Source organism: Carya illinoinensis, chromosome 10 (assembly GCF_018687715.1).
Source record: "Carya illinoinensis cultivar Pawnee chromosome 10, C.illinoinensisPawnee_v1, whole genome shotgun sequence".
In the NCBI taxonomy this organism is placed as follows: domain Eukaryota; kingdom Viridiplantae; phylum Streptophyta; class Magnoliopsida; order Fagales; family Juglandaceae; genus Carya; species Carya illinoinensis.
In genome coordinates, this window is record NC_056761.1 from 32,630,630 (window position 1) to 32,774,808 (window position 144,179).

General features: G+C 36.8%; 4 protein-coding genes and 1 long non-coding RNA gene across 9 annotated transcripts; 4 read left to right on the forward strand and 1 right to left on the reverse strand.

Annotated features, from left to right (window-relative positions):
- The first annotated feature begins 837 nt into the window (after window positions 1-837).
- On the forward strand, window positions 838-12,512 carry LOC122279087 (dirigent protein 17-like). 4 transcript variants are annotated; one of them, XM_043089421.1, is made up of 3 exons: window positions 838-1,057; window positions 10,399-10,613; window positions 11,601-12,512. In XM_043089421.1, exon 3 carries the CDS (start codon window positions 11,681-11,683, stop codon window positions 12,221-12,223), a length of 543 nt encoding a protein of 180 aa, XP_042945355.1. In that variant the 5' UTR covers window positions 838-1,057; window positions 10,399-10,613; window positions 11,601-11,680; the 3' UTR covers window positions 12,224-12,512. The 4 variants fall into 4 exon arrangements, with proteins under 4 accessions (XP_042945355.1, XP_042945354.1, XP_042945353.1 ...); XM_043089420.1 differs by having other exon boundaries at window positions 839-1,057; window positions 11,606-12,512; XM_043089419.1 differs by having other exon boundaries at window positions 839-1,057; window positions 11,625-12,512.
- Window positions 12,513-15,879: 3,367 nt separating this feature from the next.
- On the reverse strand, window positions 15,880-37,226 carry LOC122279172. 2 transcript variants are annotated; one of them, XM_043089566.1, is made up of 6 exons: window positions 36,864-37,216; window positions 36,442-36,577; window positions 24,374-24,458; window positions 24,227-24,274; window positions 16,279-16,379; window positions 15,880-16,177 (listed from the first exon to the last, which is right to left on the reverse strand). In XM_043089566.1, the coding sequence occupies exons 1-6, from the start codon at window positions 37,039-37,041 to the stop codon at window positions 16,045-16,047; spliced, it is 681 nt and encodes a 226-aa protein (XP_042945500.1). In that variant the 5' UTR covers window positions 37,042-37,216; the 3' UTR covers window positions 15,880-16,044. The 2 variants fall into 2 exon arrangements, with proteins under 2 accessions (XP_042945500.1, XP_042945502.1); XM_043089568.1 differs by lacking the exons at window positions 15,880-16,177; window positions 16,279-16,379 and adding an exon at window positions 17,101-17,394 and having other exon boundaries at window positions 36,864-37,226.
- A 5,356-nt stretch (window positions 37,227-42,582) lies between these two features.
- Window positions 42,583-43,442, forward strand: LOC122280040. The gene is made up of 2 exons (XR_006229712.1): window positions 42,583-42,823; window positions 43,252-43,442. It is a non-coding gene; the product is annotated as an uncharacterized LOC122280040 (long non-coding RNA).
- A 54,157-nt stretch (window positions 43,443-97,599) lies between these two features.
- Window positions 97,600-99,348, forward strand: LOC122280082 (spermidine hydroxycinnamoyl transferase-like). The gene has a single exon (XM_043091039.1). The coding sequence runs from the start codon at window positions 97,735-97,737 to the stop codon at window positions 99,109-99,111; it is 1,377 nt and encodes a 458-aa protein (XP_042946973.1). The 5' UTR covers window positions 97,600-97,734; the 3' UTR covers window positions 99,112-99,348.
- Window positions 99,349-104,741: 5,393 nt separating this feature from the next.
- On the forward strand, window positions 104,742-105,131 carry LOC122278654. Its single transcript, XM_043088838.1, has one exon. It carries the CDS (start codon window positions 104,742-104,744, stop codon window positions 105,129-105,131), a length of 390 nt encoding a protein of 129 aa, XP_042944772.1.
- Window positions 105,132-144,179: the final 39,048 nt, after the last annotated feature.

Here is a 144,179-nt window from a genome sequence, read left to right on the forward strand (position 1 = left end):
GTAAAACTGGAGTACCGGTTTAGGAGAATAATCGGTGTGTGATCAGTTTTAGAAAATATAAAACTAATACATACTAATTTGATTCTAAATTTTATCCAATATCGTACGAGATCAATTACACTCCTAAGATTCTCCATAGGTAAAAAATAGAAAAAACGAAAAAGAAAGATTGTTTGTTTGGTTGGGAAGATTGTGAAGTCCTAATCATTTATCATTTCAGCCCCTCTCCCCCTTTTAACAAGCTCGAAGTACCCCGCAGCCTAGTACAGACGTGTCCCTCTCCTTTGTTTGGTGCCATCTTCTTCCTCAAGGGTAAAATTGTTGGAAAATTCTTTTTATCATCTTCACAGTTCATACACTATATTTATTTTAATTTTTTTTTTTTATAATAAATATATAGTGTGTGGATGATAAATAAAATAATTCAATTAGTTTAATAAGAATAAAATGAAATAAAAAATAAAAAAAATAAAAAATAATATTTTAATATATAAAATGTATAATGTAAAATGATGTGTAACATTCCTTAAAATTGTTGATCATCGATTCCATAATCGAAAGTAAGCATTATTGTGGTTCAAGCTCCTCTCTCTCCAGACGTTCAAACATACCTGTTACACTTCAGTACAAAAGCCAGCCCAATTTACAAAGACAATAGGGCCCATGGGCCACTTCATAGCTTATTTCATGAATTTAGTTTTTTAGCTGTTGTTTACTAATTGTAGCCGGTATTGGGTTTGAGCCATTTTGGAATACTTTTGCTTTCATTGCTGTTTTGCATTGAGCTAGTCAGGGCCCATGTAAAGGTCCTCATATTTAAGTAACGAGCAGAGGCTCTCTTTTATCTTTTATGGAGAAAGTAATAGAAACTTTTTTCTGATACCATCATCTTCTTCCTCCTACTCAATTTCTGGGAGGTTTTCTCACCCTCGAAGTGAAATATTTCATTCTATTCATTATCTACCTAGTGGGCGTGTTACAATTCCTTTGTCCCTACGGCTGATGTAAAGATTCTGAAGATTTTTCCTTCATTGCTGCGGTTCCGAGTAGAACTATGGTATTTATGCAATCTTCTCTCTCAATCTCTCTATTCTCCGAGTCTATTCTATCTTCTCTCTCAAATCTGAGATTCTTGAACGTCTTGGTATGTTGGATTGTACTGTATAGTGTATAACCGAGCTATCACTAATTTCCTGAGGATTGCTTACTCAAAAACTAACTGGGTGGCTTCTGCGTATGAGTATAGACTAAATCAAAGCAGAAGAATCTATTAAAAAAAATTCTTGGATGCTCTACTGTTGAAAGATATGCGACAGTTTGTCAGCCGTTGACTTATAAGCTGCAAAGCACATTCACATTGAGAGAGAAGTAAAAGAAGTGGAGGAGAGTAGTCGGAAAACCCTAAAATACTAGAAATGATTCGTCTCTCAAGACCAGTAAGGTTATGTGTTTTCTTCTTTTTCTTGATGGGGAGATTGACGAAGAATATTCCATCTATTGATAGAGGATCAAGCTGTAGAACTTGGTTTGGTCTCACATGTAGTTGGATCTCTGTCTTAGACTCTAGGAGCTGAAAATCAGGAGTTTATTTCGGGTTCATTGACGTGGGATTTGCTAGAAAAATGAGCTTTTTTCTAGGTGTTGTCGTCTTTATTAGGTATATGTAGTTTATCGATTTCTTTTACAAAATTTTTAGGTGCAGTTACTTTTATGTATTTCTAACGCACTCTACCAATGTGATTGACTGTGTCATTTTTTTAATATAAAATAATTGTTTTGATCAATCACATCAGTGGAATACGCAAGGAGTACACAAAAGTGACTATATGTAGCAAAACTCGTCTTAGTGTAAATTGGGACTTTGAGCTAGTTATATCTAGAAAATATTTCTTCTTCAACTTTCTAGCGAAGAAATTGTTTTTGGGTATTTTCCTTTTCATCAAATTATTGACCTTTAACGATTGAAAGAGGATTTTGAGACAACCTGTATTGATCGCTGTGAATATAGACACTTTGGTTTGATATTTGATCTTTGTGCTGGAGTGTTTAGGATTACTGGGCACTATGTCTTCCTTAAGTTGGGAGTTGGTGTTTTTGATTTTGCAGTTCTTGGGATGAGGAGAAATTCAAGGAAACATTTTATAAGTAGGTCCCATATTCATTATGTAAATGTAGTCATAGTCTACATCATCTAGTTGGTTACCATGACAACTTCGGAAAATTAAAGAATACAAAACTTTCAAGCATAGTTTAATAACAAGCCTATGTTTATCCTTAGACAAAATAGAAAAGAAAAATAAGCCTAATGTCTACTCAAATAAGCTGAATTTATGTAATATGTATTGTAAAAGGGGCTTATTTGGCTAATAAATTTTTATGTTGTGTATAGGACATAATTATATGATATTGTATATGGAGAGATATTGCAAATATCAAAAGATATGAGGATATTGTAAATTCATTGACAGTTAGAGGAAATATTTAAAATGCATAAAAAATATTAAAATAAGATTTTTTTTTTTTTTTTATAAGTAAAAATTTTATTCATCAAATGCAATAGGCGAAACCCATGTACACAAGTTGTATGCAAAAGAAACACCTAAATACATTCTTATACTAGAAAAATGAGGACAGAAACTTTTGAACATCCCCTCCATTAAGAACAATAGCTGAAAACCAACTAAACAAGGAACCCATAAAAATTTCCAGAGTTCTTCTACATGTCATTCCCTATTATTAAAACACCTCGCATTCCTTTTCAACCATATACACCACATAATGCATAAATGGATCATCTTCCACGCCGCTGCCACTTGAAAGCAAGTATGAAGTCTAGTCCAACATGTGAGTAAATCTACCACTGATTTTGGCATAACCCAGGTCAGTCCGGATCTTCTAAACACACATCCCATAACACTTTAACCAAATCACAATGTAGAAATAAATGATTCACTGCTTCCGCTACTTTCTTGCCCATGAAGCACCACTCCATAACAATCATTCCTTTCTCAGATTGTCAATAGTCTGAATATTCCCAATAGCTGCTGTCCATACAAAAAAGCAACCTTTGATTGAACATGAGCCTTCCAAATACTCTTCCAAGGAAAAGAAATGTAATGCTGATCAGACAACATCTTATAATATGATCTAACAGAAAACTTTTTAGATGCTGTATGTCCCCAGAATATTTGATCCCTGTCATGTCTTCTAAAATCCACTGAATACACCAATCTAAAAAAGTCAGTAACCTCCTCAATTTCCCAATCCTGGACAGGTCTGAAAAATCTAACATCCCAATGAACCTCTCCATTAGAGTAACTCATCAACTCTGAAATTGATGTCTGTTGATTAACAGCCAATCTGAAAACAACAGGAAAAGCTCTAAACAGTGCATTCTCACTACACCAAACATCAAACCAGAATTGAACTCTTGAACCATCATCTACCACAAATTTGACTTGTTTCACAAAATAATCTCATCCTTTCCTTTCCATAAGCTCACACCATAAGGCCCTCTACTCTCCTTAGCACACCATACCCCACAATCACTCTCATACTTCCAATCGATCACGCGTCTTCCCCCCCCCCCCCCCCCCCCCCCCCCCCCCCCCAAAAAAAAAAAAACAACAACAACAAACAACGCTTCCTCTTCCCTATAATATCTCCACAACCACTTCCCCAACAATGCCTTATTAAAACTACACAATTGTGCTTATTATAAAAACTTTTATTCTCTTCAATAGTTTTGTGTGGGAGAAAGACAAATTATCTGGTGAAAACTTTTTTCTCTCCGTACACTCCCTTCGTGCCTGCATGCATGCACCTTACTCTCACTCCGGCGCCTCTCGCCGGAGCTGATTTCTCTCTTCCATCTCTATAATCCTCCTCCCTTCCTCACCTTTTCCCTTATCTTTTTTCTCTCACCCTCTCTCTTTCTCCCCTGTTTTTTCTGCAATGGAGAACATTAGACATTTTTCTGTGGAGTCCAAAACTTTTGTTTTCTCGAAGGTGGGAGCAAATTGTTTTCGTATTCTAGAGAAAAGCAGATGCATGGCTCTTTTTTTGCTTATCAATGGGGCGGCGGCTTCATGGGTGGTGAAAATGGTGGTGGAAGCTGCCGAGACCAGGTGGCGTGAGAATTTCTTTAAAAAAATGAGGATCGGCAATGGGTTTCTCACCCTTCATCTACTCAGAAATGCTAGGGGCTGCTATCTCCACCTGGAGGAATTCGTCAATGGCAGAAGAAGAGGCTCCCTAATCATCCCTGAAGGCACCAAGAGTTGTGGATGGGAGGGGTTTGCCTACAACCTCAAAAAGGTGGCTGAACATGAGGCTCTAAGTCGGGTTGGGGAGTTTGCATTCAGGCCATTGGCCATGCCGGCTTCTTATGCCGCGGCTTTATTCGGTGCAATAGGAGAGTGCAGCGCTGTACAGGAGTTGCAGGAAGATAAATCTGGTTGTTGCCTAGTGGTAGTGGAGGGGATCTCTGACAGTGGTACAACATTAGGTGAAATAGAAGGAGTATTTTGGGATGTTAAATCCAAACTTTCGGGTGTACTCCAAGAGATTGCAACTCTGGTGAATAAAGTAGACATGGGACTCGGCATGGTGATGGGACGGAGTAAGGTGCGCACGTCTGTCTCGCTCCAGCCAATCTCAGAAGGTTGTTTTCCCATTATGGGAGGGAAAGCCTCTGCATGTGCAGAGATAACTGAAGGTTGTGGGGCTTTGGTAAGCACACGGCCTCTCGGGCCTTTGTTTGCCTCTGGGCCGAACGGGCCTCAAAGCCCACAGAGGGCAAAATATGTTTTAAACCCCCACCAGGCCGGTTCCCCCATTCGGGCTTCAAGGCCAGTTCACCCACCCGGTTCCCAGCAGGCCCCTTCTACACGGGCCTTGACCCCACTCACTCGGGCTTTAAGCCCAAGCCCTCGGCCCGCTCCCCAGACGGGTTCCCCCTCTCGGGTCTAGCCCGTGACCCGGAAGGACCCTTCAACACACGGATCTCGGTCCCGTGACCCGCTTTCAGGCTCCCTCAACCAAACCCCGCCGGCAATCACGCCGGCCACCCCGTCAGCATCGCAGAAAGTGCCGACTAGCTCTGGCGACCCTACCGGCGTAGTCAAAGCATCGCCTAAACCCACTAAGGTGGCAAGTACGCCTCCAACAGAGTTGCCCACGGAGGAAAACGACGTCACCGTCGATCCTCTCGCCTCCGTGGGCCCGAATCCGGCACAGAAGCTTCCGATCTGTCCTTTGGAAGCTACTGGGTTCACTTCCGAGGGCCATTTCTCCTCCGGGAATGAAGATCACTCCTCACCAGCAGTTCGGTTTGCTCCTTCCTTGATGGATTCCTCTGAGTTTACCTCCAGGGTACTTTGTACGCTTGAGGAAGAGGTTGAACTTGGTTTTGAAGTGGGAGAAGAAGGGGAGGCAGATTTAGGGTCAAGCCTTTTGGTACCTTTCACTGATATGGGGATTGAAGGGGATGTTGTGGGGAATGAAGGGGATGATCCCAGCCCACTTTGCTCGTTGCCCCCAGCATTGCCGTGGTCTGACCCACAAACAGATTGGGTGCTGAAGAAGGTAGAGGACATTCAGCATTGCGCAGGGATTTCTTGCGTCGGCTTCGAGGACCAGTTGACAGCATTGTTCACAGCCATTGCAGCAGAGCAGTCTCACCACCTCCAATCCGCCAGTAAAAGGGAAAGGGAATTACAGAGACTTTCATGTTCTGTAAATTATGATTGAGAAGGTAGCGCTAGCCGGGAAAGAATTACTGATAGGGTGACCTTAGGTGATCCATGAAGCCCAAAATCCTCTTATGGAATGTTCGGGATTTAAACAACCCGAACAAACGCCTTAGGGTGAAGAACCTAATCCGGGATTGGAAGGTGGACATCATTTGTTTACAGGAGACCAAATTGAAGTACGTAGACAGGAATATTGTTAGAAGTTTATGGAATTGCGCTTATGCGGGATGGACTAGCTTGCCTTCCAAGGGCGCTTCAGGGGGCATTATTGTGATGTGGGATAAGAGAGTTGTTGATTTGGTGGAAGAATCCATTGGGGAATTTTTGGTTGCATGTTTCTTTAAATCTTTGGAGGATGGGTTCGCGTGGGGCTTTGCAGGTGTTTATGGCCCGAATAATGATAATAGCAGGAAGCTTCTTTGGGACGAGATCGCTGGCTTGTGTAGTTGGTGGGAGGGTCCTTGGTGCATTGGAGGCGATTTCAACATCACTCGGTTCTCGAGTGAAAGGTCGGGGGACTCTAACTCGGGATCAGCCATGGCTGATTTCTCAGCTTTAATCTTCGATCTGGACTTGCTTGATCTACCCCTAGGGGGGGTGACTATACTTGGTCAAATGGGAGGGCATGGTCTCGCCTGGACAGATTTATGGTCTCTCCGTCTTGGGAGACACATTTCCCCACCCTTTGTCAGAAGCGCCTTCCCAGGCTTTGCTCAGATCACTTTCCACTCATGTTGGATTGTGGAGGTATTCACGAGGGGCGGAGATACTTCAAATTTGAGAATATGTGGCTGAAGGTGGAGGGATTTATGGACAAAATCAGATCTTGGTGGTCCTCTTATCAGATTTCGGGCACCCCCAGTTTTGTTTTAGCCGGAAAACTTAAATTCTTGAAAAATGACCTAAGAACATGGAATTTGGAAACCTTCGGGAATCTAAATAACCAAAGACACACTCTTTTTCAGGAACTGCAGCTCTTGGAGGACAAAGAAGCATCTGTGGCCCTCACGGCTGAGGAGAAGGAAAGGAAAACGGTGGTGATAGCCGAACTGGAAAAAATCACGCTCTTGGAGGAGATATCCTGGAGACAAAAATCACGAGCCCTTTGGTTGAAAGAAGGGGACAAGTGCACTAAATTCTTCCATAGTGTCGCCAATTCCCATAGACGAACCAACGCCATTGAGGTTTTACATTCCGACGGGAGGATTATCTCCAACAGGGCAACCATCAAGGAGCACATCGTGCACTTTTACGACCAGTTGCTTAAAGAGCAACATTCCTGGCGGCCTAAGGTAGATGGGTTAACTTTTGACTCTATTGATGCATCAAGTGCAGCGTGGTTAGAAAGGCAGTTTGAGGAAGAGGAAGTGCTTAAAGTTTTAAAAGGGATGGAAAAAGACAAGGCCCCAGGCCCCGACGGTTTCACTATGGCTTTCTTTCAAGCTAGCTGGGACATCGTCAAAGAGGACATTATGAAGGTTTTTTTCGAATTTCACTCTTTCCTGAAATTTGAGAAAAGTCTCAATGCCTCCTTTATCGCCCTTATTCCAAAAAAGGCAAGCTCGGTAGAGGTGCAGGATTTTCGCCCCATTAGCTTGGTGAGTGGGGTTTACAAAATTATTTCCAAAGTGCTAGCCCAGCGGATGAGCACTGTTATGGGAAAGATCATATCAAAGTCTCAAAATGCCTTTGTGAAAGGGAGGCAAATTCTCGACTCCGTTCTAATTGCCAACGAATGCTTAGAAAGTCGGGTCAAATCTGGTATTCCGGGTATCCTGTGCAAGCTGGATATGGAGAAAGCTTTTGATCATGTAAACTGGGAGTTGTTGATACACATACTTGGCAGGTACGGTTATGGGGAAAGGTGGTGTCAATGGATGAAACATTGTATCTCAACTGTCAGATTCTCCGTTTTGATGAACGGCACTCCCGAAGGCTTCTTCAATAGCTCCCGGGGCCTACGGCAAGGAGACCCTTTATCACCTCTCATTTTCATCTTAGTAATGGATGTTTTAAGCAAAATGTTACATAGAATGGTGGAGGGTGGTCACATCTCGGGTTTCTCAGTGGGCGGCTCCACCCATGGTAATCTCTCTATTTCTCATCTTCTCTTTGCCGACGACACACTGATCTTTTGCGAGCCAGACCCTGATCAGATCCGCTCTCTTAGGGCTCTATTGCTCTGTTTCGAAGCCGTCTCTGGACTCAAGGTCAACCTTGCAAAATCTGAAATGGTTCAAGTCGGTGAGGTCGACAATCTAAGTGAGTTGGCTGTTTTTCTGGGCTGCAAGGTTTCATCCTTGCCTATGAAATATCTAGGTCTCCCTTTGGGGGCCTCCCACAAATCCAAGTCAATGTGGGATGGGGTGGTCGAGAAAATTGAACGTAAACTTGCGGGATGGAAACGACTTTATCTATCCAAAGGTGGTAGAGTCACTCTTATTAAGAGCACTCTATCTAATCTTCCCACTTATTTCCTCTCTCTTTTCCCCTTGCTTGCAGGTGTGGCACATAGATTGGAGAAGACCTTCCGCGATTTCCTATGGGGTAGTTTGGAAGATGTGAAAAAATTCCACTTGATTAAATGGGAAAAAGTATGCACACCCATGGAAAATGGTGGATTGGGGCTCCGAAACTTGAGAATTCTCAACAGGGCACTACTTGGTAAATGGCTATGGAGATACCATAGGGAACGAGACGCCCTTTGGAGAGAAATTATCGACAGCAAATATGGGAGCTTGAGAGGTGGTTGGTGTTCCAATGCAGTAAGAGGGGCTTATGGCGTAGGTGTGTGGAAATTCATACGCAATGGCTGGGAAGCTTTTTTTGCTAATTGCAGATTGGTGGTGGGAAGGGGCAATCAAGTTAGTTTTTGGCATGACACTTGGTGTGGCGAGTTTGCTTTGAAGATCACTTTTCCTTCCCTGTACAGGATTGCGTCTGATAAGGAGGCCACAGTTGCTGATAACTCCGACAGCTCTTCTACCTTCATGCATTGGTCAGTAAGATTCACCCGAGCGGCACAAGATTGGGAATTGGGAGACATAGCTGATTTCTACAGCGCGTTACAAGCATTGAAGTTGCATGCTGATAGAGAAGATCACCTCCTTTGGTCGCCCACGGGAAATGCACGTTTCTCAGTACGTTCCTTTTACAAGGTACTCTTGGCACACCCCTCCACTGCATTCCCTTGGAAGAGCATTTGGAGGACTAAGGCACCTTTAAAAGTGGCCTTCTTCGTATGGCTAGCATCTCACGGGAGTATACTGACTATCGATAAACTGAGAAGACGTGGCCTCTACCTAATGGATTGGTGCTTTATGTGCAAACACAACAGCGAGAGAGCGGACCATTTACTTCTTCATTGTGAAGCTGTCACGGCATTATGGGATGACATCTTTACAAGACTAGGCTTGGCATGGGTAATGCCTAGAAAGGTGGTTGATCTTTTGGCTTGTTGGAGAGGAATCCGGGGCAAGGGGCAGATCGCAGACATTTGGAAAATGGTGCCACTTTGCCTAATGTGGTGCACATGGACCGAGAGGAATAGTCGCTGTTTCGAGGATAAGGAGCGATCTCCGGAAGGCTTTAGGGCTTTCTTTTACCACACTTTAGTTTTATGGGCATCCTCTATTGTACTGAATGACACTTCTTTTTCTGAACTTTACGCTGCTCTTTGCACCTCTTAGCCTGTAGCAAGGCTCTTTGTATACCCCCTGTGTACTTGGGCCTTGCCCTTTTCATTTCTAATATATTTCTTCTTACTTATCAAAAAAAAAAATTGTGCTTATTATATCTTGTTCACAGTATGATATGAAGAGATCATTCGATGTCATATAATGCAACAATTGAGAAATACACATAAAATGGTGAAGCTTGAAAACTTTGGATTTATTTAATTAATCACTCTGTTTATTTGAGACCATAGAATCCTAAAGTTGGTTAGTTATACTTCAAATTTCTTTCAAAATAACAAGGGATCCTTAAAATTTATTTTTAGTACTTGATAAAAGACTGTAAAAAAATACATGACAGTACAAAAATTTATATGAACTGTACCATTTTTGCTAGTGTTGTCTTAAATATATCATTTAGAAAAATTCTAAACATAAGCACACAGCCCACACACCACACACCACATTTTTTTTATTTTTTTCTTTTACCAAATGTTTGATATATGGATAATGAGTAGAAGAATTCAATTAGTTTAAGAAGAATAAACTCAAAAAAAATTTTAAAGAAAATTTTAAAAAATAAAAAAATATGTGGTGTGTGGTGTGTGGGCTTATGTGTAGTAAAACTCTTATCATTTAATATGAAAAGTTTTATTGTAGACGAATAATGTGATGTATTTGTAACACATTTATCATTAAAAAAAATGTATTTACAGAACATGTTATTTATCATAAAAAAAGTAAAATAATATTATTTTTTCAGCTCCATCTATTTGTATGTGTATTATAAAATCATAATTTTTTTTTTAAACTTTAAGAAAATGATAAATTTATTATTTTTTATAACTATTTTACAACTTAAAATTAAATTTATTATTGATGAAATGATAGATTTTCTCAGTTGTATCAAATGTATGATAGGTTATTAAGCGGCGGAGATAGTTGCAGGTTATTAAACTTTTTATTTTCAGTATTTATCAACAGCTTTACTGCATTCTTGAGTGAAGAGGTCCATTTCCAGCGACCGTTGGGTCGCCCTAAAGGTGAAGGATAAGAGGAGGACCTCTAGGGTTTCGAAGTTGCCTGAGCTGCAATGCACTTGTGGAACACTCTAATTGACGAACATTTCTGGGAATCGGAAAGCGGCAGTGTTGTTATCTTCTACCTATGCTTTCAATTTTGATAGGTATTTCATATTCTGGAAGAAAAGGCAATCCTTTGTTCTTAAGAAATTTGATGCTATTATTATCTGAAAGTATGAAAAACTAGTCTTTGTTCTGTTTATTCATTTGGTATGTAGAATGCATATTCTTGTTATGATGTGAAGTTAGGTCTAGGAATGGAAAATATTCTATATCATGATTCTCTCAATTTGACATAAAAGAATAGTTGAGAACGCTTGTATATTCACACCTTTCTGATGAGTATGATTCCATCAATATTATTATGCTAAAAGATTCAGTTACGTCTTTGAATTATAGTATTGTCCCCAGGAATTCAGGATGTGAAGTGGCTACATTTTCGTTTTGAGAGAATTAAAACACATTAGTAATCCATTTTTATCAACATATATGGTAGCAATTTAAACGTTGGTATCTTATGCTTATCACTGCCGTTTTCATCCTCTCTCTCAATTTGGCTGGATTTTTTGTTCCAGTTTGATAAAATGTTGACCTGATTTCTTATGTTTGTGATTCTGCTATTGCTTGAAGTGAATGAAATTTCAGATTGTATTTGTTCTGGTGCAAAATGACAAAAGAAATTGATTCTCTTACTTTCTACTTCTATGCCATTGCATTTGAACTGTAATGCATGCTTAGTCTCTTGAGATTATGTTTGTGCCTTCTGCTTTTCATATGTAGTTCCACTTCACATGCTTGCCAATTTGTCATTGCTTGGTTCAATTCTATAAGTATGAAATTTTATTGTTATTATTGCTTGAGTTCCAAACTTTTCTTTTCTAGGTGATGATGACAACTCTTTTACAACTCATTTTACAATCAACCAATGTAATAGTGTCACTTCATTAAAAATAATTGTGATATTACATACTTACCCTCTATTCGAAATAGAGTTATAAAATAGTTGTAAATAAAGTGCATGTTTTGTCATTTTTCTATCTTTTTTGACAAGTTTCCAAAGTTTCAAACTGATCTACCATGCTTATCAAAAGACCAGATTTGGGCTTTCTTTCCAGCATGCTTACAGATTTGGACTCTCGTTTAATCAGCTTTTTGAGAAGGTGTGCTGGAAATGGAAAACACAGACACAGAGCAGGAAACAGAGTCTTCATCGAGAGGGGTTTTCAAGTTACTTGGAGAACCTGCGATAGTTATTAATGGGGTGCCCCACATGCCCCCAAATAACAGCACTCCTGTTCTCTCTAACACAGTAAATAATGCAGAATTGAATGGGAATACAGTTTTCGGTGACTGGTTGGAAGGGCGGACTGTTCAAAAGTTGTTCGGGGAGCAATATTATTCTGGTATGGTTACTGAGTTTGACAAAGAGTCAGGGTGGTACAGAGTGGTATATGAAGATGGTGACTTTGAAGATCTTGACTGGAATGAGTTGGAAGAGGTGCTTCTGCCCTTGGACATAACAGTTCCACTGAGATCGTTAGCACTGAAGACTATCAGGAGAAGCAAGAAAGTTGTCAACAAATCCGGGAAAGGTGTTGGTCATTCTCGAATCAGTAAAGCCAAAAATGTTGCGAGTAAGGGAAAGAAAATTTCAGAGCATGAAGAGGCAAAGGTTGACAAACCTCAATTGTTCGTAGAGGGTAAGCAGGAATAGGTTGCACCATTTTAATAAAATGATAATTGGAAGATTGGCGTTGTAAGATGGACAGAACAAAATTATGTGACTCAGGAGAAGCAGCCTAAATGTGAATAGCTGTTGTTACATGGTAAACTTGGGACTGAGAATCCGATGATTTTAGTCCGAATGTTTGCTGTGTTTGTAGTTTGTGAATTTCGGTGCAAATGTAGTGGAATCGGCAAAACTGACTGTACTTGTATCGAACCTTTTTCAAATGTTCAGCAATGAATAAGAAATAACAACTTCCATGCGATGTTCTCCTTAATTCGCATTGTGGCATTAGGTATTTTTATTTCCACATCACTCAAAACAGAAAAGAGGAAATGAAAGAGAAGAAAATCAACACTCCTAGGAGACTGTAGGGGTGGCAATTCGTGTTTGCTGGTCATGTTTATGTTATGTCAAGTTATTAGTATTAGTCTTGTTTGGATGTTAAGAATGTTAAGATGAGACTGAGATGAAAAATCTGTGAATAGTAATGAAATGGTTCGTGAATAATAGTGAAATGGTTTGAGTTAAAGATGTTTTATAGAGTTTTAGAAAATGAGAGAAAAAGTTAAATAAAAATATTATAAAGTTAAAATATTGTTATAATATAATTTTAAATATAATTTTTATTTTGGGATTTTAGAAAGTTTAATTATTTTTTGTGTTTTGTTTGAAAGTTTAGAAAAGTTATAATTATTATGTAATGATTAAATGAAAAAGTTGAATATTTGAAATTGAAAAATGTTTGTATTTGAGTAATATTTAAATATTGCAATGAGAGATTCATCTCATCTCTACATCCAAAAGAACTCTTAACTATATGGATCAACTCGAACATAACTCATTTAATTTAAGGGGTGGATCTTAAAATCCTAATATAACCTATATAAATAATGTATGACACAACATGACCCGCTTAACCTATTTAATAATAAGATTTTCTTGGATTAACTTGGATCCGATTTATTTAATTTATTTCAACTCATTTCATATAAATGGATTGAGATAACCAATATATTTATTTTTTAAAATCTTAATTAATATAATTTTATATATAATATAAGGTTAACTATATAAATCATTCACACTTACAACTGGATGCATAATAAAATATTTTATTATCAATATCGAAATTAATAATATATAATAAAATTACATATTAACAAAAATACATATGATAGCTTGAAATATTATATTGTTAAATACTTATATTAATATTATATCCCAACAACAAAAGAAGGCATATAAAACTAAAAATTTATCAAATTTGAAAATAGAACTTATTCGAATTATACGGGTTGATTTTTAGTTTCGTGAGTTGACCTGTTTATTAATCATATCTTATCAAATTAATTTGTTTTGATCCAAAGATAATGTCATATATTGACACCCTAATGAGAGTGGGTTGGAAGGGTTACGAGGGAGGTCTCTCGTTGGCCACACTTGTGGGTTGACATATGGAGTAGCTTCAACACAAATTCACAATGCTTTGTAAAAGCTAATTCAAGAAGAAACTATTTTTATTGATTGGAATAACCTAAACCCTACAGTTTTTTTGAAAAATGGAAAAACCATAAGAATAAAGAGTTATTAGATAATCTCATAATATGGACACGTGTTGCTTCTATCCCACCATATTAGTAAATGGAAAAATCTAAATACAACTATTCACTAATATGTACATTAATATAATATGATTGGTTAAAAAGTAGATTTTATTGAAAACAATACTAATTTAAATTTTGAATATGAACGAATCGGTATTTATACGCAGATGAGTATGTAACTTTACTTGTACGTAACAAAACTCTTAATAAATTTAATTACATGATCTTTTGTCATTTATACTCTAGAATATTTAATAACATTTTTCAAAGCAGTAGGTTAGACGAAGCATTGAGAACTCTCGACTTACCGTACTGGAAACTAGTGTCACCCATGCCCAAAGCCATTTAATTTTCATGTCACTCGAAACATTTATTTCATGAAGAGGTTGGAAGAACATTATTTCATCTCATCTCATTATCATAATTTTTTCATATTCTCATATAAAATAATATAAAGAATTCAACTTTTTCAAATCTAAAAATAATATTATTAAAAAAATATATTCTAACAATATTTTATTTTATTTTTAATTTTCATCTCAACTAATCTCATTTCATCTGTAAAAACAAACGAGGTATTTGAATTGCATTTCTCGAGATAGGAATAACATGTGTTTGATGGAATGCTTGAATCATCTCCTTGGTCTAATGTACGTTGGTATTTAGTACCATTACTTGGCAATAAGAAATGGGTTTGTTGAAAATGTTTTGTCGGCAGCTCAGGGTCTGAAAGTGTTAGTACCATCCTTTTTGCCATCATCTTTCCATCATCTTCTAATGTGACTTAAGTGATTGAGAAATTATTTATCAATCATTACCTATCGTCCAATCATTAGATGCCACATAAGGGAATGATTAAAATATGATGGATAATAGTTTTTCGATTACTTAGTGCCATATTTGAAGACAGCGTGAGGATGATAACAAATAAGAAAAGGATAAATACCACTTGTCTAGTTAAATATGTAGTCTTTTAGAAGATATGCTTGTGTTTTGAGTAACTATTATAGTCGAGCTGAGCCCAATGAATTTAGGTTCATGAGCCTTTCACGGGAAGTGGAGCCCTTGGGCATTGGAGAACTGCTCACTGCCAAACAATTCAATTGAATTTCATGGAACTACAAGTCACACTACGAAAGTAAAGCACCTACTCAACTTCAATATTTCCCTTTAATTGAGTTTCAACTTCCGAAAGTGGGAGAGCAAGTAGGAAGAATGAACAACTTCACTTTTCTGCTGGTTTGTGCCGAAGGATACAAGAAAAGTAAGAACTTAAGAGAGCATCCATATTATATGCTAAGCAACATACGCTACAATTTCATTTGGACACTCATGACTGAATCAAACCATGTTTTTTATAAGAAAAAAATGGTTGCCTATGGGGCAAAGTCTGGTTTATAAGAAAAAAATGGTTGCCTATGGGGCAAAGTCTCCCCTGCAGAACCTATAGACGAGCACGCAGGCACAAAGAATTTCTCAACCAACAGAATGAAATCAAACAAAGATACATGGAAAGTCAACGAAGTCAAAACGAACTAAACAGAGCTAGAAAACAGCAAAAATCAACCAAAGAGACTGAGAACCCCAAACATAGTCACACGGCAAGGGAGCGATATGGTCGAATAGACTTCGAATTACAATGCCAGCAAGTTGAACGGACATGAAGAGTTGAATTGGCACCACTGCACTAAAGGCAAGTTTTCTAGAGTAATCCACGATCGGAACTACCAAGTACCAAGGCTCTGGTAATGGCAGCAACAGCATGACATGACAAGGCTAGCACACTCAAAGGCTAGTGTGGGAGGGAGAAAGGAGGAGAGAAAGATAAAACCCAAAATGAAACCCTAAGATGAATCCCATCTTTTAATATATATATATATATATATATATAAAGGACCCGCCCATCCGCCTGGGGCCTTTCCCTTTCACTAAGTTAAATAAATATCCTTGCTATGTGAATCAGTACGGGAGGCTGGATTCACCGAGCAACCCACATTACAAGGGCGCCGAAGCCTATCTTCAAGGTCAACACAAACATTAGTCCTTCACATGTTCTAATTATTGAAACATTAATAAGAGATAATATGCTTCTCCAAAACATGAAAACTGAATTCCAAGATGCCCTAGAAAAATTTTCTTATAAAAGAGAATTTCCCAAAATGCCACCAGATATGTGGATGACAAGGGAGGGACCCAAAACAATTACTGGAGAACCCGCAGCAAGATTTGATTATTGAGACAGAAGCTCCTGTTCTTCTTGATAAATGCATTCATTGCTTCAGTCTGTGAAGGAAACTTTACTGTTGCCATTCTAATGGGATCCCGGAATCCAGCTCTGCAAAGGTATAACCAAGGATTCACCACACCATATAACTCTTACCATTATTTAAGGAACAAACACCAGTTTATCTCGTTTTGAAAGTACTAGGCATAAACCTTAGGAATATGTCAATTGAGGATGCATCATATTCACAACCGGTCAGGAAACGCTCCACATCTTCTGGAAGGGCATTTCGGGGGATTCCTTGTAGTAAAACCTGATGGAAAATGTAAGTCCAAGTTATATCATTAGATGTGTTGTAGTAAAATAATATATATATATATATATATATATAGAGAGAGAGAGAGAGAGAGAGAGACGTGCTCACGCACGCGCGCGCGCACACACACACAAGAACAACTGCTTTACCCAGAAGTCTTCAAATGCAGAAAGAATATTTTTATGATAAGTCAAGTCCAGAAAGAATGATATGAAATGCAGATAACATAAAAATTCTAACAGGTTTTAGAATTCCAAGTTCCCTATTTTTATGGCATACTTTTAAGGTAGAGAAATAGAAGCTCAATGCCTAAGTTGAAACATCTTTGCAGAGCCGGCCTCAGGTTTCTGACAGAAGGCAATCAGTACCAAATGACAACATCTTTTTTTTGATAGGTTCCAAATGACAACATCTACAAGCAGCAGAGATAAACTAAATAAATAGATCAGAGCAGAAGAATCTTCAGAATAAATAAATATGGCTGATGTTTGAACTATTTAACCAAATATTATTTTGAAGAGTTTTATCGTAAGTAATTATTTTCAAGAGTTAGGAAGCGAAATCCTTAAAACTGCAATAATTCTTCAAGATAGTTGGCACGTACTACATTTGTAATGGGCCCTTCCAATGACTGAATTCGAGACATTCAATCTCCAAGAATCAAGAATTAGAGAGAGAAGAGAAGAGAAGAGAAGAGAGAAAGTAGAGAGAGAAGAAATCAAATGCAACTTCTAAGAGATACTTTCCCTCTCTTTTTCCTTACATTTATAACAAATCTGTGTCTTTGCCATACGACACCATTTCACAATTTACAGACATCCCATACCAAAACAACGTCACACTACTTATTACAAAGATCAACATATGTAAAACGACACCATTCCTATTAATGAAAAACAACACCGTATGCTACAAAACTTAACGAATTAACTGCCACTTCTTCCTTTTTTGCACCTTCCAGCTGCTGTTTCCCTTTCTTCCAATTCCATTCCCGACCAATGCACCATTGAAGCTGAAGGGAAACTCATTGATACTTGAAATACTTAGAATTTAGTAAAACTCCTCAATTAGACAATCAAGGTAATGACCCGGCCCGATAATTTTAAGGTCGGAATATGGATGATTTTTATTAGGCTTAAATTATATTTAATGGGCCATATTGGATAAGCTGACAATCTATAAATTATTGAGGTTGATTAGGAGTTTTAATTAGGCTCATTAAATAGGTTAAATCCCATTGAATATTTATTGAACGAGTTAGACTCCTTTTATAATTTAAAGATCGACCATTAAAAATTTATTTCAATTTAAAATCATCACTGATTGAAGTTCCCTACACAATCTCAGTATCTCCCAATCCTACATTAAATGAACCACTAGAGTATGTTTTTAATTCCAAACACACTAGGATTACAATTCTAGAATCCTCTTCACCCTAAAATTCCTAAACCCAACCCATACCATCCTATAAATAGTCTCTCATGCACTGTACGTGCACCTACCTCTTCAAGCTTAGGCTTTTTGTTTCTAGCTCTCATTTTACATTCAGCATGTAGTAGCCTCATCTACCCCACCATGAAACACGGCAAAGCCACCGTCGTCTCTTCCTCCCTCCTAATTATAACCACCATCATCCTTCCATCGCACCATGATTGATTTTGTGTCAAAACTTTTAGGAAGCAACACTACAAGGTAAGTAGTTTGATCATAAATTAGGATTAGCATATATTAGATAGTTATATATATTATTATCAAAGCCAGTTCTTTGGAAGCGAGTGTTTATGTACCACGCTGATATTTTTAAGCACACCATTCATGTTTCATTCCATATATTATAGTTATGTATGTATTATGCATCTCATATTTCATAAGACACGTAAACTTTCATTAGATCAAGTGTAAGATAAGCTCAAAACAGTTAATCAGATAGTCATTCAAATGCCTAGTACTAATTCAGTTTTAGGGTGGATGTGCCAACCACGGACTCAAGCGTGGTCCACCATAGTATGTCAAAATACCATCAGCAGCTCCACTTGCGGCCGCGAGATGTTGGGCAGATGCACAACCTCACACACAGGGTTAAGGAGCCATTTAGATAGTGAGTTGAGATGAGATGAGTTGAGAAGAAAGTTGAAAATTGAATAAAATATTGTTAAAATATTATTTTTTAACATTATTGTTGTTTTGAGATTTAAAAAAGTCGAATTGTTTCTTATTTTGTGTGGGAATTTGGAAAAGTAGTAATGATGAGATAAGATGAAACACTTTCACTATCCAAGCGGGGCCCAAGTGTGATGACCAGTTAGATAAATTAGATCAGCCAGTTAATTCAATTAATTAGTCATGCATAGCATAAGCATCAGTATGATCAATCATGATTTTAAGCTATCAAAATATGAAAAAAAATATTTTACAAAAACCTTATGTCAAGTATGTTTACGTTATGATGGGGTTCTTATTGAGTCATCAACCCATTTTTGTTTATTTTTATGTTTTTAAACCACTCCAGGTCAAGATATTTATGAAGGTAGAGTTACAGGACAAGACTTAGTCCAGGGAGGCCTGACAGTGACCTAGATCATGTACAGAGATTTTAAGTTATGATTTTATGGCACAGATTTTAAGAAATTTAAAAAAAATACTTTTGCGCACTCATTTATGATTTCAGTATTTTAATAAAAGAAGACTATTTATTATAAGAAATCTTTGTACCCAGTGCTTCCTTTAGAATAAAAGAAAATATTTTAAATCAAGTTCGGTAGTAGCACTTCGGCTTTCACGAGAATTTCTAAAAGTGATTTTATTCTTAAACTTGGGGAGTGGGGTGTTACATACAAAGAATCGTATTTGCTAACTGTAGGGTTTTCTCATTCCTTTGATCTTGGGAGAGTCCTATGAATTATACAACCCATTATGATTCCTCATAAGCTATAGGGAGTGGGTGTGTGTGAGTTCATCACATAACCTAGTCAAACTACTCATCTAGAACATAACTCAGTATCAAAATGTAACATACGGGTCCAAAATTAGGGTTTAGAATTATTATTATTATTATTATTATTGAAGTAACTATTTTAACAGATCGGTTTTAAAATAGTGATTTTATTTGATTGGGTTTCTTCCACTATCAACACCCCATGTATTCCTCTTTTGGTTTCCTTGTTTGAATAAATTTCCTAATCGATAACCAACACTCACCTCAAAACCCTCCCATAAAATCCTCTCTTTTCTACTTCATCAAACCCACAATATTCCTCCATCAACCAGCAGCATCTTTGCGGCCAGAAACCTTCCCCACCTAAATTCTAACTTTCTTCCACACAACAGAGCCCCGTAGCCTTCCTCTTAGCAAACTGAGCTCCTCTCCTCACCGAAAACTACCACAAAACATGCCGACGGTAAGCCATCCTTCCTCCATTGCAGGTGTCAATCTCTAAACACCTCTCCATCGCTCTCTCTCCACTGTCAGTAACCAAACAGCCTGTGTGCTTTTGCTCAGTCCTCCGTCGACCACTACAAAAGTCAAGACACCTCTCAGGCAACTCAGAAACTGCCAGTCGGTCGCTACCTGTTGAACTCACACCTTCCTAGTAAGCCCATGCCAGAATCTTCCTCCTCTTTCTCCTTTACGTTGTGGTTCTCGGTAGACCACAAAACTTATTTTTCCACTCTCAGCAACTTGTGCCACCAGTCACTTCCAGCCACCCAGACCCACGTTGCAGTTGGTTCTTCTTCTCTTGATGAGTCCCCTGTTATCGCACGATTTCCTAGTCTCTCCATTGTTATGTAAATACAAGCAGACTTCTTTTCTTGTTTTTGGTCTTCCCATAATATACCCATAAGTTTATAGCATTACAAAAAATACCCTTCTAACCATGCATGTGGCAACCCACTTTTAAATATTTAATTTTGAGTCTGTCATACCCACCTTTTATTTTTCAGATTCTTTTGATTTCCATATTGTTCTTCTTTAAATTAGAGATGGACCGTTGGGCCCTTACCCTTTGGGGCCAAATGAGCAGACCATCACCTTGATGCCCTTTAATGTTTAAGTGGCTGATTTTCTTGCGGGATTTAACTTTTTATTGGGCTGATCTCTTGCTGGGTGATTTTTTATGTTAAGTTAGGCTTAGTTTTTAAATTAAATAAAGATATTAGCCCAGAAACTCTATTTTTACAGAATATATGTTATTAAGTATTAAATTAAGATTTGATTATAGTAATGGCCTACAAGAATTTTAATATTAAGCATTATGAAGTCTATTTTATGAATTAAACATTTCTACCATTATTTTATAGAATACATAAAATATATCCCATACTTTTTTTTTTTTTTTTGAAAGAGACTTCAATTCAATTCATGAATGAAGGAAGTTACAGCTGTGACCAGTAAGTTCGGGTATAAACCTTGATTACAAGTCAACTACTCATCGGTGATACGCTCCCCCGCACACAACTTTCATCGTGTCGGACATTGTCTAAAAACTTCAAAAGGACTCTCTAATGACACAGCCATTCTGAGATGCGAGACTCTGTAAAAACAGAGATGTCCATCTCGACTTGTCTAGGAGAAAACACAACCACCCCACCCTCCAAAAGAGGAGGGGGATTTTTCACCCTCATCCTCCAAAAAGGATAGGGACTAAACTACCCTTATCCTCCAAGAGGAAAGGGAATGCCTATTTCAAATTTTTATTTAAACCCTAAAAGACAAAACAAAAAGTAAAAACAACTTAATACACCCTAATAGGAAAACCATGCCATCCACGCCGATTGCCCACGCCGAAAGCCCATCTATTGTCTGCCCCACTTTGTCCCCTACCATCCTGCTAACCGTAACTGCCTCCAGCCTGCGTCCTGCCACATTCTGCAACCTGCAGGTAACCAACAAACAGCTCCAAATTGCAACCGACGAGCCATCCTCAATGCACAACCGGACAAACACACAGGCAGCAGAAAAACCTTCACCGTAAGCCTTATTACAGACTAAAAAGCACCAGGAACCAAACAGACTATAACAAAAGATTACAAACCGAACCAGAGAACCCGACTAAAATAGGCTAAACAACTAAGCAGACTAAAAGACTAAACAGACTAAAAAACCGACTGTATAAACAGACTATAACCCGACTGTAACCACCGTCGCCGATCCCCTCCTTCGACCACCATCCATGAAGAAACCTCCATAAGCTACGGTTAGGCTCCACCCCAAAAAAAGCACCTTATCCCCCCATGCATGTTGGCATGCAACCGAAACCTCCTCTGTTTTCCATGGCTGAAACAGAGTCCTTAATCCTCGTCGGAATGCATCCCAAAACTTCGCACGCCAACCATCGCCTCCGAGAGCAAGCTGCACTAACCCCGCTTCCGTCGTAGGTCCTCCAAAACCATACCCTCAGCAGACCAACCTTTCGGCAACTAACCCCAAACCATCCTCAACCCCACATGCACCTCTTAAGCATGCATGTCTTCATTTTATAAGTCTGGAAGCTAGTGCCTCCCCGTCGTATAAACTGCCCAAAAACAGCCGGTCAGGGACACTGGATTGGGTCATGGGTCCTAAAACCAACCATTGCCATACGCACCCGATATCCTTCACCTTCGTCGTATAAGCTTCTCTCCGCCCAACTGCGTGATTTGTAGCGGTTAAGGACACGGGAACCAAGCCTGGTAATGGCCATTCGTCCCACAGATTCACGGCCACAGCTTTATTAGCAGACTGAAAACACAAAAAAACCTGGAAAAATATATCCCATACTAAATTATATTTGAAGGACTAGATAAGACATTATTATTTTACTAATCATATGATATTAGTAATTATTGAATTCAGTATATAGCTGAAGATCTTATTAGATTAAAGTTCATGATATGTGTTCAATGGGGTAGAATGCTACGACACGTTTTCTAGAAGTCTAGTAATGTCTAGTACCTCATATAGGTCACGAGCTACGAAGTGAGATCGTGGAAGCAATGCTAAGAGATAAGTAGCATGATCATAATAATATGCGTGCTGTAATTATTTTGATTGTGCATGAAAAATGTGATGTTTACCTACGCTACACCACGAGCCAATTCAAGGTTAGCCCCTTTCATGAACATTGATGAATTATGATGATATGCTTGCGAATAAGACTGCATACTTTGCTGATATGGATTGTTGTTAGATGATGGAAATCACATGTATGCCATGTAATATTCATGTAATGTTTAGATCATGTTATGCCATGCCTATGCTATGCAATGTTGTGTAGTACTCATGCTAATATGTCATGTTTAATGTTATGCCATGCACAAGAGCATGTCATGCCATGTAATTTCATAAGTCAAACATGTTCACGTGCACTGTGAAAATTAATAAGAAAACACATGAATGGCAAGTGACCTTAAATTATGGGTGGATGTGCAAGTCACGAACTCAAGTGTGGCCCATCATATGTAAGCTATTATGTTTTGAGGTGATACAGACCCAAGCGTGTTTCACCTAAGGTTATGATATATGGTGGCATGGACTCGAGCGTTGTTTACCATATGCTACGTGATAACACGGACCCAGGTGTGTTTCACTACATGTGATGATACGTTAGACCTTGTCACGAACTCAAGCGTGGTTTTTCCCATATGCTATGTGATAACACGGACTCAAACGTGTTTCACTACATGATATGATATGTTAGACGGTGCCACGAACTCAAGCATGGTTTACCATATACCATGTGATAACACGGACCCAAGCATGTTTCACTACATGTAATGATATGTTAGACGGTGCCACAGATCCAAGCGTGGTTCATCCTATGCTATGATACGTTATGTACGGTCAACGACAATTAGATCAATGCACACATGTTATGATGGCTACTATGTAAGTGAAATAGAAGATGAATAAGTTATGTAAGAATGATAAGAAATGCATAGAGTCAGTCATTCATGCATCCATGTTACATGTATTGCCATGATTATGTTTTGATTCCGCTTATGTTACGTATGAATGATCTATATGTTATGTGTATGTGTGACGATGTATGTAAGTTCTCAAAATTAAGCCTAATGTTTAACTAAGTTACATTTACAGTATGATGTGCGATTACCGAGTTTTGACTCATTTGTTTGTTTATTTGTTTTTATGTTTTAATATCACAGATGATGACTTAGTGGATACAGAGCAGGAGTGCTAGGAGTAGAATAAATTTCCAGAGACTTTGTGTATGATTTAGACATTGAAGCAGTGTTGGTATCACATAGAACTACCTTATGTCATTTCTTTATTTTTCAGCTGTTATGTTATGAAAGATTGTCATGCTAGACAAGTTTTATGATCCAATAGATAAGGTATTTTATGAGATTGAACCTCTTTACTGGCCATTATGTTATGAATGTACGCCATTTCAGACTTACAGGAAGGGGTGTTATGTAAACGCCTCAATGGAAGGCTCAAACCACATAACATATATTCCAAAATAACTAGTCAATTATACAATTGGAGCCTCATTGAAACCTTATAAAGAGTAAGAACTTCTCATTCCCAAGCAATGTGAGATCTCATTCACCACCTACCTTTATCCTTATCATATGGGGTATCACACATTGTAAGAAGATTCATCTCTTTATATTACTTCTCAAAATCAGAGAACAAAAACAAAATGAAGATTTACCCCCTATATGAAGGAAGATGCACACCTTGGTCCTAAAACCTGAATCGAAATAATCTGGAACTCTATTTAGGACAAGCGAATCTGTTGCGAGACTAATTGCTGGGACTTCAGCACAATTGGTAGGTCTAAATGTTAGAGTTCAAAAGTTAACTCAAGATGAGAAAAATATGATTGAGAACTTTAACTTACGGCTTTTCCATTAAATGGTATAAGAAGATCCCATTGCGAACGATCAGCCTGATATCCAATAAACATACGCCATCAGTCTAAGACATACTTGAGTAATAACACAACCAGATCAATCATATCTTAGAGCATGTGTTTATAAGGTAATACCCTCTCCAATTTGTACAATCTACCCTTCTTTCCAATCACCCTAATAGCTTGGTCAAAGGCATTACGCGAAGGAAATTGCACCATCCTGATCATAAAAACAAATAAATACCAAGAGATGAAAAAAATAATAATTTACACATTTAACAATACCTATTTCTTTATCAGTAACTTTTCCACACATTTAACAATACTATGGCAAGGACACTTTGTAAACAATAATAGACAACTAACAGAAGCAACAAACACGATAAATATGTGAGATATTGCAAACAGCGAGCATAAAAACCAATAATTCCTTTAAAGTCAACTGCAAGCTTTAGCAAAAAATATAGGTAGTACCCCAAATATATACCAAATGCTGCTATGGAACCCCCAATGCAAAAATCCTACAGAAAAAAGATGACGTGTCACGGGTGCTTGGGGGCAGGCTCTTGAAGAAGAGAAGGGTGGTTAGATTGTGTGCAGATTGTTAGCAGAAGAAGAGGATAGCAGGAAGGGTGGAGCTGCTGTAATGGTTTTAACTATCTGAATAGGCTATATGACTTGTAGTTCCTTAAGTAATACATTGCGTTTTAGTGTAAGAGATGTGGGGGTCGTTTAGTTTCTTTTGAGTTGCGTTTTAGCTTTAATGAAACGGTGCGTTTCATCTGTTGGATAGTGAAATGTGCATTTAACGTTTGTAGTCTTGCGTTTTGGACTTGTTCCATGTTCTGCGTGTATATAAGCAGTGCATGGCCTGTGTAAGTTTCTGTCTTGAATCATTTGAGTTTCAATAAGAGTTTGGGAGTTTGGGAATTCCTTGAAAATTCCTTGTAAAGGGAATCTTGCATTCAAGCCTCACAAAGGGAATCTTGCATTCAAGCCATTCTTGATCTCGTGTAGTCTGTGTTTGTTCTGGGTTCTTGCTTATTCAAGAATTGTAGTAGTGTTCTTGGTTGTAGTAGCATCAAGAACGTTATAAGTGGTATCAGTAGTAGTCGGTCCTTGCAACAAGAGTCAATGGCAGAAGGCACGCGTGCAGCATTGAAAGTTCAACAAGAAGGGTCTCAACAACAGCAAGAAGTGGTCCAGAAACAGTTGGATCAACATCATCAAGCAATCTCTGGCATAACTGAAAGGTTAGATCATCTATCGAATATGTTGGAGTTTTTTAGTTGAATCTGTCAACGTTAAATTCTTTTAGAGAAAGAGAGGTGTCTAGTGAACCAAGAAATAATGGAGAGAGGGCTGTTTTTCAGAGAAGTGTTAGGCTTGAATTTCCACATTTTAGTGGAAATGAACCTGCTGGTTGCATCTTTAAGGCCAACTAGTACTTTGATTGCTTCCAAATTCCCTTCCATCAAAAGTTGATGGTGGCGTCACACCACATGGAAGGAAGGCATTGGTGTGGTATCAAAATGCCTTGGATTCAGGCCTGTTTAATTCATGGTAATCCTTAGTGGTGGCTTTACAAGCAAGATTTGGGCCATCAGCTTTTGATGATCCAATGGAAGCTTTAACAAGATTGAAACAAACTACTTTTGTCAGTTTGTATACAGCACAATTTGAGACATTGTCAAATAGGTTGAAAGATTTATCCGAGAGGCACAAGATGAGTTGTTTCATTAGTGGATTGAGAGATGAAATCAGAATTCCTGTTAAAATGTTCAATCCCTTGAATCTTGGGGCTACTTTTGGCTTAGCAAAATTGTAGGAAGAGTATGTTTTGTCTACAAGGAAGCCTTGGAGGCAAAATAGCTACTATGCTGATAAATGGCCAGTTAATAGTGAAAGGCCTGTTGATGTTGTTAATAAAGATCAAAAGAGTTGGTTTCCTTTAAAGAAGGTTTAACTCTGCTCACATAGATGAAAAAAGAAAGAAAGGGTTGTGTTTCCATTGTGAGGAAAAATCGAATCCCAATCATGTTTGTAAAAAACCTAAAGTGTAGTTTCTACATGGATAAACTAGTGAGGATCAAGAAATGATTGATAGTGTGGATGACACTGAGGGACAGTTGCTTCCAAAATCGAGGGAATTGTTGAATAAAGGTTCTGAGGAATTTGAGGTGTCTATTTATGCAATTTTTGGTTGTATGAACAATAATGCCATGAAGCTATTGGGCAAGATTTGATCATATTCTTGTGAAATCTTGGTAGACTCAGAAAGTATTCACAACTTCATGGATCCATTAGTAGTACAAGCTGCCAATTTAAAAGTCATTGAGGATGGGAGTCTTCAGGTGAAGGTAGCAAATGGCACTAAAATAATAAGCCATGGGAGATGTGAAGAAATAATCAGTGTGCAAGGGACTAAGTTTAGGGTTCCTTTCCATGTATTGACCTTAGGGGGTTGTGACATTGTATTAGGTGTTCAATGGCTCAGAACTTTGGGTCCTATTATTTTCTCTCTCTTGTTTTTCTCTCTGTACATGAGCAAAAAAATTTTTGGTTTTCCTGTTGTCGAGGATGGAAGTTAGTTAGGGCTGTGTTCTTGACGTTGATTTTACAATGGTTTATGCTCGGGAACTTGTGATTGAAAACAAAATATTTTCGGTTGTGAGAGAAGGTGGTTTGATACGTATAACTGAGAGAGAGAAGAGGATTCAACAAGAGCTTCTATTGGGACTGTACACTGCGCAATGGTTGGGGAGAGCCTTGGAGGATTGCGGGAGGGGTGATAGTTATTCGTCCAAGAGGGAAGGCTCTCGGAGCTTCGTAGTGCAGAGAGGCTCGAATAGTAGAGGTAGATTTTTGGAGGTGTCTGTCTACGGTGAAGGGGGTCGTAGGAGTTTCCTCATTATTCCAGAGGAAGAGGGAGGCAAGGGTTGGAGAAGATTGTCTGAGGTGTTGAAGGTTGGTACGTAGGTGGATAGAAGTAAGATGGAACCCCCAAATGGTGCAATGAGAATACTGAGGAGGGAAGAGCCGTACGTGAGGTCATACAAGGAGGTGGTAGCGGCGGCAAGGGCGCAAGGTGAGAAGAGTAAGGTGGCTAGTAGGGGAAGCCTAGATGCAGGCGAGTCACATCGAGCCCCTCGTGATCAGTCGTGGGAGAGAGATGATGGCAGAGACGTGAGAGAGGTGCTCTACATGGTACAAGAATTGCAGGTTCAAATGGAGAAGTTGCAGGGGGAGGTAGCCAAAATTGTAAAGGGTGTTGGGGCTATTAGTGGTGGGGTCGAAATGGGGAGTTTTAGGGGAGGGAGATCGCAGAAGAGGGTTGTAGGTCATGATGGGCCGTGGGCCAAGGCCCAGGATACCTTTATGGGAAGGATGATCGCATAAGAGGGGCACAGGGGTACGGGATGCGAACTAAGGTATGGAATGGATATGGGCCTCAGCCCATGAGGCAGACACAGGCCCGTAAGGAGTGGCGGGCTCGGGCAGAAACATCTGAGAAGACTCTGGGTTCGGGTTTCGGTGTGGGGAGGGGTTCTCCTCCTCCGGAATCCTCCTCGCGAGGCCACCGTAGGGAGACGGATGTCCTCTCCATTAAACAGAGAGCACCGGCGAAGCAAACGGAGGGGGAACTTTCACCCCATTCGCCGGTGAAGCAAAATACGATACTCAGAGCTCTCGGTGGAATTCCCTTCACCCCTGAGTGAGTCTTTTCCTTCGAGGAGTGCACAAAACGAGCCGATAGGGAGGGGAGAAGGCCCTGATGGTCCGGCGAGCTTCCCTGAGCTGCACAATGAGGTCGCTTTGGTGGGGGAATGGGGGAAAGGGGGCCCAAAAGACTTGGTCAGTGAGGACCAATTTTTATATGTCTTGGCAAGTGAAGAACAGAGTCTCAGCGACCCTGGAGGGTCTGTAGGGTTTGTGATTGGGGAAGAACACGATGACTTGGTGGAACAAAGGGAGTGTAGAGTGCAGAATCCCATCCCCTTGAATTGTTTGTATCCAGATCCAGCTTTTGTTTCAGATTGGGTGTTGCAGACAGTAAGTGACATTAAGGACATGATAGGACTGAAGTGTGAAGGGTACGAGGAGCAATTCATGGCGTTATTCACGGCCATTGAAGCTGGTCATCAACAACAAAGGAAAACTAACTCCAAGAAACAGCGCGAACTCAAGAGACTAACTTGGTCTATGAATTCCAAAGGTAGCTCTAGCCGGGACAGGGCAAAAGGGAAGGGGCTGGCCTTTCCCAATAAATGAAACCAAAAATCCTTTCGTGGAACGTCCGTGGTCTTAATGTGGCTAGTAAGCGTCTTCAAATAAGAAACTTATCGCGGGAGTGGAAGACGGACATCGTTTGTTTATAGGAGACAAATCTGAAAGTTATTACCACAAAAATAATACGAAGTTTATGGAGCTGTATACATGTAGATTGGGTGTATTTGGCAGCTAATGGGGCTTCAAGAGGAGTATTGGTAATGTGGGACCAAAGGGTGGTGGAAAAAAGGAAGGAGTTCATAGGCCTTTCTTGGTAGCATATTCCTTTAGGAATGTGCTAGACAACTATTTGTGGGCTTTTGCAGGTGTCTACGGCCCTAACTCAGACATCGACCGAAGATTACTGTGGGATGAATTAACCAGGGTACACAGCTGGTGGGACCTCCCTTGGTGCATTGGTGGTGATTTTGATGTCAAAAGATTTCCAAGCGAGTGTTTTGGAAACAGAAGAATGAGGTCCGCAATGTCTGAATTCTCGGAATGCATTTTCGAGCTAAACCTAGTAGACTTACCGTTAGCGGGTGGTAGTTGTACGTGGGCTAACAATCGGACATGGTCTCGACTTGATAGATTCTTAATTTCCCCGAAGTGGGAAATTCACTATCCGGAGGTATGGCAAAAAAGATTGCCACATTTATGCTCAGACCATTGGCCTAAAATGTTGGATAGCGGGGGGATTCGAAGAAGGCATCAATACTTTAAGTTCGAAAACATGTGGTTGAAATCAGAAGGTTTTGCGGATAGGATCAGACGTTGGTGGTCTTCTTATCAGATACAAGGTACTCCTAGCTTTATTTTTGCTGGAAAACTGAAGGCCCTGAAGCAAGACTTAAAACTGTGGAATATAAAATCCTTTGGTAACATCGGGGAACTCAAGAAAACCAAGCAAACAGAGATTCATGAGCTAGAAATGGTACAAGAATCTAGGCCTTTGAATTAGGAGGAAGTGGCTCAAAAGTTAGTTTTGGTTTCAGATCTAGAAAGGATCATCCTTATGGAGGAGATCTCATGGAAATAGAAGTCAAGAGTGTTATGGTTGAAAGAAGGTGACCATAGCACTAAGTTTTATCATAGGGTTGCCAATTCTCACAGGAGATTTAATAATATTGAGATGCTAAAGATTGACAGGGCAGAATGCAAGGATAAGCAGGTGATTAACAATCACGTGGTTGGTTTTTTTGAACAGCTTCTTTTCAAGCAGGAGGACTGGAGGCCCAAGTTAGAGGGGCTAAATTTTGACACCATTGGGTTATTGGCTGCAAACCGTTTGGAGAGGCCGTTCGATGAGGGGGAGGTGCTAGAAGTGGTTAGGAAAATGGCTACAGACAAGGCACCAGGCCCTGATGGGTTCTCTATGGGGTTCTTCCAAACATACTGGGAGGTGTTCAAGGAGGATCTAATAAAGGTGTTCCAGGAGTTCTATTCGTTTGAAAAGTTTGAGAAATGCATAAACGCCACTTTTATCGCTTACTAAAAAGGGTGGGAGCAAAGGAGATTAAGGATTTCCGACCCATTAGCCTAGTTAATGGGATTTACAAGGTTCTATCCAAGGTACTTGCGAATCACCTTAGCGAGGCAGTGGGAAAGATAATCTCAAAGCCTCAAAATGCCTTTGTGAAAGACTGACAGATTTTAGATGCAGTACTCATTGCGAACGAATGTCTGGATAGTAGACTGAAAGCGGGCTTCTCTAGGGATTATTTACAAGTTAGACATGAAAAAAGCGTATGACTATGTAAATTGGGACTTTCTCATAGATATTCTGGGAAAGTGTGGTTTTGGAGAGAGATAGCGCACCTGGATCCGTTGGTATATATCTACGGTGAAATTTTCAGTTCTAAGAGCATTGGCAATGGGTTATTTATCTTCATCTTCATCTTTGAATTTGAAGAATATGTCCTTAAAATGGTCTGCATTGGTTTATTCATATGTATAATTATAAATAACTATGTACAATTCTTATTTAAAGATGAAGACCTCATTTTCCTTCTTCAAACTATATTTTTATTGTTTTCTCTCTCCTCCCATCTCTCTCTTCTCTCTTTTTTTTTTTCTCTTCTCTCTCTTTGTTGATGGGGTTTTTTGTACACATTTCCGAGACTCCAACTTTAAGAAAACCTCAAGTAGTAATTGAATTCCTTTCCGGCACAGACTTCAGAAGGTAGGTGGGACATCAATGGAATTTCGGAATAGAGTTGATTTAGGAAAAAAAATAATAATAATATTTTATTATTATTTGATCAAAAAATGCATAATCCAATGTAGAAATTTTTCTTCATATTCAAAAATCAATTTTCAAAAGATGTAATTTTGCATATGAAGATAAAGAATTCATTGTCAATGCTCTAATAAATGGAAGCCCAACGGGCTTCTTCAATAGCACAAGAGGCTTGAGACAAGGAGACTCGTTGTCCCCATTACTCTTTGTCATTGTGATGGAGGCCTTGGGTAGAATGATCTCAGTTCTAGCTGCAAATGGGAGAATGACTGGATACTCAATTGGTCCATCAGGAGAGGGTAATATTAACATTTCTCATTTATTGTTTGAAGATGACACTCTTATTTTCTGTGAGGCGGACCAAAGCCAGGTTCGAGTTTTGAAGGTACTATTACTCTGCTTTGATGTGGTCTCAGGGTTGAAAGTGAACCTGAACAAATTAGAGATGGTGTCTATCGGAGGCGTTCTGCAGTTAAGACACTTGGCCAATACTCTGGGATGCAAGATTGTCTCACTCCTTATGAATTATCTGGGCCTTCCATTAGGGGCTCCTTCAAGAGCGGTTGCTCTTTGGGACACAGTGATTGAGAGAATAGAGCGTCAATTGGCAGGGTAGAAGCGAATGTATTTATCTAAAGGGGAAACAACTACACTAATCAAGAGTACTTTATCTAATCTTCCGACATACTTCTTGTCCTTATTTCCTATTCCAGCAGGGGTGGCACTTCGTATTGAGAAGCTTCAAAGGGATTTTTTGTGGGGAGGAATGGGCAAGGAGTTCAAGTTTCATCTTGTTAGGTGGGAACAAGTATGTAGGCCTCTAGCGAATGGTGGACTGGGCATTAGAAACTTGAGAGCTTTCAATCGAGCATTACTTGGAAAGTGGCTATGGCGTTACCATAGAGAACCAAAAGCTTTTTGAAAGTTGGTGATTGAGAGTAAGTACGGTGGTTTATGGGGTGGATGGTGTACTAAGGGAGTCAGAGGGGCATATGGTGTGGGGTTGTGAAAACATATCAAGCAAGGTTGGGTGGTTTTCTCTCGGCACACCAGGATCCGCTTAGGAGAGGGGAACAAAATTAAGTTTTGGCACGACACATGGTGCGATAATTGTGCGCTTAAGGAACTCTTCCCAACATTGTTCAGGGTTGCAAGTGCCAAAGAGGCCTCAGTGGCAGAGGTCATGGTGGTAGTAGGGGATCAAATCCAATGAAACATCAATTTTAGTAGGGCGGCACAAGATTGGGAATTGGACAGTTTTGAAGCCTTCCTAAGTTTGTTGTACTCAATCAGACCAAGCAACTAGCCCTTAGACTTATTGTGGTGGAAATCATCAGGCAAAGGTTTGTTTACGGTACGAGCGTTCTTCAAGTCCCTAACACAAACACATCATACTCAGTTTCCATGGAAAAGACTAGAAACACAAGGTGCCCCTTAAAGCTGCCTTCTTTGTGTGGTTAGCTGCCCTAGGAAAGATTCTCACAACGGACAACCTGAGAAAATGAATGGTGATCATTGTAGATTGGTGTTGTATGTGCAGAAACGGGGGAGAATCTGTGGATCATCTTCTACTACACTGCGAAGTAGCTAGAGGGTTGTGGAACGAGATTTTTAGCAGACTAGACTTGGGATGGGTTATGCCGGAGACCGTAGTAGCAACACTAGCTAGCTGGACTGACCTAAGGGGTAACAACTAGATTAAGGCTTTATGGAAGATGGTTCCGATTTGCATCCTATGGTGCGTATGGCAGGAGTGCAACGCACAGACGTTCGAGGACAAAAAGAGATCGATGGAGGAGCTGAAAGCATTCTTTTTTAGAACTCTTTGTACTTGGGCCATCGCCGTTAATTTTAATGGCCAGGATTTTCATGATTTCCTTATTTCCTTCGTTCCTACATAGCTAGGACATTCTTTGTACTGAACGTGGCTTTTGCCTATTCTTTTATTAATATACTTCTTACTTTTCTCAAAACAAAACTTTGGGTCCTATTCAATGGGATTTTTCAAATATGTCAATGTAGTTTAAAGTGGGTGATAAGAAGTTGTTGCAAGGATTGCTAATTGAGAAGGTGCAAGTAGAGGCTGGGGTGAACATGATGAAATCATCTTTCATTGGATAGTAAGGTTGGTTATTGCAACTTGTTGTTCAAGAGAATATAGAGAAGCAGCAACTCTTACCAGAAGTTGAAGAAGTTTTACAACAGTATAAGCCTGTTTTTGAGGAACCAGTTGGGTTGCCTCCACCTAGACAATTTGATCACCAAATTGTTTTAAAAGATGGCACTACTCCAATTTCTGTGAGACCTTATAGGTACCCTGACTACCAAAAAATAGAAATTGAAAAAATTGTGCAAGATTTGTTGATTAATGGGGTGATTAAGCCAAATCAAAGTCCATTTTCCTCACCTGTCCTCCTTGTGAAGAAAGCTGATAGCACATGGAGGATGTGCATGGACTACTGAGCCCTCAATAAGGAAATTGTTAAGGACAAATTTCTAATTCCTATGATTGATGAGCTCTTGATGAGTCATATGGAGCAAAGTATTTCTCTAAACTTGATTTAAGATCAAGTTATCATCAAATCAGAGTGAGAGAAAAAGACATTCCTAAGACAGCTTTTAGAATTCATGAAGGTCAGTATGAGTTCTTAATAATGCCCTTTGGACTTACTAATGCACCTAATACCTTTCAAGGACTATTGAGTCATATATTCAAGCCTTTACTTTGAAAATTTATCTTGGTATTTTTCAATGATATCTTGGTTTACAGCCAAGATTTAACTCAACACCTAGAGCATTTGAAAACAGTTCTATCTGTTTTACAACAACATACATTGTTTGCTAAGAGGTCTAAATGTAGATTGGAGTTATGGAGGTTGACTATTTAGGCCATATTATATCTAGTGAGGGTGTTAATGCAGATTGTACCAAGATTTCAGCCATGTTAGAGTGGCCTCTTCCTAAAACAGTTAAGGCTTTGAGAGGGCTTTAGGCCTAACTGGTTATTATAGGATGTTCATAAAGAATTATGGTTCAATAGCTGCCCCATTGACCATGTTGTTGAAAAAGAACTCTTTTACTTGGACTGAAGAAGCTGAAAGAGCTTTTGTCCACCTCAAGAATGCTGTAGCTCACCCCCCAGTTTTGAAACTGCTAGATTTTTCTCAAGAGTTCTCCATCGAGTGTGATGCATCAAGGGTTGTTTTGGAGGCTGTGTTGATGCAAAACAGTCAACCTATAGCTTATTTTAGTAAGGCACTTAATGGCAATGCCTTACTCTTGTCCACATATGAGAAAAATTTTTTAGCATTTGTCAGTGCAATTGGCAAGTGGAGACCATATTTACTTGGTCAGCCATTCAAGATCAAGACTGACCAGCAAGCTTTAAAGCACCTGTTGGAGCAAAAAGTAGCTACAAAAGCACAACATAAGTGGATCTCAAAGCTTATGGGATATGATTTTAAGGTTGAGTACAAAAGAGATAGGGATAACAAAGTGGTTGATGCATTTTCAAGGAAGATGGGGGATGATTCTGCTACCTTGGCACTAATCTATTTTCCAACATCTGTGTGCAGATTTGAAGCAAAGTTATTTAGAGTCATCTCATATTACTCAATTGATGAAAGCATTACAGAAAGGAGTGTAGGTCCCTGGAGGATTTTCTATGCAACGAGGCCTTCTTCTAAAAAAATGCAAGATTGTGATTGTTCCTGGTTCCTCATTTCAGAAGAGAGTGTTGCAGCATATACACTACAGCCTAGAGGCTGGACATGTTGGTTATCATAAGACTCTAAAAAGGGCTAAGTTTGATGTTTTTGGGCCTAGAATGAGAAAGGATATAAGAAGATTGGTGAAGGAATGTCAAGTCCATCAAGTCAATAAGTCTGAAAATGTTCTGCCTGTAGGGTTGCTCCAGCCCTTACCTATTCCTTAGAATCCTTGGCTTAACATTGCTATGAATTTTATTGACGGCCTTCCTTCTTCTAATGGCATGACAATTATCTTTACTGTGGTGGATTGATTGACCAAGTTTGGCCATTTCTTTCCTTTGTCTCAACCATATATAGCATCTAAAGTGGTAGAAGTTTTCTTTTCTGGGGTTTTCAAGCTGCATGGTCTACCTAGGACCATTGTATCAGATCGTGATGTTGTTTTCACAAGTTCATTTTGGCATGAGCCTTTTAAGATGCAGGGTACTCTCTTGACTATGATTTCAGCTTACCATCCTCAATCTGATGGTCAAGCTGAGTCTTTAAATAAGGCTGTTGAAGCCTACATTGAGAGCATACAATGGCTCTACACCGAAGAATTGGAGTACTTGGCTTCCCTTGGCTGAATGAAATTACAATACAACTGTGCATGCTTCCACATGCATGTCTCCATTTCAGGCTTTATATGGAATGCCACATCCAAGGTTGTTGTCTTATGTAGTAGGTACTACTGCAAATGCTGTTGTTGATCAGCACTTAAAGACTAGAGAACAAATGTTGTTATTGTTAAAGGAAAACTTGAGTAAAGCTCAAAATCGAATGAAAGTATATGCTAACAAGAAATGATCAGAGAGAAGCTTTGAAGTTGGGGATTGGGTGTTTCTGAAACTTCAACCTTACAGACAAAAATCAGTCGCTATGAGGCATAACATGAAAATAGCCCCTCAATTCTATGGGCCCTTTCAAGTGCTTCAAAGGATTGGTTCGGTTGCTTATAAATTGCAATTACCATCCACATAAAAAATTCACCTAGTCTTCCATGTATCTTGCCTAAAGAAAAAAGTAGGAGAGCAAATTGTTCCTTTGCCTACATTTCCTCCTGTCAATCATGAAGGGGCTATTCAACCTGAACCTAAGAAGATTATTAAGAAAAGAATGAAGAAAATAGGTAACCATGCTGCCACTAAAGTATTGGTTAAGTGGGTAGGTGCTAATATGGAGGATAGTTCTTGGGAATTGTTGTACAACTTGAGATCTTTATACCCTCATTTGGTGGGTACGGTTTTGTGAGTGTCACGGGTGCCGTGGGGGCAAGGCTCTTGAAGAGGAGGAGATTGTCACAGGTGCTTGGGGGTAGGCTCTTGAAGAGGAGAAGGGCAGTTAGATTGTGTGCAGATTGTTGGAAGAAGAAGAAGAGGATAGCAGGAAGGGTGGAGCCGCTGTAACAATTTTAACTGTCTGAATAGGCTATATGACTTGTAGTAGTTCCTTAAGTAATACGTTGTGTTTTAGTGTAAGAGATGTGGGGGTCATTTAGTTTATTTTGAGTTGTGTTTTAGCTTTAATGAAACGGTACGTTTCGTCTGTTAGATAGTGTAACGTGCATTTAACGTTTGTAGTCTTGTGTTTTGGACTTCTTCCATGTTCTACATGTATATAAGCAGTGCATGGCCTATGTAAGTTTCTGTCATGGATCATTTGAGTTTCAATAAGAGTTTGGGAGTTTGGGAATTTCTTGAAAATTCCATGTCAAGATTCACGAAGGGAATCTTGCATTCAAGCCATTCTTGGTCTCGTGTAGTCTGTGTTTGTTCTTTGTTCTTCTGGGTTCTTGCTTATTCAAGAATTGTACTAATGTTCTTGGTTACAGTGGCATCAAGAACGTTACAACATGCAGCACAGTAAAGAGGATTCTTTTCACTATTGAATGCCGAAGAACACATATAAACATCTGTAAAAGCCGAGCTAAGTATGTGGAGCATTACATTCCAACTGGCGAAAAGCTCCGGTTGTAGTCGACCTTCACATCGTCCAGAGTCAATTTGCACCCTTCAAGCAAGTTGACAATGTCGGTCTTCAGCGTATGCCTTGTAACTCCAATCAACCTCCCGTAAACCAAACCTGAATTCATTGGGAGACAGAGAGTGTCAAAAAATATGTGCCCATTTCAGAGAAATACTTCATACATTGATCATTTTCGTCTTTTACGCCCATTCTCTTCATTTTCTCAGCAACCCAACAGAGACAAAAAGATTTAAAATTTAATCCTATCTCCTAACCTTACGTTGAGAATATAAGCACGCCCGTATAAACCCAGACTCAAAACTCAAAAACCCCAGGAGTACGATCAATAACACAGCCACGCGATTCCCAAATCAAAGCTCAAAAGACAAGAAATATCCCGTACCTGTGCCTGGGGTTTGAAGAAATGGATCAACCGCCGAGTCCTGCGGCGGCTGCTCAGCTTCGGTCGAGAACCATCTCGGAAATTCGCGAAGAAGTAATGGGATGCCATGATTTTCCCTAACCGTTCGAACGGTTAATCTTGATCCAAGTGCGGTTGCAAAAAGCCTGAGCTTTGACATTTTCTCGGGAAAGGTTTTGGGAAATGAACGAGTACAGGCTCGCGACTGGGCAGCGCTGCGGCAATCAAACGAGCAATTGAATGCAGAATGCTAGGGGAAGCTGCTGCTGTTCGTTTTGTAATGTGGGAATTAGAGTAGCTTCCCCAAGTCTTCTCAAAATAGTTGTAAGCTCCCACCAGCTTTTCCAATTGTAGAATACTCCTTCCTTTCAAAAAAACATAAAAAAATCTGTTAGGGTTTTAGTTCGTTTATAAATCACTCGCTTAGATTTAGGGTCTATTTGGTGATACAGCTGTTATTAGATATGTTTATATTACTTTATTACTATTTATTATTATTTACAAACTATTTATTATTATTTTATTACTATTTATAAATTATTTGAGATAGTCTTTAGTACTAGACAGAGACTTAAATTTTTATAATTCACTCCTTAAGTATGTAAGGGTTGGTTTGGTTATATAGACAAAACTATTCCATCTCATCTTATCTCATATAATTATTATAAATTTTTTAAAATTTTACACAAAATATAATAAATAATTTAATTTTTTAAATCCCAAAATAACAATAAATTTAAAAACTATATTGTAATAATATTTTATTCAACTTTTAACTTTTTATCTAATACCATATTATCTATGTAATCAAACGAGACCTAAGCTTTTACCACATGACAATCAATCAGAATGCGACACGTGGTTAGGGGGTGAAAGTTTAAACTGAAAAATTGGAGAATTGGCCTGAACCAAATTCATTGGCTTCGTTTTGAATCGATCTGGTCCGAAATTGGTTCATACATTTTATAAACCAATTAAATTAGGTCTACAATCGGTTTTTGGATTTTTACCATTAGATCAGACCGATTTATAAAATATATATAAAAAAATTAATTTTTAATATTATACAAAATATTTTATATATGTATATATAATTTTTATAGATATTATATATAATTACATTAACACTTGATTAAAACCAAGAAAATGGACTGGAACCGATAAAATCGTAAGTACTGATTTAGAAAGGTAATCGGTCCGGAATTGATTCTTGAAAATGCAAAACTAGTGTATACTAATTCGGTGTCAAAATTTGTACGAAACAGGAACAAACCGAACCGGTGGTCCGATTACACCCCTACACGTGGTATTCAAATACCACATCAATAGTCTTTACAAGATATGATAGGTGCAAAACTGCAAGTATACAGTATCGTAATTTTATAGTAAAGTGATTAGATGAGTATTGTCCTCAATGATTAATAACTTACTTTTGACAAATATCGAAATTATACTAATCTCAATTTTATTTAGAGTCACTAAAATTGTTTGTAAATGTAATTTGAAATAAAATCAATTCAAAAAAAATATTTAAAGGAAAAGAAAAATGTTATTCGAAAATTAAATTAATGAGAAAGAAAACTTCTAAGAAATTGATATTACCTAATCCCTCACTATACATTACTGATCTAATTAATTACATTTAATTTTCTATGTTTGTTAGCAAATCTCCAACTCATCCAAAAACCTCTTCCGATAGTCAATTATAAATATTCTTATTCATAATTTTATACAAGAGTATGAAAATTAATAAAGAAAGAAAGCATTAAGACCAATGATTTTAATACTATATAGGTTTATACAAGTCTTTCGATCTCAATACTTACCTATGCCGAAATATCCAAAATCTATCCTATAATTCTTTTTTTCGATAGCAAATTACAAGAACATAATCATTTAATTAACATTTAGTCAATTAGAAGTAGTAAGATCAGAATAAATCAGATAAATATGAAAGAGAATTATTTCAATTTAATATAAAAAAAATATAGTTTGGAACTAAATTATATCGTTTTTCGAGAATAAAAAAATTTAGTTTATGCTAAAAATTAAATTTAATATAAATAAATTCACTATAATTTTTTTTGAGAGAAATAGAAAAATATAAATACTGAAAAAAAAATATTCCTCACAGGCCGGAATCTCGTCCTCCTAGTCGTAGCGTCCTTCTTCCGAAAAAAAATCAAAAAATCAAAATCTGAATGTGCCGTTCCGTTTGTTCGTGCAAGAGCCAAAAACATCAAATTAAAACTGCCTTGCGTCTCAACTTGAAATGATAAACTGCTACTTATTTTATGCCTTTATACCAAGTCAAATCATGAAAGGGCCCTGTCACTTCCTCCATCAATAAAAATAATGGCCCGTATTACATGCCAAGTCAAAAAGTAAAGCTACTCACCTCTTTTGCGTACCAAATCCTTTCGGCCTAGTCAAATCCAGCTTACGTCCAAGAGCTAAACATAAAACTAAAACTGCCTTCTTTTTCTTCCCTCCCCCCCCCCCCCCCCCCCCTCTCCCTTTTTTTAAGCCCAAAGGCCAAGCCGAAAACAAACTTTCTCCTCATTACATGATAAAATCCATTGTGCGTCTCGCTCGTTGCTTCCAACATGTAATTTTAAAGTTTGTCATTTGACTAGTTCTAATTTTTTCTGCTATTTAAAAATTTAACTTGATGTTTATCCCTTAAATAATATTGGTGAAATTTAGATCTTCATTTTCTTCAAATCTGAAATAAAATTTAATAATACCAATGAAGTCATAAATCGACAAAAATAAATAAAATTATACTAAAATTTAAAGTTAAGAAATGGTAAGACATGTTAAATTATACAAGTCATCACGGTAAAAACCGATAGTGCCATATATTGCCGTCTTTTCTTCAATAACCTAAAATCTTATTCAATTGTATTTCTTTCATAACAATGTCAAAGATGAGATAAATCTTTTGTCTTCAAGAGGATGAAACTCTTGGTGGTGTCCTTCAGCAGAAGATGCTTGGTTACTTGGATCTAGGGCTTTTCAGAAAGCCCCTATTATTGCCACTATTTTTTGTACCATTTTTACTCAGATGATCGATCACCACAAGAACTGGTACTATTTACTGTAATTGCTAGATCCATCTTGTTTAGAAGAAATGCATTGATTTATGAAGGAGCTTTCTTACATCTTGCTACTCTCTATAGCAATGCTCTCCAAGAATGTGATGTGTATAGAGCTGCTATGAAGTATCTACAGTTGTCAACCTATCCCACACAGCCTCAAGCTCTTCATTGGGATGCTCCTCCAGCAAATTGGGATGTAGCCATCAATAGTGAAAATAGAAAAACTAGTATTAGTGTTGTTATTAAGGATGGTGATGGTCATGTTCTTGCAAGTTTCATGAAATCTCTACCATTTTGTTTAGAACCATCTATAGTTGAGGCATAGGGTCTACAAGCAACAACTTATTTTTGCAAGGATTTTGGTCTGCAAAATGTTTTCTTTGAAGGAGACACATACCAAATTGTTGATGCTATTTTAGCTAAAGATGATCCTATTGGTTGGTTTAGAACATCCTCATTGACTTGACCAAAGTTCAAGGATGGCTAAAATTTGGTTAATATATGCCAAAATAACTCCAAATTGGATTGGACATTGCTAAAAGAGTTTGGATGTTAGCTACAATCATTCACCAAATATGGAAAACTATAATAACTTCAGCAAACATTAAAATAATAATTTTTTATTCCAAGCAAACACGAAGGAACCAAACCCCAGTTTCTTCTCTCCATTGTCCCCTTCATCCCGTAGCTCTCTCTCTCTCTCTCTCTCTCTCTCTCTCTCTCTCTCTCTCTCTCTCTCTCCCAATTCGTGAAACTGAGTCCCTCCACTTCCACGGCTGAGCCCCTTCACTCTGGCCAAGCCGATCACTCCCAGCAAGGTTTTTTTGGGCCGTGACTTTTGGATTTCACACTTTATATAGTAAGCCTTAAGCACCCATGATGCTTTACCCAATAGTTGTTTGTTCAGCTCCCAACAAGTCCTGGCAATGGCAATGGGTGTGTTTGACGTGCCATTGCTCCGCCCCCTGTAATTCCTACTTATCTTTGTCTTGGCCTTTATCTCCAGGTTGGAATCCCCAATTAGGTATGATGTTGGCTACCCCATGCACTTCCACTAGCGGCCTCCCACTTCACCCTCCCCACATTTGGTCAAATTTTTGCAAACTTTTGAAGTCGATGGTGCTTGGGATTTATTTTCCTTCTGTTTTCATTTGTTTGGTTGTTGAGAAAACGAAGGAGGTGTGAAGGAAATGTTTTGAAGCTTTAAGTATGATTAGTTCTCATCTTGAGAAAATTTTGTGATGGAGGCTTAGAAATTCTTATTTTATTTTTCTTATGTAGGTATTGGAAGTGCAGACATGGCAATTTCTTGTAGGTGCAAATTTCTTATTAACATGAACATGAGTATGTTGTTAGATATTTAGTTAGTAATTAAGAAATTTATATAGAATTTTAGATGAGTATAATCAAATATTGTTTTGTTATTAGCATTAAATGACCTTTGAAAATATGATTTTTTTTAATATAATTAGAATATAATTATTATTAACGTTTATTGGTAGAACTACAAAATGTGATAAAAATAAAGTAAATAAAAAGTTATTAAATTAATAATATTTTATTATTATATAGAGAGTAAATTGATAATCCAATGTGGAGATTGAATTTAAATAGAATAGACAAATGCAAATTCATGTGATATTAGCTAAAATTTGAAGATGGATTTGGCCAATTCAATGAAAATGCTCTAAAATTGTCTTACTTCATAAATAAGTTCTTTATTTATTGAATTTGGTTGGAGAATAAGACAGTTAAGAGAGTTGCAAATGGAGTAACTCATCGACTTGCTAAGGAGGTTGTATCTCTCACATCATTGCTTGTTGTGTTTCTACTCTTGTACTTAGGACTGTTCATCCGGGTTTCGGACCGGGAATCCGGGTATACCCGGCCCGGAACCCGGGTTCCAAATCCGGTCCGGATTAGTGCGGATTATGACCCGGGCCGAAACCCGGATTCATCCGGGTTTTTACAACCCGGAATCCGGGTTCCGGACTATACCCGGGTCTCTCTTTTTTTTTTTTTTTTAATAACAAAATCTTACTCGTTAATTTTTTTTTTCAAGAAAATGATAGTGTTGAAAAGCATAATTTTTTTTTTAATCTAAAAGCCTATATTCTATACAACTTTTTCAAGAAAAAATGTTGAAAAGCATCCTTTTTTATATATAAAACAAAAAATATTTCTGGTTAATGATATATGAAGTGTTTCCTTTCAAAAATAAAATAAAATAAAACTAATTACCTTTTTAACTAATTAGATTATTTGATATTTATATATTACATTACAAAACACAACTACAATATATGAAAATTACATATCTATGAATAACAAGGCATTCTTTGCCTTCATCCATTCATAGAGATCTGCTGGTGTAATTACCCCTGCATCCAAAAGGTCCTTGCCCCTCATTTCACAATATCTATTGGCAGAGATGTTTGTTGGAAGACCATTTATGCCTGGGAGAACAGAGGTAGAACCGCCTTTAATAATACAAATCCAGAAGAAAAATTGGATAGATTCTGTTCCATGCATGCATTGCATAATTACTACTTTTATTTAAGGATATGCGTGCATTGATTCTACACTGGCTGTTTTTAAGTTCTACCTCTGTTGTACACAGGTTGAGCAGCTTCAAAGGATCTTCAAACTTTGTGGTTCACCCTCAGAGGATTACTGGAACAAAATGAAGCTACCAGCAAGCTTCCATCCACCGCGGCATTATAGGCCTAGTTTTGAAGAAGCCTTCAGCCCCTTACCTACCTCTTCATTTGGCCTTTTGACTACACTTCTTGCTCTAGACCAACCTCTCGTGGCAGTGCTGCTTCTGCTCTCCATAGTGAAGTGAGTATAAACATAATAGATGGCAAGCTCTTTCTCTGTACTCATTGCTAGTGGTATAACGACATTTCAGCACTTTTCTTTGGTATAACCAAAACTTTGTACTACGAGTTTAAAATTGAAAGGTTCTAGTGCTGGACTTACTAGTATTAGGGAAGATTTTGGGATATGAAGGGTACTTTGCTCCATGTAATTGATTAAAGTTTAATAGAAGCACAAGGGAGAAATAATGGAAGGCCATCTTAAACTTGAAGCATATGCTGTTTAGGCTTATTCCAGAAGCAAAATAAACAAAGAAATAGCTAAAGAGGAATACAAGTGTTCCTAATGACTACTTTCTATTATCTTCCTCCTGCTTTTATAAAATTACATCATAAAAGAAAATTTATGCTTTATTCTGAGTATTTTTTTTTTTTTTTTTCTGCTTTCAGTTCTTTACTTCAAGCCCATTGGCCTGCAATCTTCCAGCTCTACCAATTCCCAGGAAAAAGAAGAATCAATCTAAAACCCGTGATCAGATGTATGATTTTAGTTTATAATGTGAAATTATTTTCCTCAATGATGTGATGAATAACTCTATGTAACGATCATGATGTCTCCTACCAAAACCTTTAGCAGCTTAGTATGTTCTGTGGGCTGTAACTCCATGAATTTACTTAGTTGTGATTTTCCATCTTACAGGCGCAGGACTTCTAAAACAAAACAATCAACTCGAACAAAAGATGATGGTCATCAGGGAAAAAAACCCACTCGAACAAAAGTTCAATGCATCTAGCTACTTTGAACTAAAACAAAGATTCTTACATTCAAACATTCACATCAAAATAGACCCAAATCAACAAAGTAATAAAAGAGCCCTCAAAGATCTAAAGAAGGATGCAACAGATCAAGCCGTAACAGAGAACCAAAACTAAACAGACCCAAATCGGAATAACGCGCTATACGCTTTATTTCAATTTACTGAGTACCTTCAACCCAACAATAAAGAACCATAACTAAAAAGATGCACGAATAATATAAGAAAAAAAAATTAGTGAAGATTTTCAAGAAAAAGTTAGAGGAAGGTAAAATACTCACCTCATGGTGGCTGAGTGGCAGTTTCCTCGACTATAGCAAAGGGATCGAGAGCTGAGAGAGAGAGAGAGAGAGAGAGAGAGAGAGAGAGAGAGAGAGAGAGAGAGAGAGAGAGAGAGAGAGAGAGAGAGAGAGAGAGATCTGAATTCGGGGGGGGTGGCGCTAAGCAGAACAGAAGTAGGGTTTTCAGTTTTGCATCTTTAGTTTATATCACCCGGGTACCGGGTTTTAAACCCGGATCCGGAATTAAAATCCGGTACCCGGACCGGTTTAAACCGGTTTTTCGAATCCGGATGCCGGCCTGGATTTGACCCGGGCCGAAAACCGGAACCGGAATCCGGTATAACCGGATTCCGGGCCGGGCCGGATAAAATCCGGCCCGGTTGAACAACCCTACTTGTACTAGTTGAATGTCAACATTTGTGATTAATCATATGTTTGTTATTCTGGTTAAAAAAAAAAAAATGATATTGAGTTCCTTTATACGGAGTTAAAATCATAAATCACTTGTATATCTAATATCCACAATATGATACATACCGATTAACACAATCTAATATGATAACAAAATAAATATTTTAGGCATAAAGAGATTAAACAAAAGTAATTCCACAACCTGACGTAATTTCATGTGGTTCATCAAATTATAAAGTTATTTTTATTATAAAGTAGATTTAATTAATTACATAAAACTACATCAGTTTGTGAGATTATTTTTGTATAATTCCTTTATGATTGTAATAGTTCTCTTACAACAATATACAAAGAACAGTGAAGTATAATATCAAACCTACTTGATGGAACTTTTACACCATTGTGCAACTCAAAGCATCCTGCAAAACTTGAGAATCTGATGCAGATCCATCTCAACAATGTAGCACGAATGAATTTTAGATTAGTATCACAAACTCCAAAACTTACAGAATAAATTCTAAATGCAAAGCAAAACAAATTGAAAGGTCCACAACAACACAAATTCGGTTGAAAAAATTGGAAAATACCCCACTACAATTGAAATTGAAAACTAATATTTGAATGCTATAGGCCGAAACAAAACCCTTAAGTAGACAAATTAATTTACTTTTTCTTTTTCTTTTAGAGAAAAGGATGGTACCTCAATCAATTTGCTTTCTCATCCATCAAATGCATAAAAAATTTGTTGACTTCTTAATCCAAACCCACAACAAGGAAGCATGCTAATTAGCTAGATTGAATAGTGATCAAGGAAATCGAACAAAACAGTGCATAAATGGAATTAATGAAACCTGAAAGGAAAAACAAAATGACGAAAGAAATTACATGAAGACATGATCAAAGATTTGTGAATAAAAAACGATGAAAATATCTTCAAGAGTTGTCAATCTATGCATTTTGTGGGGAAATGAAATGGGAGAAGGATCAAATTGGTTTGGGGAGGGGTGAAGATGAATGGGGAAGGGGTTTTCAAAAATTCGAACCTCAGATTTGTGCATTGTCAAGCCGTGAGTTTTGAGGAACGAAATGATCTACTTTAGAGATAGAATATATTTGAAGATTGAATATGAATTGATACTTTATAGGCATGCATAAAACACTATTGAATTATAGAAAATCCCTTTTGGAAGAGAATGACGTGCCAAAAATATAAAATACAACACACTAGACTTGTTGGTTTACGAATCCCATTGCTTATACCTTGACACGTTTGGCATTGAATTTTGATGGATTTTTTATCTTAAAAAGGAAGTTAATAGCTAGCTTTTACACTAGTAGACCATTTATGTGATTATGTGTGCATTTGGTGGCTTTTAAGTCATCCTTAGCTTTAATTTCTACCCATTACTACCTATGAGGGGGGTTATCCCTGAGGCTGGGCCGAGCTATTTGGGCTCGACCCATGGAGCCTAGGAAGACCTAGGCTCGAGAGCAAGGACAGACCTGACCAAGCTAGCCTAGGAAGCCCATCAATAGAGGCAGCTGGACAACACGTGCTGATCGAGAGTTGCCTGACACCCCTACTGGCCAATAGGTCTCTACAAGCAAAGACAAGAGCAGTCCCTACCCTAGAGCCTTGTCGGCTGAGCATGTCCAAGAGTGGGTGGGCCTGACTGAGGACAAGCTGCATTAAATGGGACACGAAGACGAGCATGCCACAGTAAAAGAACCACGCCACATTCAATGCTCCTCGGAGGTAAGCATGCCACTACATGCAACTCGTCGATGAGAGTATTACAAGTTTTTAGTGCAGTGGAAAAATCTTCCAAATTTGGAATCAATTTGGTTGCAAGCATCAGAAGTCTAGCATTTACATCCACATCTATTTGCTGCTTACACTTGTCAAAACTTGCCAGAGTCAAGTTTTTTAGGAGAGCTAGCAATTGATGCAAATTAGGAGGATGTTCCATAATTAGTGGAGCTATTTTTTATTGTTATCTTTTCCTAATTTATTGCTTTCCTAGTTAGATTAGTATTTCCTAGTTTTATTCTATCTACAATTGTTATTTCCTTAGCATTATTCATACCCAAATACCAACCAAACTTATTGGCCAATATTTTGAGACAATCTCGATGATAAAAATGTAGTGGCAAACCTGGGAGCAAAATCCATTGCACCGCCCTTGAAGGTTCAACATTCAGATCAAAATCTTTAATCCATCGAAAAATGCAAAAAACTATAACCATCAATGATAATGCCAACCCTAGCCCAACCATGAACAAAATTCCCCTCACTAGCCATCTGTACCAAGACATGGTAATCATCCATGAAACTTACATAGCAATCTCAAGAAGACCCCACGTTGTCACAATTGACAACCACATAGAATCAATAGAAGGCCTGGTTCGAATAAATTTCAAAACCAGAGCAAACTTGAACTTCTTTGCAACCTTCACCATTTCAGCCGCTGAAAACACAAAACCCAACTCTCCATCCACATCCACTAGATTTCGGATGACTAGTTTGAAACCAAAAGAATTGGAAGACCTCACCAAATCATGGGCATAAGACTTATGCCCCCTCTACAAAGAGAAACGCCAAGATCACCATCCAAAACAATCCCTGCCGACATCAACGTCACCACGGAGACCAAGGAAGCTGCCATGGGCTTGGCCTTATTCAACATGAAAAATCGCTCAGAACTACCTCTCCGCAAATCTCATACATCATCACCTCTATTCACTTAGTGCTAATTTCTTTTTCTTTTTCTTCAAGATCATGAATTTGATCATCGCCAACAATATTGACCCTCAATAGCACAAGATAAGGCTGTACAAGAAGCTATAAAACCGACTCGGACCAACTTACACCGACTGCTGGAGAATGGAACCAGCGTAGAGCTGGTCGACCGGCAGTAGAATTAATTCAAAATCGGCATTTGCCAGTTTGCTCCAGATTTGAGGCTGGATTGGACCGCTGAACAGACCAAATATATATCTTATATTTTTTTTATATATGTTTTATATAAAATGACGCTATTTCATTGTTTTAAATGTATTGAATAGAAAAAAATTAAGAATGAAACGACGCCATTTGGTTTAATGCACCAAACAACGTCGTTTCAATTTTGGTTTAATACCCCCTTTTGTTCTTCTTCCTCTCAATTCTCTCTCTCGCCCCCCCCTCTCTCACATGTTCGCACTTCACAACACCGTAGCTCTCTCTCTCTCTCTCCTCTCTCACTCAGCGACATATCTCTCTCTGTCTCTCCATCGTATGAAGTGCATCGTTCTCTTTCTCTCATCGCATAGTTGCAATTCACATGGGGAACCATCTCTCATCATGATAATAATCACTGATTCTCCATTGGGACACCGAAGACTGACTAGTATCATGCTGAAATTGACATCACCGGTTTTCTCCCCCTTACTAGAAAGTTCTGTCCTTGTTTATTGAATCTCGGTTGGGCTTCGAATTTTCCCAAAAACTGAACCAAATGAATCGGTTTTCACACCTAGCACAAGACAGAGATTGGCATGGATCGAGCGAAATTTATGATATGCACACTCGTGGCATTACTATCGACCTAGTGAGATATATATTCGATAGGACTTGATCAGAGGCCGGTACATTATCATGGATATACTGCCATTCAGGATCCCGATCACCTGATTTCTGCTATATGTCGAGGTCGTGTCAAGCATAAACAAGAACCGATAGGACTGATCAACAGCACCACCCTGTTATAAAGCACGGGACACTCGAGACTTCATCTTCGTGGACTTGTTCCAGATCTGGTTGATACTCAAAGAGATGCACAACTAGGAGATCATGGAGTATTGGCTGGTGAGACATCCACACAAGCCAAGGCATCATGCACAGCTACTTGTCAGGAGATCGTCAATATAGTGTGTGTAGAGATCAGCAGACAGACATTAGCGGTGCTTATGGAGGTCCGTACTACCATGTCAGAGTTACGTATAGAGATTAGTGCTAGCATCTCTGAGTTACCGACCTCGATTGATGCCATATCTGCAACTCAGGTCACGATCAGTACTCTACTGACACAGATAAAGACTTAGCTGCTGTCGAGGATGTGTGCAGAGAGTTGGGATCTTAGTAGTTTCTATCTTTTATTTACATTTTTTTTTTTGGTATGGACGATATTTTGTCTTTTGTAAATTTGATTAATTTATGAATTAAATCTTTTTTGTCTTTTCTAAATTAATGATTGATTTATATTATTCCTATTATTTAATTGATAACTTTTACATAAATTATTAGTTAATATAAAAATAATTCTACTTATCATCCTCAATACACATCACACACTTCACCTATTTTATTTTTTCATTTTTCCTATAATAAGTATGTGTTGTATGGATGATAACTAGAACACTCAATTAGTTTAACAAGAATAAAATAAAACTAAAATTAAACAAATAAAAAATAATTTTAAAATATGTGAAGTAGCATTCCTCTAATCACCGTTTGAACACTTTATTTTACATTTGAACATTGATTAACGTACTATTCGAATGGTACAGTAATATGGTTGAACAGTAAGTCAATGTCCCACCCAGATTTATTGACTTAACCTGCAATTTTCCGTTTGATCATAAATAATATATGTTTAAACATTTTTGTATGAAAGTTAAGTCAATGTCCCACTAAAGTTTTTCACTGAACGTGCCAAATTGTCGTTCGACCATATATAATTTATGTTCAAATGTTTATTTTATTTTGTTTGAATATTTTTTATGGATGTTCAAACGATTATCTTATTAGGGACAAAACTTTTTGTTCCCAAATATACCATTCGAATGGTAAACACCTTCCATCGTTTTTTGGAATGATTTTCATTTCGTTCCAAACAAAAATCATCCCAATAGCTCTTTTTTGTTGTAGTGAGTAGTTCAGATCTTCAAGCCATAAAACACATAACTGTGGGATTTTTATGTTTACTAAAAATTGGCCAGTTTCAAAAAACTCACCATCACAACAATTGACAAACACATATTTGCCAACACAGATTCACCAACAAAGATTCACCAATACATCATTACTAACACAAATTAATCATCAATAGAACATTTTTACAACCAATTAAAAAATCTCACTTTGATTTCATTGGAGTTGACTCAATTGAGAGAGGGACAGAGAGAGGGGACAAAGACAAAATCAAGGTACTAATGAGACCCTTGCAAATTTAACCTACATATATTCTTGAAACCCTATAAAAGTTTTAGAGAAAATAAAAATCGAACCATCAAAAGGAGAGAGAGAGAGAGAGAGAGAGAGAGAGAGAGAGAGAGAGAGAGAGAGAGAGAGAGAGAGAGAGAGAGAGAGAGAGAGAGAGAGAGAGAGAGAGAGAGATGATGGGAAAAGAGATCGGAGGCTAGGTGAACGTCGACTATGGGATGGGGTTGGGTTGCAGCTAGGGTTCGTGAAGCTTCGACTACACTGAAGATTGAAGAAACTAGTGAGGAATCCCACCCACCAGGGGGCAGGGGGGAGGGGAGTAAGCTTGGCCAAAAATTAAATGATGCCATAAACTACATTTTTTAAGACTGGAGACGTAAAACGGTGCAATTTTAACCTCTAAAAATGGTGTCATTTTAAGTCTTTTTTTTTTTTTTTATGGAAATATGCTTCAAGCATTCATTCATAAACGAAGTTACAACTGCAACTTATCAGTTCAAGAGAACCAGACTATAAATCAACTAATGCAAATGCTCAGGTGCTTCCCCGCACACAAAGTGACAGACATTGTCTAAACTTCTAAACCTCTCATTCGAGAGAAAGCACTCTGTAAAAAACAGAATGACCAGCCCCTCCAACCACCTAAGGAGGTGGAGAAGGCATAATCCTTTTGGATAGAGTCCAAAAGACAAAAACTAAAACAACACAACTAAAACGACAAAAACGGCACACCACCCCAGGCGTCGGCATCAGGAGCCCAAGAAACAGCACGAGCACCCAGCTCGTGTACGGACCACAAAACCTCCACCAGAGGTCGGCCGTACGTCCGCTAGCCGTAGCATCGTCCGCCATACTCCATACGCACTAGCCACAGGTTGTGTCCAACCAAAAAACTCAACACTCCACTTAGTATTAAGCAAGGAAACCAGAGACAACCAAAAACCAAAAACAGAAGAAAAAAATAGAAAGCAGAAAATAGACAGAAAAAGACGGACAAAAAACACAAAGCAGTGGTGCGTCGGAGCAAACCACTCTTAGAGGAGATCCGATGGTCGGTCGAAGGACACCCGGAGTCTTGGGACCCAGAAAAGCCAGGTTTTAAGTCGGCAGGAGGCTCCATGGTGGCACGTGACAGCCACGCGGGTTACGCACCCCTCCGTTTGGCTCTGCATTCAGAGGTCTTGAAGATCGGCGGCTGGCCAACATCATGGTGGGGCGCTTGTTGGCGAACGACGGCTGGAAGCAACCCCGTCGAAAAAACTCCCCTTTATTTACCTGAAAAACACAAAAATAAAACGAAAGCGCAAAACGGAAAACTAGACAAAAGAAGGAGAAGGAGGGGAAGGGAAGAGGGAGGGGGGGGGGGGGAGGGGAGAGAGCCGAAGCTCCCACCCCCGTCGAATGCTTAGAAAAGGGAAGTTAGGGTTTGGCTTTTCGTTCAGAGATTTTTCGCTCTCGGGGACGTGTGGGAAGCAAAGCAAATGTCCCCCCGGTGTCGTTTTACGTTGAGTGTGGCATTTTGCAATTTTGTTAAATGTCATAGTTAACTTATATAGTTATATAGTTAGTTAAATAGTAATTGATTATTAAAAATTACTATTTAACTAATGTCTAATTGCATGTTAACTAACTATATAACTATATAAGTTAACTAACTAACTAATGTCTAAGTGTATTATTTTAGGTACATTTGTTCATACTAGTGTTTAACCACTATATAAGTTATAGTTATATAAAATATATTTAATTCATATAATATATATATTTGTATAAAAATATGTAAAATATCATAGTTGGAGTTAAGAGACGGTACACCACCACCTCCGACTTTGACTTTTTGTGGAAAAAAGAAAATCCGACTTCGACTTTGGCTTATTGGAGTTGGATTTTTTAATTTTTGTTCAGCCCTAAACACAACGACAAATCTAGGTGGGGGCCACCAAATAACCCCAAAACAATTCAAAAAACAAATTTATGGGAGCATAAAGAAGTTAAAATTTCAATGTTGGCCCTCCAAATTCTGATTGTTAGTTGCCTTGTCCCAAACTCGATAAAGCAACATCATGATGATGTGGGTTCATAATTTTGAATTGTGGCATTGTGGGTATTTTAAGGCTATATTTAGGAATATACGAATTTCAATATTTTAAAATTAATTCACTATTATTTATAAATGATTTATTATTTTTTTAACTATTCAAAAACTATTAGCTACTATTTTATTATTAGTCACAAATCATTTAGTGTATTCTTAATATCCAAACAAAACCTAAACTAGTAGTCTTTACTACATTACTCATATATGGCCCCCAACTTATCTACATTTTGTCAACACCCACAGGTAAGACTGTTCATCTGGGCTGATTTTTTTTAACCTGATTCGAAAACTGGATAATTGGGTTCCGGTTACTGTTTTGGACCAGGTCAAACCCGGGCCAGAAACTGCATTGTAAAAACCCGGGTACCAGGTTTGTATATAAAAAGAAAATTGTCAAATTCCTCAGCTAGACTCCCCCCACCCACAATCTCTCACTCTCTCTCAAGCGAAACCTAGCCGTATTGTCTCTATATTTATCCTAGATGTATTTTCTAAGACTCTCTTGGGTCGTGTCTCTCTATTTCTTTAGACTTTATTTCTCTAAATTCCCTCACGAGTTAGAGGCTGAGTTTCATCCAGAGAAGCATGAGTAGCCACTCACTCCAAAAGAATGGGTTTCGGCGACTTGTTACTCTAACCTTTGAGTTCTTGGACTCCGACGAGAGTCCTATCCAAAGGGCATTCAACACTGGAGATTTGCAAGTGAGTTTCTGTATACTAAATCACTAAAATGCCCACTTTCTCACTATTGGCCATTTAGTAAGTCTCTCAATCTCCCTCTCCTGATCCATGAAGGATATTGAATGATAAACATGGTGATCTGTGAGCATGTAGAAAAGGAATATATGCAGTTCTTTTGCTCGATCTTATGTGGATATAAATATATGCAATTCTTTTGCTCACGGATTTGTAATCGGGCTAATCCAGGCTGGAACTTGGCCTGGTTTTGAAATCCAAGTTTCGGTCCGGGTATACCCAAATACCTGGGTCGGAACCCAAATGAATAGTCTTGTAATAACCCGCTCCTTCTTTCTTCTACAATTATAAGCCTCGTTTTACGTGCTGAGTCTCGATGACGTGTTTTAAAAAATACCAAGCGGATTTTAAAGCAAGTTCAATATTTTAAAGCTTATGAATATTTTAAATATTTTGAAAATATTTATATGTGATATTTTCAGTGTTATTGGATTAAGCTTGTTTTTAAAAAACACAATTATAATTTTTGATGAGCTCCAAAAATATTATAATTGTGAAAAATTATTTAATTTAAAACATTTTAGTCATTGAAAAATATTATAAGATTTAAATTTATGTTGAAAACTCTAAATTAATTTAAATGGTTTTATTCTCTTCAAGTGATTAATAAGACTTCATCATTTTAATTAATGATGAAGGAATATTATTTTATGAACTTTAGTTTATAAAATAATATTCTATCTTAATTCCTCTCAATGTTTTAATTTAAATAAAATGCTTACGCATTTTTAAATCCTTATTTAAACTCACCGTTGGATCTTTTTTGAAGATCCCGAAATAAAGGGCTTGGATTAAATACCCAAGCTCCTCTCTTTTTCCCTCACCTTTTCATTTCATCTCTCTCTCTCTCTCTCTCTCTCTCTCTCTCTCTCTCTCTCTCTCTCTCTCTCTCTCTCTCTCTCTCTCTCTCTCTCTCTCCCAGCCTGATGTGCCCTTTCTCCCTTCTCTTCTCACTATGGCCTTCTTTCCTCTAGCCTAGCCACCGCTGGCCACCCTTGGCCTCACTGCCGATCACCAGTTGCTCCTCTTCCTCCGGCCAACACCTCCTCCCACTAGCAAACCCCCATGTGCTCTCTCTCTCTCTCTCTCTCTCTCTCTCTCTCTCTCTCTCCTCCCACGGCAACTTCAACTTCAAGCCCATTTCTCACCGTAGCGCCTCCGTGCGTGGCCAGCTAGGCCACTGAGCTCCTTCATCGGCTTCCCCACTCCATGGGCTTTTAATGTCCATGGTCTTCTTTCCCCCTACCTCCCTCTCTCTCCATTGGGCCTCTACACACACACTCATGGCTTCTCCACCGTCCACCACCATGCACGACTACCCACACCACTTACCACCACCAATATGATCCCATGACCACCATGACCTCTCCTAGCCAATTTCATGCCCAACCGAAGTCTCCACATCTCTCACTCTCCCCCACTCTCCCATGCACAGGTTGCACTATCCATGGCTAGATCCGCCACCGTGACCACCATTCGGCCACCACTTGCCACCAAGCACTACTACCATCCTCCCTCTTCCTCCCCCTAGTCTGTAGTCTGAGGTGATGGGTGTTACCTTGAAGTTGACTTATAGCTAAGAGTAGGTGTGAAGTGACAAAAAAGTATCAGAGTAGTGTAGCAGAAGCATGACGAGCGACATGACATAATTCAGGATTAGTCTCAATCTACGTGAAGTGATAGAGGTGCATTTGTGGATGTAGTCCTATCTTGTTAAGTGTTGGGATGAACTTGTATAGGGCCAGGAAGTAGGAAGAGTCCTACCGAACTGGTCTGAGCAAGTTGGTATTAGAGTATGGAGCTTATTTATACAAGCGAGCGTTCATTAGATTATAAGTTGATCTTAGGTGAAAAAGGGTAAGGTACATGCGTATCTGGTGAGACACGTGTATCAGACGGATTTACCATATATAATGGGTAATTTGTCTTTAGTATAGTTACACGGTGTTTTAGCCACAAAGTTGGCTTAAAGTCGTGCAGCATGTAAGAACGGGAATGAGGATTGAGTATGGGCTAAGATACATGAAGGTAGTAAGGGGTAAGTTGTCTAGGATTGGGATGCATGACTTAGTCAGTATGAGTCATGTGTCGACATGTGGTTGATAGAAGAATAAGACGAAGGTCTTAGTGTCTTAACCTTAGGTAATCACGGACGTTCACTTTAAAGGATAAGATCCTGAAGGTTTTAGCATAGTAAATGGCACGTAAGAACCCAGGGATGGACTGAGAGTATTCCAAGTCTAGTATAGTTGCTTATGCATGAGATAGAAAATGACGTGAGGTTATATGTATGCATGTTGGTTGCCATCTGACACACACACGAGAATGGACTGCATGGAATGAGTATGACATGAAATCCAGGTAAGTATTGCATTCATACTTTTCTAGAGTTTTCTAAAAGATAAGAAAAATGAAAACTAAATGCTTTTCTTTACGATGCTTTAAGAATAACATGAACGACTACTTTAAGAGAGAATGCTAAGTATAAGTTTTCAAGTATATTTACGTAACAACCCTCCTTGGTAGCCCCTTTTCACGCACCCAAAGTACGTAAGTGTATGCATGTGGATGGATGTTATACGTGGTATGTATTGTATGTATTTTTATGAAATGAAATGAGAGGCCTCGGCCCTATGCTTTAAACGACACAAAGAAAGTGTTTTAAAATGTCCCTATAAAGACGATGCTTTAAATAATGCACGAACTGATGTTTTAAATGATGCCATGAAAGATTACCTAAGCCCATGCATTTTAAATGACTTTTATGAATGATCAAAGAAAGGAATGATAGAACTATAAAGGACTGAAAGGAATGAAAGGAATGAAAATGATTAAATGTTTAATGTATGAAAATAGGTAACGGCCACATGAATGGAAGGAAAAGGTACTGAAGGACTGGATTGCGCATATTGTAATGCCGGGTAAGTAGTACTGGTAGTGCACCCAGTGCTGCATCCTAACGGAATGAATTCCCAACCCGTGGCCATAGGCAGAATCAAGTCCAAAAAACCATTAACCCTAGCACATGGGGCATAACAGTGTGCTACGGCCAATGAAAGTCATAAAAAAGGATGTATGTATGTAAGAAAAGATGTATGCATGATAAAACCTTTTAAGAAATGAAGGCAGCGAGGCATGGGGAACTGTTTTATGAATGAAAACTCTTTCTAAAGAAAAGCCCCACCTCGCAACTTTTTAAAATGAATTGAATGTCTATGTATGATATGTATAGAGTAATGAATGCATGACTGAAAATCTACGTTATTATATTTTAACTATATGAAGTAATGCTTACGAGTCATCAACTCATTCTAGTTTTTATGTGTGCCCTCCCAGGGACAAAATGAGCATGACTCGTCAAGACGGACACAGCCCAAGGGGCAGAGCACGAAAGCCTAGGCATGCTATTTTGTACGAGAGACTTTAATTATAAAAATTTAGTGTTTTCATAATTAAATTTAGTGTTTTTTTTTTGTAAAAAATCAATTAAAAAAAAAAAGAGTCTCCTCTCTTTTCTCTCAACTGAGAACTGAGGTGGTGTTTCAAAAAATCTCCTTGCCATCTTTCGGGTAGGGGGCAAGAGTTGCTTGGTGGTGCTATGATGGAGAATTTACAAGCCTTATGGGGAAATTTTAGATTGAGTGAAGAGGAAGACACAACCATCACGTTGGAGAATGAGGCGACAAGGGAGGTTCAAAAGAAGGGGGAGCTATGTTTTATTGGGAAAATCTGGATGGATAGATCTATTGGCAAGAATATTATTGAAACTACTATGGCCAAGATTTGGAGGCTGAGTAAACAAGCAAAATTTACAGAAGTTGGATCCAATGTATTCATTGTCTCTTTTGCAAATCATGCTGATCGTGGTCGGGTTATTGAGGGACGTCCGTGGTTGTTTGATAACCATATTTTTGTGATTGAATTATTTGATGGGTTTACACAACCGAGCTCTATGAAGTTTGATTCGGCAGCAATGTGGGTGCAACTCCATAACATGCCGTTGGTGGGAATGAATAAAGAATGTGGTGGAAGGATTGGCAGGTCGTTGGGAGAGGTAGAATATGTGGATGTTGAGGAAGATAACGTAGCATGGGGAAGCTTCCTGTGGCTTAGAGTCAGAATGGACTTGTTTAAACCTTTAGCAAGAGGAAGAACTACCATGCTAAATGGTATGAAATATTGGATTCCAATCCAGTATGAGAAATTGCCTCGGTTCTATTTTGATTGTGGGAGAATCTTGCATGAGGATGGTGTTTGTGGAGTGGTGAAACAAGAAGAAAATGTTCCTGCTCAGTTTGGAACGTGGTTGCATGCAGTGTCAGATGGTAGAAGAATACGTGGGGGGCTATGGGGGAGATCTAGTAGACCAGAAAAAGGGGTGGCTGAGGGTGGTAGCACGGCGGATGTGGGAGGCTCAACTCATGGTAACGACAAGAGTACTGGTGTAGGTGAATTTCAAGAGGACATTAATGATGGAGTTAATAGCAGACATACGGTACTGAAGGTGGCGAGAGTCAAGCTAGAGTAACGGACAAAAGGGATGAGGAAAATGAAGATATGAAAACTGGTGTAACAGCTATGGGGGGAGCATCTGGTGAGCCTTTTTTGGTAACTGATGACATTGCAACTGGGCCTTTTATTCCATCTGGACTAGTCATGCATGATCCAGGTGCACCAACTGGGCCTATTATTCACGATCCAGTTCTGTCTCATGCTCAAATCCTTCCATCTGAAACTGCTTTGCCAGTTATACACAACACAAGATCATGGAAAAAACGTGCTCGTGTACAAGGTATTTCTATTACACCTAGTGTTGAATTACCAAGTAGGAAGAGAGGCAGTGGGGGTACTCTGAAGGATGGTCTTATGAAAAAACAGAAGATTAAGGGTAAAGAGAAGGTGGGAGAGGCATATGTTATCTCACAACATGAATTGGCAGTGGCTGTTACACAGCCTTGCCAGAACCAATGATTCTAATAAGTTGGAATTCACGTGGGCTTGGGAACCCACGTGGATTTAGAGCTCTTCTTGACTTGGTCAGAAGAGAAGTTCCTAAGGTTCTGTTTTTGCATGAAACAAGATTACATGCAAAGGAAATGGAGAGATTGAAGTATAGATTGGGTTATGAAAATTGCTTGGCTGTGAGCAGTGATGGGAGAAGGGGTGGTATTGCTTTATTGTGGAGGAAGGATGTGGACATTACAGTTCAAAGTTATTCAAGATCACATATTCATGCACGAGTTAAGAATGAAGTTTTAACAAATGCAGAATGGTACCTCACTGGCATTTATGGTAATCCTAAGGCCTCAAAAAGGCATGAAAAATGGGCATTAATCAGAGTTTTGAATTTGGTTTCTTCTCAAGCATGGGTAGTGTTGGGGGATTTCAATGAAATCTTGGGATGTCATGAGAAGTCGAGGGTGTACAGAGGGTGGAAAGGCAGATGAAGGATTTTAGGGATGTTTTGGATGATTGTGAACTACGGGACCTTGGTTATTTTGGCCCCCCTTTCACTTGGTGTAACAAAAGGGAACCTGCATGTAGTATTAGTGAGAGGTTGGATAGAGTCCTCTCAAATCACAGATGATGTTTGTAATATCCTATGGCTCGAGTCCAACATGGAATAGCTGCATACTCAGATCACTTGCCTATTATTCTTAGAACTCATGAGGTACAGGTGCAAGGAAGAAGCAAGAGACCTTATAGGTTTGAGGCAATGTGGGTGGACTCACATGATTGCAAGACTGTTATAGAGAATGCCTGGTATGAGGAACAAGCTGCTGATGGATGCAGTGTTGTGATGAGAAAGATCAAAGGCTGTGGAGAAAAGCTTACTTCCTGGAACAAGTCAAAGTTTGGGAATGTGAGGCAAGGTTTAGAGAAAGCAAGATCAAAATTGAAGTGGTTGCAGTCTAGTGATCCCTGTTTTCAAAAAAGGGATGAACATAGCAAGGCACGAGCAGAAATGCAAGTTTGGATGGAGAGAGAGGAAATTATGTGGAGACAAAGATCTAAATCCTTATGGTTGAAAGAGGGGGATTCAAACACCAGGTTTTTCCACAATAAGGCTTCTTAGAGAAAGAAGAAAAACTGGATAGAGGGACTAAGGGGGGAGAATGGAGGTTGGAAATATAATGAGGAGAGGGATAATTTGATTTTCGAGTACTTTAGTACTTTGTTTAAATCCTCAGCTGAGGAAGGACAGATGGAATTTTTAGACAGCATAAGGGGTAGGGTCAATGCTTAAATGAATGAGAATTTAGTGAAGGATTTCAGAGAAGAGGAAGTGGTTATGGCTCTACACCAAATAGATCCTAATAAAGCTCCTGGTCCTGATGGGATGGCACCTCTTTTTGACCAAAAATACTGGTCTATTATTGGCAAGGATGTTACTAAAGCAGTTCTGCAAGCTCTCAATAAAGGTCAGTTTCCTGATGAGTTAAATCATACATATATTACCTTGATTCCAAAGAAAAAACAGGCTGAGAGGATTACAGATTACATACCTATTAGCTTACGTAATGTCCTTTATAAATTGATCTCCAAGGTTTTAGCTAATAGACTTAAAGAGATCTTGCCAACTGTTATCTCCAAGTCACAATCTGCTTTTGTCCCTGGTCGATTGATAACATATAATATTCTTGTTGCTTATGAGTTGGTGCATTTTATGAGACATAAAAGAAGTGGAAGGAAAGGTTTTATGTCATTAAAGCTTGATATGAGTAAAGCTTATGATAGGATGGAATGGAGTTTCTTAGAAATTGTAATGAAGAGAATGGGGTTTCATGAGAAGTGGATAAAGTTGATTATGGGGTGTGTTAAGTCTGTATCTTTTTCCATATTGGTGAATGGTGAACCAAAAGGCCCTTTGTTTCTAACTCGAGGGATTAGGCAAGGGGATCCATTATCTCCTTACTTGTTCCTTTTATGTACTGAGGGTTTAATCACTCTTCTACAGCATGCAGAAACATCAAAACAGATTGAAGGCTTGAGGATCTATTATGGTGCACCTCAATTGAACCATATTATGTTTGCATATGACTGTTTGCTGTTTTGCAGGGCAAATGTACAGACTTGTTTGAATATACAACATCTACTTGGCATTTATGAAAGGGCATCTGGTCAGAAGGTCAACACAAAAAAGACCTCAATGATTTTTAGCAAGAATGTGAATCAATGTACCCAGCAGGAGATCATGGACCTATGGGGAGCTCAACAATTTCAACAATATGACAAATACCTTGGCCTACCACCTATGGTTGGAAGAGGGAAGAAGCAAGCTTTCTCTAATCTCAAACATAAGGTTTGGCATAAACTGAAAGGGTGGACAGAGAAGTTATTATCCTAGGGAGGCAAGGAAGTGCTGTTAAAGGCTGTTGTAATGGCCATCTCTATTTATACCATGAGCTGTTTCAAGTTACCAGCTACTTTTTGTAGTGAGTTGGAACAATTAATGGCAAACTTTTGGTGGGGTCAGAAGCAGGAGGAACAGAAAATTAGATGGGTAGGATGGAAGAAAATGTGTAAGACAAAGGTGTTAGGAGGGCTGGGTTTTAAAGATCTGAAAATCTTGAACCAAGCTCTTCTTGCAAAACAAGCCTGGAGGATCATGACAGAGGAGAATACACTTCTGCATAAGTTATATAAAGCAAGATACTTCCCTTCCTCACATTTTAATAACTCAAGGCTGGGTTCTAACCCTTCATACGTTTGGAGGGGTATATGGGAATCAAAAGATGATATGCTGAGGGGCTGCAGATGGAGAGTGGGGGATGGTAAGTCAATAAAGGTTTGGACAGATTATTGGATACCTGGATATAGAGTGTTGCAACATTCGATACAAGCAAATATTGATGAAACACTTATGGTTGAAGACCTTATTGATGAGAACACAAGATGGTGGGATATAGAAAAGGTTAGAAGGCTATTACCACCTGCTGCAGCAGAATCTGTGTTGAAAATCTTGATTAGTAATGATGTAAGGCCTGATTGCATTATATGGGATCATGAGAAGAATGGGGTGTTTAGTGTAAAGAGTGCATATGACTATTTTCAAAAGTTAGACAGACAAGAAGGGGAGTGTTCAAATGCTGATGATTATACTAGGTTCTAGACAAAGTTATGGAAGCTGAAACTGCCTAACAAAATAAAGATCTTTGCTTGGAGAGTTTGCAAGAATGGTCTCCCAACCCGTGCCAATCTTAAGGGGAGGTTTGTTATTAATGAAGATCAGTGTGTGCGGTGTAATAATGAGGAAGATGTGGGGCATGCATTATGTTATTGTCCAATGGTAATTCAATCATGGCATAAGCACTTTCAGGGTTTATTAAATACTGATGTGCAAAAGGATGTCATACAGATTGCAATGGAGGTCATGGAAAAGGGAAGGCTTGGTGATCTTGAAAAATTTTTCCTTATAGCATGGGGCATGTAGTATAGGAGAAACCAGCAGATTTTTGAACACAAAACTATACAACCTGATATGGCTATTGATAAAGCTTTATCTATTGCAGCAGAATATAAAGAGGTCAGAGATGTGAGGCATCCGAGGAAGATTATATACTCTTGTTGGCAGCCTCTATCTTCAGGTGCTTTGAAGCTCAATGTGGATGGAGCAATTTTTGAAGATCAAGATCAAGCTGGGGTAGGAATGCTGTTGAGGAATGATAGAGGAGTGGTCCTGTTTTCAGCAAGCAAAAAGGATAATGGGGTGACAGATCCTATGGAGGTGGAATTGCTAGCAATACTGAGAGGTCTACAACTATGCATTCCAATGGGCATTCCAGATTTGCTTATTGAAAGTGACTCTTTAATGTTGGTAGAAGAATTAAACAATAGTTTGGAGTCAAGGTCAGCTTAGGGTAATGTAGTTCATGAAGTGAAAGAGTTGATGAAGAGAATACCAAGATGTTCAATTCAATACAAGGGGCGTATGGCAAATGAGGCAGCTCACAACTTAGCAAGATATGCTAAGCATCTAGAAGATTTGATAGTTTGGTAGGATTCTTTTCCTAAATGTATCTCTCAAATTATTTGGTCTGAATCTATGATGTAATCTGTTGCTGTTTAGTGAAGAAAGTGCTATGTTTCTTATAAAAAAAAAAAATAATGTTTTCCGTTGTAACCTTTTAAATTAAGAAATAAGTTTTATTTACAAACATGGAGTCTTTTGTATCCTAGTACGAAAGGAAAAGAAGTTTCGAAAGGAACCGTAATTCTCCTTTATTTTCTTAAAATCATTTTCTAAATGACCCACCATAAGGACAGGTGTTACAAGTCTTACCCTTAGGTCTTAGATTTTCTTTTTTTCTTTTTTTTTTTAAATCTCATGTATACCAATCATTGCCTGCCTCTTTTTGCGCCATCACTCTATTTTTTTTCATTTTTCAAGCATATGAAAGCTTAAATTCCAAAAATCGAGGTAATGTTATTGAAATGTTGAAATATTTAGCCTCATATAATAAAGATATTGATAAAGTTGTCTTGGAAAACGCCTCGCAAAATGCCATATATATATATATATTTCTCCAGAAATTTAGAAATAGATTTTGTCTATATTTGTAAGAAAAGTTCGAAGTGTGATTTGTGATGAAGCCAGTGATGAGTCCAAAAAAGTATAGATGACTATTGTTTTAAGATTTGTTGACAGAGAATAATTTATTTGAGAGCGGTTTATTAATCTTGTGCATGTTAAGGATACTATTGCATCAACTCTGAAGAATAAGATATCTAATATTTTATGTCATCACAATCCCAACATTCAAAATGTTCGAGGTCAAGGGTATGATGGCGTTAGTAATATGCAGGGTGAGTGGAATGGTTTGTAAGATCTACTTTTACATAATTGTCCATATGCATATTATGTACACTACTTTGCATACAGACTACGATTAGCTCTTACTGCAAACTCAAATGAGGTTATCCCTATCCACCAATGTTTCTCTAAAGCCTTCATTGTTAATACCTTTTAAGCTTCCTTGCAAATGTATTTATGAATTATGTGTTGCTCAAGCAAGCGTAACTGCCAAGTTGATTGCAACTAATGACGTTGAGGCTAGTATTGGTCTTAATCAAATTGGAACATTACAATGCACCAGAGATAAAAGGTGGGCTTCCCATCTCAATCAGTTTATAGTTTAATAAGAATGTTTTGTTCAGTTCTAGAAAATATTATTGATGAAGGAAGCTCTTGTAGCCAATTGGGGGATGCATCATCGGCTTATGATACTCTAATATCATATGAATTTATATTTATCTTGCACTTAATGAAGGAAATTATGGGGGTCACTAATAGTTTTTATCAATGTTTAGAACAAAAATCTTAGGTCATTTTAAATGTTGTGAATTTGGTCTCAAGTACAAAAAAACTTATTTAAAAACTGAGAGATAGTGGTAATTGGGATACATGATTTGAAAGTGTATTTTTATTTTGTAAAGGCCATGAGATTGAAATCCCTAATATGAATGCTCATTTTATTGATGGTCGTATTCGTCGTAATCTACAAGAAATAACAATTGAGCATCATTATAGAGTGGACATATTCACTACTACTATAGACTCTCAATTGCAAGAGTTATAGTAGATTTAGTGAGGTTTGGATAGTGAGTTGAAATGAAAGTTGAAAGTTAAATAAAATATTTTTAGAATATTATTTTTTAATATTCTTATTGTTTTTCTATTTGAAAAAATTGTATTGTTTATTATATTTTGTATGAAAATTTGCTAAAGTTGTAATGATTAGATGAAATGAGATGAAATGTGTTGAGATCAACTCTGAATCCAAATGCTGACAATGAAAATTCTCATGCTTGGTTCTTCTCTGGATCCCAAAAATATTTATCAATCGTTTAGAATTGACAATATATGTGGTATTGTAGAGAAGTTTTATCAAGAATATTTTATTGAACAAGAAAAAGATCAACTAAAATTCCAGCTACAACATTACAAGCACAATGTGCCTTATTATCCAGATCTACAATACTTGTTCACAATTTTTTTTATTTATGTTGGGTATTAAAAACTACTAGAAATGCCAAAGTTTATTATCTTGTTGATAGATTGATTCAAATTGTCTTAACATTTACAGTTTCAATGAAAACTATTGAACGAGTTTTTTTGACTATAAATATCGTTGAGACTGAAATTACCCAAGTACCCCTGATTCGTCACATTTAACACTTAGCACAAACTGTTAGCACCGATTAGTAACCAAAATAAAATAATCAGTTGAACACACTATTTGGTTATGAAGGGAAACTCTTTGAAGAACTCTTCAAAGATAAAACCCTATGGGGCAACCAAACTTAGGAAAGTCAATTTATTGATTTAGAGAACTACAAGTAAACTGTTAACAAAACCTTTGTAACCAACCTGTTTACTCAAGACATGCAACCCGCTTGCGTTCTACCTCAATTGGTAGTCAGAACCTCTGACACTCTCAAATCGTTGCCTTTCCTACTGGAACCTTCAGTGGTTAAAACTTGAACCGAACGACTCCCCCTTGGAGTATGCTCCCCTCACTTTCGCGAACTAAGTTTCTCCAGATCTTGATCAATGTCAAATATTTGTTGTATGTGCTAACCCTTTAAATCTTCAGCCGACTCCCTTTATATAATAAAAGTTGTCATCGACTTATAGAAGGAGTCTGCTAATAGGTTTATCCAGTATCCTAGTTAGAGACGTTTCTACCAACTTGCGAACACCTCAGACTAGATTATTCTTCTGAACTGCATAGAGTTCAAATCAGCTTCAGTTTCTTCAACACGCCTTAAGTCTTTATCTCTTCAACTGATGCTAAGACTCTAAACATTCTTAGGACTCTTTGATAACTCTTATCTTATGATATAACAAACTATGATAAGAGTTCTAATTTAAATACATAGTCTTATCGGATCACTAGAGTCCAATTAAGATTGCATTCATTCCTTACATTATACGCATCTAATCCTAGCCAAGCACAAATTACATTTACAATCTCCCCCCTTGGCTGATTGATGATGCCAATATAAACTTGATGAATTTGACTTAATCTACAAAGAAAAACTAACCAACCACCAGCAAATATATCATATAGACAATCATACTTCATATTAAATTCCATCATAACAAAAAATTATCATAGCATAAAGTATGTTGAACTAGCAAATAAATCCTACACATGCAAATATTAGTTTAAAATACATACCCAACTGAAATAACTTTAGATAAACTGAAACTTCAAAAAAAAAAAAAAAAACTCAAAAGAAATGAAATGATGATGGTGGTATGATGGTTGTTGTACATCGCCAGCAGCTCTGCCAAGCTCTCTAGCATAATGACCAGCCCAGCTCCCCCAGCTCCCTTCTGCAGTCATCCATTCTCCCCCTATATCTAGCAGAATCAATTAGACTCAGGGTTATCTTCATCCTCTGGTGAAGTGACTGTTGTCAAGATCTGATCCACATCCACTACAATTTGTTGCAGTCTATCATTTATCTTTTCAGATTCATCTTGTTGATCTGCAAGCAATTTACCAATCTTCTCCATTTTCTCTTCCCATTTGTCCACAAATTAGTCAAACTTTGATTGCAAAATTTAAAGTTGTTCAACCACTTCAGTGGACTGTTTTGAAGGAGGATTAGAAGATGTGAATGCCTCAGCATGAGTCCTTTTCTTTAACCCAACAACTGCCTCTGACTTAGTAACAGTCTTGGAGGAGATTTTTCCAAACATTTTAGGTGTGGTCTCGGTACTCCTCAAGGGGACTTTAGATATTTTGGCCAATTTTGTGATAAGGCCACCAAACGGTAAATTTTCTTTGTCCATTTTATCAGTTCTGGCCTTTGAGTTCACATCAACAATGTGTGAAGGAAGATCAATCGAGACACCTTTCACTAATGCATACATAAACTGAGCTTTCTCAACTGTCGGTTCAGTATATCTAGAAATGGGCTACAGATTTTTCAGAACTACTTTTGCTAGAAACCTAAATTCGGGGATCATGGACTTCATAGGGAGCCTATGAACTTTTGGGGGCCATGCTAGTGCACTGGGCCCAGCAAACAGATCCTTCATTTGGGCCTTTGACAAGGTCCCCATGCCCTTGTATGGAAAACCTGACTTTTCCACACTTGGAAGCTTATAGAACTCTCTCAGAATTTCGGTAGTAATGATTAAATCAATTCCTCTGACAACCGAAGTAATAAACTTGTTATCAACACTTATTAAAGCATTTGCATAAAATTCCCTACCAACCTCAATGTATGGGGCAGGGGCCCCCTCTCTTATCTTTTCCCACCCTCTGTCCACAATGATGTGGGCTATAAAATCAAAGCCAGGTTCAGTTAGATCATTCAATGTTACCTCTCTTTCTCCAAGCACGTTCTTTTCAGAGAAAATTGTTTTGTAGAGGTTTTCAGCTTCTTTACTCGAGAACTTTGATGCCTTAGAGCTTGAAGTCGAGGGCATCGAAGTGCTCCATTTTCCTTTGTTAGGGACTGACCCTATTTCTATCTCTTTAGTTCTTTTTGGAGTTTTCTCAAGTGGCTCAGTTTCCTCTTTACTCGAGGAATTTTCAAGAATTGCATGCCGGTCGAATTTTGCTTTCTTTGCAACAGTCTTGTATTTCATCTACAAACCAAAACCGTTCAGAGTATGAGAAATGCAGAGAATACTAAGGGACTCAGGTTCATAGGTATTTCCACATTCAGAACCGAACATAATACCTTTTCAAAACAAATTAAATCATCATGCTCATATTTAAAAAAAAAATATTCGGAAATCAATAATCTTTATCCGATGAACACATTTCCTACTCCTAATCAGGGTGTCATTGTAGTACAAATGAAAACATGATCGATATTTAAGACGAGCCAAACAGATTCATGCAAACTTCATTCGTCACTTTTCTAAATACAGACATCATGCCTATTAAAAAAACATCTAATCCTCTTTTCAACTTATTTTCAAGTGCTAAATCAGGTAGATTTCCAACAGAGCTTCAAGTATTTCAAGGAATTCGAAAAAAAAAAAAAAAACTTAAGAACAGTAAAGCCCTAAGATAAATGATGACCAATCTTCAGACAAAATATTCAGAAGAGATAAACTTACCTTGAGGTTTTGTAGAGAGATTAGCACAAAAAGTAAAAAACTTCGAATGATGCAGAGAGATTTTTGGATTTTCTTTAACACGAAGAGTATCGGAGAAGATTTCAACCCACTTGCGAATGAAAAACGGCTTAAAGAGAGATTATGGAATATGGCATGCAGTAAATGCTGCAGAACAACAATTTTATTTTTAATCTCTGGCCCAGAACGTGGGACGTGAGGCCAGGGACATGCCATGCAAGCGGGCCCCTTAGAGTATGCCTTAGAGGCTACTCTTCAAGATGATACTAGTCATGCCCTCATAATTTTTTTTATATTATCTATATATATATATATATATATATTTAAAAAAATTGAATAGAAACAACAAAACAATTTTAAGGAAACAAAAGACAATTAATATGTACATGTCATCCACACGGTTGAGTCTTTTGAATAACACCTTTGTCCAAGAGATTTTTATTTTTATTTTTTTATTATAAAACGAGCACTTATTCATTTATTTAGGGGAATTATTTCTAACTGGTCAGTCTTTACAATTGAGCAGTTTACCTAATATATGACCTCCCAAGAACGTGTGTGTGTGTGTGTGTGAGTGAGTGAGTGAGGTAGTCAAAATCTTCCCTTGTTATTATTTATTTCCTTTGGTCCATTTTTGTAATAATCCAAGAAGGGTGAACTTTCCTTGAAAGTCAAAATTTATACTAGGGCCTATATACCTGAAAAACATTTCCCTCAAAGCACAAGGTCAATAGAGCCTATATGTCCATTTAATATTGCTTATCTTTTTCCACAATGATGAAGACAATGATTTTTTCTCTCAAGGACAGTGAGGGCTCAAATCCAAGTATGAGTGTTTGTCTTTTTCCATAATGACTTATGAACACTCGACTTTTTCTATAAGGATTGACCAATGTGCATGGCAAGAGGAATTCTTTTCCTTTTGAGTAATATATTCAACTAGTTTTAGTCAATTCGAAGGGATAGATTCCCCCTCCTGTGATGCATTGTATAGAGGTTGACAAGATGTCATTAAATTGTTAGGAGGTTAGATTTGACTCCTCACTGTGCAGAGGATTGAGTACTCAAGAGGTCTTTCTTAAGAGTTTTGCATCAAAGGTAAAAACACATACCAAAGAAGATCTAATTTGTACCCAAGCAAATGAACTTGTGTGGTTATAGAGTGCACGAACTTGGTATATTCAGCAAACCTGTACCTTGTGTATGATATCAACATAAAAACTATGAAAGTAAAAATAAAAAACAAAGCAAAACAAACAACAACAAAAAAAAAAAACACAACTTCCCCCCTTTTTTTTGTTTTTTTATTATATATATATTTTTTTCCAAAAAAATCAGGGCATGTCACACACACCAATAGCCTTCCTTAGAAATTCAAACCTTAATCCATCTAATGGTTTAGTGAACAAATCAGCCAATTGGTGTTCGATATCTATATGTTCGAGTGACACTACTTTTGTCTCAACCAAGTCTTGTATAAAATGATATCTTATATCTATATGCTTGGTCAGAGAATGTTGCATAGGATTCTTAGAGATACTAATGGCACTCGTATTATCGCAATAGATAGTCATATTATCTTGTGAGAACCTATAGTCCTCAAACATCTTTTCCATCCAAAGTAGATGTATGCAACAACTACCAGCTCCAATGTACTCAGCTTCAACAGTGGAGAGAGAAATGGAATTTTGCTTCTTGCTCATCCATGCTACTAGATTGCTACCGACATAAAAACAGCCACCAGTGGTGCTTTTTCTATCGTCAGCATTACCAGCCCAGTCAGCATCAGAATAGCCAACCAGACTTAGATTTGAATCTTTGGAGTACTAGATGCCGTAGTCAACCATAGCACTCAAGTATTTCAGAATTCTTTTGACTGCAGTGAGATGTGATTGTTTGGGTTTCGTCTAAAACCGTGCACATAAACCTACACTAAAAGCAATATCTGGTCTGCTAGCAGTAATGTATAGAAGACTTCCTATCATGCTTCTGTAGAGAGTAGGATCAATGCTCTTACCTGTAGAATCTGAGCAGATTTTAACTGAAGTGCTCATCGGAGTGCGAGCATGTGTCTTGCCTTCCATGCCAAATTTCTTAACAAGGTCTTTAGCATATTTTGATTGTGAAATAAAAATTCCTTCTTTAGTTTGTTTGATTTGGATTCCAAGAAAAAAATTTAATTCCCCAATCATGCTCATCTCAAACTCATTTTTCATGTTGTTAGAGAAATCATGTGAAAGTTTATCAAGAGTGGAACCAAACACAATATCATCTATATATATCTGTGCTATAAGTAAATGCTTACCAAATTTTCTTAAAAACAGTGTTCGGTCAGCTTGCCCTCTTACAAAGTTATTGTCAAGCAAGTATTTCGTGAGCCGTTTCATACCATGCTCAAGGTGCTTGCTTTAATCCATAAAGTGCTTTCTTCAATCTGCAAACATGGTCAGGAAACATGTGATTAGTAAATCTCTTTGGTTGTTCAATATATACTTCTTCATTTAGTATGCCATTTAAAAATGCACTTTTAATGTCCATTTGATAAAGCTTAAAACGTAAATGGCTTGCAATTGCTAGCAGTATGCGAACTGATTCCAAGCGGGCTACTGGTGCAAAAGTTTCCTCAAAATCAATTCCTTCAACTTGGGTGTATCCTTGTGCCACCAGTCTGGCCTTGTTATGAACAACGGTGCCATGTTCATCTGACTTGTTCTTAAAGATCCACTTTGTTCCAATGATGTTATGATCCTCGGGTCTAGGTACTAGCTCCCACACTTGATTTTGGGTGAACTAATGCAGTTCCTCATGCATGACATTCACCCATCTTTCATCTTGTAAGGCTTCTTCCACCTTCTTTGGTTCAACCTGCGACAAATAGCAAACATATGAGACTTGATTTAAAACTCGTTTCCTTAGTCTCACACCTTCACTCAAATCTCCAATAATGTTTTATTTTGGGTGGTTGTGACTGATTCTTGTTGATGGCTCCTTCTCACAGGTTGGAGTCAAGTTTGGTAAGACAAATTCCACTGCATTTATATCCTCCTTATCTGTTGAGTTTTCTTCGATCTTTTCATTAAGTTGTTCAAATTCCTTGGTGATCATTTCTTTGGAATTGTCATCTACAACTACATTGACTGAGTCCATCACTGTTTTAGTTCATAGATTGTAAACTCTGTAGACCTTGCTGTTTGATGAGTATCCCATAAATATTCCTTCATCACTCTTGCTATCAAATTTGTGGGCAGTCTGAGTACTCGCTCTGTCTTTCAGTATGTAACAGGGACTTTCGAATACTTTAAAGTACTTTATCATGGGTTTCTTCCCATTTCATAACTCATAGGGAGTGAGTTTGGTGCTTGTGCGAAGAACTACATGGTTCAAAATATGTCCAGCAGTATTGACAGCTTCTCTCAGAAGTATAGAGCCAACTTTTTGCTACTTAGCATAGTGCGTACCATCTCTTGTATTGCTCGATTTTTTCTCTCCAAAATTTCATTTTGTTGTGGAGTGATTGGGGCTGAGAATTCTTGATGTATGCCCTATTCATCACAAAAGGATGAAAAATTAGCATTTTCAAATTCTCTACCATGGTCACTACGAATACGAGAGATAGAAGAATTCTTCTCTGTTTGCAGTCGTTTGAACAATTTCTTGGCAAGCTCGAAAGTTTCTATTTTATCTCTCAACAGAATGATCCATGTATATCTTGAATAGTCATCTATGATAACCATTATTTATTTCTTTCCTCCGAGACTCTCATTTTGAGTAGGACCCATCAAATCCATATGTAGCAGCTCAAGTGGTCGTGAGGTCAGAATGTTACTTAGCTTCCTGTGCTGTGCCTTGGTCTGCTTTCCTTCTTGACAAGCTCTACACACTATCTTTTTGTTTTTCAAATTTTTTGGCAGTCCTCGTACAACTTCTTTCTTGAGAATCTTTTGCATGTCTCTATAGTTGATGTGGCCTAGACGGTAATGCCACAACTCAGTTTCATCTAATTATACTTTGTGACATCGTATTGGGTTGACAGGAGTGATTCCATAACAGTTATCAGCAGTTCTGGTGCCTCTTAAAATCCATTTTCTAGCACCATTATATACTTTGCATTCATCCTTGAGAACTGCACAGAAAGATTATCATCACAAAATTGACTAATACTTAACAAATTTGCCTTGAGACCATTAACAAAAAGGACATTATGAAGAGTAGGTAAACCAGGAATATTTACACTTCCCTTTCCTTCCACTATTGCTGAACTTCTATCACCGAAAGTTACTGACCCACCACTAGTGGACTCAATCTCTTTAAACAATCATTTGTCTCCTGTCATATGTCTAGAGCAAGCACTGTCCAAGTACCACATGCTAGTGTCCATAGCTTTGAGAGCAGTGTGCGCTACCAAGCATACGCCTTTTTCTTTCACTACGCATTTGGTCTTGATATTTGTTTTCTTTAAATTTTTTGAAGAACATAATTTAGATAGTTTGCATAGATTCTTACCAAGAGTATGTATTTGATTGCTCAATTTGTCCACCTTAAATTCTAGGTTCCTATTTTTTCTCACAAACTTATTTCTTTTTCCTCTATCTTTTTCTTTTCTGAGTCGGAGACAATTTGTTCTAATGTGTCCAGTTATCCCACAAAAATGACAAGTAGGAACAAACATACCTTTGGACTTACCTGAATGAATCATTGTTGACTTGCCTTTGTTATCAGAGTTCTTTGGAATATTTTCAGTGTTACTTCATTTTACAAAGGTAATGCCTTTAGATGTAGAGGCAGCAGATGCTTTATTATATGAATCTTTGAAAGTATTATATCCCAAACCTGTACGATCAGTACTATCTCGTTGAACCTTTAGTAGTTCACTTAGTTTTTGTGTGAGAGTTTTTTCTTTCAGTTCCTAACAAGTTGCCAAATCCTTTTCCAGCACTTCTTTCTGTTCGCGCAATTTTATCACTTCCAGTTTTGTCAGCTTCAGTGCTTCCACCAAATTATTTTTCTCATTTTCCATGGTGGTTAAGTTCTTGTACAGCTTTTTATTTACTTTCTAAATTTTCACGAATTCTTCACATAATTCCTCATATGCTTCCTGCACGCTTAATTCATGATCAGATACTTCTGTGGCAACATCAGAGTCAGTATCACATAAGCCTATGCTGTTATCAGTACATAGTTTATTCTTCTCAATATGATCAGTAATGGATGCAGAGAAAGCTATAAACGCAGTTTCATTATTAGAAGATGTATCTGAGCTTTCAGAATCAGAATCATCACTCAAAGTAGCATTCAAAGCTTTTGTCTTTCTTTTATAATTTGGACATTCAATTCTTATGTGACCAAAATCAGGACATTCATGACATTGGACTTTCTCTTTAATATCTGGTTTATCTTTATTCCATTTATCAAGTTCATTATTTTTAATGAAACTCTTCCATTTTCTCATTTTTCCAGGACTATTTTTATTAAACAGAATTTTTTTAAAATATTCTGGCCACAAGAGCTAGGTTATCACTACACAAATCTTCATCATCAGAATGACTCTCTTCTTTAACAGTTTTGAGTCCAATGGACTTACCTTTCATTTGTTGTGGAAGAGTAGATTCATAGGTTTGTAGAGAGCCTACCTATTCTTCTACCCAAATTATATCTAGATCTTTGCTTTCTTCTATGGCTGTCACTTTTAGTCAAAACCTTTCAGGCAGAGATCTCAGGATTTTCCTCACAACTCGTGCTTCCTCCACCTTCTCACCAAGATTGTACCTGGAATTGACAATGTTATTTAGTTTGGCATAGAGTTCATTAAAGGTCTCATCATCCAACATTTTTAGTTCTTCAAATTTTGAAGTCAATATTTGTAATTTGGAATTTTTCATCGTCTTGGTCCCGTCATGTGTGGTTTCCAAAATATCCCAAGCCTCTTTGGCATTTTCACACATTGAAATCCTCTTGAACTCATTTGGTGAAATTGCCATAAAAATGGCATTTAGACCTTTGTTGTTCCAATTGCAGCTACTAGATTGTTCTTTGGTCCATTCTTCTACAGGTGATGTAGGCCTCATCCATCCCAATTCCACGGTTAACCATACTTTCTCATCAAGTGATCTTAAAATAGCTCTCATCCTTACTTTCCAGTAGGCATAGTTGTCACCATCAAATTGTGGTGGTCATGATAGTCATGATCGTTCAGGAGAACGGATCACACTCAGATTGAGTGAACCACGCTCTGATGCCAATTGAAATTACCCAAATACCCCTGATTCGTCACATTTAACACTTAGCACAAACTGTTAGCACCAATTAGTAACCAAAATAAAATAATTACTTGAACACATTATTTGGTTACGAAGGGAAACTCTTCAAAGATAAAACTCTACGAAGCAACCCAACTCAGGAAAGTCCATTTATTGATTTAGAGAACTACAAGTAAACTGTTAACAAAACCTTTGTAACCAACCCGTTTACTCAAGACATGCGACCCGCTTGCCTTCTACCTCAGTAGGTAGTCAAAACCTTTGACACTCTCCAATCATTGTCTTTCCTACTGGAACCTCCAGTGGTTGAAACTTGAACAGGACGACTCCCCCTTGGAGTATGCTCCCCCTCAATTTTGCGAACTAAGTTTCTCCAGATCTTGATCAATGTCAAATATGTGCTGTATGTGCTAACTCTTTAAATCTTCAGCCAACTCCCTTTATATAATAAATGTTGTCATCGACTTGTAGAAGGAGTCTGCTAATAGGTTTATCCAATATCCTACTTAGAGATGTTTCTACCAACTTGCGAAAACCTCGGACTAGATTATTCTTATGAATTGCGTAGAGTTCAGATCAGCTTCAGTTTCTTCAACACACGCCTTACGTCTTTATCTCTTCAACTGATGCTAAGACTCTAAACATTCTTAAGACTCTTTGATAACTTTTATCTTATGACATAACAAACTATGATAAGAGTTCTAATTTAAATACACAGTCTTTTTGGATCACTAGAGTCAAATTAAGGTTACATTCATTCCTTACATTATACGCATCTAATCCTAGCCAAGCACAAATTACATTTACAAAGACAATGCTTCAAAACAAAATGGAAGATAACTTTCTTGGAAATTATTTCGTAGTCTATATTGAGGAAAAAAATTTTCCTTAAAAATTTAGCATGGATGCCATAATGGATGAATTTTTCTCAATGAAAGAGCAACGAGTTCAATTAGCAGTATTTTAAATTTTTTTAATGCATTAACCAAGCTTGTACTTAGTCATTATATATACGGAGTTATGTCATTTTTTTTTAATACAAATTTTTACATGTCTATTGTCTCCTAAATTAGATTTCTAATTTTGTCCCTAGCGGTAGGGGCAAGAATTTTCAAGAACATTTAGAACATTTTATTTCTGGCCATAAGAGCCATTTTCATTTTCAAGCGGTGTTCCATTGATTATATATTGAAAAAAAATAGATTTATCTAAATCACTTCCTTTCCTTTTGTCAAAAGAGGAAGGCATCGTGGAGGATTGTAAATAGGGATCCCACCGCCTGTCTCTAACAGGAAAATAATGCCATATCCTGGCCCGCCCTCCATCCCACCCTCTCCGCGGCCTTCGACCAATAGGGCTCTTAACGTACAAAACTTTTCAGCCTTTTGGTCCCTGTAATTACACTATTTTGATTTGCCATAAGACATGCATTTTTTGTTGATTCAATAACATTTCTGTCCTCCGCCCAACCTGGGGGTAGGAACCCATCAATGTCTAAGATCAATTCATCTAACATGAAGATGATCACCCAAAAAACATAAAGGTCTGAAATTAAGATCTTCTGCACCATGTTTTATAAAACTCTCAAATATCCACTTTTGCTCCACTCATAGTCTCCCCCATATCTGGAACTAGCACTATTCACACGGCTGGTATCATCTGGCTTTATTGAATTTGCATAAGCGTGCCACCCTAGAAGGTATGGCGAGATAAACTGCATAGAAAAAAAAAAAAAGAAGTACCATAAATGGTAAAAAATTTGAAATACTCTGCATGCAAAATAGACTTTGCATAAGAGTTTTATTACATACAAATAAAATCGCGTACTAATCTGCATATCAATATTGATTCTTTTATACTTAAATTTTTAATTAGTACTGTTTTTAATAAAATTTATTTTTTGTCAAATCACAATAGATTGGTGCATATATTTGTATAATTATGCTTGCAACTAGATTTTTTTCCATAAAAAAAGAAGAGCAATAAGTAAATGCAAGAAATCAAGCTAAGATGCAGTAGATCTACATGGCCAAAGATTAAAACCAGCCTATTTGTTCACTATTTGTTGTTGTTGGGAATATTGAATTTGATTGGCACTTAGAAAATGGATGTGGATAATCGCTGATGGGAGTACCAGTTGTAACAATAGGACTTTCTTATTTATTTTTTATTTTTTAAAGCATGTTAGTATGTTACTTGTTTCTAGTTGTATTTTTTGTTATAATCAAAAGTGAATTATTTAGATTAGATTATAATTTTAAAAAAAATTAAAATTTAAAAGCCGACACAAATTTTTTTTTTAAATCGTGGATCAAAGATTCAAATATAAAGTTAAAAAAGATTAAAAAAAAATTTCAAAAATCCGACTCAATTCCAACAAATCGGAATTAGAATCAGAGCAGAGGATCATGTGCATCTCAGAATGAGGATGTGATATTGTTTATAACTGATATGGGAAACATTCCCACCCATTATATCACTCAAAAATAAAAGTTGTGAAATTGATAATAAAAAATAATATTTGAAGTCATGAAATGTGTAAATGTTGGATATTTATTTAAAATATATATATATATAAAATTTAAATTAAAAAAATTAATTTTTTATTAATATTACTTAAAACATAATAATAAAAAGGCGGGGACATATAGGCTTGGTTTGGATTCGGGGATAAGCACATCTCTACTTGTATGGTAAAACACTTATCAATCCAAATGCAGGTTTTCAAATCACTGATTGGTTTATATTATTGGTATGCAAATTAGTACGCGATTTTGTTTGTATATAACAAAACTCTTTCACTAGGAAAAGTCTAGTTACAAGCACACTTGTGCACTAATATGTGTACTAATTTATTGTGATTGGTCAAAAAGTAGATTTTATTGAAAACAATGCTAATTTAAATTTTAAGTATGAAAGAATCAGTATTGGTATGCAAATTAGTATACGACTTTATTTGTATATAATAAAACTCTTTTCACTAACGATCAATTAGCCCAAAAAGAAAAATAAATAAAATAAAATAAAATGCCCTCTGTTATGAACTCAATGAAAAATGAGAGAGTTTCAAGAGATTGAGAGAGCGAGAGAGGAGATTCTCTTATTGATCTGTTATCAAACTTATATATTTCTTAAAAGATTCAACGATATATATAGGAGTACAAAGGGGACTATGCTTTTGACGGCTAGCTCACTATGCTAACACTATGCACTATGCATTTGACGGCTAGCACTATGCATTTGACGGCTAACTAAATGTGGTCATACAATTCAAGATAGTTTATAACACTTCCCCTTTGGATGACCATATTTAAAGAATATGCCTCGTTAAAACCTTGCCAAGGAAAAACCCCGTGGGAAAAAAACCAATGGCGAAGGAAAAAGAGTACAGTATTCATGTGTATCGCCGAGTGCTTTAGGATTGCCTCATTAAAACCTTACAAAGGAAAACCTAGTGGGATAAAACCTTAGCGAAGGAAAAAGAGTACAATCAGCACAAGCTTCAAGACATTACTTCCCCTGAAAAGTGCATGATAACAGGTCTTCAAACCTCCGCATTCCAATGTTCTGCATAATCTTCTTAAATGTTGCAGTTGGTAATGCTTTAGTGAATAAATCTGCCAGATTTTTACTTGACCGTACCTTCTTGATATCAATTTCAACTTTCTTCTCATGAATTGCAATGATCTTCTTGTGTGTATCTAAACGATAACTCGCATCTGTACATCCAAGTAACTGTGGACTTGATCAATGTTGATAAAATAATCACAACTGGATCTTTCTGCTCATCACTACTCTTCTGGAGTTCTTGAAAATAACACAGTTAGTGAAGAATTCATCAACATTAAACCGCTAACCTCATTTTTAATAAAAACGGTGGCCAGCCTTTTAAGATCAGACAAGCACTGCGGATTTTCAACTCCTTTGTAGGTGTTAGGCGTGCTGTCAAGCGCCGCAGCTGTCAAGCTCCGCAGAGCTATGAAGCTATATTTCATCTCTTTTCTCTTGCTTCACGAGAGATGTTGTATCATAATTTTCTCTATAAAAGAGATATTCAGCTCATCTTCATTCGCATCTCATCTTCTTCACTTTTCTGTAATCATACTGCATTTTTACTTTGCATTTTTATCCTACAATGGCTCAGCGATCTTCTCATGGCCAATATATAAGGTACTCTGCACCTCGTTCATCAGCTGTTCCTGCTGCTACCACAGGTGCTGTCATGCAATATAATGATCTGACTCGTAGGTCAGATAATGAAGCTATCTATGAGCTTGTGAGTCTCGGTACCCGATACTCATCATCCATTGTCACATTTTCTCAGCGACTGCAATCCAGAACTTGTGGAGTTGACAATCTCCACGAGAATATTGCTATACTTCAGCGACTTCTTCTGGAGTCCAACATAAAGATAGAATCAATAAAGAAAGAGAATAGGAATTTAAAATCCTTGCTTAAATCTTCTTTTCGATTGCCCACCCATTTAGATAGGGATGCCATGCAGATTCTTGAAGAACAAGAGCGTTTGAAGAATGAGGCAAAGTGTCTCAAATTTTTGTAATTCTTGCTTCAAGATAATAAAATAATATTTCACAAATATTCATATTTTTGTTTCTATCTTTTGCTAGATGTTCTGTGTGCTCCTTTTTATTTCTTCTTTAATAATGCACACTTCATATCAAACCCATAATATGAATCTGAAATACTAATTGTATTAAAAGATGGTATTTCATGACTAATAACATCATCCATCTTCCCCTTAAAACCGCAAGGGTTTTAGATTTATATTTCAAATATGTGCAGTTTTTATGAGCTCTTCTGGAGCCTCAATGACATTTAAATCATATATATAAACTGCAATAATAGCTTGTTTCCATTTGCGTTTGGATTGCTTTAGATCATATAAGGATCTTTGAAACTTGATAGAATACATATTTCCAGATGTATTCATATTAGAAGCTTCAAACATTTTCTATCCTTCAGGAATTTTCATATATATATCATGATCCAATGATCCATATAAATATACAGTTAATCATGCATATCCAAACTCTCGGTAACTTTCAAGCTAATAAAAATCTCAATATGATTTCAACCACTTTAAAATCATATCAATATTGTTTCTTCGAGAAACTAACTTGTGAGTTCTATATCACATTTTCATATTAAAAGTTTCAGGCTTTTTATATCATATATATAAATATCCACTGATATTTAACAAAAATCACCTCTTTAGGTGTTTGGACTTCAAGTCCATATTTATCATATTTTACTTAGTGATATCAATTCTGCAGGAATTGAGAAACTAACTCGTGATTTATATATCACATTTTTATTTCCTTTCTATAAATACCCACTGACATTCAACAAGCATCACCTCTTTAGGTGTTTGGATTATAAGTCTCGATGCATCATATTTTACTAGTTTACTAGTGAATCAATTCTGCAGAAATTTTTTCTTTCAAATTTGGCCAATATTTTACGTCGTATTCTTCGACGGTTCTTGATTCACTTTCATCATTACTTCTTAATGTCAATTGCCATCTTATATGGAAATACGTTGTCGACAACGATTTTATTTCTATCCATAATTTCTCCATTATTTATGAAACGTAACAAGATCTCGTTATTTTCAGGTACCCGTCCCTCTTCAAGGGAAGACATTTTCATGAAAAACCTCTTCAGGAGGCACTCTTCAAGAGTTTATATAGGAGAATTTTATACAGAGAATTTTGATGGACTTTATTGTTTGTTTTGTGGGTATGGCCTCTTCAGGAGCACTACATTATTTATGCCTTTCTCTTTTGAGATGCTCTATCTTTTGTATCAATATGTCTCACATGCCTTTAGACATATCTTTAGACTGCTGAATTTCTTAATTGTCCTACAGGGACTTTAATCCTCGCTGGGATTTTAGCAGCTAGAATATGAGACATTTTTATCTTATTGCATCCAAAATTTAATTATCATCTGAACTTCTGGTTCACATATGATAATCAAGATAACGTCAAATACTTTCATCTTATTTGTTTCAAGCAAATTTTTTTCTTTCCACTTCTGGTGGTAAGACTTTATAGTAAAAGAATCTTCTAGTTCTTTTATGGACGTCCATATGAAAATCATTCGACTTATCGTAATTGATTTTGGATTATCAAGATAACCATGAAAGATACAAATATTTTGAATCATATCACCTTTTGATGCATCATAATATTTGATTCAATAATTTGTATAATATCATCTCAAAGAGAAAGCTTACAGCTTTTCCAATACGAGCTTCTGGCCCGAAAAGATATTCATTATCACGTCCAATCTCTTAGTTTCTTTGAATGAAACGCATAATTCTTTTCACTTCAGGGAATAGAATAATATAAATTCATTATCATTCACTTCAGGGAATGATGTAGATCTAGTAAGACGTGATTAATGATTCTTATCAAAAGTTCATTATTTTGCTCAGTCACTGAAAGACCAGATATAAATTTAGAATATATTGTGAACGTTTGCATTTCATATTGCTATTTCAGGAGCATACTCGATATTGCTACTTCAGGAGCACATTCGAGACGTTCATTCAAATATATATTCTTTCCACAATTTCAATTATGCAACTTCAGGTGCATAAATCATAATGAGCTTTTGGTACAAGTATCACTTATATGAGATACTCAATAAAATTATTGATTTAGGGCGATCCTTCAAGGATGCTCCATTTTCATTCTCAGATAAATCATATCATCAATAAATCATATCATCAATAAATAAAACTTGTATCTAAACTATGTAAATAAATATAGAATTTATCAAGTAATAATAATGAATATAATCATAAATATTCACCTCTGCAATTGTAAATACTATATTAAAAACTTACTTGATGTCCAGCGTCATTTTGATGGAGAAATAATTGCAATAGTTATAATAATAATTTTCTATCTTTTGCTAGCAACTTGCAAAAATGAGTAGAAAAGCTTTACGGCAACATCTACTTACTTTCTCAATCGCAACACCAATTTACATGTGTGGCTCTCCACCATAAATAAACCAAGCTTTTCTTTTCCACCCTTTCACATCTTTTTAGGTGGTGTTGTTTGAGCGTGAGAAATGTATAGTGTTTCAACCGGCCTTCAACGCATCTTTTCTTTTATACTCTGCACTTTTTCAAGATATAAAAATATAAGATAGAAAAATATAATAATATAAGAGAAGAGAAGTCATAATGGGCGGCTTCTTCCAGCAACCCATTTTTGGCTTTTATGCCAAGTTCCTTTTCTGCCATAGATTCACAAAAATCAATATTTTCGGCATGTCTTTTGGCTGTGCGGGCATTTTCTTCCATTTTCTTTCCCATCCTGCGCTTTTTCAAAATATAATAGTACAAGAGAAATAGATAGTCTTAGTGGGATGGTGGTACATGCTAGAGGGGGCCCATGTATATATTATTATATTATATACTTTTCATTAGAGCAGGTAAGAGGAGCGGAGTTTTGTATAAAATAGACCATTGACCCAAGTAGGCCCCGCTTGCAACCCACCCACCTACCTTTCACAGTTCCCACTCACCTACCATTCACAGCCATGATTGACAAGCCTCTGGATCTCGAATGGACGAAACAAATATCATGAAACTAGTAATTTCATGCTTTATAATCTGCTCATCAAAAAGCAAGCCATCTGCATCTACACATCAAAAAGTTAAAAAGGGTATTAAACGAGAATTACACTGTGATTACTGCAGATCACAGCAACATGTTAATCTGGTGTATGTCCCATCCATGTTCATGCTGCAGACTCTGCTCGTGGAAGTTGCTCCCTGGCGCACTGTTGCAACTAACAGTCCTCTTTGCACTCCATCAGGCTTAATAGCAATGAAAGTGCGCTCTAGTCCTGCAGCACGTGCCTTCTGCTCCTGGAGCATGTAAGCTGAAAATAAAAAATCGAAACAAGTGTGTATAGGAGGCACTTGTTGGATGGTTTTGGTCCGGATTTCGGTGGTCCGAGGTCGCACAAGCTCAGATCTAGGATGCTCGGAAGGGGATGAGATTCACAGCCATATAGAACGAGTTCGGGGAGATAAAGCTTAAGATATTCAGAGAGAAAGAGAAATGGGCAGCTTGCACCATGCCTCCTTTTTCTTCATAAGCTTAAAGAGGTTCCCGTTGTACTTCTCTGCCACCTCGTATACTCTTTCTCTCTTCCGCATAATCCACGAACGATATCGGGCTCGCGTGATCGAATCTCCCCTCCGTTCAGACCAAGAAGCTTATCATAGAACTGAAATTGTTTCCCAAACATGAGCTCAACATCATCGACGGTCAAGATTATGCTCCCCAACCCAAGAGGTTATTTTTGGAGCCGAGATCGGGTTGGTGATTGGTCTCCGCCATCCAAAATTAAGTTGTCGGAGAACTCGGCATGAGATTTTATTTTGGGAGCTCAGGACTCGGAGGTTATGTTACGGACTCGGAAACTCAAAACTCGAATCATGCGTGTTCAAGGTCTAATAGGTGAGGATCTACAGGATCCCCGTGTTCAAGGTCTGGGACATGAGGATCTACATGATCCCCAGCACCTGTTGAGTTCTGTCGATGATCGTCCCGATCCTTTGCTTAGCCACGCAACTGGAATATGAAATCATCTTCGATCTACAGGCTCCCGCAGGACACTCTCCACCATATCTTCTCGAGTCGTTCACTCCGTCAGATCATGATTTGCCGATCGGTTTTGGTCATCTGAGAAAGAAGGAAAAACTCAACAGGAGACGAAGGAAGAAGATGAAGTTTTTGGAGAGAGAAGGAAGACGATGAGAATCGTGCTGATAACGTGTTATGAACTCAATGAAAAATGAGAGAGTTTCAAGAGATTGAGAGAGCGAGAGAGGAGATTCTCTTATTGATTTGTTATCAAACTTATATATTTCTTAAAGGATTCAACGATATATATAGGAGTACAAAGGGGATTATGCTTTTGACGGCTAGCTCACTATACTAGCACTATGCACTATACATTTAACGGCTAGCACTATGTATTTGACGACTAGCTAAATGTGGTCATATAATTCAAGATAGTTTATAACACCGTCATCTTTCCGTTACTTTCTAGAGATTTTTACTTTCGCATACTACAGTATAATGGGAGAGAGACGAATATATTTTGATTTTAAGCATCAGTAGGGTACTTGAAAATGACAGTAAGTACAACAATATCTTGATTTTGCAGACCAATGTACAACAAATGACCATCAGTACAAAATGGAAAACGATTTTAAGCATAATATTTTGATAATATTTATTTGATAAATATATCAAATATATTAAAGTAATATATTTTAATAAACAAATTTCGGGTGTAAACATTTTAAGTACAGACTCCGTAAATAAATTCTAAGCACAAAATTATTTTAATAAACATTTTAAGCACATACGGTATAAACAAAGTTTCAATTTTATTAAATTAATTTATTTTAATAAAAATATTGTCATCTTATAATATTATAATGAAACATATTATAAAAAATCATATTTAAGTAAGTAATTTATTAATTAATATTATTGTTTATAAATAAAACAAAATCATTGCAAATATTATACAATAATTAATAAGATCTACATCTATCAAATTTCTAAAACATTAAAACTATTTCATCTTTTTTCTTAATTTAAACACATAAAATTTTTAAAAATGATCTAAATTCAATAATCTGATTATTACTTATAAACACATCTCTAAATCTAAACGATCATAAAGTGGCAACATCGAGAATGGAAATTAGCGAGTGTTTTGGGCTGGAAATTCGAGAAGATGAGGGGTCTTTGAATGGAGGGCATGGGCTAGGCTGTTGACTAGGCGGCCGCAGCATCGAAAGTAACATGCTGTTGACATCCCGCCCGGATTGGTTACGTGAATGCCTCTTTTTTTTTTTTAAACGTAAATGCTTAATAGTAAAAAAATGAATTAAGTTAAATAAATTATTATAAAATTAATAATAATTTTATTTAAAAATTTGAAAAAATTGTATTAGTTAAAATTTAAAAAATATATATATAATGATTAATTTACAATGAAATAAATAAGATAAAAACTTAAAATAAATTTTTTTTATTCGAACGATATTTAAAAATAAAATTATGAGATATTTTAAGATATTTCCAACTTGTCTTATCATATTACTTGATAGGTTGCTCATTCGGGCAAGATTTTTTCTCAACTTGGTCCAAAATTTGGATAATCCAAGCCGATATCTGCATAAAAAAATTTAGGTACACCCAATCTAAATTCAGTTTTAAACTTGGAACTCGGTTTTCGTTTAATGTTTTGACATTTTTTTTCAAATTTTTTTGCGTTTCTTTCATGTGTTTGGTTGATGTGGAAATGTGGTTAAAAAAACGAGGCTCATGAGGGGCTGTCAAGGAATTTGCTCTTGTTTTATTCATTTTTCACAGTTTCTCCCTTCTACTGGTCGTCTAATTTTTTCCTTAATTTTTAGTAAGGGTTTGGGATGCACCAAAAGAGAAAGGAAAAGAACAAAAAGTCTATAAGTTGAAAGAAAACATTATATGTTAGGCTTGGTTTGCTCCTTCACTATACTTCTGCTTGCGTTGGAATGAAGATTTTCTATTTATAGGAAAAAAAAAAACAAAAAGAGGTCATTGAAATGCTTGGCTTAGTTGAGTGCAGGTATGAATTGATTGATTTAGATTTATAAATATGAACCTTTTTAGCTTCGATTGATTAAAAAAAAGGTACAAGAAATTTGAACTTTTAAAATCGATTTTCATCCAAGTTTTGCCCCGGATCTGACCTAGGCTAACCCGGGCCGACCCGGCTATACTCAAATTCATAGGCCAGAATCCAGATTAACAATATTACTGTGACGTCCCCGACTCTAACGTATGGAAATACGGAAATCGTAATATCGGAATGATGATAATATGGGTCACACACTCCAAACGACACGCTAAGTGTGTGCACATGCAAAAAATATACAGCAAAAATGGTAGTAGATTAATAAAAGAAGTCAACTAAGTACTAGAATTTTAAATATATGACTACCAAAATAAAAGGATTTCATAAAACTATATAGTTATCCGTGACAATAAGGTAAAAAGCCAAATACATAGACAAAAGATAAACAAATCCCATGATCCAAAAAGCGACTACGTCACTTCCTCTAGGCTCAACATCTTCCTTTACAACAAAATCTATGATTCCATAAAACGAAACCGTAGGAAAGAATACCACGTGAGATTATGAGGTTCAGCAAGTAACTAACCAAACAACCAAAAATATAAAAACATATTTAAACAACCAACATGAATGCATGCACATGCTAAAATATGCATGAGAACAAAAGCCATCATTTTTTTTAAATGACCATTTTTTCAACGCATGCCAAAAATCTCATTTGACCCAAATAGCCATTAAATACCATATGCCATTTTTCTAAAAAATGGCCCAAACATAAATCCATCATTTTTTCATAAAATGGTCTTCATATCCATTTAATCATAAACCGTCATTTTTTCAGAAAATACCCAACGTATCTATTCGTTCCGTCATTGTAGGCAGGATTAACAGGCATGACTTACCACCATCCTTACCGCATGTACCGTAGGTGGGAATCACAGGCAGAACTCTACCACCATCCATACAATTCCTTTTCCTTTCTTCCATAATTTTCAATCCATTCAATGCACATGTATCCAAAATCCTTTCTTAACACGAAAACTCAATTTTCATTCATAACACATGAAAATGCATGCATTAGTGTAATGAATGTCATGACACAATGCACAACAGATAAAAATAACCAATCATAGCTCAACTCCACAAATATTTCCATCCTCCAATCAGATAAAAAATCCAAACTTCTCAGACTCAAGGCCCGGCACAACCAAATAGACACTAACAAATATGTTATTGTAAAAATATATTTAAATCTTAAGAAATTCTTTGAAAAATTATATACAACGATGAAATAAAATTTTGGAGGATCAAATGTTGTGCTAACGGTGGTAGTGTAATGACAGAACAGTATTTTCAAATCAAGATCGTGGGTCTCAAAATGGAAGATTTTGAATAGGAACTAAAGAGAGCTTGGGCTGGCCATGGATGATCTAAGGGAGGTTGAAGAAGCTAAATGTTGTGGCTAGTGCCGTGTGTGGCATCGTGGGCAATGATTGGAGGCCAAAAGGTGTAATTCGGAGTAAGAGCTAATGAGGCTTTGAGGGGGATGGATCGGGGCTAATGATAGTTGGGTTAGGTGGCTGGGGGTCACCATTGGTTGGGCGAAGAGTTGGCGGCGAACAGAGGTGCCACGACGGCATTAGGGCTTAAGGGAGTCGTGGCTTGAAGAGGGGCGTGGAGGTAGGTGACAGCGTGGTTGGGGCTAGGAATGGAGAGGGTTGCTCGTCGACGTGAGGGGAAGAGAATGGGCTAGGCAATGAGGAATGACGGAGGCGCACAGCGGGGCTGGGAGAGGAAAACCAAAAGCATAGGGAAAGAAAGGGGACAGGATGTCGCGTGCAGGAAGGAAGCAAGGGAGGAAAGAAAAGAAGGAAAAGAAAGAAGAAAAGGAGAAAGGGAAAAAAGAAAAATGAAGGAAAAAAAAATGAGATCTAGTATTTTCAACTCAGGGTCTTAAAATTGATTCAACAAAAATGATTTCAAAACGACAATTTAAATAAAATAATTTAAATGCAGTGACTAAGTAAAATAAAATAATAAAATCTAATAATAAACTAATTTAAAATAAAGAGCATTTTAAATAATGAACAATAATTATTAACAATAAACTACATTGAATTAAATTACACAGTTAGAAATCGTAAAAAATTACTATGCAAATCATCTAAAATTTAAAACGAAAAGGATAATAATTATAATAAATAAAATAATTATTTAATTAAAATACATGAAAAATATATAGTATCACAACTACGACTTGGGACTTTAGACTAAATCCAAGTCATGTTTGTAATTTTAAAATTTTTGCATTTACATTCTTATAACTATAAAACAGGAGCAATTTCTCTTTCAATTATTTTAGACCTACTTACCAAAGTTTTCTTTAGCCGAAAATCTTTAATTTAATAGTATAATTTAATATAAAAATAGTATAATTTAATATAATATGTTAAATTATAAGTTATTTTTATTATAAATAAATTAAACTTATTGTACAAAATTATGCTAATTTATAAATTTAATTTTAAAAAATATCCTTTTATAACGGTTTATTCAAATTTCGACCTAGACATTCGTGCCAACAAAGAATATACAATTATGACATGCAATAATAATAGGAAATGATAAATTACTACTCCATTACTATTTATTTACTATTTTTTTATTTAATTTTTTTTATAATTTTTTATTTTACTTGATGATTAAGAAAGTGGATAGTAGTCAAGTTATATATTTTTTTAATTTTTTTTAATAATTAAGGATGTTAAAAAATCCTTAAAAAAATAAAAAAAATTTAAAATACACATAAATAATAGATAAGTAATAAATGGGTAATAACCCTATTATACCCATAATAATAAGGTATACAAAAGCAATCTACCCTCCCAAGCACCTACTGCAATTATTAAAAGGTCAGCAACTTAATAAATTTCAACAAGGACATGAACGGCAAGGCAAGCATCACATTCACAAGAATAATGATAGTTTTATCATTATTTTATCATTTTTTTATTATTTTTTAATTTTTAAAAAAATTTTCTTTTACTTAATAATCAAGTAAGTGACTATCACTAAAATTATATATTTTTAAAATTTTTTTTAATGACTAAAGATGTTAAAAAAATATTTAAAAAAATGATAAAAAATAAATATACTATAAATAATAAAATAATGATAAAAAATAATAAGTGTATCATTACCCATCCACAAACTGCCTGGTGCCTACCACGTCCACAAATTATGATACACAATAATAGTGCAATGCTACATACCACCGGGGCGTAACCCCACCGCGTCCCCGTGACTAACGTGGCAACTGCCACGTCAGCTGGAAAAAAAAAAGAGAAAAAAAAAAAGAAAGAGAAAAAGGCTGAAGAAAGCAGAGAACGCGGGAGGAATATTTTTGAGGTGATTTTGAAGAGAAGCGGGTAGAGGCCAAACCGGAAGCTCCCATCGCCGAACCGGAAGCTCCCATCGCTGACGAGCTGAACCCTTCATTCCTCTGTGCAGTCATCTGTATTTGTGAGTAAGTAAGAGAACAGTGAAGAAAACTGTGCAAGATCTGAAAACCCCAAGCAGAGACGTTGCCGAGGAGCTAGAACTGGTTTTTGGCTTGTTGTTTCATTTGCATTTGTGGGTAAGAGAACGGTTTTAACTGGTTTTTAGTTGTTGTTAAACATTTTCTGGTTTGTTTATTTGTTCTCCTGTGTTAAACTTTGTTTTTATTTGTTTTTGGGCATTTTCTATTGCTTAGTAGTGGGTTTTTTTTGGTATTTTCAGTAGCTTGGGTTTATTTTTTTGGTACTTGTGTTTGATTCAGGAAGGAGAAAGCTCATTCAGTAAACTGCACTTTAACCGGGGATGTATCTAGCATTATTGTTAGACTTTTCCTTAAAATTTGTAATGAATTTGAGGGTCACGGAGGTTTGAGGCTCTGTGATTAATTTGTAACGTTTTTTTTTTCAAGTTCTAGAAATTCTTGAGACGAAAAGTATCTTTTTAATATAAAAATTTTGGTCCTAAAAGATATAAATTGTTATAGTGAGGGACTACTTCCTTCTGAGTTGAGGACTTTGATTGAATGAGATTGTAGATATCAAAAAAGGAAATTGCTATTTGAACTCCAAGCAAGCCATGCACCTTGAATGACCTCTTAAGACTCTTGCTAGTGCCCAGCTCCTTTGCGAATAATAGATTATTATATGGTTGAGTATCTTATCTAGGTCTAGACTTATGATTAATTTCATTAATTATGGTAGTGTTTGGTTATGATAAATTTTGAGCATTTTTTTTAGAGTGGGTTATGATAAATTTTGAGCATTGGTAAGACTGGCGAGTTAAGACTGGGAGAGCTGGGGTTTGTTTGGATTTCAATTCATTTCATATACATATGTGTATTTGCATGTACATGCATGTTCTGGAATAGTACATATGTACATGAATTGACGATGTCCATTAATTATCATTGGCCTCCATATTCAGTGGAACACGCTTACATTATTATGAGTAAAAAGGAAATCCTCATAATCTCGCAAGCTGACACTTAGGCCCACTTCTTCATTGTTCAAGTTCATGACATCAATAATGAGAATGGTCATATTCGAATTGAAATCAAAGTAGAGCAAAAATTAGAATAATTTTATTTGGCCCTTAGTACTTAACGCGTATTAATTAGTTAAGATGGTTTTGATTTGGCCCCTAGTAATTATGAAGAATCTAAGCAAGTACAAATCAGCTAAATAGCATTCAAAGTTCATTTGATTAAATGCCTTTAAATAGCATTCAAAGTTCATATTTATGTTGAATTACTTAATCCTAGTTGTAGTTCTATTATATTTTCCCAGCATAGGAAACGACAAAGAACAGCCAACTACATGTCCATCATCTAGCTCAAATCCTCTATCGGAGGTATGTATGTTATATAATTGTGCACTTCAATAACATTGGTACTGTTGATATTTCTTGTTTGAAAATATATCAATAACTTTATCTAATAATGTTAGGCCATACCATCAACCACGCAAAACATTCTACCTTACATGGCTGGTTACTTTGGACCAGTGCCTACGTGGTCACCAACTTTTCTACCATATCCGGCTGGTAACCAATATCCAATCAACATACAGGTAGTGATAACTTGTAGCGGATTTTTTTTTAATAAGTTGTCTTTTTTGCAACTATTACAAAAATAAGGTGCCTTAATTGCAGCAGTTTAATTGATGAGCTTTTATAATTTGTTGCAGAATTCTGGTTACGGATTTCAAGGAATCATGGAACCTCTAACTCCTATCAGCAATACAAGCTCTGCCACGAGCAAGATAGTTGGTTCAGAACTCGATAATAGAGCTGATGGTGGGGAATCTAAAGCGCCTTGTGGATCTCCTATAGTTGAACAGCGTACTGAGGAACGACCAAATCATACGGAATCTAATAGTGGTAGTCCCTTGAAATCTCAAAATGTCGAAGTGGTTGATGATGATACGATTGAGGAGCCAAAGTCAGGAATGGAGTTTAATTCCCTTGAAGAGCTATTATGTTATTATAAGGAATACGGTAAAAAATGCGGGTTTGGGGTGATGACAAAATGGACTGATAGGGAAGAAAATGACTCTGTTAGATACGTCACTCTTTGTTGTGCCCGAGGTGGGAAGGCCCGAAATAGGACGTTGAATGTTACCAAGCCACGTCCAACAGGAAAGACAGAATGTAAGGCAAGGATTAATGCCTTAAAGCAAGATGGAGTGCTGAGGCTGACGACAGTACATAATATCCATAACCATGGCCTCAGTCCGAAGAAATCCCGCTTCTTTTGATGTAATAGAGAAGTTAGTGATGTCGTAAAAAGGGTCTTAGATACCAATGATTTGGCTGGCATCCGAGCTAGTAAGAGTTACGGATCTCTCGTTGTTGGAGCGGGTGGATTCGAGAATCTCTCATTTCTCAAAAAGGATTGTCGCAATTATATTGACAAGGCAAGACATTTACGACTTGGCGCAGGCGGTGTTGGAGCGCTTCGACAGTATTTCTTACAGATGTAATATAAAAATCCTGGATTTTTTTCAATGATGGACATAGATGATGACGGGAGGTTAAAGAACGTCTTTTGGTCAGACCCCCGTAGTAAAGCAGCGTACTAATATTTCGGCGATGTGGTGACATTCGACACCACATACCTAACAAATTGATATGGGATGCCCTTTACACCATTTGTTGGTGTAAACCACCATGGGCAGTCAATTCTGTTGGGAGCCGACTTGATTTCTAGTGAGGATACCAAGACATTTGTGTGGTTATTCAAGACATGGTTGCAATGCATGGATGGTATCGCTCCGAAAGCAATTATCACTGATCAAGATAGAGCGATGAAAAATGCAATCGCTCTTGTCTTTCCAAATATCCGGCACAGATTGTCTTTGGCATATACTGAAGAAAGTTCCAGAGAAACTTGGCCCATATGGTTCCTACAAAACTGGGATGAAAAGTACCTTGATGAAATGTGTATATGACATCCAACGTGTTGATGAGTTTGAGAAGTGTTGGGATGAGTTGATTACCACTTACAACTTGCATGAGAATGCGTGGTTGCAGAGCCTATACGTTGAGCGTGAACATTGGGTACCGGCATATTTGAAGGAGTGTTTTTGGGCTGGAATGAGTACAATGCAGCGAAGAGAGAGCATAAATGCATTTTTTGACGGTTATGTACATTCTAGGACAAGCTTAAAGGAGTTTGTAGACCAATTTGATAACGCGTTGAAAAAGAAGATTGAGAAAGAAAATCTCGCAGACTTCCAGTCATTTAATGTCACAATCCCCCTCATACCTCGATCTCCAATTGAAAAGAGGTTCCAAGAGTTGTACACGATTGCGAAGTTCAAAGAATTTCAGCAGCAAGTCAACGGCATCATTGAATTGAATCCGAAGTTACATAAAAGTGATGGTGTATATATGGTTGAGGATGAAGTAGCTTTGGAGGAGTTCACTAAGTTGGTTCGGCATTTTGTGGACTTTAGTGAGGATGATGCAGTTGCAAAGTGCTCTTGTGGTTTATTTGAGATGAGGGGGATATTGTGTCGGCACATCTTGGCTGTATTCAGGTGTAACGATATTAAACATTTGCCGGAAATATACATTTTAGATCGATGGAGGAAGGATATTAAAAGGCGATACACATTAATCCACAGTAGCTATGATGAAGGGGACCAACGGCCAGATGCTAATAGATATTCAAGTCTTTTAAGTATTTGTTATCACATGATTACTCATGCTGCTGGTTCGAGAAAGCATACTGAGGATGCGAGAAGTAAGTTATATGCCATGATTGAGCTGTATCGGGCCAATGAAGAACCCCCATCTTTCACTCAAATTGGTTCTAATGTGGATCCTTCGGCAAATGACACTACGGTCGGGTGTTCTGGGGAAGTACACAGTCCACGTGTTGTGCGAGGCAAAGGCAGACCTCCATCTCTAAGAAGAGCATCTAAGATGGAGATAGACATGAGGAAAGCAAAAGTAAAGACAAAGAAAGCACCGGTAAAGGGAAAGCGGAAAGAGGTACCATACTTTTATGTATATTTTTTGTTAATTAGCGAGATGGAGGAGATACTCAGGTCATGGAGAAAGGAGATACACCTGTTGCAGAAGTATGTAGGAGTTTATTTGGCACTTCTGAGATTGATCTCTCCAATGTTGGAGACATGCAGGTATATTAATAAGTTTATATTTATTAATAAGTTCATTGATTTGGTTGTATACTTACCATTGATTTCCAGCAAGCTATTCCGGGTGTGGGTATAGACATTACTGGAACACAGTCCCAAGAAATCGTGATGCAGAGTCAAGAAAGCGTAAGTGGATTTGTGCCCTTTATCCTCGACGTTAATACTAATATTTATTAGTAATATTAATATTTTGGTTTATTATTTACAGATGCAAGTTGGGTTGATGGATCACAATTGGATTTGTTTGGGTTGGGCAGATCACAACGGTTGGAATGATGGGATTGTTATTTGCATTGATCAAGTGGTTGTGAATATTTATTAGTATTGAATGTATTCCGAACATTGGATGTGTACTTGTGGATTTTGTATATTTTCTCTATTTGAGGCACTAAGGTTGTTGATCTTTTCCAATGAAATTGTTGCATGGCTCATATGCTGAATGAGAGTTTAGTTTATGTGCTGAATGAGTTTATTTAGTTTATAATGTTTAGTTTCGAAGGCTGAATGAGTTTAGTTTATAACGGAATAGGCCCCTAGTTTTTGCTAATTATTTATGATTGAATGAGAGATCAATCATGGTAGAAGCAGTGTAGATACCTTAATTTTCTACATGTGCTTCTTTTACTTGGAACTAATATTTCTCTTAGTGTTGCTCTGTCCAGTTGGATATATAGTATCCAAGTGTTGGTTTATGTGTTTCCAGCGTGTTGAGAATTGATAATAGTGTGTTTCTAGCAGGTATTCGGACTCCCATTTTCTATATATATATATATATATATATATGTGTGTGTGTGTGTAGACGTAGACTTCCAGAAAAATGCACATTTAAACATCTCCAATTGTGCACTTTTATTTGAGGTACACCTGCTAGGTATTCGGACGCCCAGCTGGAATCATGGTGCTGTCCAACAACAATTTGGTCTATAACCGATAGACCAAATTGCTGCTAGAAAAGAGAAGCACCTGGAATCATGCTAATAGACCAATTCCACAAGGATATTATCCAAAAAAATATTTCATCAGCCTTCCAAAAATAACATCTCAACTAACTATAATTTCCATCACATTAATCCACAAGAAATAATTACTAAGAAACAACACTATTTTCCAATCAAGTTTCTTCCATCAATTTCATATAACCAAGCATTTGGGCAGAAACAAGATGAGCTTTTACTTCAATTACATTCATCTCCATCTCAATTAGATAACTAGGATAATATTCCACAAAATACAAAGAACTAGTTAACAACAATCCCAAATTCACTTATAGTTAGCTAGGTAAAATGCATGTACAAGTACAAGACAACAATAAATCCAAAATAGCGTGCACAATCCCTTTCTTCTAGCTTCTTGTGCGTTAAGCACCAACTCCTTATTCGTAACCTCGTCGCGTTTATTGGACAGCACCATGCTTACCCTCTCGAGGCGATCCACTATCTTACGGAGCTCAATCTCCCTCTTTTCCAGCATCTCAAGTATCTTCTCTACTTCTTTCTCATTCTTTAACAGTTCATCAATTCTTGCTTAAACTTGTAGCTCAATCACTTCATTACCATCCAACCACTTGAAAAACTTACAATATGGTAAGCTCTGCTCAGAAATATTTCATGCATTTATTAATAACAGGAACTGTACATTATATTAATGCATATACAGTTGCAAAATATTTTAGGCAACAAATAATGTAGTTACCTGGGTATTATACTTTGAACATCCTAAGAAGGGTCTTCTAGGATTTTTTGTAGTAGTTGACCATTTCAATGTGGTTTCCAGCTCGCAGAAGCACACTTCTTTTCACAAACTACGTTTGGGAAAAGATGATGAAGATATTGATGATGTGGATTTTGACATTCTAAGATGAACCCCCATAAAACAATTGGATAACAGTTGAATAATGATGGAATAATTGGTGAAGAGCAGCAAGTTTTGACAATTTAATGAAGAGCAGCAAGTTTAGAAAGTATTCTGTTTAGTATAATTAGTTTTTAACTTTCAAATTCCATGAATGAAGGGAAGTTAGTGAAATATTACTCTGAAACACATAAACCAACAGTCCCGAGAGAATTGATACTTATAAAATAATTAAAAGAATCTGTGTCTTGGTACTTATAAAAAGCCCAACAGTCCCGAGAGAATTGATGTTTTCTTATGTACAGAAAATGCAAACCAACTTAAAGAATGGAGCTCATTAACTGAAGCAAATACTTCAAAGAAGAGAAGGAGAAGGTGAAAGACAGAGTGTCTAAGAAGCAACTGGGTGTGGTTAATGAGGTGATCATTTTAGATTTTGTATACACCATATTCATTGTATTGATGACACGTAAAAGATATGAATCCCAAAGGAAAGCATTATTGTCGTTTGATGCAAAAGGGTTTTAAAAAGTTCACAACTTTGTCCACTTCTCAATACGGGAACAAAGGAACTAATTTGGTCAAGGTTTAACGGGCTTAAAAGGTTGGTGGGGCTCAATAAAGGATGTCTAATTTTCAAATAAACAAGGATGAAAGAATTCAATCCAAATATTTAATTCTTAAGGAGCAGATAATTACAAAACCTCAGAAAGCAAAAAAGATGGTATGGAAAGCAAGAGACAAAATTGCAATGGGTTCATTTTTCCTGAGTGGTCATGGTTTTTAAAAAGGCTTCTAATCCCAAGTTTTCAATGTGGCTAAATAAAAAATAAAACTCCACAATAATTTTAAACAACTGTTGACAGAATTATCTTCTTCTCTCCCAAGTTTAGAACTATATTTATGTTTTACAACTTCCTTATACCCAAGTTTAGAACCATTTTCTTGTTATTCTAAATAATTATTTTCCTTGTATTTCTTAAACCAGAAATTTAACGCCCTACCAATCAGAAAAAACTAGCATTCAAAGTTCAATTTGAAAAAACCTAGCCAATGAAAATTTTATCTTTCTACCAAAGCTTCAATTTGGTATATCGTTATGTCATAATACTACACACTACACTGAAATACGCCATAGCATTTCTTCTACCAAGACAACACTACTTTGAAATTATGTGCAACCGAAGAAAAACCATGGATTGATTCATACTAGGACCAAGAAAAAACATTTGAATGCACATAAGCGAAACATTCATCAAATAAAGATCTGTATCTAAACAGAAAAGGGCTAAAAAAAAAACACTATTGTCTAACTTCATGAGAATCCATCCACACCGATCCAAATAGCACCAAGTACATTCATAGCAATATCCGACCATCCAATTCCAAGAGCAACAATAGAGAAATATTCAAATCAAGGATTGCAAACTAAATGCAAGCTTTAGTTGTAGCGTATATATGGAAAAGTCTAAACTCGAAAATGGGTATAGAAGGTAACAAGGCAATAAGAATATAAAGAAACGAAATAAACCTAAATTCCTTCGGTCTTCCCACAGCTTATCTACTGCCCATGCAGCTCGCGGTGGTTGTTTCGTTCTGGAATGGGTTGTTTCTCAAGCAAGTGCAGAATGGGTTCCCCTAATCTTTGAGTTAGGGTTCGTCTGGGTTTCAGCTTGGAGGTTAGGGTTAGGGTTCGGGTGGGTTAGAATGGGATGAGTTAGGGTTAATCCTGGAGCTTGAGGGTTCGGCTGGGTTATGGTGGGATGAGAGGAACTGGTTAGGGTTCGTGTGAGGGTGCCGACAGGCTTCAGCGAAGAGAGAGATGAGGGGAACGAGATTGGAGAGAGACGAGCAAAAGGCTGAACACGGGAGTCAATCCTTTCAATTATCCTCTAAGCTAAAAACGGCGTCGTTGGATTTAGTTGCCACGTAGGCAACGGGGACGTAGCCCGGGGACGCAATAATAATAGGGTACACCAGTCAGTACCGAGCTGTACGTAACTACGTATGGCTACCTCTCAACCTCACTTTGCCCACATTAATTATGGAAAAACCAGCGCCTTAATAAATTTCAACAGGGACATAAACGACAGCACCACGTCCACGAAGCACCTACCACATCCACAAGTTAAAAGTATTAAATATTTAGTTAATATTATAAAATTATTATAAATACCTGTACCGGTCGGTAGCGATACGGTATTTAAAATAATGATTAGTATCGGTTATTATAATTTTGATTTGATGATTTGATCAAGTTCTTTGTTTGTTTCCATAAAATTGCTAGTTGATGAGAAAATAATAGATAAAATATTAACTACTTTTATGATATCATTGTTGGAATCTCCTTAATTTTTTAGGACTTGGGTTAATTTACTATATTAAAATAAAATAATGTAGTTAATTATATTATTAAAGTTTACGAAAAATATATAAAAATAACTATATATAGAATTTTTATATTTTTTTTAACTCTTTCCATTGTTGAATAATTAAAAAGAAAAATTAAATCTACAATATCCATGTATATACTAGATGGAGGCCACATGGATGGTTACTAGCTAGGCTTTCCATGATAGTATTGCCTTGCTAGCTACAAAATGCTCCAATATATATATAAATATATATTTATATATAAAAGTTTGAGATTTCGTCCGAATATATCAAATTCTCATCTTAATAAGGTTGGAATAGGCAAGTTAACAGTTAAAAAAAAAACAATTTCCTTAAATAAGGGTACTGCTAATTTGCCCGTTTCTTTTAAGGCTAACGGAAGAAAATTATTATCTTAGTCAGATAGTTCCAATTTAATATTTATAAAATAAATAGATAAATATCTTGCAATTTTGAAGTATACTATCTACCAATGATTAAGATAAAATAATCGTAAAAGATTCCTATAGTTAGTTCAGACAAATAAGATACAACACACTTCACTTTACTACGACTTTTAATCGCAATGTGATAGTTTCTTTATTAGATTATTTTAAAACTGCTTCAAGTAGCTTCCTTTAGTGGAAAATAGGCGAGAGCTATTTTTTGACTCCAAATCCATTTTTTTCTTTTTTTATTTTATTAGTATTGTACTTGTTTATTTTAATATGATTGTTGGACACTCTTAATTTATTAAATCTTGTATTATATAATTTTTAATTTATCTATAAACTTACTTAGAAAAAAAAAAGTACACAACTACCGATAGTCTGCCTCCACCAACCATTTACTACCCACACATTAATTAGGTAAATAATTTGGAAAATGATAGATCCATTATTCCCAACTAAAGCGGTAAGAGTAGGGCGACGTAATCGTGTTTTCCAAAAATGAACGGCACCAACTAGGGTGCTGCCACCAACCACTGCCCCCAGTAAATGCCTGAATAATTTTGATGAGAAAAGAAGAATAATGTTAGGACCACCGCTGTTCTTTTTTAGTAAGATTATGAATTTTTTTTAAAAAAATTTAAAAATATTAAATATATATATAAATTATTAAAGTCGAGCTGTAGCATCTTCCCCAAAAGAAAGGGCAGCATGACAACGACGAAGCTTCATGACAGCCACACACCCGGAATGCATGCATCGCAGAATCTTTTCAGAGATATAATGACCACTCATCATTGGCCATCGAAAGCGCTATTTAAGAGGGAAAAAAGATATATAAATTATTAAAGTCGAGCTGTAGCATCTTCCCCGAAAGAAGGTGCAGCATGACAACCACGAAGCTTCATGACAGCCACACACCCGGAATGCATGTACGTACGTAGCACATGCGTCGCAGAATCTTTTCAGAGATATAATTGAGAAAGCTCTATTTAAAAGGGAAAATATATATATATAAATTCATATATATATAACACTCTTTACAATATTTTTTATAATATAAAATATAAAATAAGAATATTTTTAAAAAATAAATTTATTTTTATATGATATTTTATAATAATATTTTTTATTTTAAAACATGATTATAGAATATGTTATAAAAAAATATTATGTATTTATCATTTTTCATATGAAAATAGTGAGATCTTTAATTGATTTTTAGAAGAATGAGTTCCAAATATCTACATCATTTTCATTACTCTCAATTTAATTCAATACTTTTTGCAACGACTAAATTGTAGTCGCAAATAGTTTATACCTTAATCGTAATTATCTATTATATTGTGATTTTCGATGAGTCTTGGACTTGAAAAATTAAAAATTTATATTATTGTGATAGCTAACCGTCAGAAAAAGTGGACAACTGTTCGGAGCTTGCCTCCTGTTGCAACAGGAAGTCTTCTGTTCTAAAATTCAATGGCTACTGTGTTGAAGATATTGCATCAACTATAATTTTAAAAAATAAAATCAATTATTTACTTATTAAATATGCTAATAATTAAAAAAATTATCTATTTATCTATTAAACATAATAACTAATATTAAAGATATTTATATTTTTTGTTTTTTAATATTTATAATAAATAAAAACACAATAATTGTGAGAACATCCTTCATATTGGTCTATTTTTAATAAAAGAATACGGCTCTCCAGATTAAGGCTACAGTTTATACTGCACCTAATTTATGAGTAGTTGCCAACACTATACGCAAAGATTGAATACGACCTGCAGTGAGGCCCACTAATCCTGCACCTCTTATCCCAAACGTCGGTGAACTTATCTTATCACCAATATACAGCCTACATGTAGTACTGAGAAAATTGCAGAAAAACACAGACGTAGAATATTTTTCAAAACATAATGGTTTACGTCAAGTCTACTTCCTCCATCATTCCGAGCAGGCCTACCCCGGGTGGCGTATTACGGTTATCTGAGTGTGACCAACGAATGCAATGGACTCATATACCGCTCATCTTTATTTACAAAGCCTCCGGCGACAACAACGAGAAAACAAAAACAGTAGAGACTTTGAAAGACTCCCTAAGTCGTGTATTGGTTCCCTATTATCCACTAGCTGGTCGACTAAACTGGATTCATGGTGGCCGACTGGAACTGCATTGCAATGCCAAGGGAGTGCTGTTACTGGAAGCTTATTCAGAAGCAAAACTTGATGAACTTGGCGACTTTGCACCAATGAAGGCAATCGAAGATCTGGTCCCTAAGGTTGATTATGGTAGCCCGATTGAGGACTGGCCCTTGCTGCTAGTGCAAGTCACAAGGTTTAGTTGCGGTGGTCTCTGTGTTGCAACAGTCATGTCCCACACAATGGTTGATGGATGGTCTGCAGCTAAATTCTTCAATGCATGGGCCAAGTTGGCTCGAGGAGATGAATTGGAGGAGAATGAGATGCCTTTTCATGATCGCACCATATTACAATCTCTCGAACCCCTTGTGCCTCCACGCTTTGAGCATATAGAGTTCACCAAACCACCACTCCGATTGGGACACACTGATGCCAAAGAAGAGAAGAAGAAAGAAACTTCTGTCGCCATATTGAAAGTCACCAAAGAGCAAGTCGACGGACTAAGGAAGAAAGCCAATGAGACCCCATGTCAGGACGTGGTCATGGTGTCGACGCGACCATATTCTCGATATGAAGCTATTGCCAGCCACTTATGGAGGTGTATATGCAAGGCGCGAGCAAACGATAGCTCTCAACCAACAAGAGTTACCTTGGTGATTGATTTTCGCAGCCGCTTGAAGCCGTCTCTTCCCCCAGGATACTTTGGAAACACAGTTCTTCAGACCGTAACATCGAAATGTGTCCATGGTGACCTCTTGGCCAAACCACTTAGTTATGCCGCTGGAAAAATAAGGGAAGCCATCGAGCGTATGACAGATGAGTATATAAGGTCTGCTCTTGATTTTATAGCTAGCCAGAAGGATGTGGGTGCTTTGAGGTGTGGCTTGCACAATGGTGCATACACCAATCCACCTAATTATTTAGGAAATCCCAACGCTTCTATTCTAAGTTGGATCAATTTGCCATTTAATGATGTGGATTATGGGTGGGGAAAGCCAATATACGTTGGTCCAGCATTATTAAATGATGATGATGGCAAGACGTACATCATGTCAAGTCCAACTGCGGATGGATCTCTAATCATAGCACTCCGTTTGCAAACAGAATGCATGAATTCTTTTAAGAAGTTCTTCTATGAGGACATGCCATGGTAGTGGACCATAAAAATCGAGCTACTTAGTAATGAAATAGCAGTTTTTATCTGTAGAATAAATTTGGGTAAAGGTGGCAGACTATGGATTGTCACCAATTAAGGGAAGATGTACTTTGCTTGCTATTTTTATTTTGATTTTAGTTTCCTTGTTTATTTTCATGAGCTTGTCAGTTGATAAAGTGATGGATATCAACTACTTTGGGATATATATGATTGGATTGAATTAATTTCCTTTTTAGTTTTGTTATAAATATTTTCATTTCGTCAAATGAATATGAATTTTTTTATGAATTACATAAGCTGTATGTAAGTCGTTATATGGGTTGGCGCTAGCTAGAACTTAATATTACTTAAATAAATGGTTTTATTTATAGAATAAGACGGCCTTATGTAGGTAGGGGTAGGGTATATATGTACATTTCTTAAGGGAAGTTATAGTTAGTTATCAAGTTCTTTGTCTGATATTCTCTTTGAGTATTAATGACGTTTCTCTTTTAAGTGAGTATAGTCTCCTCTCAAGTCAGCTCTCGAGCAAAACCGAAGGTGGAGTTTTTTTTCAGTGTTACAGTTCAGTTTTCTTAAGTGGAAACCTTCTAAAGTTTCGTCATGCATGGGGGAGAGAGTCACAGAGCTGAAGATCTAGAGGATCTATGGAGAAATTTAAAGTCAACAGAAGAGGAGGAGGAGGTGCTAGAAGTGGAGGGCAGCGGGAATGAAGACATACGTCGGAAAGGTGAAATGAGTCTGATAGGGAGGGTTTGCTCTGACCGAGTGATAGGGAAGGACTTGATAAATAATACCATGGCAAGGATATGGAGGATTAGCAAGAAGGCTTCCTTCCAACAAGTCAACAAAAATACCTATGTTATTACTTTTGGAACACATGCAGATTTACACAGAATATGGAAGGTAAACCATGTTTTTTGACAACGCTTTGTTTCTTCTTACGCACTACGACGAAATTATGAAACCGGGAAATATAGATTTCGACAATGAAGTTTTCTGGATGCAAGTCCATTATCTACCTTTGAGCTGCATGTCGGAGGAATCAGGCAATCAAATAGGAAATTCGGTGGGAAAGGTTGTAGAATTTGACGTGGAGGAGGATGGCACTGGATGGGGCAAGTGTTTACGGGTTAAGGTGGATTTAAAACTTAGAAAGCAGATTGCCAGGGGCCGATTCATTAACGTCCAAGGTACTAAACATTGGGTCCACTTCCGGTATGAAATGTTACCAAGGATTTGTTTCCAATGCGGCTGGATCCTTCATGATGAATAGGGGTGTCAAGCAAATAAAGGAATACAGAGAGATGATGACTCTGATGGCAAGTCACAGTTCGGACCATGGCTTCAGGCTGAGATTGCTCCTAGACGGTGGTCTGGTCATTCGCATTTCCCAACTGGAGAGAGGGCAAAGAAAAAAAGGAACAATGACGGTTGGGGAAGGGAGGAAATACCAGAAGGAAGTGTTGCAAAAGGGTGGCCGGCGGAGGGGTTGGACAAAGGACATGTGAGCTCTGTTCCCCCTCAAGCACAGAAACCTATGGAAACTATGAGGGGTGACAAGGTAGATACTAGCTGTCAGGGTCAGAAGATGGCAAATCTTGAGGAAGGTAGAGACATGATGGAAGCTAATCTTCTTACTACCCTGAAAGGAAAAGAATTGTACAATGTTGGGCGAGACAGTTTTAGGTAGGAAGATGAAAGGGAAACTGAAGGTAACTCTGGGCCAGGAGAAGATATTGGGCTTTATGGTACTCTGGGCCGTCACCTCAAACAAAAAGGGCCCAGCCCTCTTACGGTTGCTAGCCTAGAAGGAATTGTAGTTGAGGAAGTACTGAATCATGATCAAAACCAGTTAATGCAGCCAGAATTACGTAGATGGAAATGCCAGGCTAGGGTGCAGAAATGCTCAACAACCTCTTCAATCTCCACAAGATCTCAAGGGGCAAAACATGGTATAGAGGTAAGTACCACTAATCCAGTTTCTCATAAGAAATCCAAAAAACTTGCTGTGGTGGGCTCTTTGGAGCTTAACAATGAACAATTGGAGAAGGTGGTGGCTACAAGTCAGCCCCACCAGAAGAAATGAAGATCCTAAGTTGGAACTGCCGGGGGCTTGGGAACCCCCGAACAGTTCAAACCCTTCGCATGGTTGTGAAGGAGAAGCTGCCTGATGTGGTTTTTCTTATGGAAACCAAACTTCCATATGCTAGAGCAAATGGGATTGCAAAAACTTTAAACTTTGAGGGCTGTTGCGTAAGTGAGGCAGTTGATAGAAGTGGAGGTCTTATTCTGTTGTGGAAACAAAAGGATCAGCTTGAGTTGGTCAATTTCTCAAAACATCACTTTAATGTATTGGTAAATGATACTCAGTGCAACTTTAAATGGCTTTTGACTTGTTTCTATGGGCACCTAAATATAAACTTGAGAAAACAGACTTGGGATTTGCTTTCATCTTTCAAACCTCGTGATGGGGGGTGGGGAGTGATAGGTGATTTTAATGAGATCTTGTTTAATGATGAAAAAGTGGGGGGAAAATACAGATATGAAAATCTCATGAGGACGTTTAGAAACATTTTAGAAGAGGGAAATCTGTTTGATCTAGGGTGGAAAAAGAATAAGTTCACATGGTGCAACCGACATGAAGATGAGTCTTTCACAAAGGAAAGACTTGATAGAGCTATAGTCAACCCAAGGTGGAAATCAACTTATTCAGAGGCTTTAGTGGAAACACTTCCAGCTATCTGTTCTGATCGCAGCCCAATATTACTTTCCTGTAGTTTTGAGAGGTGCTCAGCATACAGATATCACACTTCCTTTAAGTAGAGGCCAACTGTATCAATGAGGAAGGATGCAGTGAAGTAGTATCTGAAGCATGGCATGGCAGTAATGGAGGAGAGACTGGTTTGAAAAAGGTTTTAAACAAGCTAGATAGAACAAGAAAGGGGCTTCAAAAATGGAGTAGACACTTGATTAGGGACAGAAATAGAGCTATAAGAGAAAAGATTCAGCTGTTAAGTGAGTTGCAATGCCGAGAAGGTCCCAGTACCATAAAGAAACAAAAAAGCCTGCATCAAGAACTTGACTTTCTGTTGGAACAAGAAGACATAAGGTGGAGGCAAAGGGAAAAGAGACATTGGCTGATTGGTGGTGACAAAAAGACAAAATTCTATCATGCCTGTGTAAATCAGAGAAGAAAAAAGAATACCATCACTAGAATTCTTGATATGGAAGGAACAAAAATGAGAGAGAAGGAAGATATAGCAGCAGGTTTTAAGAGCCATTTCACAGCAATATACAAGTCGACACAACCTAGTTCAGCATGTATTGAGCAAAGCCTGTAGGGCTTGGAACCAAGGCTTACAGTTGAAATGAATCAATGGTTGGACAGGGAGTTTATAGAAAGGGAAGTGGAGGTGGCTCTCAAACAAATGCCCCAATTCAAGTCTCCAGGCCTTGATGGGTTCAGTGCAGGCTTTTTCCAAGAACATTGGGGACTAGTTGGGCATGAGATCTCACAAGCAGTACTGAATTTCCTTAACTCAGGAGTTTTACCAAGGGAGTTAAACCACACACACGTGGCTTTAATTCTTAAGGTTAGCTCTCCTATTTCAGTACAGGATTTCAGACCTATCTCTCTTTGCAATGTGGTCTATAAGCTCATCTCAAAGGTCATGGAAAATAGAATGAAACATATGCTAGATAAGGTGATTTCGTGGAATCAAAGTGCTTTCATCCCTAAAAGGCTGATAATTGAAAACATAATGGTGGCTTATGAGGTCCTTCATCCAACGCAGAATTAAAAAAAAAAAAGGGAAAGAAGGTGCCATGGCAATCACGTTAGACATGTCTAAAGCCTATGATAGGGTTGAATGGGATTTTCTAGAGGCTGTGTTATTAAGAATGGGTTTTGGACAGAAATGGACAGAATTATTGATGAAATGTGTCAGGTCTGTATCTTATTTAGTTATCATTAATGGAAATCTAGGAGAGACCATTATTCCCTCAAGAGGACTAAGACAAGGTGACCCCTTGTCACCTTATATGTTCTTATTATGTGTTGAAGGTCTCAGTACTTTACTAAATCAAGCTGAAATGAAAGGGCTGATCAAGGGAGTGGCTATAACAAGGGGGAATAAAAATCAACCATCTTCTCTTCACAGATGATTATGTTATCTTCTGTAGAGCTAAGTTAGTGGAGTGGTACAGAATTCATGGAATCTTGGTACAATATGAGCAAGCTTCAAGTCAAACTCTAAACAAAGAAAAAACCAGTGTCTTTTTCAGCACCAACACAAGAGGGGAAACAAGAGAATTCATCTTACAACAGATTAATGGCTTGAGGTGCAATGACTGCAACAAATATTTGGGCCTCCCTACAGTGGTTGGAAGATCAAAGTATAACTCTTTTAGGAGTCTGAAAGAAAAGATATGGAAGAGAATCAATAGCTGGAAAACAAAATTCCTTTCTTCAGCAAGAAAGGAAGTCTTGATAAAAAGTATCCTACAAGCAATTCCAGCATATGCCATGAGTGTCTTCAAGTTACCAATTCTGCTGCTAAAGGAGATTGAAGCTATGTTGACTAGATTCTAGTGGAGCCATAAAAGAGAAGGGAGAGGTATTCACTGGAAAAGTTGGAAGTTCCTGGGTTTAGTAAAAAATCAAGGAGGTTTAGGCTTCAGGGATCTCAGTTCCTTCAATAAAGCACTACTAGCAAAACAATTGTGGAAGTTTATAAAGGAACCAAACCTTTTGGTCTCTCAGGTTTTCAAGCAGAAGTATTTTCAAAACAATGATCTTTTAGAAGCCAAATTGAAAGGTTCTCCCTCATTTGTGTGGAGAAGCTTATGGTCTAGTCTGGAATTGATTAAGGAAGGAATGGTTTGGAGGGTGAGGAATGGGAAAAGCATTAACATTTGGAAGGACAAGTGGCTACCTCGACCAGTGACTTTTCAGATACAGTCTCCCATGAATACTTTTGATAAAGAAACCAGAGTGGAAGCATTGATAAATAAGGCAACTAAATCATGGAAGAAAGAAGTGGTGGATGCAGTTTTCAGAGAAGATGAAGCGGAATTGATCCTATCTATCCCATTAAGTAGTAGAGGGGCAACTGACAGGAGGATATGGGCAGCTTCAGCAAGAGAGACTTTCTCAATTAAGAGTGCCTACTTTCTGGAAACTACACTACAGAGAAGAAGCACAGGTGACACATCCTCAAGTGGGCCTGCTGATGGCCTATGAAAAAAAATATGGGGCCTCAATGTACCAGGTAAAGTAAAGATGCTGTTATGGAAATGTTTACCAGGATCCTTCCTACTAGAGATAATCTATTTAGGAAGAATATAGTGGAAAGTAACACATGCCCAGCTTGCATGAGAGAACTTGAAACTGTAGTGCACGTGGTCTGGGGATGCCCTGCAGCAGCAGATATATGGGGAGGGATTTCACTTTTCAGAAAACGGCAAAGGAACTTCAACGATTTTCAGACATTATGGGAAGAAATGGTGGTGAAGCTGAAGCAGGAAGATTTGGAACTGGCAGCTGTAGTGTTCCATCATCTTTGGACAAGAAGGAATGGTTTGATTTTTTAGGAAGTCTTTCTTTCTCCTAATACAGTTACTACAATGGCACTGGCAAAGCATGCATTGTACAAGGAGGTGCTGACAGATGATAGAGACAGAACAGTGGGAAGACAAACAATTGGACATAGGCAGTCTTGGAAACCTCCTGAGTGGCCTATTTATAAAGTAAATTTTGATGTAGCCTTTGATCAAGCTAGAGGAAGAATGGGGATAGGAGTGGCCATAAGGGATTCAGAAGGGGAACTATTGGGGTGTCTGATTGCACCAAAGGAGAACGTCCCTTCAGTTTTCCAAGTTGAATGCTATGCCCTTCACAGTGCGATGGTTTTATGCATTGAGTTAGGTTTGCCACAAGTGTGTTTTGAAGGGGATGCAAAAGCTGATATAGATGCTGTTAACTCAAATGATGAAGATAGTTCTTGGTCTGGATAAATGATTGAGGACCTTCAACAACTCATGGCAGCCTATCCCGAGTGGAACTTAGTTTTTGTACACATAACTGCTAATGTAAGTGCTCATATACAGCAGCTAAGCTAGCAATTAGTGTGTCTAGTGAAATTGTTTGGTTGGAAGATGGCCCTGCTGAAGTCAGAAGAGTCATATTGGATGACTTAGTCTGTAATGCACAAAATCAATCTTAGTAATGAAATGGTTTTCCTTTCAAAAAAAAAAAAAAGTTCTTTGTCTGATCATATTTTTTTTTAGGTTTCCCATCTCTTTCTAGATAGAGAAGCTTTGCCCTCTTTCTAGAAAGAAAATCGATCCTTTCGAGTGCTATTGCCAGAGAGCAAAGTGTGAGTCTCGGCTTCACCTTCCTCTCCATTTCTTTTTTCTTTTCATCTTCCTTTCCACAACCTTTTTTTTGTATATGCTTCTATGGTAGTGTTTTTCCATCAGTTCAGATTTTCTCAGATCTGTAGCACTTTGGCCATGAACAGTTGACACGCGCCCCACCACGACATTCCCCTCTCGCCAATCTACTAGGACGATGAAGAACCGCACCCATAATGTAGGTGCGTGGTCCTCACATGCAGCTTGTCTCCGCGTGTGGTCTTTAGGCACCGCCATGCTCCAATAGCTTCACCAGCTACATGTGCCATACCAGCAGACTCCCTATCCTCCAATCCTTCAGATCGGCCTGACCCCACCTTCATTCCACTGGCGCGTGAGGACAACGTGCCACTCCAGAGGTGCGGGTTGACTATTATGTTACTGCATATCTACCATTTCGATACCAGTCTATCTAAATTATTACTTTCCCTAACCGATGATTTTGTGAAAGAGACTAAGGACCTCATCAACAAATACTTCAAGACTTTCAACTACAGTGCATCCGCTTGCACCATCTTCAGCAGTAGTTTATCTTCAAAACGTCTTTTGAAATGGTACTCTCTTTGTAGGGCTTGGGTATAGACCAATAAATTGGTCTCAGAACCTTTTTTTTTTTTTTTTACCTCGTTTGCATTGTGGTTGTTGTTTTGGGGTGTTTTGTTGGGAAGCCCATAGTCTCTAACGTACTTGTATCATCTTTTATCTTAATGAAGTTTGCTTGCATAGGGAAAAAAAGAAGTTCTGTGTCTATTTCCATGAGCTTATTAGTTGAGAATAAAAGAGATCAAGACAGATAATATTAATTAGTATATACCTTTGGCCGGCATCACATGAGTTGGAATCTCCTTAGTAATTTTTATGACACAGGCACCATAGTTGATTTACTTTGAATCTCTGTAATTTGTATTGAGCTAATCAAAACAGTTTCATTGTTGTTTTAGGAGGGATTTCCCTCCAAATCTCAAAATAAACCAAATTCTTATCTTAATCGCGTTGAAATAGGTAACCTAGGCCCTGCTTGGTTAACCAAAATAAAAAAATCTCATCTCAATTCATTATTACAACTTTTTCAAATTCCTGTACAAAATATAATAAACAATTTAACTTTCAAATCCCAATAAAAAATTAATATTAAAAAATTATATTATAATAATATTTTATTCATTATTATTCAAAACATCTTATCTCATCTGTGTAACCAAACGGAGCCTTAAAGAAAGAAAAGTACGGATGCTTTGCCCTTGTCTCGTCCTATTAGTTGCTCATCAAGGTGAAAAAAATTCAAAAAAATCGATTAAATCAACCGAAACCAGTGGGTTTGGTCCGATCCAAAAACGTTTCGGTACTAATTTTTATATTTTGAAAACCAGTTTGAATCGAACTAGACCAATACATACATATATCTATTAATTTTTTTATATAATTTTTTATATTATATTATATATATTATGTGCTATATTTCTAATTAATATAACATAAAATCTTAATCTTAGACATGAAAATTAATTGGGGGGCCCATTTCGTATTGAGGTCCGGTGTGAAAGTTCTCAACAAGCAGGCTTGAACTAAAAGGCCCAAGGCCCAACAGGGATATGCATGCTACGCACCACCTTATTCGGGAGCAAACAAGTTTCATATGTGACTGTTTCAGTTACGTAAGGATAAATACAACATAGGATAGGCAACACAGGATAGGCAGCACAAGATAAGCATAATAGGATAGTGATCTCATACAAGGATGATTCAGTCTAGCAGATGCCCCTTATAAATACCAGGTAACTCCCAAAAACTAGAAGAGGTTAAGTGATATACTTTTAAGAGATATTATACTGACTTAAGCATCAGAGTATTTTCAGGTACATTCTACCGAAATTTTCTTACTATTTGCCAGGTGAATGGTTGCATAGACGGTTGCAGTGTCCCTTTTTGACTGAAGAAGCCTCAAGGTGAAGTCATCCTTAGCCTTAACCTCTTGGGCATGGCGAACAGGATTACGGAGCCCAAGGACTTCACCTTCCAAAATCTCCATGTCATCGTGCAAAGAGTGGGAGTGGCCTTCTGACTGCTCTAGTAGAATCTCCAACTCTTTCTTTTGTTCCGCCAGAGTCTCCAGCTTCAACCGGTCCACCCACCATTTTTTGAAAGCAAGCTTGGCAACGTAGCATAGCTTTCGCCCCTCTCTGACCTCCTCCTCAAGGTGGGTCAGATCTGCCAAGATCCATGCTGCCAAATCATTAATGCCTTGAAAAAGTAAAAAGAAAAGGGCGCTCAAGTAAGAAACTACATGCAAACTTGAAAAGAGAAATGGAAGAGCAGGTCGATTGTTGGTGATACCTTAGAAAGCCAATCCTTTAGGCGGCTAGCCATTTGGGCGGTAGTCTCAGCTTGGGTGTTGGTGGAGGAAGAGGAGGCGCCACCACTACCTTCCCTACCAAAAATCTCTTCGGGGTTAAGAACATCCCTAGGCAAAAACATCTAGTTGATCCTTGGTGCTGAGTCCAGCATCCCTTCTGGGGGACCTCTGAAGCTTGCACGTGGGAAGGGAGGTCCTAGTGCATGCCAAGTCGGCCTCTAGTAGGCGGGTGCCTTCTCCCAATGCACCACCCAATCCCTTAAGAAGGACGGATTCAGTATCTCTGCCAAACGATGAGGCGAAAGGAGGAGGAAGTGCGAGACACTCACCGCTGCTAGGCAACGAGGGGGTCTTACCCCCAGAGACGGTGGTTGGCGGGGTCTTTGGGAAGGGTGAGTTGGTGTCCATCTCATCACCTCTATTTTCATTGCTAGGTGGCATGCCCCTGACTAGGCCACCCAAATCTCCTGTTTGGGCGGGAGCTTTATCCACCCTGTCAGTAGGCAGAATGCTCGCTATCCCTTTATGAATTCTCTCAGATGGGAAGGGGACGTGATCTCCCACCATAGGCCGGTGAATTCCCTCTTCTGCATTAGAATTCAGATTGCCAATGACGCATCCCCAAATTGGCTAAAAGAGCTTCCTTCATCAATATTATTTTCCAGAACTGAACAAGTTGGATCAAACATTCTTATCAAACTATAAACTGACTGAAATGGGAACCCCACCTATCTTTGGCGCATTATAATGTTCCAATTTGATTAAGACCAATACCAGTCTCAACGTCACTAGTTGCGATCAACTTGGCAATTTTGCTTGCTTGAGCAACAAGTAATTCATAATTACGTTTGCAGGAAGCTTAAAAAGTATTACAAATGAAGGCTAACTTATAGAACATTGGTGGATAGGGATAACCTCATTTGAGTTTGCAATAAGAGCTAGCCGTAGTTTGTATGCTAAGTAGTGCACGTAATATGCATATGGACAATCATATAAAAATAGATCTTACAAACCATTCCACTCACCTTGCATATTACTAACACTATCATACCCTTGACCTCGAACATTTTAAATGTTGGGATTGTGATGATATAAATTATTAGATATCTTATTCTTCAGCGTTAATACAATAGTATCCTTAACATGCATAAGATTAATAAACCGCTTTCAGATAAATCCTACTCTATCAACAAATTTTAAAACAATAGTCATCTATAGTTTTTTGGACTCATCATGGACTTCATCACAAAAATCATCATGAATCACACTTCGAACTTTTCTTGCAAAATAGATAAAATCTCTTTCTGAATTTCTGATGAGAAATATATATATATATATATATATGGCATTTTGCGAGGCATTTTTCAAGACAACTTCATCAATATCTTTATTATATTAGGCTAAATGTTTCAAATTTCAATAACATTACCTCAATTTTTGAGATTTAAGCTTTCATTTACTTGAAAAATGAGCCATTGAATAGCATCTATTGAAGTCTTAAGCCAAATTCGATTCTTCAAAGTTTTTTGTGTTGTTGGTTACTGCATCAGTTTGTCAATATGCTGTGATTGGTTGATCAAATCTTTACACATTACAAGCTTTGGTAACAACATTATGTGGTGAACTGAATTCTTTACTCACAAGAAACAAAAAGGCATAACCATTTTCACTGTAAACTTTTTTCCAATTGTGAAAACTGTCTACCATAAATGCATTTGAACGAGTGTCCCCAATTGGTTTCTTGTTGAAAAGATAACATGGAGGACAAAACGCAGCATCTCTTGTGAGTGAATACTCCAACTAATCAAGGAATATCTTAAACCACTAAAATTGAAATCGACGAGGGTGATCAGTGTTTTGAATATGGATATTTATCTATATGAAATTGATATGGGCCAGCTTCGAGATATGTTCCTCTTATTTCATCATGCTGATTTATATGATAATCCCATATTGGTGAACATAAACCTAGATCACATACTAATCTAGAAATATCAATTTCTTCAGGTTCAACTCTGAGTATTTTGCATAGGATTTGAAGTGTCAACATTGGTAGTAGAAGTAGGTTCAACTTCTGAAATATTTACATCTTTTTACTTGAAAAATGATTCAATAATTTGTTTTTTGCACATATCGTATACCCTAAATCTTTCAAAATAAATAAATAAAAACAACTCATTAACAACATTAAAAATATAATATGAATACAAACAAAACTCATAAAAAGAGTCTTGCCAATTAATAAAATATGAAAAGTCAAAAGAAAAATATTTATATGATTCAATGACCGTACCTTCAAAATTAAGAACTTGTATTTTTAATCAACAAAATTTTTTTAGACTCTTTCTTATTTTTCTCCTTATTGATTCACCATTGAAGTAATAAAATATCGAGTCATACAAAAAAGAATAGAGTGATGGCACAAAAAGAGACAGACACTAAACGGTTAACAGAAGATTTTAAAAAAAGAAAAAAGAATCTAAAACCTAAGGGTAAGACTATATATCCAGGTTCTGTCCCGGGTATTCTGTCCTAGGTATTGGGGTATACCCAGATCGGAACCCAGGTTTCAAACCCGAGTTGGGTTTCAGCTCGGATTAGCCCCTTTACAGATTTGTGAGTAAAAGAATTGCATATATTTATATCCACATAAGATCGAGAAGAAGAATTGCATATGTTCCTTTCCCACATGCTCACAGATCACCATGTTTATCATTCATTCTTCCAAGATTAGGGCAGGGAGATAGAGAGACTTACCAAAAGGTTGGCAGTGAGAAAGTGGGCATTTAGTGATTTAGTATACAAAAACTCACTTGCAAACCTCCAGTGTTGAATGCCCTCTAGATAGGACTCTCGTTGGAGTCCAAGAACTCGAAGGTCGAAGCAACGGGTTGCCAAAACCCATTCTTCTGGAGCAGGTGGTTGCTCACACTTCTCTAGATGAAACTCGGCCTCTGACTCGTGAGGGAATTTAGAGAAATAGAGCAACACCACCCAAGAGAGTCTCAGAATATACAACTTGGAGAAATATAGAGACACTACGGCTAGGTTTTGCTTGAGAGAGAGCAAGAGGATCATGGGTGAGGAGTCTAGCTGAAGAATTGGAGAATTTTTTTTATATACAAACTTAGTACTCGGTTTTTAATCTGGAACTAGGGTTTCATACCCAGTTTCGGACCGGCTATATCTAGTTTTTACAACTCAGGTTCTACAAACCCAGGCCAAAAGCTGTAACCAGAACCCAGTTATCTGGGTTTCGGACTGGGTTGGAAAAAAAATTTGGCCTGGATGAATAGTCTTACCTATGGGTGTCGACAAAATGTAGATAAGTTGGGGGCCATGTATGAGTAATGTCGTAATGACTACTTGTTTAGGTTTTATTTGGATGTTAAGAATATATTAAATTACTTGTGAATAATAGTAAAATCTAATAGTTTTTTAATAGTTTACAAATAATAATAAATCATTTATAAAAAATAGTGAATCAATTTAAAAATATTGAAAATACTTATACTCCTAAATATAGCCTTAAAATACCCACGATGCCATAATTCAGAATTCTGAACCCACATCATCTGGTTGTTGCTTTATCTAGTTTGGGACAAGGCAACTGACAATCAGAATTTGGAGGGTTGGTATTAAAATTTTAATTTCTTTATATTCCCATAAATATCTTTTTTTGAAATATTTTGGGGTTCATTGCTGGCCTCCACCTAGATTCGTCATTGTGTTTAGGGCTAAATTTTGAAAATCTAACTCCAACTCAGACTTATTGGAGTCATAATTGGATTTTTTTTTTCCTCCCAAAAAGTCAAAATCGGAGGTGCTGGTGTACCGACTCCGACTCCGACTCCGAATCTGATATTTTACATATTTTTATAGAAATATATATATTTTTTATATATTAACCATATATATTTTATATAACTATAACTTATATAGTCAGTTAAATACTAGTTTGAACAAATGTACCTAAAATAATACACTTAGACATTAGTTAGTTAGTTAACTTATATAGTTAGATAGTTAGTTAACATGTAGTTAGACATTAGTTAAATGTAATTGTTAATAATCAATACTAAGAATTAAATTTAGTAATAAAAATATTATAAAAACAATAAATAAAGAAATGTATAATTAAAACAAAGATTAAATTTTGTTTAGAATTTGATTTAGGGTTTAGGAAAAAAGAATGGGCTCAAAAGGGCCGTTTTATGGCGTCATTTCATTTTTGGCTAGGCTTACCCCCCCCCCCCCCCCCCCCCCCCCCCCAAAAAAAAAAAAAAACACAAAAGAAGATTCCTCACTAGTTCACTTCAATCTTCAGTGTAGTCGAAGCTTCACGAACCCTAGCCTCTTGTCATATCTTGTGGTCGTTGTTCACCCAGCCTCCGATCTCTTCTCTTTTCATCTCCCGTTGCCTCTCTCTCTCTCTCTCTCTCTCTCTCTCTCTCTCTCTCTCGTTTTGATATTTTAATTGTTTTTCTCTAAAAATTTTACACGGTTTCGAGAATATATGAAGGCTGAAGCTGCAAGGGTCTCATCAGTACCTTGATTTTGTCTCTGTCGCCTCTCTCTATCCCTCTCTCAATTGAGTCAACTCCGATGAAATCAGAGTGAAATTTTGTAATTGGTTGTGAAAATGTTCTATTGATGATTAATTTGTGTTGGTAATGATGTGTTGGTGAATCTTTGTTGGTGAATCTGTGTTTGTCAATGCTTGTGATGGTGAGTTTTTTTTTAAACTGGCCATTTTTTGGTAAACATAAAACTCCCACAGTTGTGTGTTTTGTGGCTTGAAGATCTGAACTACTCACTACAACAAAAAAGAGCCATTGGGATGATTTTTGTTTGGAATGAAATAAAAACCATTCCAAAAAATGAGATGTAGGGACGAATTTTGAATTTTGTTCCTAACAAATGATGGAAGGTGTCTACTGTTCGAACGGTATATTTGAGGATGAAAATTTTTGTTCATAATAAGATTACCGTTCAAACATCCACAAAAAACTTTCAAATAGAATAAAATAAACTTTCGAACATAAATTATATATGGTCGAATGACAATTTAGCACCTTAAGTGAAAAAATTTAGCGGGACATTAACTTAACGCTCGAACAACATTCAAAAATATTAGAATGCTAAGGTTAAACAATTTTCGAACAGATATTATTTATGATTGAACGAGAAATTGGTGGGTTTAAGTAAATAAATTTTGGTGGGACATTGACTTACCGTTCAAACATATTACTATACCGTTCGAATAGTACGTTAATGAATGTTCAAACTTAAAATAAAGTGTTCGAACGATGATTAGAGGAATGGTACTTTACATATTTTAAAATTATTTTTTTATTATTTTAATTTTAACTTTATTTTATTCTTGTTAAAATAATTGAGTTGTTTTACTTGTCATCCATACACCATATACTTGTTATAGGAAAAATAAAAAAGATTAAGTGTGTGGTGTGTATTGGGATGATAAGTAGAATTATTCTTATATTAACTAATAATTTATATAAAAGTTTTCATTTAAATAATGGGAATAATATAAATCAATAACTAATTTAGAAATGACAAAAAATATTTAATTCATAATTAAATCAAATTTACAAAAGATCAAATATTGTCCATACCAAAAACAAACAAAAAAATGTAAATAAAAGATAGAAACTACTAAGATCCCAACTCTCTGCATACATCCTCAACTGCAGCTAAGCATGTCTCTATTTGTGTCAGTCGAGTACTGATTATAACCTGAGTCCCAGTCCTAGACATGGCATCAATCTCTATACATAACTCAGTGATTCTAGCATTAATCTCTATACGTAACTTAGACATTATAGTACAGACGTCCGTACGCATTGCATCGATCACCACTGATGCCTGTCTGATGGTCTCTGCACACACTATATTAGCCATCTCCTGATGAGTAGCTGTGCATGATGCCTCAGCCTGTGGGGATGTCATACTAGTCGATACTCCACGATCTCTTGGCTGTGCATCTCTTTAAGTATCAACTAGGTCTGGAACAGGTCCACGAAGATGAAGTCTCGAGTGTCCTGTGCTTCATGATAGGGTAGTGCTATTGATCGGTCCCATTAGCTCTCGTTTACGCTCGACACATAGTAGAAATTAAGTGATCAGGATCCCGAATGGCAATATATCTGTTGTAATGTACTGGGCCTTTGATCGATTACTATTGAATATATACCTCACTAAGTCGATAGTAACGCCACGAGCATCTGGACCAACAACCAAGTCTCTCACCTCATGATCAACAAGAGCATCAAACTCATTTGTATAAAATGATCCCTCGTCCTTAGCCATCTTTGTATCACCTGAAGCTAGAGACTCTCTAAGCACCACGTTCGAGTATGCACTATGCAATTTAGGAATGCTGAGAAATTCAGTGAGTCTATCGGTTGAAAATATAATTGGAGCTCCTTGGACAGATATCGTGTATGCCCCTCCGTCATCTAGGCTGGCACCACCTAGATGTTTATAGAACTTGAAGACAATGTCAATATAAGACATGAGCTCCCATGCTTCTTCCCACTGGTCTAGGATTGGTGCCCAACTACGATCGTTGAAGCTTGATGGCAATGATTGACCCTCCTAGATAAGAGTCAGGAAGTTAGAAATCTAAACCCGATGCTTTAGTAAAATAGTCATCTCTCGAACTATTTGGATGGAAGGTTTGCCTGATCTGCTACGCTTACATCCCCTATAAGACATTATCAACCTGAAATTTAAAAAATAATATATATATATATATATATACAACATTAGTGATAAAATATAATAAACAAGTATTCATAAAATTCTATACTAATAGCAGTTTAATAAATTAATTGAAAGAACTACAAAATGTGATAAAAATAAATAAATTAGTTAATATTAATTATTAGTAATCTAATATTAACTTAGTAATTTAATATTTAATAAATGTGATAAATATTAATATTATTTTAATTATAATATAATGTGCATTGGGTACTTATTACACGACATTTGTCATCGTAATAAGTTCAAAAGTTACGAAAAAATTACAATAGCCCCAACATTCCACACTCATTTGTCCATCCCATTCTCCTTCAACCCAGCGCCTCTCTCCCTCATTTTTCATCCCAGTCATTCATTCTTCTCTCACTTTGATTAGAGAGAGACAAAGAGTGACATAGAGATTGTTGTTTGGGTGAGGTAGATTTAACTCACATTGCAAAGAGACTGCACACGAATTTCTTAAAGGTATGTTCTTTGTTCACTAGTTTTCTATGTTTGAATATTTGTGCATTATTTTTGTGTTTGAATATGATATTGTGCATTATTTTTGTGTTTGAATACGATATTGTTCTTCGTTCTTGATATTGTTCTTTGTTCATGAATATTGTTCTTTGTTCTTGAATACGTCTGAAATTTGGGTTGAATACATTCGAACGTGTATGTGCTACCATTCGAATGATACTGTTTCATTCAAACATTAGTGTTAACGACGTGTCTCACTTCCAATCTTCTACTGTGCGGCCGCAATTCACTGATGAAACCTGAGGGGGGCTTCTCCTCAAACACTCTGATGCTTAAGTCAGTTAAGGGGTCATTGTATTTGAGTTATCCCTAATTATCAAAGATTACCTGTATATATAGGCTTGTTTGCTGTACTTATCTCATTCAGAATTTATTGAAACAGATCACTACTTAGGATTTTGAATAATCGCGTCACTTCCTGCTATTTTTATCCTTTTGTTAAAGGTGGTGCCATGCATTTCTCTCTTCAAACTCTTTTTGACTATCCCTCTATGACCCTTGGGCCCATCCTCTGGGCTTCTTGGTTTTTATTGTACTATGGGCCTTCTTATACATTCCAAGGCCCTTCGGTTGGGATGGTCCGTCCAATTAGTTTATAACGTTCGAACGTAAACTTGCATAAAATATAGATACACATATATAACAAATATACTTTGTACAATAATATATTTACAATTAGATCCTAGAATATATAAGGATAATACTTAAAATACTTTATATATAGTATACTTAATACTTAGAATACTTAATACTTAAAAAAACACTTAATAATTAAAATTGGTTATACTTAAAATAATGAATACTTAAAAATCTAACTAAAAATACTTGATACTTAAAATTTACTTAAAATATTTAATACTTAAAAAATATTAAAACAATACTTAATAATTAAAATTGATAATACTTAAAATAATTAATACTTGAAAATGTTAAAAAATACTTAATACTTCAAAATTATTAAAAAATACTTAATAACTAAAATTGGTAATACTTAAAAAAATATTAAAAAATACTTAATACTTAATACTTAAAAGACTTAATTCATAAAATACTTAATACTTAAAAAATATTGAAAAATACTTAATAATTAAAATTGGTAATACTTAATACTTCAAATACATAATACTTAAATTAAAATAAAAAAAAACAAACTTAATTATACTTTTTTGTTGTATTGATGTATTACTCTGATGGTGTTGTTGTTTGATATCTATTAGCATATCTTATATTGTTGTTGTGCATTACTCTTCAACAATGTATGCTTCATCAAAATAAACCTTAGACCCGTTTGAGAGTTATTAATATGGATAAACGCTTGGTTGATTACTCTTGAATTGTCCAGAGTGGACAGTTTGGGATTGTAAGATCATTCTCAGCATCTGATGTTATGATTTTGGTAGAGTCACCCCTTGTTGTTCTTCAGATATGTAGTTTGGGTGAAGGTGCATGGACGTGTTACTCATCGGTGCACATGACCAAACGTACATATTTGGAGAACTATGAGGAGATGCTACCAAAATTTCGTTGGATGTGACAGATAATAATTGATAGGTTGGCAACTATGATCTTAATCCCGAATGTGATAGGACCAATTGCCTGGTGAAATGAGGCATATTGCACACGTGATACATGCTTGCTTGTTTGTTGATGTCCATGTGACTTTTTGTAATAGGGTATTAGGCATGAATTAGAGTTGAATGCGAGTTAGAGATCACTTCGATGAGAATTACAGTGTATATGCTGAAGGTGTTAAGAAATTCTTGGAGTTCACATCGGGTACATGTGATAGTGATAGGCATATTAGATGCCCATGCCGACAATGCAAGAATTTGTGTTCTCATAAGATAGACATGGTGAGAGAGCATCTATTTGTCAAATGTATTGATTAGAGTTATATTGATTGGGTCTTATACAGCGAACCATATCCAACATCATTTGAGCCTTCACATAAAGAAAAAGATATCGATGAAGATATACAGCCAGAGGTTGTTGGTGATGAATATAATAAGGATATGGAGCAAATGTTGAGTGACATTGGTGCATAAATGTTTATGGATGAAGGTGATACAGACACGTCAAATTCAAATGATGCGGGCCATAACACTTTTGTACTCTTGTCGAATGATTCACGGTGTGAAATATATCCAAGATGCAAAAGGCATAGTAAGTTGTCATTTATAGTAAGACTGCATCACATAAAATCAAGGCACCAGTTATCTATTAAGGCTATCAATATGTTACTCGAGCTGTTTAAATAGGTACTTACATCAGAAAATACTTTACCTCATAATTTCTATAAAGCAAAGCAGTTGAAACGAGGACTCGGGTCTAATTATAACATAATACATGCATGTAAAAATGACTGCGTATTATTTTGGCCAGAGAATGAGCAGTTGAATGAGTGTCCTATATGCCATGAATCAATATGGACATCTAAGAAGCAGAATGTGCCATGAAAGGTCGTACGCCACTTTCCCTTGATACCTAGATTACAATGATTATTTATGTCACGCACAATGGTTGTAGACATGACATGGCACTCATCATCCAAAGTTAGGAACGATGGTGTTTTGTCACATCCTGTTGACTCTTAGGTTTGGAAGGAATTTAATCAGGAACACCTATGGTTTGCTGAAGAACCTCCTAATGTGCAACTTGGGTTAGCAACAGATGAATTTAATCTGTTTGAGAACATGAGTACTAGTCATAGTAATTGGCTAGTTGTATTTATGTCGTAAAATCTACCACCATGGAAGTGTATGAAAGTTCTATATTTTATAATGAGTTTGCCCATTCCAAGTTTGAGATCACCGGGAAATGATATAGACATACACTTACAACTATTGATTGTAGAATTAAAAGATTTATGAAAGAATGGGGTTGTCACATTTGATTCATCAACAGGCAAGTCGTTCAAGATGCATGTTGCCGTGTCTTAGACAATAAATGATTTTTTCACTAATGGAAATTTGTCAGGTTGGAGCTCTAAGGGAAAATGACCTGTCCAACTTGTAACAAACATACCAAATTTTAATAACTTACATATGGAAGGAAATTATGTTTCATGAGTCATCGTCGATTTTTATCTAGTGACCATAGATGGCGTGGAAATTCTAGAATGTTTAATGGTATTGTTGAATGGGGTAACCCTCCACCAAATTTATTTGCAATATGTACTTGCACAATTTATAGATGTTGGTTGTAATGAATTTGATAAAAAGTAACAGAAGAGAAAATGAACAACGAATGAGTTGAATTGGACAAAGAAGAGTAAATTTTTCGAACTCCTATACTGGTCAAAGTTAAAATTGTGTCATAGTCTCGATGTTATGCGTAGTCTCGTGGGGGAAAAGATGCTAAAGTTTTAGGCTACAGTCAGCCATCTACGGAGGGGATGTTTAGGAAGATGAGCTTAGTAACGCACGTAAGGGGGGAGAGACAGTTATGGAACCAACAACTCCTGCAATTGCGAACGTTTCAAAAAACCACATCAATGCGAGTTATTCTGAGGAAATGAGAATCCATGATAAAGTGAAGATTAGTGCTGGTGATCGGATGAGTATTAAAGATGGTGGATTGCGGAATTCATGCATGCTTGTTTATGAGAATTTGAAGGAAACATTGGAAGGGATAAGGGGATGCTGGGTGGACTGTGGTAATGAGGTACATGAAGTGGGCCATGTTAATGAGGGACTTGAAGTGGGCGGTGCTAGTAGTGGAAATGGCCAAATAAATGATGGCTCTATTTCAAAAGGTGCTCAAGGGGTTCGTTCGTTTGTCGGTGTAAAGACAAAAAAGTTGGCTAGGATTAGATGAGTAAATGATAAGGCTTATCTTATCATATTATTTATTATTGTTGGATGAATGTAAAAATAATTATTGATTTGTATCTAAACAATATTGAGTCTATCTAGAAATGCTAGGAGTCGTTTAGATAAGTCCCTGAAGTCAAAATCGAGTTCTGATAGCATTGCACTTATCCAGAAGAAATCTGAACAGAGTTTAGTCTATATCCGAAGAAGTTATCATGAAATGTTAGCAGTCCGTCGGGACGCGTTTTCGCATATGTTGCTAACCGTCAGCAGAGTCCTACTGCAACTAGAACTCTTTTCAGACCTTCTATTTAAAGGGATTCAGTTTTGTATCTCTTCAAGGACTTCAAGCCACGAATTTTATAGAGGAGATTCTGTGTGTTTATGAGAGAAAATTCACTTGAGAATTTTCATGGAATTTTTCATATCTTCTTGAGTGTGATCGTGCTTTGAGTGCGAAGCAACATTGATTGGGTTTCAGCCTTTGGAGTTCCAGAAGGGAGGTCAACATTTGAAGATTGCCAGAGGTTTTGGCTGCTACTGTGGTAGAAGACAAACGGGTCGTTTGTCTAGGCAAGTAAGAGAGTCGAATTGCAAAGGTTTTGTAATTGATTATTGCTTGTAATTGTTCTTCAAATAATAAGATTGACTTTCCTAGGTTTGGCTGCCCCATAGGGTTTTACCTTTAAAGAGTTCTTTAAAGGGTTTCCCTTTGTAACCAATCGTTGTGTCTTGCAAGTTTGATTATTTATTTTAAAATATTTGATTCATTTCATAATCTTGATAATTGAGATCTGACTTATTTGTTCAAGGAAATTGGTAGACAATTTTATGGTTTTACAGGGGTACGTTGGGAATTTCAATTGTCATCAGAGCGTGGTTCACTCTTTTGAGTGTGATCCGTGCCCTTGCAATATGTCATCATTGACTGCCCCACCGCACTTCAATGGTGAAAATTATGCATATTGGAAAGTACGCATGCGAGCCTTTCTCAAATCATTGGATGAGCGAGTGTGGAACGCGGTTGTATGAGGATGGATCAGATCAGAAACAAATATTGATGATTGGAGGAAAGAAGAAATCACCAATTGTAATTGGAATAGCAAGGGGCTGAATGCTATATTCATGGTTGTATCTCCAGAAGAATTTAAGAGAATCTCCATGTGTGAGATTGCTAAAGAGGCATGTTATATCCTGGAGGTTACACATGAAGGAACAAAAATTGTGAAGAACTCAAAATTACAATTGTTAACTTCTAAATTTGAGGAGATTAAAATGCTGGAAGAGGAAAGTTTTGATGATTTTTATTCTAAACTGAATGATATTATGAATTCTAGGTTTAATCTTGGAGAAAATGTGGAAGATTCAAGAGTTGTAAGGAAGATTCTAAGGTCTTTACCTGAAAGATTTCGACCCAAAGTTACTGCAATTGAAGAAAGTAAAGATCTGGATGCAATAAAGGTAGAAGAACCGGTAGGTTCTTTGCAAACATATGAATCTTTACTTCCTCGGACAAGAAAAGGTAAGTCTATTGCTTTAAAGACTATAGAAGAAAATTATAAAAATATTTCTGATGAAGAAAGTCTAAATGATGAAGAGATTGCTTTACTTGCTAGAAAATTCAGAAAGTTCATGTTTAATAAAGAGAATGATAAACAAAAACGAGGAAAAAATGTTTTTGCTAAGAAAAATGAATCTGAAAATTGAAAAAAAGAAAAAACTGAGAAAAAGGATAAAGTTCAGTGTCATGAATGTTCTGGGTATGGTCATATAAGAGTTGAATGTCCAAACTTCAAGAAAAACAAAGGGAAAGCATTGAATGTCACACTTAGTGATATTTTAGATTCTGAAAGTTCAAACTCATCTTCTGATGATGAAAAATCTTTTATGGCTTTCTCTACTATTGTGAATGATTTTCCTGATATTACACTGACAAAATCTAAAAGTAGTTGTGAGTACAGTGATTCAAATGTATCAATTGTTGAGGCTGATCAAGAACTAAGTTTACATGAGGCTTACAGTGATGTGTGTGAAGAAGTGATCAAATTAAAGAAACTCAACAAGAAGTTGTATAGAAGTTCACTGATATGGAGACTGAGAAAAACAACATGTCTGAAGCTTTAAAAGTCTCTGAGAGTGAAATAGCCAGATTAAAAAATCAAAATATTGCACTAGAAAAGGAATTGGAAAATGTTGAAGAAAAAACAGCAACACAAAAATTAGAAGAAGTGTTGAGTTTTCAAAAAATGAATAGTGACAGAACTGGTCTAGGGTACACAACTTCTAAAGGAAAAGAAAAATTTGCCTCATCATCCACTGCTACAACCTCCAAAGGTATTGTTTTTGTTAAAGGAAGTCAAGGTAAGAGTTTTCAAAATCATGCTGAACTTAAGCCAATTTATTCAAAAAATCTGCATGATAAATTTGTCCCTACATGTCATAAGTGTGGAGTAGTAGGTCATATAAGACCACATTGTTTTAACATGAATCAAGTGTAGAAATTTGAAGGAAAAAGAAAAGAGAAGAGCCTACAGACTCAAGTTGATGACATGAGTCAACAAATCAATCTCATAAATCTTAAGCTTGGGGAACTAGCAGATATTTGCCTTCAAAACAAAGAAAAACACAAGTCAATACTCAAGACAAAATGGGTGAGAAAGAAAGATGCAGTATGTCTTGTTGCTCACACAGCACTGAGATCAAAGGAAGATTGTCTGTGGTACTTGGACAGCGGCTGTTCGAGGCACATGTCTGGAGACAAAAACTTATTCAAGAAAATTGAAACATCTCATGGAGGCACCGTGACCTTTGGAGATGGGAGCAAAGCTGTCATAGAAGGGAAAGGGAGTATTGAAATACCAGGACTACCTGTGTTGCATGATGTTTTATTTGTTAATGGTTTGAAAGCTAATTTACTTAGCATTAGTCAGTTTTGTGACAATAATTTTTCTGTGCAGTTTTCAAAAGATGCATTCAACCTATATGATAAAGGTGGAGAATGGGTCTTAAAAGGTACTAGAACTTCAGACAATTGTTATGGAATTTCTACAAAACCATTGGAGAAATGTCATAGAGTCACACTTGATAAAGCTGAATTATGGCATCAACGCCTTGGGCATATTAATTTTAAAAATTTGTCAAAAATCTCAAAAAAAAAAAATTATTGATGGACTGCCCAAGGTAATAAAGGTGAAGAAAATAGTGTGTAGAGCATGCCAAGAAGGAAAGCAAACTAGAGCTCAACACAAGAAGATTTCTCATATTCTTACCTCTCGGCCTCTTGAGCTATTGCATATGGATTTGATGGGTCCAACACAAATTGAGAGTCTTGGAGGAAAGAAGTATATCATGGTGATTGTAGATGACTTTTCAAGGTTCACATGGATAATGCTTTTAAGAGAAAAATCTGAAGCTTTTGATCTTGCCAAAAAGCTATTCAAGAAACTGCAAATAGAGAGGAAGTTTCTATCTCTAGAATACGCAGTGATCATGGTCGAGAATTTGAGAATACTAATTTTACTTCTTTTTGTGATGAACAGGGAATACACCAAGAATTTTCTGCACCTATCACTCCACAACAAAATGGAGTGGTAGAAAGGAAAAATAGAGCAATTCAGGAAATGGCACGAACAATGTTAAGCAACAAGAAGATGGCTTTATATTTTTGGGGAGAAGCTGTGAATACAACAAATCATATCTTGAATCGAGTGGTTCTAAGAGCCGGCACCAATCAAACACATTACGGTTTGTGGAAAAATAAAAGGCCTATGGTAAAGTATTTCAGAATTTTTGATAGCAAGTGTTATATTCTGAAAGATAGAAAACAATCATAAATTTGAAAGCAAAAGTGATGAGGGATTGTTTCTTGGCTATTCCTCCAATAGTAAGGCTTATAGAGTTTACAACTTACGTACACAATCTGTTATGGAATCAATTAACGTAGTTGTGGATGACATTTCAGCTGAAACTACCATGAAGGAGCTTGAGAATACGAAGGAACTGGGGCAGACCAATGGAGAAGACTCACAAGTGCAAAATGAGAAAGATCATATAGAGGAAACATCACAAAATCCACAAATCAAAGAACCTTCTTCAAGAATCACTCAAAATCATCCTAAAGAAAACATTCTCGGTGAGCTAGATGGAGGTATGAGGCTTAGAAGAAGAGTACTAAATCAGGTTTCTTTTGTGTGTTATTTATCACAGGTTGAACCCAAGAAAGTCGAGGAAGCACTAAATGATGAAAATTGGGTCAATGCCATGCATGAAGGACTCCATCAATTTACTAGAAAATGATGTATGGGAGTTAGTTCCTAGACCAAAAAATTATAACATAATTGGGACTAAGTGGATCTTTAAGAACAAATCCGATGAGCATGGTACTATTGTGAGAAATAAAGCAAGGCTGGTTGCACAAGGTTACACACAAGTAGAAGGGATCGATTTTGATGAAACATTTGCTCCCGTGGCCCGGCTAGAATCTGTTCGCATTCTACTAGCACTTGTCTGTCATCTAGACTTCAAATTATATCAAATGGATGTCAAGAGTGCCTTCCTAAATGGAGTGTTACAAGAAGAGGTATATGTCAACCAACCAAAAGGATTTGTTAATCATCTCTACCCTGAATATGTCTACAGGTTGAAGAAGGCGCTGTATGGACTGAAACAAGCACCTCGAGCTTGGTATGAAAGGTTAACTGCCTACTTACTTGATCATGACTTTGTTAGAGGACAAGCTGATAGGACTTTATTCATAAGGAGATCAGGTAAACAACTCTTAATTGCTCAAATATATGTTGATGATATTGTTTTTGGAGCAACACTTGAATCTCTTGCTTATAACTTTGCAAATGAAATGAAATCTGAATTTGAGATGAGTATGATTGGTGAGTTAAATTTCTTCTTGGGTATTCAAGTAAAACAATGTAAAGAAGGAATATTTATTTCACAATCTAAATATGCAAGAGATCTTGTAAAAAAATTTGGAATGGAAGGAAAAAGCAATGCTCGGACTCCCATCAGCACTTCAGTGAAAATCAGCAATGACTCTACAGGTAAAAATATTGATCCCACTCTTTATAGAAGCATGATAGGAAGTCTATTATATATTACAGCAAGTAGACCTGATATAGCTTTCAGTGTTGGTGTATGTGCTAGATTTCAAGCTAATCCTAAAGAATCCCATCTTACTGCAGTAAAAAGAATCATAAAATACCTTAATGCCACTGTTGATTATGGGATATGGTACTCAAAAGACACTAATCTTACACTTGTTGGTTATTCGGATGCTGATTGGGCTGGAAATGCTGATGATAGGAAGAGTACTACGGGTGGGTGTTTTTATATAGGTGGAAATCTTGTAGCTTGGATGAGTAAAAAGCAAAATTCTATTTCTTTATCTACTGCTGAAGCTGAATACATAGCTGCAGGGAGTTGTTGTACTCAGCTATTATGGATGAAAAAAATGCTTGATGATTATGGTTTTTCTCAAGACACTATGACAATATATTGTGATAATTCAAGTGCTATAAGTATTTCCAAAAATCCTGTCCAGCATTCTCGAACCAAGCACATTGATATTAGACATCATTTTATAAGAGACTTGGTTGAGTCTAAAATAATATCCTTGGAACATGTGTTTACTGAACATTAACTAGCTGACTTGTTTACTAAACCTTTGGATGGACTTAGATTTGAGTTTTTACGAAAAGCCATTGGTATATGTGATCCCAAGTGAGAGGTTTTCTATCATACTAGTTTTAGGATATTTTCTTTCAGTTTTTTTTCTTTTTTTAAAAGCATGAATGTTTCAGTTTTCTTTAAAAAAAAATAAATATAAAAACAAAACTGGGTTGTGTATTCTCTTTAAGGTACATGTTTGTTACATCACAGTTTGAGCATGTATGGAATTGCCTTAAAAATTTTCTGATCTTATGTACTGCTCCTCTTTGTGCAGTTCTTTTTAAGTATACTAACCCGATAGGTCTTTTTGGCAAGGTTCATTTATAATGCACTGTGAGGAACCTATATGTAAGCATCCTATAATTAATATGTTTTTTTTAAGATGCTCATCAAAGAGGGAGTTCATGCCTTGAATTGACTAATACTAGTTGAACCTAGTACATCTTTAAAGAGCTCTCTTCTTGCCAAACACAAAGAGTGATCCATATAGAAAAAGCCGGTGTCTATTCATTGCGAAAAAAGACAAACACCCTACACGGATCTATCACCTTGAGTTCTTATAGAAAAAATCGTTGCTCCAATCATTATGGAAAAAGATGAGCAACCAACATGAACAAAGGGGGTGTAGAAACTAGTGTTTGGAGGAGATGCTTATGTATCTAGGCCCTAACATAAAGTTTGACTTTTAAGGTCAAAAAAACAAACTCTTGAGAGCATCTTTATAAAAAAAAAAAAAAATTATCTTTCTTTGAACAAAGGTATCAAAAAAATATAAAACAAAAGAAAGCAACAAAAAAAAAGGGGAAGTTCATAACATGCTATGGTATAAGTATACTCACTCACACACTCACATGAACTTTGGCATTACTGATTCTATGAGGAGTGAACATCCAAAAAGGGACTGTTGCAAACATGAGTGTGCTAAGGATTATTGAATTTTTTTGTATATTCTGACTTGATTAAACTAAGGTGTTTTTAGGCATGTTATCTTGTTTTTTTCTATTAAACAAAACAAAAAAAAAACATTTGCTAAAAATATAGAGTTTTGTTTTGGTTTTTTTTGTTCTGTTGTTCCTTTTTATTTCAAATTACAAAAAAAAAAAAAAGGGGGGGGGGGTTTCCCAGTGTGTTGCATACATATATCAGGTCCTTTATGTCTAAGTATAGAAGTCCTAATAGGACTCTTTGGTCCAGCATGTGCACCGAGGGGGGGGGGGGTCTTCTTTTAAAACCTTTTAGCATACCTCTTGCCCTTTGTCTCCTACACTCAGCCCGATCCTCATAAGCATCCCCTTACCCATTTTCACGGCAGCTTGCTTCCTTCCCACAATCCTCCATACACGGTGCTCTTTTCACTCTCATTCCTCCTCATTCCATCTTCAAGGTAAGTATTCTCGGATCCTCTATTTTTTTTTTCTCTTCTTTTCTTCTCTTAAGTTTCGGTATGTTGATATCTAAAGTTTTTTTGTGAAGGGTCTTATTTTTTTTAAATCTTGGTTGTTTGGTTGAGCTGCACTACTCGGAAATGGGTTGGTTGTATTGATTCTTCCCATTATATACATGTATTGAGGACAAAGCTCCATTGCACACGGATTCTTTGTTTTTATTCTCCACGGGTGCACACCAAGTGTTTGTGTTTTTTCCTGACTCATCTCTATTTTATTTTGGGCAATTGTTAGGACGGTTCTTTCTTATCTATACATAGTAAGGTTTTATGCACATATCGTTTTTGGGTTGTTCTCGACATTCAAACTTATAAAAAAAAACAAAAAACAAAAACACAAACAAACCTTTAATATCTTGTTTTTTTTAATCTACTCTTATCCTCTAAAAAGTTTGAAAATTTCTTTTCTAAACTTGATTCTTGTACTGATTCAGATGAGATTCAAAGAACGGGCCAAACGCAAAAAGATCACTACTCCGGTACCATCCGAGCACTCTTCAAGTGAGGATGTCCCTTCACTTGAACCAATGCAGTTAGGCGACACTTCCGCCCTCCTCCATCTCCATCACCATCTGTGCCTGTGCCCACAGAAGCACCTACTGATCGCTTCACCTCCATTGAAGCCGAGAATGCCTATAGAAATATCTTTTCCAATAGACCCGTCTTGGGTGAACGAGAGGTAAGCATCCATGACTTTCCTTCGGATGACTTCCAAATTATCCGCCATATATTCATTGAAAGAGGATGGGAGAAGCTCACTCATGCCCTTCCTACACCTTGTGTCGAGGTGGTCCGGGAATTTTATTCCAATATAGCCCACTTCAATTTAGATGATCATAGCATCATCTCTACTGTTCGCGGGATTCAGATTGAGGTATCTCCTGCTATTCTCCACAATCTATTTACTCTTCCTGAGGTGGAATCCCCTCTATACCCATATAAGGGCATGGGAGCCCCAACCAAGACTGCAATGCGCAATCTGTTTGTTGGTCTCACTGGCCCCAAATGGACTGCCAAGACACACAAACTGCCTCTTCACAATATGCTTTCTCAATATCAGCTCCTGGCCAAAATAGCATTGACCAATCTTTGGCCTATTAGTCGTCACACCGAAATGTCTCTAGAGAGAGCTTATTTTATGTATGCTCTTGCTACTGGTGTGTCTATTGATTTTCCACGACATGTCATTGATATTATTCATCGTTCACATGTGGAAAAAGAGTTAAATCTCCCCTTTGGAAGTCTAATTACTAAATTGGCCATGATTGCAAAAGTACCACTTCAAGCAAATGAACCTATCATGAAGCTGCCAGGGCCTATTTCAGCCTTAATCGTGGTTAAATCAGCAGCTGTCATCACCAAGAAGCGCCCCCTCACTACTGAGTCAGCATCCCCACCTCTCAACTTCTTGAGCAAATCTCTTTGTTATCTCAGAAGATTGATAGCTTCACAATTAAGTGGGAGGCCAGTCAGTCCAAGTTGGAGCAACAATTGGCTGCAATACGCTCTGATTGTGTACAAGCAAATGATCGACTGGTTCAACTTTCCTTAGATGTCCAACACATTATGGCAAGCGTAGCAGATTCTGACGATAAAATATAGACCTCCATGGCTGATTGTTGACAAAAAGGGGGAGAAAAGTTTGAGGTGGAGCAGCAGCATCAAAGGGGGAGTACAATGACACAACTGAAAAAAATTGAAAAACTTATCATGTCACTCTTTTTTTTTTCTGTTTTCCAGTTTAGTGTTTTTTTTTTTTTTTGAGGCTGTAATGCAAATACAATTTGGCATGTATTTTGATTAAGCTAACTGTCCATTATGTTTTTATTAAATCACAACTCTTTATAATCTTCTATACTTTTTGTGATTTGATAGTTGAGATATTTTCAGGGAATTTACATTCATCTAACTGGTTTTCTCATCAATCAGCCAAAGGGGGAGATTGTAAAGGCAAAAAAGTTGGCTAGGATTAGATGAGTAAATGATAAAGCTTATCTTATCATATTATTTATTATTGTTGGATGAATGTAAAAATAATTATTGATTTGTATCTAAACAATATTGAGTCTATCTAGAAATGCTAGGAGTTGTTTAGATAAGTCCCTGATGTCAGAATCGAGTTCTGATAGCATTGCACTTATCCAGAAGAAATCTGAACAGAGTTTAGTCTATATCAGAAGAAGTTATCACGAAATGTTAGCAGTCCGTCGGCACGCATTTTCGCGTCTGTTGCTAACCGTCAGCAGAGTCCTACTGCAACTAGAACTCTTTTCAGACCTTCTATTTAAAGGGATTCGGTTTTGTATCTCTTCAAGGACTTCAAGCCACAACTTTTACAGAGGAGATTCTATGTGTTTATGAGAGAAAATTCAATTGAGAATTTTCATGGGATTTTTCATATCTTCTTGAGTGTGATCGTGCTTTGAGTGCAAAGCAACATCGATTGGGTTTCAGCTTTTGGAGTTCTAGAAGGGATGTCAACATTTGAAGATAGCCAGAGGTTCTGGCTACTACTGTGGTAGAAGACAAATGGGTCGGCAAGTAAGAGAGTCGAATTGCAAAGGTTTTGTAATTGATTATTGCTTGTAATTGTTCTTCAAATAATAAGATTGACTTTCCTGAGTTTGGCTGCCCCGCAGGGTTTTACCTTTAAAGAGTTCTTTAAAGGGTTTCCCTTCGTAACCAATCGTTGTGTCTTGCAAGTTTGATTATTTATTTTAAAATATTTGATTCATTTCATAATCTTGATAATTGAGATCTAATTTATTTGTTCAAGAAAATTGGTAGACAATTTCGTGGTTTTACAGGGATACGTTGGGAATTTCAGTCGGCCTTCAGGAGGAGCCGAGTCTTTCTAGTAAAGGAAATAAGGAAGCCAAAAAGTGGAAAAAGAAAGTTCAGGCAATTGGCATCTCAGACTTATCTACTATGAAGGGTTTGAGCGCAACAAAGAGGAAGCTCTCCTCTTCTTCACACTAAGACATTTTTCTAGAGGGAAAGAGGTAGAAACATGAGGCTATTTCATAGGAAGATGAAGTACAACTTCATGAGGTATAGATTGAGCTATCGGCAAAGGCTGGATTTCAGACCTACCAACAGCCATGAAAGCCTTATGTTGGAATTCCAGTGGGCTTGGGAACCTACGGGGAATTTGAGCCTTACATTATTTGATCACAAACCAAAGGCACGTGCCATGGAAATTTGAAAGTTCAAATTGCATTTCAGTAATTGCTTTTTAGTTATTGCATTTGGAAAAAATAATGTGAAAACGGAGATTTGCTCAAGGTTTTGTGAAACTGGTTATGCAATGTGTAAAGATAGTTTCTTTCTCAATTTTGATTAATGGAGAGTCTCTTGGCCTTATTTCTTCTATGTACTCTCATGGCCTTGTTAAAGGATGCAGAGAATAAATAACTTGTGAGGGGATTAGGTTTTGTTGAGGGGCTCCTATGGTGAGTCACTTATTGTTTACGAATGACAATATTATTTTTTGTAGAGTTGATGTTCAAACTACGACACATATTCAGGGGGTATTAGAGAGGTGTGAGAAAGCATTTGGCTAGAAAGTTAATAAAGCGAAAATTGTTGTGGTTTTTTCTAAGAATGTTGATGCTGGTAAACAAAGGGAGTTGAGGCATTTGTGGGGGTGTTAGAACTTTCTAACAATATAATAAATATCTTGGGTTACCTAACCTAGTTGGGAGGTCAAAATCAAGAGCTTTTGCTGAGATTAAAAGAAGGGTGTGGACTAAACTACAAAGCTGGAAAGAAAAACTGTTATCACATGGTGGGAGATAAGTTCTTATCAAAGCAGTGGCTTTATCTATTCCTATTTATGCTATGTCTTGTTTCAAGCTACCTTTGAGTTTATGTAGAGAATTGGAAGGAATAATGTCTAAGTTCTAGTGAGGGCAAAAGGACAATGAGCAAAAGATACATTGGTTAAGCTGGAAAAAGCTGTGTGATTCTACGTTCAGGGGTGGGATGGGTTTTAAAAGTTTACATTCTTTTAATATGGCTTTATTGGCTAAGGAAGGGTGGAGAATTTTACAAAATGAAGGCCAAATATTTCCCTAATAGAACCTTTTTCCAAGCAACTTTGGGATTACATCCATCTTATGCATGGAGGGGAATATTTTTGTCAAAAAAATGGTTGCTTGAAGGTTGTCGATGTAGGGTGGGGTCTAGTGACTCTATTTATATATGGAAAGACTATTGGGTTCTAGGTCATAAGGTAATAAGGTTTGATTGTGAGAATTTGTTACCTGCCTCTCAAGAAAATGGAACTATTGATAGCCATGTATGCCAGGAGACAAGAACATGGAAGATTGAAAATGTTAGAGCTCTATTTAATCCAATATTAGCTGAGGAAATTTTAAAGATTAAACTGTCTTTCACACCTTACAAGGACAAATGGCTCTGGACGGAGGAGTCAAATGGTTGTTTTATTGTGAAAAGTGCATACAAGATGATTCAAGTTTTGAGTTCAAGTGGTATTGACAAGAGTTCTAGGTGGATGCAAGACAAGCAGCTATGGAAAAAGTTATGGTAGATGAAAGTCCCAAAGAAGATAAAAACTTTTACTTGGAGAGCTTGTAGGGATATATTGCTTACAATCCAAAATTTGAGGCAGAGAAATATTGAAGTGGATGGAGGGTGCTGCTTCTATGAAGAGAAAAGAGAAGATATTAATCATGCACTATTTTTCTGTCCTTAGTTAAAAGTAGTTTGGCATAGATTTGCTCTTTTGGAGTTGTTGTTTAAAGCATATAAATGCTTTATGGAAAATGTTAGATTTGCTATGACTAGAGGAAGTGATGAAGATTTTACTCTTCATTTTGTGCTATGTTGGGCATGTGGTATAGGAGGAATAAGATGAAGATGGAAAAAGAAAGTATCAACCCTTTTGCAGCAGCTAATATGGCCATGTCTTTGTATAAACCTTTTTCAAATTCAAGAATGTTAACTACTGCTGCCGTGAGAAACATTTGTAGATGGAAACCTCCTCCAAGGGGTTTTTTGAAACTTAATGTTGATGGATCTGTTTTCTCATACTTGAAAAAGACTAGGATTGGGATGATTTTAAGGGATAGTAATGGAGAGGCGGTGATGGCAGCTACTATTTTAGAAACTGAAGTGAATGACCCTACTACAATCGAGTTACATGCAGTCTTAGAGGGTTGCAGATTTGCATTCCTTTGGGTATTCCTAAACTGATTATTGAATCCGATTGTTTGCTTATGGTACAGGAACTACAAGATGCACATGAATCTCTTTTAGCTAATGGCAATTTAATTATGGAAGCTAAGAGATTAATGAGTCATTTCCAGGAAGGTACCTTTCAACATGTGAACCGAATGGGTAATGGAGTTGCACACACATTGGCTAGATATGCATGGAATGTATTTGATGTTCAAATGTGGTGGGGAAATGCCCCTGTTCTTGTTGATCATGCTATTTGGTTTGATCAAGCTACTATGTAATTTGATTTGATTTGAATGAATTTCTGTTTATCAAAAATATATATATATATATATATATATGAAAAAATAGTATTTTTGTGGATCAAACTAGTTAGAATTCCATTTCAATTTCAATGTTAATTTATGATCCTCAAATGTATCCGAAACTTCTTGGATTTAATTGAGATATTTAGGATCATAATTATACAAAATGATTTTCACCATTAATCGAGTCAAAATTTTTAGAAATTTATAGAACAATAAAAATTCCCATGACACTTGGTGCAAAGTGGCCAAATCTGGGCATGACACGTGGCATGTAAATTTCCACCTCACCATCTAGTTACTCCATAGCATGTAACACCCCTTACACTTGAAAGCACGCTTGCAACTGCTCCTCACACATGGTTTGATCTCCTTCCATCCAATTGTGATGAATCTAGCAACATCCCAATATTCAAGATGGGCTTGAGAGAAGGAGATCCAGTTCTTATCCACGTAATACAAGCTATGGAAGATTGCAATATAAATTAGGGCCTATTATTATATTTATGTGATTGAAGGCCTTAAACTTGTTTATTTCATTAAAATGTTTTATTTTATTAGTTATAGGAATTTGTCTAGAATAATTGGACTTGAAAATACCTGGCCCAAATATATTTTATTTTGTTAAACTAGGGTTTCAAAAGGGTTACTGTAGCAGTACTGTAGCCATGCACTATTCACTCAGGGGTATTTTTGTAAATGGTTGATTTTATTTTAGCCTAGAGTTTTGTGAGGGTTTAGTTTAAATACTTCTCGTTGCCTCATTTTAAAAGATTATGAAAGTTTATAAAAATTGATGAATTTTATTTATTGTGAGTTGAGTTTATTTCTTTTTGTTCTTGATTGAACTTTTGAACTTATTAAAGGTAAATCACAACCATTATGGCATTTCTCCTTTGTAATCTTGGTTCTTGAGACAGGTTCTTCAATGGGTCTAGATTTTTATATAATCTAGGTTCTTGAAACGAGTTCCTTAATAGGTCTAGATTCTTCCACCCATTGACTTGATTTTAGCTTTCTTGGGTGAGTTTTTCAAATTGATTGTGGGTTCAAGGGATTCCAATTCCACAGGTTCACATCATTTAGTATTCAGAGTAAGGTTTCCAATCAGGTCTGATTTTACCTTTTAATTTTTGCATTACTTATAAAAAAAAAAAAATTGCAGAAATTTCCTTGTTCCTAGAGCTGCCAAATTGTCATTAGGGTTCTTTGTGTTTTGGTCTCGGGCTACCATATTGATTAGGGGCTCATAATTGCATAATCTAGGGTTTCAAAATTCTGGGGTTTCTTGCATCTCCAAGTTTGTCAATTGCTTGGAGTGCTGTTTCATTGATTTTCTTCTATTCCTTGTCAAATTTTTGTGTGTTTGAATTCTATTGTATGATTGTCATAATTGAATATTGCTATTTGTGATTGAATTAAGGTGAAAAGAAAATAAAATAAAAGAAAGGAAAAGAAAAGAAAAGAAAAGAAAAGGACAAACTCAAAAAAAAAAAAAAAAGAGTATAGAAATCTGAATTTTTTTATTGAACCTTATCATCAAAGAGGCTACATACATCATTATGGTTGGTATCTTATCTTATAGTTACTCTTACATTCCTATAATTTCCTTGATTCTCATGTCGTTTTATTCATTCCGTATTTCTCTTGTTCTTGTTTCTTGGACCTAATTACTAGTTTGAATAAAACAAGGTTTTATTATCTTGATTTAGTTTAACTAGTTCTTAAAGAACTTAAGTGGGAAAACTCTTGAGATAAAATGCAAGAGAGTGTGAGATCATTATCGAGAAAAAGTCAATTAAGAGTGAAACATGAGTGGAGTGCCATTATTTGAGTGTAAACACGTAAGGGAGTGTGTGAGATTCCTTTTTCACTAACATTCTTTTTGTGTAGCGCATTACGATATCTCATAAGAGTAACTCATCACTGAAGGGGATGATAGAAAATTTATTCTTTGTGTTGCAGTCCATGCAACAAAAATTTGAACAGTTGAATTTGGTGTTGGGAGAAGTGAGGGATAGGATGGATCAATGAGGTGCAGTGATTAGAAATCTACGAGGTGGGAGAGATAGAAGGAGAAGTAAGCCTAGTATTGAGAACGGGTATGAGTATGAAGAGTTTGGTGAGTCTCTTGTTGCTAGGTGTGCTCTTAATACATAAATTAAAATGGATGATATTGAGCAGCAGAGATGGAACATTTTTCATACTAGATGCCACATTAATAGTAAGGTATGTAGTATGATCATTGATGGGAGAGCTGTACAAATGTTGCTAGCATTACTTTAGTTGAGAAATTGAATTTACATACCTTGAAACACTCTTGACTATACAAGTTATAATGGTTGAATGATTGTGGGGAGTTTAGGGTGGATAGACAAGTGTTAATTACTTTTTCCATTGGAAAGTATCAAGATGAGGTCCTTTGTGATGTAGTGTCTATGTATGCTGGCCATATTTTGTTAGAAAGACCGTGGCAGTATGATAGGAGGGTGATCCATGATGGGGTCAAGAACATTTATAGCTTTGTAAAGGATGGCAAAACAATCAAGCTTGCTCCTTTAACTACAAAATAGGTCCATGAGAACCAACTGAAGCTGAAAAGTATGGTTGATAAAAAAAAGAAAGAGTGAAAGTAAGGTTGGTCAAAAAAGAAAGAATGAAACTGAGATTGATAAAAAAAAAAAAAAAAAGAAAGAGAGAGAGATTAAAAGTGAGATTGAGCGAAAAAGAAAAAGTGGGAGTGAGATTGAGGAAGAAAGAAATATTAAAACCTCAAGAAAAAGAAAGAATGAGTTGAAAAACAATTGTGAGACTGGGAGTTCAAAAATAGAGAAGAGTGAAAGAAAAAAAGAGAGTGAAATGGAAAAAGAGAGCGAAAAAAAAAAAGAGGAGAGTGAAAAGAAAAACGAGAGTGAAGAAAGTGAGACAAAAACAAAGAGAACAGTGAGTTTTTATACTAAGGTGAATTTTAATACTAACGAATTTAACAAATTTTTGCCTAGTGTTGTTATTTCTTTGTTGCTGAGATATGAGGTCATGTTGCCTAGCAATATTCTTAGTGGATTGTCACTTATTAGACGAATAAAGCATCAAATTAATTTCGTGAAAACATTGAAAAATTGGCAACATTAACTTTGGCCAAAAGAACTTGTCCTATATACAAAACATAAGTCCTTGATACACTTGAAAGGACAAGGTAAGTTAACTAGAATGCATGCCAAGTGGGAGGAATGTATTGAGACTTTTCCTCATGTAATCATCAAGTACACACAAGGTAAGGAAAATTTTGTGGTTGATGCTTTAGCAAAAAGGTATGTCCTTATCTTTATTTTGGATGCAAAGTTATTGAGATTTGAATATGATAAGAAATTGCATGCTAATGATGTTGACTTTGATAGTGTATATGTAGTATGTGAGAAACCATCGTTTGGTAAGTTCTATAGACTAGATTAGTACTTTTTTAGAGAGAATACACTTTTTGTGCCTAATAGTTCTATGCATAAAAGTGCCTAATAGTTCTATGCATGAGTTGCTTGTGCGTGGAGCACATGGAGGTGCTTTGATTGGACATTTTGGTGTAAAGGAGACCTTAGAAGTGTTGCATGACCATTGGTGGGAGTATTATTTACCATTCATTGAGTTTGCATATAGTTGGAGTGGTCACTTTGGTGTAATGAAGAGTTTAGGCGTATTGCATGAACACTTTTGGGAGTATGGTTTGCCATTCATTGAGGTCGCATATAATTGGAGTGATCATTTTAGTATAAGGAAGACTTTAGATGTATTTCATGAACATTTGTGGGAGTATCATTTTCCATTCATTGAATTGTTGTATGAATGTTTACGAGAGTATCATTTGTCATTATTAGAGTTTGCATATAATAGGACCATGCATACTAGTATTTCTTATTCATATTTTGAAGTTGTTTATGACTTTAATCCACTTATTCTTTTTTTATTTAATGCATTTACCTGTTGATAAGAAATAGCTTGAATAGACCTTTTCAAATTGTTGAGAAAATTAATAATACTTCATATCTAGTGGATCTTTCAGGTAAGTATCATGTATCTGCTATTTCAATATTATTGATCTTTTTTCCTTTGATGCAGGTGGAGATTCGAGATCGAATCCTTTTGAGGAGAGGGGGAATAATGGGCCCCAAGGTGGATCAAGCCTTAGAGATCCCTTGCAAGTTCCAAATCGGGCAATCACAAGATTAAGAGCCAAGAAGAGTAAGGAAGTAATGCAAGGATTGGTACGATCCAATTGGAATGAGTCTAGCAAGATTCCAATATTCAAGATGGGCTTGAGAGAAGGAGATTTAGTTCTCATCCATGTAATACAAGCTATGGAAGATTACAACATAAATTAGGGCCTATTATTCTATTTATGTGATTGAAGGCCTTAAACTTGTTTATTTCATTAAAATGGCTTATTTTACTAGTTATAGGAATTAGTCTAAAATAATTGTGCTTGAGAATGCTTGGCCCACATATATTTTATTTTGTTAAATTAGGGTTTCAAGAGGGTTACTGTAGTGGCACTGTAGCTGCGCACTATTCACTCAGTGGTATTTTTGTAAAGGGTTGGTTTTATTTTAGCCTAGGGTTTTGTGAGGGTTTAGTTTAAATACTTCTTGTTGCCTCATTTTAAGAGATTATGAAAGTTTATGAAAATTGATAAATTTTATTCATTGTGAGTTGAATTTATCTCCTCTTGTTCTTGATTGAACTTTTGAACTTATCAAAAGTAAATCACAACCTTTATGGTGTTACTTCTTTGTAATCTGGGTTCTTGAGACAAGTTCTTCAATAGGTCTAGACTTTTATATAATCTAGGTTCTTGAAATGAGTTCCTCAATGGGTCTAGATTCTTCCACCCATTAACTTGATTTTGACTTTCTTAGGTGAGTTTTCAAATTAAGGGATTCCAATTCCGCGAATTCATATCACTTTCCTTCCGCAAAATTTAGCCAAGTCCCTTGTATTTCCTTTGTTCTTCTTCTTCTCAAGCACTCTAACACCAGCCACACAAAATTTAAGTTCATTACTTCAATTTTAGTTTACACTAAGTTTTAGGGAAATCAAGAGGCAGGGTGAGCTTAGTGAAGAAACGGTTTCTTTATGCTTAAGGACTTTCCGTTTGGTCTCTTCCATTTCTTTTTGTTACAAGTTAGATGAGTGAATTAAGATTTGATTTGAAGCATATTATTGGAATTATATGTTGAAATTGTGAGACGAATCTTTCATTATGAACTGGATTGCATTTATCTGGTTTACACCTTCTCTTTCTCATTTTATTCTTCTCCTTTTATTTTCCTTTTTTATTATTGCTTTAAAGTGGACTCTCTAGAACATAACTAAAAATGACTAAAAAAATTAAATTTCTTAATTAAATTTCTTTTAATTTAGAATTGATCTAATTATTTAAATTATTTATACATTCTAATTTGAACGAATGTATATCTTTGTTGATTTGAAGTCTCGGTACACACTTTGGAGTTTGGTGTTGTTAGCTTAAGTTTAATCTTGGACATGTGACTTTTTATGATCGATCATTTGAATTAGACTTGATGATGACTTGCATGGTTAAGATGGTCAAGAAAATCAACATATTATAAGAAGATAACGTTCTATGCTCTAGATTGTTGGATATATGTCTTAGTTTGAACATTTGTTTATCATTTGGACTTTTCCCTTAAAAGTAATATTAGATTATCTGTTTGTATGAGCACAATACCTTCCAGAACTGATCTTGAGCGTAAATGTATTTAGAACTTAGGATTCATTAATGTTTTAAGCACCCAAATACACAATAGAAGCAAGGGACACCATATTTGGCCACAGTTTGTTGTTTGATGTTTAGAGTTAGGTTAGTAGTAATTCTTTTCATGAACGTGGTCATTTTGATATGAAATTTGTGAGTAAACATGATATCAAATTCTATTTTGGAATGTAATCAACTATTAATTTTCGGTTAAGTGTTTATGAGTATGCAATTAGGTCGGATTTAGTGAATTTCTTATGTTTGATGTGTGATAAATTATGTTTTGAGGCCAAACATGGGTTTAGAATAGAAAATGTGCAGTTTGTGAACTTTGGGGCTAAAATATAAATATTGAAAATTTAGAGATTTATGTGCAATTTTCGAGAGTTATGGGGTTCAAATGCAATTTTTGCCATATCTATGAAATGTTCAGAATTTTGTTTTATATTTTATGATTATCGTAAAGTCTTTAACCATAGTATATATTTATTTGAGCCTTTGGAAATTTCTTTTGTAAACTAAGATGTTTGTAAGTAACTTCTAACTTACTCATGGATTGTACTAATATGTTTAATGATAAATGCTATTCATTGATAGGTGTCTATGTTCTAAATTTCTATTTGAAGTCCAAACTGTTTAGATCATGCTGTAATGTCATATCACACGAAGCATGAATACATGTCATGTAGTATAAGTCATGCACTGTATATGTTTTATTATGACTCAAGCTAGGATGGAGGATTATCCTAGTAGAACTCCTCTATCTACTTTGAAGTGCATCAATATAGAGTGAAATCTCCTGAATTGATAAAGAATAGTTAACAAACTCGAAAAACAATCCTAGAGCAAGCTTATATGTGCCTTCTTGTTGGTGGTGGCTGGAGAGTACTTAATGTGAAGGACGTTTATGTGAAGCTCAAGTACTCTTGAGAGAAAGTCATTGATGGGCGTTACCTGTCATGTGGTGAAGATAACTAGAGGTGCGTACTTGTTGTGAGGGGAGCCATTGGGTACCATAAGTAAGCTTAAAAAATGATGTTATGATGTTACTCTAACTTTTGTAAAGGAGTCTAAATGAGAGAAAAATGCAGTTTCATGAAGTACGAGTCCATTTTCATGCATATATGCCTTGTTTATTGCTAGCAATGTTATTATAATTTGTTTGTATGTTTTTAGCATAACTTATTGAGATTTGTAAAAATCTCATGGTGGTAGTCCCAGTACCATTCCCAATGGTAGAAATTGTGGCAGGATATGAGCAGATGGGTCCTAATTAGGAAGAGACAACAGGACTATATGAAGTTGACTGATGAGAGTTCCTTCTTTGATGGAAGAATGTTGTTATTGATAATGTTATTTGTTATATTCAGTTTATTGTGCTTAATCAGCAATTTAGAAACATCTTGATGGTTTAAATTTAACTACGGAGTATGATACTCCAATACATTTTGGTTTGTATGTTTTACTTGATGGATGTTGAACAAGTTTGCTATGCTTTAAGGTTATTTCTATGTTTGGGATATTAATTATTCTAGTACAATTGCTAATATGAATTGCTTATTCTGCTATGATTATTTCATCATGTTAGATGCATGCTAGGTGCATTGCATATTATCTGTCATGTAAATGGGTATGTTACCATGTGTTGCATGTATTGATGCTTTAATTTTTGTCAAATCCCAAGTATGATTGGAGGCATCATAGTAGAGCTCGTTGAATCATTCCTAAGGTAACTTGCTAGTGGCAATTATGGCGAGAGTATTAGTCCTGATTGCATGTGTGTTGCCAAAATTTCTCTATAAGGTAGAAGGGGGATTGCTCAACTGCTCGACCACTTTTATGAGGTGCAATTGTTAGCTCCAGCTCCAATAGCATGCACATTGCTAACACTCAACTTTGTAATTGGGGTGAGAAGTGTGCTCAATCGTGATGCTGTGATAGAAGGTTTGAGTGCTTGACTCTAGGACAACCTGACTATTCTAAGAAGTTTTCACCAAAAACAAAACTGGTTAGTGCAAATAATCCAAATTGCAATTTAAGACTTGGAAGCCTGAGACACTTTGCTGGAGTATGGAGAGGGCTCGAGGCGCTTTGGTGATAATGAAGATCTGACATGCCCAAGTGAGTGCTCTAGGACATTGTTCTAGTGAAGACACGATGCTGAGGTACCTGAGCACTATTTGAGTCCTAACTATTGCTCCATGTCATCCTTTGTTGAATGGAAGAACCTTGTATCTTGGGAAGAGCATTGTTTCTCTTTTAAATTTTATTGCTTGGAGAGTTTCCTTAATGAGTGAGAAGAGTGTTGTAGGTTAGGGCGAGCGTTGTTGCTCAACGTGTGTGTCTGTTCTGGTGAAGATAAATAGCTGAGGTGCCTGAGCGATGCTCGGGGTGACCCTACAGTTAACGCTCTAGGTTAGGTGGATGGTTTCCAAACTTTTTGTCTAGCGGGGGTTCATTGCCATTGCACATCCACTTTATTCCTTTTATTACCCTTGGGCTCTTATTTGGGATGTGGATTATTTGAAGTTACTTACGATTAAAACTGCAGAAAGTGTGTTATGCTCATTCATCCCAACGGATTCTCATGGAATCCTAAGGAGTTTTGTTAGTGAAAATAAAATTCAAACAATAAGTTTGAGAGAAGCCAAAATCCAGAAGATTTAGTTGTTGCTTTTGGTTTTTGTTTGAAGAGATTGTTCGCCACTAAAAGATTTTTGGCTAATGGTGGTCGTTCGTCCTTGAGTGATTCTTGTTTGAAGCAAATCATTCGTCATTGAGTGAGTTTTTTGTTCTGACTTATCCCGTTTGCATTTTCTCTTTGTTTTGCTTAGATGTCTTGAGACTCAAGGTTGAGCCTAGGTGCTGAGTTGTCTGTGTTAGACAGATTATGAATCATACATTGTATAATTGCCAAACATAGAGTTTGAATAATGTCTGTGAGGCTCAATAAGTCTGATCAATAAAGTGACATAACTGAACCATTGACAGATATCTAGAAGCCATGATTTTTGGTCAGATTAAGAGTATTAACGTGGTACGGGCCCAATTCATGTGTAGAGACCCATTAAAGAGCAATGTAATTCCATTATTTTATAATGGAAAAAATTTAAATTCGGATATTATATATAGGTCGTGGTCCCCACTCCAGATTCATCTTCTAAACTCTACACATCACATTGTAGCGAGTTTTTTCTAGAGAGTGAATCTTGGACATGGAACACCATACCACTGTGCTATTCTCTCCAATGGCTACAGGCACACTTTCTTGGCTAGATTTCTACACAGATTTGACAAGTGATCTTAGCGATTTCAGATTTATATAAATCAGACAAGTGGTATCAGAGCCTCCTTGTTAGATTTGTGTGGAAATAAAGCTTGTGAAATACGATTTCATATTTTGTGAAGTTTTCACCGCTCAAAGTTCCTCATGAAGTTTTTGGGATGATTGGAAAGTTTTTCTTGAGTTGTTGTGGTGGCTACCTATATAGCTCACCAGATCTATAAAAAACCACCCCTTGCAGTGACCATCTATTTTTTTTTATATTTTATATTTATTTTATTTCATTTTAAATGTCTAGCTAAACTCCCACTATGGAGTTCTATAATTTGGAACTCGTGGAAAGACCCACGAGGAATGTACAACCATGTTCCATAAAATAGATATCCATCTTTCAAAGAATATTCACCATTAGATATGCGCACATGAGTAGATAGATTACTCCACACGTTGCAGAAGTCTTAATCATTAGCATACTGTGTTTTGAGAATCTCAAATCCTGTAAAATTAGCTAAAAACATATGCAACAAGTGAGGTCTCCTTCTTAAGGCGTCATCCACCTTATTTTCGGTCCTCGACTTATGCCTGATAACAAACTTGAACTACTGCAAATAGTTCATCCAACAAGCATGTCGGGCATTTAGCTTACTTTGGAAATTTAGATGCTTCGAGGAATCATGATCAGTGTAAAGAATAAACTCTCTATGAATCAAATATGGTCACCAATGCTTGAGAGTTAGAATTAAAGCATAGAATTCCAAGTCATATACCGAATATCACCGACAAGTGTCATTAAGCTTCTCATTGTAAAGAGTGATGGGGTGACCTTCTTGACTCAATACATCCCCAATTCCTACATGTGAGGCATCACAAGCCACTTCAAAAACTTTAGAGAAATCAAGCAACTTAAGAAATGGTGCTTCCCCCATCCTTTCTTTAATTTCAGTGAAGGCCTTGGCAGCTGTGGCACTCCACAAAAAATTCTTTAGCACTCAGTGATTGGGGCCATTATATCGTTAAACCAGCGAATAAATTGGCGATATAATGTGACCAAACCGTGGAAGCTCTTGACTTCGAAAAAATTTGGGGCGTTGGCCAATTCTGAACAGCTTGCACCATTGAGGAGTTGGCCTCGCCACATTGATTAGAAATTATAAAACCCAGAAATTTGGCTTTTCTTCATAAAAGAACACTTGCCTAGATTAATATAGAGCTGTTCAGCTCTCAAAGTCTTCAATACTTGCTCCACATGGCCTAAATGGTCCTGCAAACTCCGGCTAAAGAAAGATTAGGATATTATCAAAATAAATAACAACAAATTTACCCAAGAATGGCTTGAGAGCTTGTGTCATAATGTGCATGAAGGTGATTGTCACATTGGTTAATCCGAAGGGCATGACTAGCCATTCGAACAAACCATCTTTCATTTTGACGGCCATCTTCCACTCGTCACTCGGTCGAATACAGATTTGGTGGTATCCACTTCGAAAGTCGATCTTAGTGAAAATAGAGGAATAGAAAATCCAACATGTCATCAAGACGGGGAATGGGAAAACGGTATTTCACTGTTATTTTGTTAATTTCTCGACTATCTAGCACATCCTCCAACTACCATCCTTCTTGGGCATAAGTAAAACCGGAATAGCGTAGGGGCTAAGACTCTGTCGGATAAAAAATTTGTCTAACAATTGCTAAATTTGTTGGCTGAGATATTAAAAGTTGGGCTCATGCAATAGTGCGGTAAATTAGGCAAGGTTGATCTGGGGATCAAGTCTATAGCATGTTCCACATCTCGCATTGGAGGTAATTGCTTCGGCGTCTCATCCGCCATAATGTCCTAAAATTCCTCTAACATTGTAGCGAGTTCCGCTGGAACATAACCATCATCTTATTTCATTTCGCACCTTACTACAATTAGCACTATAGCTTCATCATGTACGACTCGAGAAAATTGATGCATGGTCAAAACTAGGACAGCTTCCTTTTTTGTCTTAAATTTTGAGATCTGCAAATGATCCAAAACAAATTTCTTACCTTTAAAATTAAAGGAGTAAGTGTTAGCATACCAATCATAGCTTCGATTATAGAGCCACGGATGCCCCAATAGCATGTGACAAACGGTCATAGGGATCACGTTGCACTAGGCCTCATCCACATATTTTTTTCCAAATGAAAATTTAACCAAATATCGCTGATTCACTAGGAGTGAGTTGTCTTCATTAACCCAACTGATCTGATAAGGAGTAGGATGCTTCTCAATCTTTAGCCCTAAACATTCTATGGTAGTTCCATAAATCACATTCATGCCACTACCATTATCAATAATGACATTCAAAGCTCAACCATTATGTTCCATGCGTGTGTGAAAAATATTGGTTCGCAACCACTCGGGATTAGCTTGGAGCTCTTTCTTAGTTCTGGTTAACACTCAATGGATCAAGCAACTAGGTAAATCCGATGCACCCAAGTATTCTTCTCCACCGTGACTACCCCCATTGGTTTCCTCTTCATCTGTTTCTTCAACAACGTCCGTTACTAATAATTCTTTTTCACGTATGAAGGTTAACTTTTTATCTCTTGTAGGACACACAACAACATAGGGTCTAAAACCTTTACATTTATAACATTGTGGGCCTTCATTGGTAGCTTTTAATTGTCCTTTCTGGTCTCCAATCACCACACCCTTGGGTTAATCTTTCAACAATGGTGGCCTTTGGAATGAAGGTGTTGTGACACATTCTAGTCTTGGATCTGTTGATATTGTTTTCCTCCCAATCGAGGCCCCCATTTGTTTCTCAATACGTAGTGTCAATTGATACGCCTCCTCTACATTAATTAAATGTGTAGTCAACATCTCTTTGTGTAGATCGCTAAGTAATCCAATGCGGTATTTAGCTAAAGTTTGATATTCAGTCTCCACAATCTTGCTATGAATAGTCAACTTGTGGAAGTGGTCCGTAAATTGATCAATACTCAATGACCCTTGCCTGAGTTGTAACATCTTTTCTAACATCATTTGCTCATAATCAATGGAAAAATATTTTTCCTTCAGTCGCTCCTTCATTTCCTCCTAATTAGAAACTGCTGGATGTCAGGTACAGCATAATTGTTCTTCCACACTTACCCACCATGCTCGTGCATGCCTCTTTAATTTCATCCGAACATAACAAACCTTTTGATCCTCTGATGTAGCAAACCAATCGAAATAATCCTCAATAGCCGTTAACCAATCCTCAAAAGTGTTGGGCTCTAATTTCCTATAAAAATCCAGCACATCAACCTTCATCTACTTGTATCCCTATTGAGAGAGAATTCCATTGGGCCTAATGTGTTGGGGTTCATTTCATGGGATAAAAATCAATAATTTCAATTGGATTTCTAAAGTATCGGCCCATTAATTTCTTCTAAAATTTTCAACTAATTGTAATGACCTTAAAAATAAAAGTTTGGGCTTTTGGGCCTAACTGAGTCCTAAGAAATAATAACTCATAGCTTA

Coding starts and splice junctions, on each gene's coding strand:
- LOC122279087 (XM_043089421.1), top strand. CDS start 11,681: ATGGAAAACACAGACACAGAGCAGGAAACAGAGTCTTCATCGAGAGGG.
- LOC122279172 (XM_043089566.1), bottom strand. CDS start 37,041: ATGTCAAAGCTCAGGCTTTTTGCAACCGCACTTGGATCAAGATTAACC. Junction 36,578..36,863: donor TCTTCAAACCCCAGGCACAG/GTACGGGATATT, acceptor CAATGAATTCAG/GTTTGGTTTACGGGAGGTTG. Junction 16,380..24,226: donor TACCATTTAATGGAAAAGCC/GTAAGTTAAAGT, acceptor ATTTTCCATCAG/GTTTTACTACAAGGAATCCC.
- LOC122280082 (XM_043091039.1), top strand. CDS start 97,735: ATGGTTTACGTCAAGTCTACTTCCTCCATCATTCCGAGCAGGCCTACC.
- LOC122278654 (XM_043088838.1), top strand. CDS start 104,742: ATGGCACTGGCAAAGCATGCATTGTACAAGGAGGTGCTGACAGATGAT.